The sequence below is a fragment of the Dreissena polymorpha genome, chromosome 10, assembly GCF_020536995.1.
Source record: "Dreissena polymorpha isolate Duluth1 chromosome 10, UMN_Dpol_1.0, whole genome shotgun sequence".
NCBI classification, from domain to species: Eukaryota; Metazoa; Mollusca; class Bivalvia; order Myida; family Dreissenidae; genus Dreissena; species Dreissena polymorpha.
Genome location: NC_068364.1, coordinates 83,081,560 through 83,225,738, shown reverse-complemented (window position 1 = coordinate 83,225,738; position 144,179 = coordinate 83,081,560). Strand labels below are relative to the sequence as shown.

The 144,179-nt window shown below is 38.8% G+C and overlaps 3 protein-coding genes and 1 long non-coding RNA gene across 11 annotated transcripts in view; all 4 read left to right on the top strand.

Moving 5' to 3' along the window:
• Window positions 1–10,984: 10,984 nt before the first annotated feature.
• On the top strand, window positions 10,985–16,235 carry LOC127847736 (uncharacterized). 3 transcript variants are annotated; one of them, XM_052379837.1, is made up of 3 exons: window positions 10,985–11,969; window positions 13,290–14,256; window positions 15,839–16,235. In XM_052379837.1, the coding sequence occupies exons 1-2, from the start codon at window positions 11,873–11,875 to the stop codon at window positions 14,231–14,233; spliced, it is 1,041 nt and encodes a 346-aa protein (XP_052235797.1). In that variant the 5' UTR covers window positions 10,985–11,872; the 3' UTR covers window positions 14,234–14,256; window positions 15,839–16,235. The 3 variants fall into 3 exon arrangements, with proteins under 3 accessions (XP_052235797.1, XP_052235796.1, XP_052235795.1); XM_052379836.1 differs by having other exon boundaries at window positions 10,986–11,969; window positions 15,792–16,235; XM_052379835.1 differs by having other exon boundaries at window positions 10,987–11,969; window positions 13,290–16,235.
• A 19,353-nt stretch (window positions 16,236–35,588) lies between these two features.
• LOC127847735 (ralA-binding protein 1-like) lies at window positions 35,589–102,695 on the top strand. 4 transcript variants are annotated; one of them, XM_052379832.1, is made up of 19 exons: window positions 35,589–35,681; window positions 47,854–47,968; window positions 49,326–49,443; window positions 57,585–57,669; window positions 58,378–58,483; window positions 61,749–61,877; window positions 64,697–64,782; window positions 67,593–67,710; window positions 72,507–72,625; window positions 75,015–75,145; window positions 79,894–80,095; window positions 81,922–82,050; window positions 86,331–87,020; window positions 88,409–88,543; window positions 90,305–90,497; window positions 93,210–93,371; window positions 97,796–97,918; window positions 101,771–101,850; window positions 102,242–102,695. In XM_052379832.1, the coding sequence occupies exons 2-19, from the start codon at window positions 47,941–47,943 to the stop codon at window positions 102,395–102,397; spliced, it is 2,790 nt and encodes a 929-aa protein (XP_052235792.1). In that variant the 5' UTR covers window positions 35,589–35,681; window positions 47,854–47,940; the 3' UTR covers window positions 102,398–102,695. The 4 variants fall into 4 exon arrangements, with proteins under 4 accessions (XP_052235792.1, XP_052235790.1, XP_052235791.1 ...); XM_052379830.1 differs by having other exon boundaries at window positions 58,351–58,483; XM_052379831.1 differs by having other exon boundaries at window positions 35,596–35,677; window positions 58,351–58,483.
• Window positions 102,696–114,446: 11,751 nt separating this feature from the next.
• Window positions 114,447–144,179, top strand: part of LOC127847478 (uncharacterized) — a 122,827-nt gene continuing 93,094 nt past the window's right edge. The window contains exons 1-6 of one of the 3 annotated variants that reach the window (XM_052379398.1): window positions 114,448–115,661; window positions 126,367–126,918; window positions 139,034–139,209; window positions 140,252–140,365; window positions 141,657–141,797; window positions 142,848–142,862. In XM_052379398.1, the coding sequence (XP_052235358.1) occupies window positions 115,187–115,661; window positions 126,367–126,918; window positions 139,034–139,209; window positions 140,252–140,365; window positions 141,657–141,797; window positions 142,848–142,862 (1,473 nt within the window). In that variant the 5' untranslated portion in view covers window positions 114,448–115,186. Of the gene's footprint in view, window positions 115,662–126,366; window positions 126,919–139,033; window positions 139,210–140,251; window positions 140,366–141,656; window positions 141,798–142,847 lie in introns of all 3 variants that reach the window. The other 2 variants (XM_052379396.1, XM_052379397.1) reach the window with 2 other exon arrangements.
• On the top strand, window positions 131,284–131,927 carry LOC127847480 (uncharacterized). The gene is made up of 2 exons (XR_008033990.1): window positions 131,284–131,531; window positions 131,694–131,927. It is a non-coding gene; the product is annotated as an uncharacterized LOC127847480 (long non-coding RNA).

Below are 144,179 nucleotides of genomic sequence, written 5' to 3'. Positions count from 1 at the left end.
TAAATAGTCCATGCACATAATTGTACGAACGGTGTTTGCGTCTAAATATAATACATCACTGCAGTGGTTAAACCGCTAATGGTCACTGCGAATATTGCAGTGCATTTCTCATATTAATCAATTTAAAAAAAAATTGCCATCCAGTAAGATGTTAATTCTAATAAATATTTTATTTGCATTCAACTAAGAATCCCTTTTAGAAATACACGAATACCGTATGTGTTGTTAACATGTAGCTAGTAGAAATCGGCATTTTTTTCAACACATTTTATTCGGAAACAAGAACATGTGCAATATGAATTTTTACAATACTGCTTTGCAATTAGAAACAACAACAAAAAACCAACATGACATGCAATCAATTCATATCTTAATTTATATAGTAGTAGAAGTCAACAACAAACAAAGCATATCAGTAAGTGAAGTATCTTGTAAACTTAACAATCACATGAAGTTGTGTGTTGAAAAAAACATATACAAAGTACATCAAACAAAAACAAAATGCAACAAAGAATTGTAATAACAGATAAAAAAGGCATAGAGAAACAATAATAGTGCATACTGTTATAGTTTATAACACATAGTTCCTACATTTTTTTTCGAGTAACGTTACGCTTTAAATAGTATTTGTAAAACGTAATTAAAACTGCAACAATCATCAAATTAAAATCTTAAGTTTGTGAGACAATAGCGTTAAACAGTTCCCATTCCGTGTCAAAGGATACAAACTTATTTTTTGAAATTTTAATTTTCTCAATTATCATATTCGTACTCAGTGTATTTATTTGCTCTTGTTATGTTTGGAATGCATTTATTCATTTTACAGTTGTACACGTATAGCTTTATAAAGAAAATAGCAGTATTTATAGCTCATTTATTTCATCAAGAGAGATAATGGTTCCTTTTTTCACCTATACAAGGAATTCAAGCAACGAACCATGTCTTAAAGACAAAACTTTGATTTCCAAAGTATACAGTGAGCATACTAGACGGTCGTAAGCTCAGTGAGTAGCAGTAAGCATGCTATATATTCATAAGTATAAAGTAAGCATACTAGGAAGTCGTAAATATACAGTTAGCATACTAGGATTGCGTAAGTATACAGTTAGCATACTCAGTAGTCGTAAGTATGCAGTTAGCATACCAGGAAGTTATAATTATACTGAGTAGCAGTTATCATGCTTTGTATTCATATGTATACAGTGAGCATACTAGAAAGTCGTAAGTATACTGAGTAGCAGTTAGCATACTTTACAGTCGTAAGTATACTGAGTAGCAGTTAGCATAATAGGAAGTCGTAAGTTTACTGAGTAGCAGTTAGCATGTTATGTATTCACAAGTATATAGTTAGCATAATAGGCAGTCGTAAGTTTACTGAGCAGCAGTTAGCATGCTAAGTATACAGTTAGTATACTAGGAAGTCGTAAGTATACAGTTAGCATACCAGGCAGTCGTAAGAATACAGTAAGCATACTAGGAAGTCGTAAGTATACAGGTAGCATACTAGTCAGTAGTAAGTATACAGTTAGCATACTATGAAGTCATACGTATACAGTAAGCATACTAGGAAGTCATGAGTATAAAGTTAGCATACTACGAAGTCGTAACAATAGAGTTAGTTTACTAGGAAGTCATAGGTATACAGCTTGCATACTAGGAAGTCGTAAGTATGCATTTAACATACAAAGAAGTCGTAAGTAAACTAGGAAGTCGTAACTATACAGTTTTTGCTTACTTGGAAGTCGTAAGTATACAGTTAGCATACTTTTAATTCGTAAGTATACGGACGGCCCCGAGACCGGAAATGCTTTGAATACACCAGATACAAAGCGGCAAAGCGTAATTTTAGACGCCTCCATTTGAACATTTTATTGCATAACAAGCATATGTACACAGTCATAACATTTTATCTGTCATATGTATTCAAACACAACTAGTAACGTCAGCTCGACACATAGCGCAGCTTCCCCCATTAATCATCATACAACAGTTTTCACAAAAAGTGTGCATACTTTTTTAGGTACATTTTTTTCTTGAATTGCAATAAATAGTACACGTGTCAAGGCTTGTATAACCTGCTCGTTTTATTCTCAATCATTCGACGCGAATTGTGCTGGTCGAGCGTATGAATGTCTAGCAAGCAGCATGCTAGACATTCGTACGCTCGTAGATTAAATGTTATGACTGTGTACATATGCTTGTTATGCAATAAAATGTTGAAATGCATTTTATGTGTTGGCCGTTCGTTAGTTTAGCCCATTTCAGTCGGGATACGGTGCTTTAGTATCGCCCTGATTTCAGTCTATTAAAAATATATCCACATAAGCAAATGCATTCCTTTCTTGCGTTATACACTTCACCCATGACGCGAAAAATAGGAATTGACGTTATGGGATGCCCCAAACGTCCACAAACACAAAGTATGTGACACTGGTTGCAATCTTTACGCAAACAAGATTTGAAAAACAATAACAATACTCCTTGCGATGTAATTCAATTGTAACAGTCGGCTAGTGTCAAAAAGCAAAAGACACGGTCTGATAAAGCTTGCACGTCGTTCTCGGTTGGACTGCTACGTACTAAACATTAAAAACAAATCCAAATGCTAAGCGTTTCAAATTATACGTACAATTGGTGCTTGTGGTTAGTAAACGAAAGAGGATTCAGACCACACCAATTCACGCTATAGAAAATCGTTTGCAAACAAATGTCAAAGATGTTGACCCGCAGTACAGGATTGATAACGATGAATGGCTTTCAAAAACAAAGTTTCAACTACAAAATTAACATCGTGCCAAAACTTGTGTACGTCTTAAAAGTCGGCTAAATCCGAAAAATCAAAACAAAAGCGACCAATGCCTGTACCGAACATTGTTCAGGGATTGTTATGTGTTCAAAAACTGTTCATACGACAGTTTTCAGGCAAAGATGTTTCTACCGATAATACCATCATGTAGAACCGGTATATCTGTATAATGCCGGACAATTTTGAAAAGCGTTTTTAACCTAATGAACAAATCTTCAAATTGTCTAAACCGTATGAATAGGCATTTATATGTAGCATACTTTTAACGCGACACTGCATTATGCATTATCGGTAATTGACTCGTTTAATATGACTATCTAGTTTGTATATCATATATTTATAAATCTTTTAACGGCACACACTGCTTACGAAACAAACAATTCTTGTGTACGCGTTCTGCAATTCAGGGTGTAATTTTGATCTGATTTTAGAAAGTGATACTCAAGCAGTATCAAACATCAAACATTGCCAAAATCTTTCCCAAAAAAAAGATTTCTCACTGTTGTAAGAAGGAAATAAACACACACAGCAATGGTTATTGTTTTAACAAATTAAATAGTTTCAATCAAATCATTCAAATATCTTGAGACTATAAGCGCACATACATATAGCATTAGTAAGCCTCTATGGGATACAGTCAATATTTATACACAATATTTAATTGGTGTATCAAAATATGTCAGTCATCTAAAGCGACCTAAGTTAAATTGTAAGGTCAATCCAGTTAATTTAGGGCCGTCGGATCAATTCGAATCAATAAGTACGTAGATCAACTTTATGGTAGGTTTTCAAAAAAAAATGAAGATTATAGTTTTAAATGAAATAATTATTTCGGTGAACTGCAAGCTTGTTGCAAATAATGCATCATGGGACCAACCTTACGATGCTGTCCGTGTTGTTCCAGATTGTTTTCAATAAATACTGTCCGAAGTTTCCTTATGTAATTAACAATATCCCTATCCTGTCCGATTGTACACGATTTGTTTGGTGGCCTCAATACTGAACTTATTGTAGAATGTCCAATGAAGAGACCTTTATGTTATCAACGATAACGTCCGGGGGAGGCATTGCTTACGTCATCATTACGTATGACTACACTTAAGTGCAAGGTGCAGCTTTTTGACAATTGCAATCCTTTCAGAATCAATCCAAAATTACCCGGATTAACCCTAACAATGTATCCGATAACAATTTACTTAACTAAGGCGGAAATTTACAGCAATGTCAATGCGTGTGATTATAAAGAAGACATACACCATTTAAAACAACCACGTGACACCGATCAGCGACGATAAATTGTAGAAACTTGATTGAAAATAAATGTGCCTCGCTCTGATAAAACAATACATTATTCATGTGCTTAGTGTCGTCCCATATTAGCATTTACAGTCCGTACACTTTTATCAGAGACAGCACTTTCCACTTTTATTGAAGTTTTCGTTTATGGAAAGCCGGTATTTTATAAACTTAAATGCAGTTTATGCGGAAAGACACGTCCCAGATTAGCCTGTGAGGACTGCACAGACTAATCTGAGACGACACTTTACGCACATGCATTAAGCCCCGTTTTCTTGGAGCGAGGTTTAAACTCATATTGTAATGGACATGATACTGCAAGTATATGTTCATGTCCAAGATTCATACAAAACAAATGAAATACATTTCAAAACTATTATTATCAAATAAGTAACTCATGCAATATACCTTGTTCAAATTATTGGAGTACATTAATTATATTAAGTCATGTGAATCGCTATTGGTAAATAGGTGTCTGGCAAAGTATTTTAACGTTGTTGTTTTAAACATCAAAATATTCCCTAGTCCCATTATCAAATCACATAAGTGTGGCCCGTTTTACCCATTCTCTTAACCCATTTATGCCTAGTGTCTAGAAAAAAGACCTTGGCAAAGAGCGTAGACCCAGATGAGACGCCGCATTATGCGGCGTCTAGTCAGGGTCTGCGCTGTTTGTTTAAAGGAATTTCTGTCAGAAATATTCTAAATATAGACATAAATATACTAGACATCCCTAATTTTGGAAATAAATTTATCCAATTTTGAAGGATGGGAGAGTCCACAAGGCATAAATGGGTTAAGCAGATCAATACAACAGTTCGGTTGTTATCTGTCGGAGACACTGATACATGATTACGCCAATACACTTTTGCTTGTTTGAGCCTCGCTCTGTGAGAAGATGTTTTAATGCATGTGCGTGAAGTGTCGTCCCAGATTAGCCTGTGCAGTCCGCGCATGCACTCTTCACGTGAAGTGTCGTCCCAGATTAGCCTGTGCAGTCCGCGCATGCACTCTTCACGTGAAGTGTCGTCCCAGATTAGCCTGTGCAGTCCGCGCATGCACTCTTCACATAGAGACGCTCATTTGTATAACCGTCTATTAACTTAATGTAGTTCCGGGTGGCCAAGGGATTTGAAAGCCTGGTAGCTATGTTACTTAATTAATTACATTGGCATCTCAAGCGCCGTATATATTTGACAAGCATGGCGAGCTAGTTCGTCTACTTATTAAGTTTACAAAATTATCTCGTAAGTTTAAATTGTCTTACGATCGTTGATGAAACGGCCCCCTGATAGATATGTTAATTGGAAAAAAAAGATAATTGCGAGTCCGCTGTTTAACATCAACCATTTTTGTGATATGTAGTTAGCTATAGGTCAATTATTGGCAGTTTTTACAAAGTTCCAAGGCCATCTATGGTGAGGAGTTCTTTTCCAAATGGTATGGGGAAGCTGATTTAGCAAAACCATTCTGATATACAACACTTTGGTTCACATACAGTTTAAGCTCACTGACATATACCGACCGGTGACTTTTCATAGATTTACGTATTTTTGAAAATGGCTTTAAATAGGTTTACAAATCTATATTGTTTGAATAGTTTAAACTTAATGACAACAGCGGGGAAAAGTTGGAGTACAAAGTAGTGCCTGCATCGGGATTCGAACCCGCGTCCTCTTGAACCAAAAACAAGTGCGTTGCCACTTTGTCGCGCTGGCATTAAAATCGATTCAGGAATGTCTATTAACGTTACGGTAATCCTACATTTTTTCCACATTATCGAGAAAAGCGTTACACACGCTTTATTACTTGACGCATTTTGAATTGCATTATACCTAAATGAGTCGTGGTCTGATAAAACTGGGCATAATGCATGTGCGTAAAGTATCGTCCCAGATTAGCCTGTGCAGTCCGCACAGGCTAATCAGGGACGACACTTTCCGCCTAAATTGGATTTTTGCTAAGAGAAGACTTCATTTAAACGATATATGTCATAAAAGCGGAAAGTGTCGTCCCTGATAAGCCTGTGCGCACTGCACAGGCTAATCTGGGACGACACTTTACGCACATGCCTTATGCCCCGTTTTCTCAGAACACGACTCAAATGAACAATGCTTTAAACAATTTTCTAGTCAGGCGCTTTATTACTCTTGTTTAAACATAATGTATACATTCTTTTTTTAATCGAGGACACTTATTTCGAAAATCGTCATTTTGCAAAACTTTGACCACGTCCCTCTAAATTTCATAGTTCCTTTTAGTTGGACTTTTCTATTTATCAGCCGCTTATTCGTAGCATTGAGTTTATGTGAAAGCAGTTTTGTTTAACCCATTTATGCCTGGTAGACTCTCCCATCCTTCTAAATCGGATCAATTTATTTCCAAAATTAGGGATGTCTAGTATATTTATTTCTATATTTAGACTATTTCGTACAGAAATCCATTAAAGCAAACAGCGCAGACCCAGATGAGACGCATCATGTTTGCCAAGGCCTTTTTTCTAGACGCTAGGCATAAATGGGTTAATTTCAACGTGATAGAGGAAGATCAATTATGTTAAACATATATTCAAAGAAAAAAACGTTGCATTAATTGTTTGTTCGAGAACAAGTTAATACTATTTAGGCGGGTTTCATGTTGTATACGTATGGTTAAAAAAATCTCTTGTCTAACAAATAATCCATTTTGTTACAAATAAAATATTTTGCCAAAGTCAAATACTTGTACATATCGATACATTCACTTGACGATACACGTCATATTGTTGAAACAAGATAACATGGAAAATTAATTGCTATTTATATATCACTTTCGGTAGCGGTGTCAATCACGCGGGTATTTGTATAAGTGCTCAAATTAGTTTCGTGTGGGGTGGTGAGGCATTTTCTGTCAAAATAGTTCGTACAACGTTATAAATCAGACCTCCAGCTGTTGAGCACATCGACAATTCCTAACCAATCGAACTATTTAGCATTTCAGTAATGTCCCATTACAAACAGAGGCGTGTGTAATTTTAATACTTTGTGTAAATTGTTGATCAAGTGGTTGCACACGACGCCAAAACTTAGCGGTGACAGGTTCGATCCTTCATGACCTTTAACCTACTTTTACAATTGTAACTCGTCGTTTAATTTTGTGAAAACCTATCTATTTTAGCTCGATTTCATAGAAAGCCTTAGGTTATTTGAAACGCTCTCGATTCCGTTTCCTGGGACTAAAACCAATGCTTGGTATCTATGCGGGAGATCTATAGAATGCTGCAACAGTTGGGATCGAACCAGTGACCCCCCGGTCGCTAGGCGGAAACCATATCCACTACGCCACGGCGTTTGCATGATACGTTAAAATCACGCGCAATGTATAATGTGCTATACACTGCGATCTAAACTTCCCAAGGAGGTCTCTGGAACGGGATGTTGCCTGTATTTCGAACTATCCCAAGTAACGCAACTAATAAGCCAGCGATGGTCAAAAGGCGGAATCTCTGTACACTACAGGTATATTAATCTGAACACACTCATTTGCACTGAACTCATTTTTTTCACTTTATATTTCCTGTCTATTACTCAACAGACCATCCGTAAATACGTAACATAACAAATGTTGATGTGTTCCGTGTTCATAACATTTTTTGCGCCTATTGCACTTCTTTGTTCAATCGATTTGCAACGATTGTAAGTCTTATTTAAATAGCATTATTCAAGTTTAATAAACAAAACTTTTGTAACTGTCAGCTGTAAGCTGAATATTATAACTGATACCAGATCACATTCAGGTCTTTAGTATGTGCCACGTTGCCAGCGACCGATCCCGCATCAAAGCTCCTTCCAGACTAAGGTTGCCAGCGACCGATCCCGCATCAAAGCTCCTTCCAGACTACGTTGAGTAAATAGTACGTACGATGAGCTATTTTTATAGTTTAAGTATTCGGCTCCATTGTGGTGAGCACGACAAACGAGGCTCTTGTCGAAATAGTTTACTGCTTTTTATTTGTATGTATTATTTGTTAAAGTTTTTTCAAAGACTATATATACATATATAATAAACCACTAAATCCGCGTTTAACATCTCATTGATTAGACTACGTATGTGGTTAATTTAAACAATCTATAAAAAGCGTCATGCGTCGCGATCCACATCAAGAAAACGCCTAACAAATACAAATGTCCACTTGTCCGAAGCTGTTTTCATTATATTCGTGTTGGTGGTGATGCCGTCACAAGCATGATCGCGATTTGTGTTGTCGTTTTAAGCTTAACAATAAATACAAAAAAATCGCAAGCACAAATGCTGAAGAGTAACATATGTAGACAACTCAACACACAAACGCTGAGAGGAAACATAACACGGAAATAAAAAGAAGAACTACGAGGAAGAATCACTGTTTCGTTGGTCACGTCTGAGTGGTATTCCTTCAACTATCATGTCAAGTTTGTTATTAACTTTAAAAAAAAAACAGATCAAAAGAGACAAATAATTATTGAATTTTATAAAGTAGATGATTGAAATAATAACAATACAAAGCGCTCTGTGAAGCTTTAAGACCCGGTTTCTTTTTAAATATTAAAATGTTTTAAATTTTCACACGTTTTAGTGAAAATCAATTGCGGTGGAATTTTAATCACTGATAAAAAAAAATCAAGCAGTTAATTTTAGGCTTGCAGTGGAGCATAACATTGTTGCGATGTTTTCTTCTTCTACTTCTACTTCGTACTTTCTGCAGTAAATTGCTGACTATTACAGGAAGGCCTATTTTAGGGAGATATGGACACTGTCGAGTCCGTTTCCTGGGAAGAACCAGTACTTGGTGTCTATGGAGGAGATAATGAGAACGCTCCCCGAGTAGGGAGCGAACCCACGAACTCCCGATCGCTAGGCGGACACCTCATCCACTACACCACCGCGACCTTACCTCGAATTTAAACTGTGTAGGCTGAATTAATTCAATTTGATATTCATGTTTTATTTGAATCCAAGCGCTCTGGAGAAAAGAAACTGCTAGATTTAAGTGCTTATGTTTTGTTCTTGTTCTTGGTAATATTCGGTATTAAATGGACGTGATTAGAGATTGTGATGTTTTTAATGTTGTTCAATGAATTAAAAAAAAACAAGTAATAGTTTGAACAGTTAAATTATATCAAGGGAAAAATATTTATTTAATTCGCCTATCAAAGGATGAGAACCCCTGGCTTCAAAAAGCAAATGCAAACGTACCACGCAGGCTTTTTGAATCCAGTTATAGTTTGAATGCTATGTCAGTAATGCACGTTATTGACGAAAAGCGTTCCAAACTCTTTAATTTTTTTTCCGAATGATGATTGTGAATAAACGAACATGCATTTTTATAACTGTTCATTAACATGTGTTGTTTTGTACTGACACGGGGTTTGAACCTATATCGCGTCGGATATCGTCAACAGGGTAGATGGACTGATAACCCAAGGCTTGGACCTGTATCGCATCGGATATCGCCAATGGGGTAGATGTACTCATACCCAGGGTTTGGACTCATATCGTATCGGATATCGCCAACAGGGTAAATGTACTGACACTCAGGGTTTGGACTCATATCGCATCGGATATCGCCAACGGGTTAGATGTACTGATACCAAAGGTTTGGACTTATATCGCATCGGATATCGCCAACAGGTAGATATCGTCAGCGGGGTGGATGTACTGATACCCAGATAAAGCACCTTGGAAGATGGTTCAAAGAAGTACAGATATGGTGTCGGTCAATCTGTCAAGCGACCGGGGTGTCATGGGTTCGATCCTCGCTGTTGGGGCGGCGTTCTTCAGGTATGCTACCTAAATACCAAGTACTGGCTCTCTACAGTGGACAAGTACTGGTTCTCTACACTGGAAATAAGCTTTAGGCTTTCGATTCAATCGAGCAAAAATAAAAAGGTTTAAACTATTGTTGATGAGTCATATTATAACAATTAATGTGGGAAACGTGCTGTGGTTGAATGAAGTTTTTCTTTAGCGCAATGTATTTTTAATTCGTTTTACATGTATGGATGGCCAAAATGTCGTAAACAATACATGTAAATTTAACAAAGTCTTTGATTTAACAGGCGCTCATTTTTTTAAGTGCCAACTAAAAGCGTTCGTGTCAAATACAAAGTCGGTTCAGAATGCAATAACGGTACACCGTACACTGAGGAAACATAAAGGGGACATAGGCAATATTTTATTTAACAGTCTCTATGACGTGCGCACGTCGTAGCTATGACGTGCGCACGTCATAGCTATGACGTGCGCACGCGATAGATATGACGTGCGCACGTGATAGCTATGACGTGCTCACGCGATAGCTATGACGTGCGCACGCGATAGCTATGACGTGCGCACGCTATAACTATGACGTGCGCAAGTCATAGAAGTAGTTAAATAATATAACATAGGCAATATGTTATTTAACTATTTCTATGACGTGCGCACGTCATAGTTATGACGTGCGCACGTCAAGCACGTCATAGAAGTAGTTAAATAATCTAACATAGGAAATATTTTCTTTAACTATTTCTATGACGTGCGCACGCCATAGTTATGACGTTCGCACGTCATAGAAATAGTTAAATAAAATATTTCCTATGTCCCCTTTATGCCGCCGTAGGAAACCCCCGACAATGGAGAAATGTGCATGTCGCAGTTGTGTTTGATCAAGAAGAGGATCGCTGTTTGTACAATACATTAGCCATGCCATAATATGATTGTGGGAGATTAAAATTCGATCGTCGATGATATGAGACGTTCATAGACCCGTAATTCATTCTTCCAGGCCTAGTTTGTAATCGTCAATAACTCTGCGGTGGCGATGTAGTAATTAGTAAAAGCTACAGTTTACTTGCATGGGTACAAAGGACGTATATATATAATGTGAATAGGAATTTATTTCAACAATCATTTCCTGCGCGTCTTTTGTGAAGCCACGTCAAAGCGCGTACGGTCTGCATAGTTCTCGCAGACAAAATTACAATGTTGACAAATATATCCGCGGACAATCCATAGAATATCGTTCAAACTTTGTGAAACGTTATCTATTGAAATAACAAAACCTTGCAAATTGAAGCAAATAATCTTAAAGCGTTCTTTTAATCGTCGATATTCAAGCAAATTGGTTATTTCCAAATAGGCGGAAATAGTTTTATTATAATACTAAATCAGGCGATATAGCATTTTTAATTACGTGTATACAACGTAGGGAAAGTAATTTATACGCTGTAATAACAGATCGAAATAATTGCCGATCGAAATTGCTGTATTAATATACTTCAGTATTTGGACGAAGGACTCGCACGTTCTGTCAACAAAAAGAGACGCAGAGATCGCTCATGTCTTCTGAACAAATAGAACGGTAACAAATACGCGCAATAAAAGAGTGCCGGAACTTAAAATTATCGATAATGTAAAACAAGGATACATGTCAATTACTATTGCTTCAAGGGGAAAGTTTAAACATTGTAGTTTGACAGAACTTTACTATATATAGTATCGCGGATATGAAGCAATAGATAGAACACTGTGCTTGTGTTTGTAAGAGGCAAGATAGGTAACTCTGTACAATCTTAAAAGTTTAAGTCGTGTTACAGCTCCTTGTAAAGAAATAAGGATGTGTTCTGACGCTGTATGTGTTCTGACGTTAAGCATACGTGCACGGTTTCCAGATGATTACTCGACGGGTAACTTTGTTTAAGAAGTTTGTTTAAGCTTAACACACTTACCAGTGGCTGGAATCACAACTTGCGGTACTCAGGAGACGGTGTGATGCCGATGGGTGTGGAAACAGAACCCGTCTCTCCCGGACAGACGGTCAAAAGGGACACCACAGAGCATGCGCACAGAAAGTTACCCAGACCGATAGGTGAGTGCTAACATTGATATGATAATAAAACATGTTTACCGTAGTCATAAGGTTCTCCTTTCTTCCATTCGTACACATAGTCTGTTTCTGAAGAGTTGTCGTACATGACAAGTGGCAGCGTCAATCAATAGAAGCACGAACTTGATATTGCAACTAAAGCAATCCCTGTGAACGCTGTACCCCGCTCTGACGTATTGTTTCCCTTCCCTTATCTAAATGTTTTGGAGCGTGAACGCTGTTAATCACTCTGACATATTGTTCCCGTCCCGTATTTAAGTTTTTCTGGAGCGTGAACGCTGTATCTCACTCTGACGTATTGTTCCCTTCCCTTCTTTGATCGTGAACGTTGTAACGTACTCTTACGTTTAGTTGCCTCCCTGTGTTTTATTGGTGTTGGTCGTGAACGCTGTAACTCACTTTGACGTATTGTTCCCTTCCCATACTTACGTGTTCTGGAGCGTGAACGCTGTAACTCACTCAGACGTATTGATTCCTTCCCTTCCCGCATTTTAGTGGTTTGGAGCGTGAACGCTGTAACTAACTCTGACGTATTGTTTCCTGCCCTTCCCGTATGTAAGTGTTTTCGAGCGTGAACGATGTAACTCACTCAGACGTATTGTTTTCTTCCCTTCCCATATGTTAGTTTTTTGGAGCGTGAACGCTGTAACTCACTCAAACGTATTGTTTCCTTCCCGCTCGTATTTTAGTGTTTTGGAGCGTGGACGCTGTAACTCACTCTGACGTATTGTTTCCTTCCCTTCCCGTATTTTAGTGTTTTGGAGCGTGAACGCTGTAACTCACTCAGACGTATTGTTTCCTTCCCTTCCCGTATGTAAGTTTTTTGGAGCGTGAACGCTCTAACTCACTCAGACGTATTGTTTCCTTCCCGTCCGTATTTTAGTGTTTTGGAGCGTGGACGCTGTAACTCACTCTGACGTATTATTCCCTTTCCGTATTTAAGTGTTCTTGATTGTGAACACTGTAATTCACTCTTACGTATTGTTATTTTCACGTGTTTAAGTGTTCTGGGGCGTGAAAACTGTTACTCGCTCTGACGTATTGTTGCCTACCCGTATTTTAGTGTTTTGGAGCGTGAACGCTGTTTCTCACTCTGACGTATTGTTCCCTTCCCATATTTTAGTGTTTTTGAGCATGAACGCCGTAACTCACTCTGACGTATTATTCCTTTCCCGTTTTTAGTGTTCTGGAGCGTGAAAACTGTTACTCACTCTGACGTATTGTTGCCTACCCGTATTTTAGTGTTTTGGAGCATGAACGATGTAACTCACTCTGACGTATTGTTCCCTTCCCGTATTTTAGTGTTTTGGAGCGTTAACGAGAAGACGGCGTACCGCCGGAACCGCGTCGTGCAGACCAAGATGAATAAGCTGATGAGTGACATCACCACGCAGCGTAACAGCGCCCGGAAGTCCATTCGCTACGAGGCGCATAAGTTCCGTCAGAAGAGCGGCCACTTCTACAGCCACCCTTTAAACTATACCTCAGGAGACTCCCAGTCGAGCGGAAGTAACATCGCGCCGCCCAACTGGCGACCTCCGAGCGAGCATACCTCTGGCATACCCAAATGCTCAAAGAGTGAGGATGCAGTCAATCCGAACCGAGGCCAGCGGAAAGCGTTGTTGTCTCCAAGAAAACAGGGCATCATAACACGGGCGACCAGACCGTCCGTGAAGTTCTCTGCGTACCGGGACGTTCAGTGTATCGAGAAAGACACGATGATCGACGATCTCGATGTAAACCCGGAAGTGTGCTCCTTAGGATTGGAAAAGAACGCGAAGCACAATCCACTTTTCCGAAGCGTGTCTGCTGTCCAACATCGGGAGATTCCGGATCTGCCTGGCCAGCGTCGCCAGCATAGCGCGGCTCCTACAGCGCGGACATATGCCAACCTCAGTTTGGGAGAAAATACACGTGATCTCAAAAATAATATTGATTTTAAAGTGAACTGTTCTAGAACAGCAAGTGACAATTTTAATCGCCGATCCGACCTCTATTTCGATCGAGCAAAGGCTGCCTACCAACTCCGACAGGACCTCCAGAGGCGCGCGATGCAGCGAAAGCAGGAAGTGCAGACGGCGCTGTTCACGCTGCAGGACGCGCTGGCCATAGAGAGGGCGCAGTTCCTGAGGAGCACGGACAGGGTGGTGGACTTCTTGCGGCGAGTGGTAGAGATACAGCGAGCGGAGCGGCCTGCGGTGACCAAGTACACGAGGGACGCCATCATACAACAAATGCACATCTGAACACTGGACGAGATAGGCCATATGTAAGGACGAAATATCGTGAATCATTTGCATATACATGTGTTTTATTAATATGTTTGTAAACGGCTCGTCAACGTTAAGCGAAACTCTTAGCTCTTACTGACGCTCGAGACTTCTCCCCCTGCTGCGACCCCCGCGCGAAGTCCTCTTTAGCCATGGTCATTATACCAAGTATACGCAGACGTAAGGCTGTGTCCGTGCAATGGTTAAAGATGTTAACCCATCTTTATTCAGTATTATCGTGGGAAATATTATATTCAGTTATATTGTCTACAAAATATTAAGAGTACAGTTGCCGTTGGATTTGGCGACTTCACACTACCCATTATATGCATGTAGGTTAAATAAGGGCCTGCTGTAGTTATTGCATTCACGCGTTCGACACGATGTGAACAACAAGAAAGATCACAACCAATATAATAATTAACACAATGATAACCTTAGAATTATCGAAAAAAAATATAAATCTGACAGTGCCCCATATATAATGATTTATTTATTTATTTAACTGAAAACGCAATTTTCGTGATCAAACAGTAACAGTTCTTTATATAAACGTTAAAACACTGGTACGCTTGTAAATCTCCAGGAGAGAAAAGACAAAATCAATATGGAATATTCCTTATACGAAAACTGTTAACACATTAAACATCGTTATTGAATTAATTATTGTGTTTTCTTTTTACAAAATTATATGTGACCGCACATATGTAACACAGGTATAAACAACACAAAGTAATTATAAGATAATAATGTATAGATGCTTGTATCACGTATATGTGTGTGTATTGCTGAAATAACATACAGCATTTAATATACAGTTCTGAAGTTAAAAAAATGTGTATGGCTGAAATACAAAAGGCAGTTTAGAAAACAGATATTGATATTGTCCCATTGCTTTATATCAAAACTATGGTCTGGTTTGTTTTTAATTCCACCTATCATAATTGCTTTTCAATACTTTCAAATGCATTAGTTTCAATTCAACAGTATCGTGTATTAATTCAAACCCAAAATAATTCCATTAAATACCACGACTCCGGTATCAGAGAGTTTTTAAAATGCAGTTTTTGTAACAATAATTCATCATTGGTGAGTCTGTGTTAATTTCTTTGGTAAAGAAAGTCCCTTCTGCACGAAATTCCAGTTAAAGCGAAAGTTTCGTCCCAGATTAGCCTGTGCGGACTACACCCTATCCGTTGTGGGAGCTGGGAAGGCATTATAGATGTGGGATATGTGTAAAAGATAGAATATTTCATAGCGTTTATTCTGTCATGTAAAATAAGAAGATCCGGAACATGGCAACCAATCGACCCTGGTGGTAGCTTGAATACTCTTGCTGGTGCAACGCAAAAGAGAATAATGCATTTATATAAATTTCAACATCATATTTATTAATACACGTTTCTTGCTCGAGTGTACCTCATGTACACAGTCATCATATTAGCTTTCTTGCTTAAATATCTATTTGTATTTAAATCAAAGCGATTTAAAAGATACGACTTAAGAGTAATTTTACAAATGGTGTGTATTTCAGACTGCGAGAGAGGCTTCAGTACAATTAATAGGGTAAACACTGAACAGACTGCGAGAGAGGCTTCAGTACAATTAATAGGGTAAACACTGAACAGACTGCGAGAGAGGCTTCAGTACAATTAATAGGGTAAACACTGAATCTCGTTCTTAAGTCTGCTGTTCTTAATGCTCTGATAATGGTCATCATTGAATGACCAGACATTCAGCCATTCGACTTCGGAAGAATGATGGATGCCTGGCGCCAGGAGAGGCCTCGGAAAACAATTGTTTTGGTTAGTTTACATCTGTAAAACTTGTGGTAAATAATGTAACTGTATTTTTGATGTTGCATTTTCCAATCAGTTTTTAAGTTCTAATGCTCATTGTTATTTTTCTTGTTATTCGATATTATAATATATGACTTTAATAAATTAAGTTGAGGAAAAATAAATAAATAATAAAAAGGGACATTGTTGTGTTTTAATAGCTCCAAAGCAGTTAAATATTTTTATTTAGAACATGTTTTAATCGACACGCGAAAGGGGCGCCCCCCCCCCCTCCTCCTCGTTCCGCACAAACAGCCTCCTGCGCTGTCTTGTTGCTGTGCCTGACCCAAAATCCTAGGAAAATGCCTGAAATATGAATAATACCTTATAACCACAGTCAAATATTGTTCGACAAAATGGTATTCATCGTGTGATACGAAGTGAGAAAAACATATTATTTACATTTTTAACGCGCACTTTTATTGTGCATCACATTAATAATAAATAACCTTATATGTATTATATATGTATATGTATTTATTATACAGTAAACGAAACGCACCTTTATCGTCGTTATCACAATTCAACATCATTATTATCATCAATCACTATTACTAGTATCATCATCAATGTAATCGTCGTCATATGATATCGTAATCGTCAGCATCATCACCGTCAAAAATACGATCGGCATAATTAATAGCATTGTTTTCATCAACAAATCATCGATATTGCGATAATAGATCGGTACCAGCCGCTTTGATAATTATATATATACAAGAAATACTAATTTCTGATTACTGATTGATTCATTTGAAACAGTGTATTATAAGATGATAATAGTGATAAACATGATAATGATATAAATACAGTTAGATGATTATGATTGACACATCTTATTGACGAAGACGATGGCGAAAATGGCGGTGATGGTTGAATGGTGTTGTTGTTTTGAAGGATTAGGAGGATGATGATGATGATCATCATCATCATCATCTGCTGTTGTAGATGATGATGATGATGAACAAGATAGTGGTGCTTTTGTTGTTGACGCTGTTGTAGATGATGATGGTGGTGTTCTGTGGCTTATGATGATGACGGTGAGAACGATTATGTATATAACACTTCGATCCACGATATTTTGTATCAGTTATCACAAACTTTAAACATATAGCGCCAGGTTAATACCAAAGTGTGGTGGACAACATGATTTGTTCTTACGCCAATATGCAACAAGAAACCATTAATTTGCTTTTGTGATGTCGTTTTACCAATTTTATTTACAGAGAGAAAAAAATTAAAGGTTAACATGTTGAGAGGTTTGTCGACACAATGAATAATGAAGGGCATTGGTGAAGCGTTGGTTCTACAAATTGCATAGGCTAATAAGTCAATGATCGTTAAATAACTCAATTGCGGTTTATTACTTACAATTCTAGTACACAGTGTTGCTAAAATCGATTACAAACACTTATCATATGTTTTAAAACCCAATAGGTCACAGGCCACCATAACAGACATATGGGTCTCATCCAGGTACTCCGGTTTACCCTCAATAAGTGGAGTGTACGAACCGGTTCCAAAGTCTGCATCGTATCATACGGTTTATAAACCGTATGATACGCTTTTAAGACTTTTGACCGGTTTATACGTTAAACCGTATGATTCGAAACCGTATGATAACGAATCGTTTCAGACGGTTTATAAAAAAAACGCCGTTTAAAGATAGATTGATTCAGTGTAAACCGTATGATACGGTTGTAGCTAAACCGTATGATACGATTCAGACTTTTGAACCGGTTCGTACACCATACACGCCGGGTCCTCACATTTTGCAACCTCAGGCGCGGAACGACATTATAAACCTCGAACCACACACGTCCATGTACACTCGATCGTGAAAAGGTAAGCAAGCTTGAACATGCGCGTCGCGACAGGTGCGAGAGTCGCCCGCATAAATACTTGTTGAAGACTGCAACGAACCACTGTCTTCGCCTTTTATTATCATGACATGCGGATAGGAGAGTTTCTGCGGGTGACTCTGCACACCCAGCGAGTTCTTTCATTCCTCGAGTCGGTTGTCATCTCCCGCCGGCCCCTAGAACTTGAAAGACCCATCGGATGATACGTTTTTAAACTTTATACGCATACTCATCTGAATCCATGGTCAGGAGGCGGGTCGGTACAGTGACAGGAGCAGCGGAGCTGGTAGCGACAGACCACAGACTGGGCGGAGCGGGACAGCGAGGGTGTGGCTCAAATGAAAATCAAGTATCCCGGACAGTGGTACTAAGTGCACTTAACGTATTAGGGAAATCGTCCGGGAGGATTCGGGACGACAGCCGTTGACGTCATTATAGGAAATAAAAGACGCGAAGCGCGCAATGATCGGACATAATTCTTGTTTTTGTTTGCATTCCGGTGGCAGTGTGTAGGCTTGTTTCAATTTATTTATTTTATTTTATTTTATTTTTTATTTTATTTTGGGGGGGGGGGAATTGTATTTGTAAGGGCGAGGCAAGCACGAATGGATTGTATTTGTAAGGGCGAGGCAAGCATAAATGGATTGTATTTGTAAGGGCGAGGCAAGCATGAATGGATTGTATTTGTACGGGCGAGGCAAGCACGAATGGATTGTCTTTGTTAGGGCGATGCAAGCATGAATAGATTGTCTTTGTTCGGGCGAGGCAAGCATGAATAGATAGAGCTGTAACGACTCGGTTCGATGCATCGAAAAACCGTTCAACGCCGCCGATTCGATTTCGATACCAATATGGCCAATTTCGATTCGATTCACTGCAATCCCGATTGATCCGCATTTCAAACATTACTTTCCAAATCCATCGTCTAAACTTTCTTTTCATTTGTAATATGTCTAGTGATTGGTCAATAACCAATATGACATCCAATGAATGAATGAATAACATGCTGAGCATTACACGAGCCGTCAAAATGGCTTCTTCAACCACGCTAAAAGACGCACCGTCAAAATTAAAATCAAAAGTATGGGAAGTTGGGAACATTTCGGGTTTCGCGAAGGTTCTGATGCAGAGGCAACTTGCAAAACTTGTTTTGTTGAGGTAATGTAAGTTACCCTAAATCTGGAAGCACTTCAAATGTGAGGCAATATTTAAAGAGAAAACACTCGGTTGATATTTCAGATGTGAAATCTTCATCTCCCACGACAAGCTCTTTTAACAAATTATACCCATGTGATGTTTTGATCTGATTTTTTTCCTCAATAAATATGGTTTGTTTACTAAACTATGTGCATTCTGTTAAGCAGTCAACTGGAAGTTGTTAATAAACTTACATGCTTTGTGTGTGTGTGTTTTCTGTTAAACACATGTGATACATTGTGCATTCTATGTTATTTAAGAATAACTCAACAGTAAGTTTTGTTCAATAAATGTGTTACTTATAAAACAATGTTGCGTATTTAAATTTTATTTCAAAAATTTAACACTTTAAATGAACAACATAATAAGTAAATAACAAATACCAAACATATGAATTCATGCCCTTGACAGACCAATCATGAAAGAGTTTGCAAAATAAGCAGCAAATAATTTGAATCGAATCGAAAATAATCGAATCGGACCATTTGGTATCAAAATCGAATCGAATCGAATGATGGGTGAATCGTTACAGCTCTAAATTGATTGTATGTGTACGGTCGAGGCAAGCATGAATGGATTGTCATTGTAAGGGCGAGGCAAGCATGAATGGATTGTATTTGTACGGGCGAGGCAGGCAAGAATGGATTGTCTTTGTACGGACGAGGAAAGCATGAATTAATTGTATTTGTAAGGGCGAGGTAAGCATGAATGGATTGTATTTGTACGGGCGAGGCAACAATAAATGGAAAGTATTTGTACGGGCGAGACAAGCATGAATGGATTGTATTTGTAAAGGCGAGGCAAGCATGAATGGATTGTCTTTGTACGGGCGAGACAAGCAAGAATGGATTGTTTTTGTACGGGTGAGGCAAGCATGACTGGATTGTCTTCGTAAGGGCGAGGCAAGCATGAATGGATTGTCTTTGTTAGGGCGAGGCAAGCATGAATGCATTGTCTTTGTAGTTACCAGTTCACATTAAGATCTCATTTGCTATCTTGCATTTATTTCTTTCGATCAAACTTTCATATTTGGCGAATACCCGACAGCCGTCGCAAAACGGTTCGACGTTAATAGGACCTCACAAACTTCAATTTTATTGACCCAAACAACAACAATTTATAGGAATCAAACCATCTCCGTGAAACACAGATTAGATGTAACAGGTCACAACATAAATGGTGATAGGGTTTCTCAATAGTACCCTTAATCACGAGTATATCAACATCTCTTTAAGATAATATAAACGTCTTTATCTAAATACAATTATACAGTTCTATTTTATTATCGCACCTTAGCACATCATGTTGAGCTATAGTGATTCCGTGATGTTCGCCGTCCATGGGGTCGTGCGTGATGTGCGGATGTCTGTGAAATTTTTCCTTCACATCTCCTTCTTAACCGGTGGGCAGACTTTGACTCAACTTAATAAGCATGTCTCTTAGGGGCCCTCTATATAAGACAATTAAAGTATTCCTAACCGTTGGTTAATCTGTGGCGCGAGGCTTTTTATTCTCTTAAAACACAATACCCACATGTTAATACTTGGTTTGTAACCTAGTACTGTAGTCCTTCACACAATTTATTTAAATTATGCCCCTCGCGCCTAAGTGGTCCCTTCTCCATGGGTCATCTGTTTATATGTACACTAATGTGTGGTAAATCTTTTTATCAAACATCTCTCATATTCGGTATTCAGTATAATCATGATTTCCTCTACGAAGTTTATTCGAATTATGTCGCTATGGTTCAAACTGGCCTTGTCCACTTTGAGCTTACCAGGGTATATTTAATACGTAGTTTAAGTAAAACACCTATTATTGCTTTATGAACTATTATTGTTTTAATGTACGAACATGTTTTAAAGAATGATAATTGATGTATTTAAAAGTGTTTATAATAACTATTTATTAATTATATTATGATTAAATGCCTATGAGCTCATGACTATTCGAACAACAATGTACACATGTAATCGATTTTGTATGAGTTCAGCAAATGATGAAGACAAATAATTAATTTGTTATTCAGAAATAAATTATATGATTTTTCGAATTCACTGTACTATATGCACACCTAAAAAGCACGGTTTAAAAAATCAAAATTGAGTTTTCCATTTCAAATGTAAATACGTAAACTCACTTTAAAAGTACAATAGACAGTATGTAACAGTGCGAAATATTCTACACTGAACTGTAAGTCCATGTGGGCTACAGTATTTTGTAAACTATAAATTATTTAATTGGAAAATTATCCACAACTTAACGATATGAACAAACATAAGGCACCATTATTTGCCCTAAATGTGAAGCTGCCTATATTTAAATCAGGTACAATAATAGTTTTACCAAGATGCTTTTAGGCCAATACTAGTAACAATAAATGCAATCACAAACATGTGTGCTTAACGATTGCTAAATTCCATAAAGAATGATAACGTTATAAACACAGCGGTAATTACAGGAATAATACAACTCCCTAAACGTAACTTAATGACACCATGATGCCATCTGATCGCCTTTCATTTAAGACAAGGTACCTATTGCCATTATAACAATACAGGACAAAACACTTATAAATATAACACGACTCAACAAATAAATTGATTCCAGCTGTGGTAGCCGAAAGTCATTAAACAGCTTTTGCGATTTTAACCCATTTTTAAGCATGTTCTTACATACATTAATACCTTTAGATACACATTTAAATAAACCTACAAATGTAAAACATCACGAATACAGTGATCGAAAAGTAAAGCAAATCAAACCGTTTTGAAGACGAGGACCTAGTTCTCTGCCTAAAATACGAATCTACACAGACCTTATATACCCTGGATGCATTTGTTTGGAGATCTGATGGAGGACAGTGATATGTTATGTTTCTAAAGTACGATATGTTAATCAGGTTCGGATCATTTGACCTCATACCAGTACAATCGCTAAAGGTCAGTTTGTTCATTTCAGCGTTTGCAATGCCGACGTTGTTCATGTCTGCAAAGGATAAGAGTACACTCGGACACTCGTGCACAGGAAAAGCCAAAACCGGCCACAAAATAAACCTGATCACAACCCGTCACAGTCGGCTTGACTTTAGGCCCGAACACTGCTACATTGGCAAGCACAAGCACGGTTGTCAGACGTTCGCCATAAGGCTCAAACACTGCTACATCGGCAAACACAGGCACGGTTATCAGACTGCTACATCGGCAAACACAGGCACGGTTATCAGACGTTCGCCATAAGGCTCAAACACTGCTACATCGGCAAACACAGGCACGGTTATCAGACTGCTACATCGGCAAACACAGGCACGGTTATCAGACGTTCGCCATAAGGCTCGAACACTGCTACATTGGCAAACACAGGCACGGTTATCAGACTGCTACATCGGCAAACACAGGCACGGTTATCAGACGTGAGGCTCGAACACTGCTACATCGGCAAACACAGGCACGGTTATCAGACGGCTTGACTTGAGGCTCGATAACTGCTACATCGGCAAACACATGCACGGTTATCAGACGTGAGGCTCGAACACTGCTACATCGGCAAACACAGGCACGGTTATCAGACGTGAGGCTCGAACACTGCTACATCGGCAAACACAGGCACGGTTATCAGACGGCTTGACTTGAGGCTCGAACACTGCTACATCGGCAAACACAGGCACGGTTATCAGACGGCTTGACTTGAGGCTCGAACACTGCTACATCGGCAAACACAGGCACGGTTATCAGACGGCTTGACTTGAGGCTCGAACACTGCTACATCGGCAAACACAGGCACGGTTATCAGACTGCTACATCGGCAAGCACAGGCACGGTTATCAAACGTGAGGCTCGAACACTGCTACATCGGCAAACACAGGCACGGTTATCAGACGGCTTGACTTGAGGCTCGAACACTGCTACATCGGCAAACACAGGCACGGTTATCAGACGGCTTGACTTGAGGCTCGAACACTGCTACATCGGCAAACACATGCACGGTTATCAGACGTGAGGCTCGAACACTGCTACATCGACAAACACAGGCACGGTTATCAGACGTGAGGCTCGAACACTGCTACATCGGCAAACACAGGCACGGTTATCAGACGGCTTGACTTGAGGCTCGAACACTGCTACATCGGCAAACACAGGCACGGTTATCAGACGTGAGGCTCGAACACTGCTACGTTCTGTATTACTGTTTCCTCGCAAATATCGTAACTAAATCGAAAATTTGCGAATCCGAAACAACTTTTGTAATTTTGTCAATTTACCAAAACGTGAAAATGCTCCTTTAATGTTTAAGCACCGCAATAAAGGTAATGAAAATCATCATCAAACACGTGTCATAGACAACACATGTAAATTAACACAATACTTCAAAACGTATGTCGAACAAGGATGCCCCACAGTCCACTACTACACTTATTTTGAAAACATGAACACAATATCGTCCTCACACATACGAGTTTATAGAGTAGTCCGAGCCAGGGGTTTATCAATTTCTTTGCTACGGTCATAATTCATTTTAAACCGCAGGTTTGAAGAAAAAACAACTTCATCATTATAATACAGTACGTTAAAAATGTTTTAATTAAATCACTAATCACTATAAATCACGAATTGCCTTAACCATAGAAGGGATTTTCAAGTCAAAATGATATACTGTATAGTATAAAGCATCATTATAACATCCTTTTTATGAATTTACGCATCTGAAATATTAATTTCAGAATTTAATAAATCACAATTTGGTTCAGCACAAATTAAAATGTCTTGGCCATCAAGTATTAAAAAAATACAACGTATCTACAAATAGGTTATAAGACGTTATTATATGTGGTGACGAAGTAACTCTATTTTCTAAAGCATGTTTCTAGTAAGAAGGACGGTATTCAATGCCTGTGTAATGACCGTTCAAGTGCCGTGGCAGCAATTCTTGTCTTCTTAATAGACATGCTATACGTACTGTCCGGTAATTTATTGGCAATCTGTCACTTGTCCAGTGGATGTGAACAACAATTTGTCTCATTATAATGTATCTTCAGTTTCATATTTTAATATATCTTGACATTATACGATATCACGATTATTATTTAAACAACCTAAAAAAAAAATTTCCGTCATCTGATTACAATACGTGCGAATGGATGTTTCAAATTATTTCACTATTCAGTGACAACGGTACAATTAATACATCTCTAATACGAAGGTAGCAGACCCAATAGAATAACAATTACAAGTAATCCACATGTATATTGATTTGGTCATACATATATTTAAGCACTTAAAGAATAAAAAAACATTCGAATTATGCAGATATGACAGAAGCATGTAGTTTAAAAAAACATGATAAATTAACAATAATAGGAAATAATTCATGGATATAAAGTTCAACATTGTGCAGTATAGTAACACAATGGTAGAGCACCAATCGTTTAATGAAACTATTACTAAGGAAATGCAATGCATCTAATTGTGAAACTGACATACTTGAATGAGGGTAACATGGATTTTAGTCATGAAACGTTACTACATGTATGTGTATTTTCGTTCCTTAACATACACATATATCATATATATTTTACAAAACGTTTTCTTAGTAGTCTTAAGAGCCATATGTCAGATCCAAAGTGTTACACTGTCACTTTAAGTAACTAATATCGTATTTAACATAGTTAATTAAGCGTTTTGTCATTACTTAAATTTGGTATTGCCGTTGTTCCTCTATCAATTAATGTTACCATCAATAGTAAAATGTAATTTCATTTTAATTGGCACTAGTGAAGTGCCCATATTTTTAAAATTGAACCATCTAAAAAACCTTCATAATTATCCGTCTCTGAATTGTTTCATTAAACTCATCAATGTCACTCGACGTATGATATAATGCAATCAAATAAGGAACGTTGTTTTTAAGAAATTGCTTGCTACACAATGTTAGAAAAGTCGTAAACAATTCCTTCGTAACAGACAATTTAGAAGTCCCTTACCGGATAAATGTTGTAGAATTCAGAACATAAACTCCATACATTTCATAAGCGTATTCATTTAACCGTAGAAACCACAATTTTAGTGTAACGAAACAAAGGAAAAAAACTTGCATCTAAATACTGTGTTTCGTAAACATAGTTTAAGCACTTTTTCAGTCACTGAAGTATGTAGATATTTCGAAAGGGCACATTGACTGACAAATCGGAAATAACGGACATGTTCCCGCTGTAGGCCTCTATCCACATACCAGGTTTCATCAACCTAGCTAACGTTTTTTATCGCTAGATCAAGACTCAAGTTTTCAATTATTTTGGTAATCATACCATCATAGCAACCACTTTTTGTCAAACGAATTTTTTTTAATGACGTGCATATTTCGTATATGACCATTAAGTGATCTCAGGGTCAACATATTAGTTTTCTAATGCTTTTCGCAAGCTAAACGACCACTTTTTCTGACGGCAAACCGGGGCGTAAACATAATAATTTCACTTCGGTACACAGTATGATGTATCAACCTACAAGATTTTAAATCTTTTCTTAGCGGAAACACCTCCGCAGTTTATTTACAACTTACGTAATACCAGTTATTTACGCCTGATGAGGATGGTATCTTCTTTTTAGAACGGCATGAGAGGAACGAGTTAAGTGTAATGTTTAATTGATTAAAAAAACTACTTCAATATTACTTATTAATAAAGCTAGTAAGGAATTGAAATATTTTAAAAGTTTAGGCCCTGATATGATTATAAATAATCATATTTAAATTTACATATTTATATACTCCTTTTTCAACAAAATATTTGGTATTGGTTGTTTTCAAACTTCTTGTTCTGAGGTTGCGTTGTACATGTACGTAAGGTAGTATAAATGACGAAAATGACTTCAGACGTATTACATTATTGGGTATTTTAGGAAAGCGGTTTACTCGCATTTGAGATATCGGACTCTCACATTGGTTTGAACATAATTATGCATACATTGGAGATCATCGACGAATAAGGAGCACTGATAATATTTGTGTATCGCATTGTCTTGTGAAACACTTATTAAATCAAGGAAAACAGCTTTAGAGTGTATAAGTGGACTTGAATAAAGTACAGCCTTTGATTATGTTGTTCGAGAAAAGCTTTGGTGCAAACTCTGTAAACTAGGAATACAAGGCACCATGTTTGATATTGTAAAAACAATATAATTATCTCTGAAATCTAGAGTTAAATATTGTAAAAGATAAAGTTGAAATTTCGAAAGTTTTCAAGGGGATATATATGATAAACGCCGTTTTTTTATGTTTTATATGATTTAGAATCATTCTTTTCTGAAAGTGGTATTAATGGTATAGATGTAGATGATTTCAGACGATTTCTTGTGTTGTACGCATGTGATTTTTTTCCAAATAATGCTCGGGAATTGCAACATAATCTAAATGTATTTTATGAATATCGCAGAATTTTGAAGTTAGTAGTGAACACCAATAAAACTCAAGTTATGATTTTCAGAAAAAATGGACAGTTGGCGCACAGTTTATACTTCCACTACAATGAAACTGAACTAAAGTGCGTACGAAGTTTAATTACCTTGTTTTTGTATTTACACTTGTTCGTCCTTTCTCTGATGCGCAAAGAACAATAGCGAGCTAAGATGTGAATTTGATATTCAAGATGTACAAATATCTAGTAGTAGTAGTAATAGTAGTAGTAGTAGTAGTAGTAGTAGTAGTAGTAGTAGTAGTAGTAGTAGTAGTAGTAGTAGTAGTAGTAGTAGTAGTAGTAGTAGTAGTAGTAGTAGTAGTAGTAGTAGTAGTAGTAGTAGTAGTAGTAGTAGTAGTAGTAGTAGTAGTAGTAGTAGTAGTAGTAGTAGTAGTAGTAGTAGTAGTAGTAGTAGTAGTAGTAGTAGTAGTAGTAGTCATCCTGTAAAACTTAGTGGCATATAGGGACATACACCCCATTTGTTTATGCTCTGCTCGTTTCTCTATCTCGTTCCCACGAAATACTTACTCGAGGGAACGACTCCCTTACTCGTGGGAACGAGTAGCTATGTCGTGGGAACGACTTACTATGTCGTGGGGCGAGATAGAAAAAAGATGAGTGCACAACTAAATAATTGAGGAGTGCAATGAAAAAATAGCAGTGACGTAAATAAAGGAAGGGTGCATTAAACAAAAGAGGGGACAATTTTAGCTATCTCGAGGGAAAACCCCACCTGTCCTGTATGGTTACCACCAACCAAACTCACATGCATCCTGGGTTAAATCATACCATGCCGGCTATGTATATGCTTCTAGAATATGTGCACATGTTACGCAAAATTTGATTGACTTAATAACTCGTTCCCTTGAGATAGCTAAAAGTATCTCCTCTTTTGTTTAATGCACCCCATCCTTTATTTACTGCACGTACATTAAGCATTTTAAGATGAAAAATTTTAATCGGAATATATGCAGACGATGACAAAGTATTGACCCATTGAAACTATAGCAAAAATACGTTAATTTACGAAGTAAACATTGCAGTAGATGGTACGTTCATAAAAATATTGGTGGCGGGTGGAGTAGAGGGGTTACGCGTTAATGTCTGTACATGAACATGAGTAAAAATGAAATGGAAATACGTTCAAGCAAGCATTTAATTTCAGGCGAAAAAATATTAAATATTTTTTTATGTGGTTTGATCGAAAATTTAATACAATGCTCGTTGATATCAATACATTTATTAATATAATTATTGTTTCAGTTTGTAATCATAAGTGGAGTTTGTGTCAATCCTGTATAAAATTATGAGAGATTGTTAATCAATGGCATTTCCCTCCTTTTTAAAAATCTGATCACTGTAGACAATTAAAATTAACCTTCCGAAATAAAGGCCTACGGGTAAGGATCTGTGACTGGCCACACTTCCATTTTCGGATGCCTTTCTTTCCGTCGAACACTTTCTAATATTTATTGCTATTAACTCAATTTAACTGTGTGTGTTATTATAGCTTATTTATACGATACGGGTGTGTTATGTCATAGTTCATATGTCTACTATAAATTTTATTTAACAAGAAGCGCTAAGGTATTACGAAGACGATAAAAATAGTAATTATAATAATTGTTACATTTTGCTGCAAACATTGCATGCGTACATTGTTTCAGAAGATATACATTGAGGGGACTAGTAGATTATAGGTTTGCAGTTTACACAGGTTAGATCTTAAACACTCGCCCATATAAAGGTTTGCAGTTTACACAGGTTAGATCTTAAGCACTCGCCCATAAAACCGCTTAGGAAACGCTGTACCAATGCCCATTTCATCATGCTTTCAGTCGGCACTATCATTTGAGTATAGAAGATTATTTATTTTTATATATCGTAATCAAACTTGTTCGCAATATGGTAATGATCATTATAAAAATCGACCCCATTTTGATTTGACCAAATATATAAAGTAGTAAAATGATTGATTACTTTGATTAATCTATAAGTCGTCTATATCCCTTTACAGGGACTTGTTTAAAAGTTTGAAAAAGAAATAATTACGCATGCAAGTATTTCAAACAAAAAATAACTGGAAAAGTACATATCCTACAACTGGATCCAGCGTTTTCCAAGCAGCTCTGTAGATTCCTGGATAAAACTCGCAATACTTATATACGTCCATTTGAGGATTATGCAAGATCTGTCCGTTTTCTACAGAAGTCAAAGTTCACGTCACTGTTACTCAAAATACAACTACTTGAATTGTCATTACTCGATATAATCATGAAACTATGTACATTGTATACACGTCTCGCTATATGTGTGCCTTTGGGTCAATAACTGCCATTTGTCTCTCTGTTCATCCATCCTTTCGTCTGTCCATCGTGAAACTTGGTATACATTTAAGTGGTGGTGACAAGATAATTCATGACCCATCATTTTAATCCCCCACACAATTGAGAGAATACAGTGGTGCCTTGTTCTGGGAAAACTGGCCTTACTGCATGTGCGTAGAGTGTCGTCCCAAATTAACCCGTTCAGTCCGTATTATTTTGGGAAGATCCAGGTAACAATTTAAGATCCACATCAATAAATGCTCTTTTCCGCTCTATTACTTTTGCATGCATTCGAGGATTTTAATATAAATTTTTATAACTATTGTCTATGATATCGGGTAGAACTCACATGCATTTATAACCAGTGCCAATGATCTGACGAAGTGTTGGGAAGAACTCTCATGCTCTTATAATTATTGTCCATGATCTGACGAAGTGTTGGGTAGAAATCTCATGCTCTTATGACTACTGAACATTTGTCCATGATCTGACGAAGTATTGGGTAAAACTCTCATGCTCTTATAACTATTGTCCATGATCTGACGAATGGTTGGGTAGAACTCTCATGCTCGTATAACTATTGTCCATGATCTGACGATGTATTGGGTAGAACTCTCAGGCTCTTATAATTATTGCCCATGATTTGACGAAGTATTGGGTAGAAATCTCATGCTCTTATTACTATCGTCCATGACATGACGAAGTATTGGGTAGAACTCTCATGCTCTTATAACTATTGTCCTTGATCTGACAAAGTATTGGGTAGAACTCTCATGCTCTTATAACTATTGTCCATGATCTGACGAAGTATTGGGTAGACCTCTCATGCTCGTGTAACTATTGTCCAGGATCTGACGAAGTATTGGGTAGAACTCACATGATCTTATAACTATTGTCCATGATCTGACGAAGTATTGGGTAGAACTCTCATGCTTTGATATATATTGTCCATAACCTGACGAAGTCTTGGGTATAACTCGCATGCTCTTATAGCTATTGTAGATGATCTAACAAAGTGTTGGGTAGAACTCTAATGCTCTTGAAACCATTGTCCATGATCTGACGAAGCATTGGGTAGAACTCTCATGCTCTTATAACTATTGTTCATGATCTGACGAAGTGTTGGGTAGAACACTCATGCTTTTATAACTATTGTCCATGATCTGACGAAGTATTGGGTAGAACTGTCATGTTCTTATAACTATTGTCCATGATCTGACGAAGTATTGGGTAGAACTGTCATGTTCCTATAACTATTGTCCATGATCTGATGAAGTATTGGGTAGACCTCTCATGCTCGTGCGTGTAACTATTGTCCATGATCTGACAAAGTATTGGGTAGAACTCTCATACTCTTATAACTATTGTCCATGATCTGACGAAGTATTGGGTAGAACTCCCATGCTTTTATAACTATTGTCCATGACCTGACGAAGTGTTGGGTAGAACGCTCATGCTCTTATAACTATTTTCCACAATCTGACAACGTGTTGGGTAGAACTCTCATGCTCGTGTTACTATTGTCCATGATCTGACGAAGTATTGGGTAGAACTATCATGCTCTTATAACTATTGTCCATGATCTGACGAATTATTGGGTAGAACTCCCATGCTTTTATTACTATTGTTCATGATCTGACGAAGTATTGGGTAGAACTCTCATGCTCATATAACTAGTGTTCATGATCTGACGAAGTATTGGATAGAACTCTCATGCTCTTATAACTATTGTCCATGATCTGACGAAGTATTGGGTAGAACTCTCATACTCTTATAACTATTGTCCATGATCTGACGAAGTATTGGGTAGAACTTCCATGCTTTTATAACTATTGTCCATGACATGACGAAGTGTTGGGTAGAACGCTCATGCTCTTATAACTATTTTCCATGATCTGACAACGTGTTGGGTAGAACTCTCATGCTCTTGTTACTATTGTCCATGATCTGACGAAGTATTGGGTAGAACTCTCATGCTTTTATAACTATTGTTCATGCTCTGACGAAGTATTGGGTAGAACTGTCATGCTCGTATTACTATTGTTCATGATCTGACGAAGTATTGGGTAGAACTATCATGCTCTTATAACTATTGTTCATGATATGACGAAGTATTGGGTAGAACTGTCATGCTCGTATAACTATTGTTCATGATCTGACGAAGTATTGGGTAGAACTCTCATGCTCTTATAACTATTGTCCATGATCTGACAAAGTATTGGGTAGACCTCTCATGCTCGTGTAACTATTGTCCATGATCTGACGAAGTATTGTGTAGACCTCTCATGCTCCAATCTCTTGCACGACGGTTACATTACATTCACCTCTGTGTTGGGCTCAGAACGGACTATTGTTATGAAAGCGTCCCATTTATGTCACGATCATTCCAAGCGTTCATCATTGAGGTTACAGAATACTAAACAATCTCTCGCACGACGGTTACATTGCATTCACTGCATTAAAGAAAACCATCTCATACCATGATATCTTATATCAGTCTAAATTCATTATTATAAAATTGATATGTTTTTTTTTATGTTAAGAAACCAACATACATACACACGTCGAAGCAATTCCTTACGTCACTCAAAAAAAAATATGTTCAATTGTTTACATTTGTGAAGTGCGTGGAATGATTCCATCTGCGTAGATGGACAATAAATTAGTTCCAAAGAGTTGCATTAAAACTCTCAAGTTTTTTGCACGATTTATCGTACATTAAAAAGTCATATTTCTTAATTTAATGCATGCGATCTTAAATATCCAATACGTTGAATGCGTTTGTTCGGTTTTATCTATTTTATAGACAAAATGGAGGGCTGAGCCTTTCGCAGAGTTGTATGTGAGAACAAGGAACGACAACTCTGCGTGGAGATTGCTCGTGCTCGTGTAACTATTGTCCATGATCTGACGAAGTATTGGGTAGAACTCTCGTGCTCTTGTGACCATTGTCCATGATCTGACGAAGCATTGGGTAGAACTGTCATGCTCTTATAACTATTGTTCATGATCTGACGAAGTGTTGGGTAGAAATCTCATGCTCTTATAATTATTGTCCATGATCTGACGAAGTGTTGGGTAGAACTCTCATGCTCTTATAACTATTGTCCATGATCTGACGAAGTGTTGGGTAGAACTCTCATGCTCCTCGTTCAAAAGTCACAATTCAATGTCAAAAATCATTTCAGTTATCCACTCAGTATTGTTTACATGTCTTGAAGAATTAATGTTATTATTATATGAGCCTCGATTTTGGAAAAGGGGCTTAAAGTGACGTCCAATATCAGTCTGTATAGTCCGAATATTTATCCCAATAAAATCTCGCCCGAGCTCGAAATTGGTCATATGGGGTCAAAACTGCGTCACTAGGTCATTTTAGGAGAAGGTTGTGAATAATGTTTGCACAATCATCATGAAACTTTCACAGAATATTTGCCAAATGATTTATTTGCGGATTTCCAAAGTAGTACTGATGAGGCGTTTAAAATGTAAATAAACAAAGCTCGAAATTCTGGCAGCCTTAGAATGTATGTTTTCGCTTAAAAAAGTGTCAAAAATGCCAGTATGGAAAATTGATACTTTGTTTATTGCTAAACAGTGCCACTTTTTTAAAGAGAGAAATGTGTCAACAAATTTGGAAAAGTTTAAGATTTTGCATCTTTTATAGTCCAGTTTACTTTTTATGGAATATATGGTTGAAAGGGAGTTCCTAATTGTCAATAAGTGTGTTATACCAATCAAACTTAGAAAACATAATGTGAAGGGCATGTGCAAATAAAAATATGTCCGTCTGCTAAAATATCGGGAGGGCATATTTCCGTAAAGTATCTGTTTGTCTGCTAAATATCGGGATAGCATATATGTCTGTAGAGTATCTGTCCGTCCGCTAAAATATCGGGATAGCATATATGTCCGTTAAGTATATGTCCGTCTGCTGAAATATCGGGTGGGCATGTGTCCGTAAAGTTTCTGTCCGTCAGCTAAAATTTCTGGATAGCATATATGTCCTTTAAGTATCTGTCCGTCCGCTAACATATCGGGGGGCATATGTCCGTTAAGTATCTGTCCGTCTGCTAAAATATCAGGAGGGCGTATGCCCGTTAAGTATCTGCCCGTCTGCTAAAATATTTTCAAGGCATATGTCCGATAGGCAACTGCCCTGCTTCCCTATACGGCACTACTGCCTATGATTTTTCGGCATAGCTGTTTAACCCATCTTTAAACGTTATCTGACCTTTGTAAGCGTCCAAAAAATGGTTTTTTTTCCGCCTGTAGGCCTAAAACTTTTCGAAATAGAAAACTTGCAATCTACAAACAGTTTTCACATTTGCTTTAATATGTAATTCAATTGGCTTTCTAATTTTGGGGAAAATATGATATGAAAAGGGGTACTGCAGTGCGTTTTGCAACGATGTTAAATGAGTTTTCAGCATTAAATAATTTTATCTCAAACGAAAAGGCTTGAGAGATAAAACAGTTTCTCACTCAATTCCTGACATTAATACCGTTTGTTTGTGTCCCTTTATATATAGAGGAGTGTCAGCACCAGAGCGTTTGCACTTAAAGGCTGTGTTCTTATATTTAGTAATTATTACCGTATTGCATTATGTGCACTCGTATATATTGAGTCGCGTTCTGAGAAAACTGGGCATAATGCATGGGCGTAAAGTGTCATCCCAGATTAGCCTGTGCAGTCCGCACATACTAATCAGGGACGACACTTTCCGCATAAATTGGATTTTTGCTAAGAAGAGACTTCATGTAAACGAAAAATATCATAAAAGCGGAAGCCCAGTTTTCTCAGAACGCGGCTCTTATAAGAATTGTTGTTCCCTATCCTGATATACGCTTTGTAGATAATACTTCAAATTGTTATCGACATTGATCGTTTAACATGTAGATGAATTCAGTTTCAAACAAGCCGTCTTTCCAGCATTGGAATCTTGATCTCACGTTAATGTATTCCATTCCAACCCGCAAGGTAGCAAAGTCAGTTCGCGGTCAGTAACGAATCGTTATATAAACGGATGATTCACGATATTATTAAAAATTATTATTATTATTAAAAAAAACAATGTCCGACCAACCACTAAAACAGGTCCGTTCGAAGAACGCGCGTATAAATATTTCAAATATATACGGATGATTCAATATGGTGGGTTTACTTATATGTTTTTATTTATTATCAATCGCCATGTGTTTTTCTACTGTGTATCGATATATGATCAATAATATATAATGAAACAAAAAATGCAACGAAATAAGCCACGAAATCTGGCGCAAGACCCCGTAATTGATTTGCGTGTGATGCAGCCAAGAACTGCGCAGAAAAGGCACTCGCTATGTTTGATTTCATTGATATAACCTTTTATCTTTCGTCAACACCAACCACAATCAACGCCGTATATCTTTAAAAAAAATCTAGTTTATTATCAGCCAATCTCCTAATTTCATTGTTCATTTAAGACTTGCACACCGCAGGTGAATATCCCCGCGGCCACCAGCTTTTCCACGGTAAAATAGGTTTAAAAAATTCCTGTTTTGAATAAGTTTACTACTTTTTCCAGACTCACTGGTCTAGTTTTCGATCGACCATAGGTCAGGAAAAAAGTATATAGCTTTGTATGCATGTTCTTAAATCAAATGGAAGTCAGATGTCTTAGATTTTTCGTAATTAATGAAAACAAGAATGTCAATGAAAAACATATCGGTACTATGATTTTGTGAGTTTTCGAATTGAACGCAGAAGCGCTCCTTAGGGATTTTACCGAGCCACGCAGTCCTGAGCGTTTTCCGGGTTGATCATGGTGTTCATAGACGACGCGGCTCTTTGATCTGAGTACTGGCGCTATCAAATACTAAAAGGGACCTTTTCTTGTTTTGGTAAATTAACAAAATTTAAAAAATATTATTTTGAGATTCGCAAATGTTCGTTGTAGTTATGATATCTGTGAGGAAAGAGTAATACTGAACATTTACCATGCTCCTAAAATATCCATGATATGTATGCATCTTTTGACGATTCAAAAACCTGAAAATTATAAAGCGTTGCAACGCGAAACGATTGAATAATTTGGAGAGTTCTGTTGTAGTCGTTATATTTTGTGACACTACACGAATTGCTTATGTAAAGTATAAAATACATCACTTATTGAATGAGCATGGATGGCCGAGTGTTGCAAGTGTAAGACTTTTACTCCAGGGGTCAGATGTTCGAGCCCAGTTGAGGGTTACTTTTTTCTTTCTTTAATTTTATTCTTGTTTTTACTGGAGCTGTTTAGATCCAATGTTTACATTTATTAATATAAAGCATTTAATTACAAACTTCAAAATCTGCCAAAATATGTGAATAGGTTCAATATGTAAACACGCACATTGAAAATGCCACTGTCTTGGTATGACACCGAAACAGGAGTTTTAATTATCACCCATAGCTTTAAAACATCCTTTAAAAATGTAGTGCCTTTAATAATATAACTGGTCATATTATTGTGGAGAGTAAAATCGTCAATAATATGCATGTTCCTTTGGAAGGTTACATTACATGTATGTTCTACATCTACATCGTACGTCGCTGCAATCACACATGATTATTATGCGACGGCACTGTGTCATGATCTGTGTATGTCTGATCATGGAACGACAACTCCGCCAGGAGTTTGGTAGAGTGTAGCCCAAGAAGTTACAAAACAACAACAACCACAATTAATACAAAAATTAAACTCCATTTGGATTCATACGATATCGTTGGTACAATCTAATATATGTTTTATGTTTAGATTATATTTTGAACGATGCATAATTGTTTTAATTATCTTCTTTATTGCATATTTTCATTTAATTACACAGCATAGTGTCCGGTCTGTATGAAATTCGGACGTATTGTCGCTGAGATTTGCAACTGGTATCAGCATCTTTCATGCTAAGTTTGAAATAGGTACTGCAATATGGGGGACAATAATTGCACTTTACCGGTACACAACACAGTGATTCATTTTGAAATCTACATCAATGAGTCCCTGGGATTCGCATATTTTGAAACATCCAAACTGAAAACAATGGGTCCTGTCCCAGATTACAAATAAACTTCTTAACATGATACGCCTTAGCCAGGGGCTCTTTTATTCAATTTTACAGCTAAAACAGAAATAGGTTTATAGCAAGTAAAATCTGTATTTGTTTTACTTTTAATTTACAAACAGTATTACCACAGGCAGTATCATAAATTTTTAATTTACAAACAGTAAAACCACAGGCAGTATCATAAATTTAACCCCCCCCCCCCCCTGAGCTTACCCCAGAGGTTCCAGATAGTGAATGGTTGGACTTTTCAACAACGAATATGGACAAAAATACACAGTTTGAAAAAATAACCCTTCTATGGGTATTATATATACACAAGGTATTAAACGCACTATATGCCTATTGCTGAAAGATTGTGGAACACGGGACATGACCGTTTTCATCGAGAACACGCATGTTCCCATGCAGTTGCCGACAAAATGCAACTGGATTTGTTAAAAGACAGTAAAAGCAACGTGTTTACACAACCAACCAATCACCTGTTCGGCTAATAACTTTAACAATTTGTTCTGACTAGAGAGTAGAGTTTTAATAAATTAGATGACAAATGTTTATAATTTTTTGTCAAAATTAGCCCTTTCAAACAGTGTGACAAAAGAAAAGTTCTCGTTTGGTAAAAAGATTCACACCTTCAATACAGATTTAGTGCAACAACACTCATACTGTATTAAAGGTGAATAGCCTTCTCGCCTTGTTTTTTCTCCAAACAGGGAGAGCTTTTTCCACAAATTCATTTCGGGTTAAATTGCACAACTTCACTCTCATACACACTGAACAAAACATGTGACCTTCCGCGTTTTTCTCACTGGGAACATAGCGCAGCCAAGAGTAGAGCCCATGCCACTTCGTCTGAAATTTTCAATATTTTTTTATCGGAAATTTCTTTGGAAACATCATTCATTGTCATTGTAGTCTACGCTGGGAGTGTCAGTTTTGGGTTCTTCGGCCAAGGAAGTGGCAGTAATTTTTTTCACCCAATTAGGAAGGGGTCCGGTACCTATGCCATTGGGAATTTTTTGCGTCGTGAAATCACCAAATTGGGAAAAAATGAGTCGTGAAATCTTCCAATTGGGAAAAATCAAGTGATGAATTGTGCCAATTGAAGAATGGTATTTTATTGACTTGTTTAACTTTTGTCAGCTTTAAATGACACAGGAAAGCAACATAAACTTCACAGTCTTGCACAAACAACAACATGCTATCAGAACACAGATGGTAACATGCAGAGTTCTCTGTTTTTATCTGCTATAAATATATCAAGAATGTACGAATAGCTTTGTCATGTTCGTCGTCAATCTGTATTTGGCTACTGTCATCTTCGACAATTTTTGTTGCAGTGTACTGTGGGGAATGGGTGGACGAAACAGACGCCGAAAGTTTTTCAAAGGCAAAATGATTTGCTTTTGACTTCACTAGGCTTTGACTTCTTTCTGTAATACTTTTATTGTAGCTCATGAAGCGTAAACAAAATTCAGACTGGTTTATATTTCGCAATAACATACACATATTTAATGTACGAATGTAACATTAGATGTTTAAACCAGTCAATGATTGAGAAGTCAAATCGGCCGCAAGTTAAAAACAGTCTCGAAATACGTCAAGTTGGCGTTTTCGGGGATTGTTAACTTGATTTTGATTGGGATATTTTGTGTGTTTTTTCCGGAAATTGGGATGGGTCCGGTTCGTTTTGGGAACGGGTCTGTAGGTCATTGGGAACAGGTCCGTTTACCGGACCCGTCCAAAGTAGGAAAAAAATCACTGTAAGTGGTGTTTTTTAAGAAAGATGTTAATTTAAATTGTTTATGATCAATTTTGAAAACCTTTTTGGGTGGCATTTTCTTTGTTTCTCATCCGGGACAGCCAATGAACCCTCCAACAAACTTAATAAAACGCCATAACTGATTGGATAATTTATAAACAGTCCACTCTCGTTATCTCGAAGTCGGCGGGAACAAGAAAAAATATCGAGATAACGAGAGTTCGAGATATCCGATAAGGCGTTTTCAAAGGAAAAATGAGACGAAAATTTACCTTGTTTTTAACATCTTAATACCTGCTTAGTGATCTAACTAAAGCCGTCACCGTGTGGCATAATACTCTCTTCCTGATATATACGCGTTTTACGAGGCACGATTAATTTTGCTATTTAAATGCTTGAAATGACGTTTTAAGTATTACAGAATTGCATGAACACATGCAGTTATAATTTTTCTAAACTGTCGAGTAAACGACGGTGTATATAAGCAAAACTATAACTCAATGCATTTTGGAATGTTGTTTGTAAAAACAATTAGTCTTTCGGCCTTTCGGCAGGCTGTGTATTAATTGCAGTTAATTGATGTTAAAGTGACAGGCCTTAATCAAGAGTTAATGGCTAACGACATTACACACGTGTGATCATTGATGCAATTAACGGATCAATTTCCTACCGCACGGTATCGGGAGCAGCCGGGCGAAGCGGGACGGTGAAGTATCAAAGAAAAAAGTTTCTCACCTTTTGCCGACACTAGGAAAGTTATTCGCACTTCGAGATAAACCACTGTAAATACATGTTAAATCGGGACTCGGGACAAAAATTTATATCGACATATCGAATTATTCGACATAACGAAAATCGAGATAAGCGATGTTTATTTATATAGATAAAGAAGGGGAAAAAAATGGGGCAATGACCTTACTTCGACATATCGAGAATATCGAGATATCCGATGTCGAGATAACGAGAGTGGACTGTATGTATTTCAACCAATCAAAATACGCGTACTACATTCTGAATGTAGTAATGTGACTTCCTTTCTACTTTTCAAAATGGTGTTGACATGTGTTTCGCTTATCTCCACGAATCGAACTCGGTATGGAAACTTGGGCGATGTTGACAATTGGAGTTTTTAAACAATGCGTCCCGAGGACGCACATGTTTGAGAATGATGTGCCCCAGAAAAAACGTGCGTCAGGTACGCAGGACGTACGGCAAAATGAATCACTGCAACACCTAATACCTAACATCTCACACCTAACACCTAACGATACACCTAATAATCCTTTGTACCCTATATATTTCCTTAGTATTGGGGGCTACCGCCCTAAAACCCCCTGTTTGTTGATAGTGGTAAACAAGTGCGTACCAGTAAAGTGCAATCTAGCCGAAATAAGTAAAATGAGCAACATTAAATATTTTCTAGCATACATTATTAAATAAGATAATAAATACGTATATATAACTAATGCACACATTAAAACAACTTACTTGATATAAAACACAATTTCGTGAGCTGTTGACGTGTTAGAAACTTGGATTCATATCATTAATCTGGGAGCACACCATATAAGTTTTTGCAATGGAAAAATGCAAGATAGATCTTGTGTCTAATTTAAATCAACCAATTGTGCCTCACCAACTATCTCAGGAACCTCTGTAAGATAGATTGAATCATCAATTCCAAACTTCGGCTTTCAGTTTGATTACGTTTTTTTTCAGCTTTTTGTTTTGAGCAGTTATCCACAAACAATACACAAATTGATGTTGATGGTAATTTAGTAACAGATTTTGAGCTTGTTACATGTACAATGTTTTACAAATGTACATGTAGGTTGATTGAATTCGATTTTATAGACAAACTGGAGACTTAATTTTTGACATGGAATATTTTCTATAACAATCATGGTTATTACCGGAAAATTCTTGTGTTTGAAACACATTGTACTAGAATAAATAAGTTCCTTGTTTTAACTACATGTATAATGTGCATTTTTAGCTCACCTGAGCCGTCCGTCCGTTCACATTTGTTCGTAAACTAGGTCAAAAAAAGAAAAAACTTGTAAACACTGTAGAAGTCACATTACATGCCCAATCTTCGTGTAACTTTGATAAAATGTTTGTCTTAATGATATGTTGGTTGAGTTCAAAAGTGGTTCCGGTCCGTTGAAAAACATGGCCGCCAGTGGGAGGGGCAGTTTTCCTTATTTGGCTAAGGAGAAACCTTGTAAACACTCTATAAGTCACAATTTAGCCCAATCATCATGAAAATTGGTCCAAACATTGGTTTTATTGATATCTCGGACGAGTTTGAAAATGGTCCAGATCGGTGAAAAAACATGGCCGCCAGTGGGCGGGGCATTTTTCTCTATATGTATATAGTGAAAAGATGTGAAGTCACATTTTTAGCCCAATTTTCATGAAATTTGTTCAGAACATTAAAATATTGTTTCCTTGATATGAGAGTTGAGTTTGAAAATGGTTCTGGTCAGTTGAATAACATGGCTGCCAGGGGGGCAGTTTTCTGATATTTATATAGTAAAAAAGCTTGTGAACACTCTAGAAGTCACATTTTTTGCTTAATCGTCATGAAACTTGGTGAAAATATTGGTTTTATATATATCTCAGATGAGTTCTCAAATGGTACCGATTGGTCAAAAAACATGGCTGCCAATGTGGGTGGGTCAGTTTTTCTTATGTGACTTGAGAGAAACCTTGTGATCGAACACTATAGAAGTCACATTTTTTGCCTAATCATCGTGAAACTTAGTAAATACATTGGTTTTATTGATTTCTCTGAAAAATTGGAAAATGGCTCAGATCTGTGAAACACACTTTTTAGCTCACCTGTTTTAGGATTGGTCTTTGTCCGCCCTCAGCCAGTCCACATTTGGTTTGTAAACACTCTAGCATTCACATTTCTCAAGCATTCTTTATCAAAGTTGCTGAAAGATCTCAGTCAAGTTTGATAATGAGCACATTCACATAATTAATGCCATAATTATTGCCCTTGATTGTCCAAATTTTCATTATATTACACAAAATCCTTGTAAACACTTTAGAGGTCACAATTTTGTTTCAGATTTTATAAATCTTGGTCATAATATTTATTATTATAAGCAAAGTTTGATGTTTGGTAAGGGGAATCAACTCAAAATATAGGTCACCAGGTCAAATCTTACAAAAACAAGAACACTCCATACGCCAGAGTTTTGGTTCAATAATGATGAAACTTGACCAGGATGTTTGTCTGGACAATATCTAGGTCAAGTTTGACGTTTGGTAAAGATTGAATCAACCGACTCCTCTCAGGTGAGCGAACTAGGGTCATCCTGGCCCTCTTGTTAAATAATTAATACATTATTTAGCCTTATTTTACTTTTTTTTATGTAAGGTTGCTAATCAACCATTTTCTAAATTGAAATTTAAATCAGAAAATCAAAAAGCATGTCATGGTAATAAATAAGCTCTTGCCCACTAGCCATGGCGACTTGCAAACAAAAACTAAAAGTTGATCTTTTGAATAGGTGGAGACTAAAGTAGGAACAATGAGATTGTCAACTCAAATCATTTACCTGATATTCATGTACAATAAATGAACATGATTATCTCACATTTATTACTAACTAAAGTGATTTAAAAAAGTTAAAATCATACACAATCTTTTTAGTGTCATTCAGTTTTTGTCCTGCCAGCATCTTATTACAAGTGTATCTGTCCCATTATTGATAATTATGAACATTCTAATGTTCATCTGTCATATTCTACTGTTTGAAAATACAGTAAAACATGACAAAGCGGTCACCTTGCATAATTTGTTTTTATGGAGCTCTGAAATCCTGGCATCTATTGTGTGTCTTTTGAACATGTGAAAAACCTGATTGCCTTAGCACCTTTGATTTAGACAATAACAGACGGCAGAGCTGAGCCCGACATCTATAATTGACCTGCTGCTGCTGTCATAACAACCAGCATTATAGACCTCCAGCCCAACATTACAGACCTCCGGGCCAGCATTATAGACCTCCGGCCCAGCTCTGCTGTGTGTTATGGTTTATATACATGCATCATATCTTTTTTTGTACAGTTAACAGTTGTAATTTCAATAATTTAAGATCTTGTTTTGTAAGGAGGTTGAAGCATTCAGCATGTATCTGGTATTGTCATATATTTTTGCTGACCCAAACTGTCAACAATGTCAACAATGTTGACATTAGTTAATTTGTTGAAATTTACAAAAAAAAATGTAGTGTTGAACAATAAATATTTCCTATTATAAACACTTACGTAAGTTATATTGTTACATTTGTATCACAAGAATTGAGTTTCTGCTACTTTATGTAGACCATGATGATTATTACCGGTATATATTTTACAATGTAATATATGCATATAAGTTATTGTCATTATTGAGGTATTAATTGTATCGCTATGGACAAACATTTGCTCTTACTAATTATAAGTGGCAACAACTTTTTTTACCTGGTGATATTACCCCTTAACAGACAATGCCAATTATCATCTGCCACTTTCCAATTGTCACTGGTCTATTTTGTCAGGTATTCATTATTGCATAAGCTGCAGCCTCTTGTTGCCAAATGTTCCAGATATATATTGCTCATCATACATTGTAGTGTTTCTGACTTAATTGTAGTGCAAGTAATTCTTTCTTCATAAAGTTATATGAAATTGCACTTTTATTTTGTTGAAAGAAGAGGAATTTCTTTTTATGCTCCCCGAAAATTTTCGGGGAGCATATAGTTGCCAGTTTGTCCTTTCTTCCATACTTCCTAACTTCCTTACTGCCGTCACTTTTTTGGTACAGTTTCTCATAGCACCTTCAATACTTTACCGATCTCTTTCATATTTGGCATGTAGGTAACTTGCATGGACCTCTACCTTTTGATGAGGTTTGAGGTCACTGGGGTCAAGGTCAAGGTCATTGAGGCTAATAATAGATTTTTCCGTCACACTTTTGTTAGTTTCTCATAGTACCTTCAATACTTTACTGATCTCTTTCATATTTGGCATGTAGGTACCTTGCATGGACCTCTACCTTTTGATGAGGTTTGAGGTCACTGGGGTCAAGGTCACGGAGGCAAATAATAGATTTTTCCGTCACACTTTTATTACAGTTTCTCATACCACCTTCAATACTTTACAGATCTCTTTCATATTTGGCATGTACATGTACCGGGTAGGTACCTTGCATGGACCTCTACCTTTTGATGAGGTTTGAGGTCACTGGGGTCAAGGTCACGGAGGCAAATAATAGATTTTTCCGTCACACTTTTATTACAGTTTCTCATACCACCTTCAATACTTTACAGATCTCTTTCATATTCGGCATGTACATGTACCGGGTAGGTACCTTGCATGGACCTCTACCTTTTGATGAGGTTTGAGGTCACTGGGGTCAAGGTCACGGAGGCAAATAATAGATTTTTCCGTCACACTTTTATTACAGTTTCTCATATCACCTTCAATACTTTACAGATCTCTTTCATATTCGGCATGTACATGTACCGGGTAGGTACCTTGCATGGACCTCTACCTTTTGATGAGGTTTGAGGTCACTTGGGTCAAGGTCACTGAGGCTAATAATAGATTTTTCCGTCATGCTTTTGTTACAGTTTCTCATAGCACCTTCAATACTTTATCGATCTCTTCCATATTTGGCATGTAGGTACCTTGCATGGACCTCTACCTTTTGATGAGGTTTGAGGTCACTGGGGTCAAGGTCACCGAGGCTAATAATAGATTTTCCGTCACGCCTTTCATACAGTTTCTCATAGGGCCTTCAATACTTTACCGATCTCTTACATATTTGCCATGTAGGTACATGTACCTTGCATGGACCTCTACCTTTTGATGAGGTGTGAGGTCACTGGGCTCAATGTCACTGAGGCTATTAATATATTTTCCGTCACGCTTTTGTAACAGTTTCTCATAGCACCTTCAATACTTTACCGATCTCTTTCATATTTGGCATGTAGGTACCTTGAATGGGCCTCTACCTTTTGATGAGGTTTGAGGTCACTGGGGTCAAGGTCACCGAGGCTAATAAAAGATTTTTTAGGTGGTTATTAACACATAGATTGACAAAGTGCATCATCGGGGAGCATCCAACAGTTTCACTGATATTCTTGTTTTAAGTCTGCTCACTATAATGGCATCAGCGTTCTTTTCCTCTACATAAAGCTGGTACACATGTACCATAAAATGGCACCATTCCCAAATGAGACCATTTTTCCCAATTAAAAAATAACAAATTTCCAATTTACAAAAATATCACCAGACCAGAAAAAATTGGCGAAAAGTTGCAAACCCACATGTGAATCCCTTTTGTCAAAACATCACAGTGTACACAATAGGTCAGTATACATCTGCTATGTGTGTTTTTACAACACCCAACAGTTTTGTCAGATTTTCTGTTTACTCAGAAATGTATACCGGTACAATACAATAACTGAATCATCGAAAAAACCTTAACAATTAAGATACAGCATGATTGATTTTAAATTAGTTTTAAGCAAATGTTTAGTCAAAATCATAATAGTTTAGTTACAACGAACATTGAAAGTTTTAACCAAAATTAAAATATTTCATTTTTCTATACGCTACTTAGTTTTTATACAAAAATCAATACGCCCACACTTCCATGCGGTAGCGTGACGTTTTACATAAGCAGCATATTTTTCGTTCTCTTTTTATCGGAAAAAAGAATTAACAGAAAAACCCAAAATATACATTACTTGTGCACTTTTTATTTGAAGCTAGAATTAGATACATGGTGTTACAATTAACATTCAAAAGCGTGTTTGGGATTACAAATTTAGTTATGGTCATTAGAGAATGCAACAAAACTATTACAGTTTTTGGGAATTAAATAAATAATTATTTGTTAATTGGCTTTACTTGTCAAAATTAATGTTTTGACAATATTAAGCATGAACTGCACAATTTCCAAGAGTTTTACATCGGGTTGACATCATCAGTCTCCTTAGTAATTGGCCATGTTTTTTTCTTGGAGGACTGATTAGTGTGGTAGGTATAGCAACGCCACAAAAGCACTGAAACTAACTATTGAAAGTGACACTGGATTATTCATGCATAACTGATTCCCAATCGTTCGCATCTTCAGTGCCATGGAGCTATAATACTCTTATAGGACTCATTCAGTAGTATGTCACCAATTTCGGTATAAAATGAAAACAGCCAAACAAATTTTGGGTACTGATTATCAATTGCAAATTTATACAATTCTGACTTCTAAAATTGGGGATTATGAATCAAATATTGAGTCAAGTGCATAGTTGTCAGATGTTGTTTATAGCAAAGTTTTATCAATATGGTTGAGTCTACTGATGCAAACATGGTTCATTCAAAGGCAGGTTATCAATATGGTTGAGTCTACTGATGCAAACATGGTTCATTCAGAGGCAGGTTATCAATATGGTTGAGTCTACTGATGCAAACATGGTTCATTCAAAGGCAGGTTATCAATATGGTTGAGTCTACTGATGCAAACATGGTTCATTCAAAGGCAGGTTATCAATATGGTTGAGTCTACTGATGCAAACATGGTTCATTCAGAGGCAGGTTATCAATATGGTTGAGTCTACTGATGCAAACATGGTTCATTCAAAGGCAGGTTATCAATATGGTTGAGTCTACTGATGCAAACATGGTTCATTCAAAGGCAGGTTATCAATATGGTTGAGTCTACTGATGCAAACATGGTTCATTCAAAGGCAGGTTATCAATATGGTTGAGTCTACTGATGCAAACATGGTTCATTCAGAGGCAGGTTATCAATATGGTTGAGTCTACTGATGCAAACATGGTTCATTCAATGGCAGGTTATCCTACGGAACATGAGGCTCAAGAGTCCTGATGTAGATATTTGATACTTTCAAGCACGGCTTCAGTTAAAAGAGTGCTTGGTTTAATAAACTCTTTGTTAAGTATTCAGGGGGTTTTCTGCTATGTAAAAAAGGCCGTTAAACGGACTCGATCCCAAACCGAAATTATTAAAAAATTCCCAATTTCCAAAAAAAATAGTGTCTTATGAACTATGACTATTTGACTCTATATCTCAAGTTAATTTTTTTAAACAACCTAAAAAATATATAACCCTAATTTATATGATTTTTATCCAAAATGGCCAGGAAAACCCCTGTTGTGCCAATATTTGTTGATAAAAAAATCCCAATTTGGTCCTTTTTGTCGATAAAAATTCCCAAATTTGCCACTTTTATCGATAAAAAAATCCCAAGTTGACCAGACTCCTTTTCCCAAAATGGCTGGAAAACCCCACGGTATTGATGAAACAGGATTTTGCAGGAATTCATTCACCACTTTGTCATATGCAACTGTCCTGATTATTTGTACATGTTTTATTTGGATGAAAATGCCACTAATTTTCCCAATGTGGATGGTATCGGCACCATTCCTAAAGAAGAGAGGAAAATTGCCGGGCATACGTGTGTTTTCTGCATATATGTCAATGAATTTTTGCCTCCTTTATAAAGAACCAGAAAACGACACTTTCCCAATTTGGAAAAAAAAACTAAAAAATTCTCAATTGCTGTCAAAAAAAGTCTTGGATATGAAATTTACCACAAAATTTACATTCTGCACAAGATTGGGAATACTTGGATATGAGAATTACCACATAATACACTAGATTGTCAATACTTTGATATCAAATTTACCATATCCTAAACAATGTGGGCAATACTTTGATATGAGATTTACCCCACGAGATAACGAATATTGTGATATGGGATTTACAGCATCTTGCACAAGATTGGAAATATTTAACCAAGTTTTCCGAAAGAAAAAACTGGTTATTAGATAGGCGAATGCGGGCGGGCGGGCGCAACAAGCTTGTCCGGGCCATAACTATGTCGTTCATTGTCAGATTTTAAAATCATTTGGCACATTTGTTCACCATCATTGGATGGTGTGTTGCGCGAAAGAATTACGTTGGTATCTCCAAGGTAAAGGTCATACTTTGAGTTCAAAGGTCAAAAATGGCCATAAATGAGCTTGTCCGGGCCATAACTATGTCATAAATTGTCAGATTTTAAAATTATTTGGCACATTTGTTCACCATCATGGGACGGTGCGTTGAATTATGTCGATACCTCCAAGGTCAAGGTTGCCATGACTAAAAATAGATTAATTTTGAAACAAGAGGGTAACTATGATGAACAATCAGTAACAATGCACTTTTTGAGTTGTGTCTCTTTATCAGATTTTTTTTTGCAAATTGCAATCAGGTCGCCACGAGTAAAAATAGATTTTATTTGAAAAAAGGGGGGTAACAATGCACATTTTGAATTATTCTCTCTTTATCAGACTTTTTTTTTATTGAAATTCTTGTTTTGTGACAATTTTGTCCCTTGTTTGATATGATTTTACCACATCCTACATAAGATTTGCTATATTTTTCTATGAGGTCTACTACATCCAGCACAAGGTTTGGAATATTTGATAGGAGATAAATTACATGATACACAAGATTGGAAATATTTTTATGTGAGATTAAAACCAGTTTCATTCTTCATCCAGTGCTCATTATACATTACTGTAAATATTTAATCCTTTATAAAAGGCTTTCATATCATTATTAACAAACACAAGTTTATAGATCATCTTACGACATTTGAATGGTGCTTTAACCCTTTACCACTCAGATACGTGTTTTCATGCATTTGACGTCCCTCAGATACGTGTTTTCATGCATTTGACGTCACTTAGAAAGTTAAATTTAATTAAAGACTTTTCTTACTTGATCCAAGTTTTAAAGGTTTCAGTTCCAACCCTTAGATACTGATGAGCAGCAAACAGCATAAAACCTGAAGAGACTGCAAGTTACGCGCAGGCTTTTCTGGTTTTATGCAGCATAAAACCTGAAGAGACTGCAAGTTACGCGCAGGCTTTTGTGGTTTTATGCAGTTTGCACATCACCATTTTCACTTTTGTGTTTGAGTGGAAAGGGTTAAGACTAATAAATCTGTTCAGTCAGTTATTTCTTTCACTGATTTTTTTGTCTGATGTATTTTTCATTCCCAGATTGTGGTCCCTTCAGGGCTGTGACCCTTTCCTGTCTGGTTCTGTCTGTCCATGTGAGCAGCACCAGCCACCTGACCAGTCCAGGCAATGAGTGACACTGAGAAAAACTTTCAGGGTAAGCTGGGGAAATCACTTGGAAGTGAGCACTAGTCTGAACTGCTGACGTAGCATTACAGTTGACATGATGTGGCCCTGATTGTTGACAGGCTGACATAGCATTACAGTTGACATGATATGTCCCTGATTGTTGACATGGGCCTATTGCAAGGCACATATTTTGCCCCAATACAGACATGTAAAGATCTGCATGATTTCATGAAATTATTTTTAAATGCTAGTTTATTTTATATAGATAAACAACCAATATGTTTAACACTTTTTTTCGATTAAACTTTGTAAACAAGTACATTTGTTAAAGTATTGCTAACTTTGATCATGTCCATTCAAACTTAACTCTATTTTGCCTTTTCTTCTGCTTTTCTTATTTATAATTTGTTTAAAATTAAACCACATCATAGACATTTTTATCACTACTTAATTGCTTCTCAAATAACAAGGCAACAATGGTGCAGTTGTAAGTTTATGGTGTCAACATGACAACTCCGGACGGCCAGGGATTGATACTGACTAGCAGAGTTCAGAAGGTCTTGAATAACATCAACTTCTAGTTGTACACAATAGAGATGTGAGGGTGTAGTGTAGACTCAAAAGTGCAACATCAATAAGCCCTGGGACTTTGATGCAATCAATCTGAAATGAATAGGTTTAAAATTAAAATAGACATTTGCTCACTGTTGTGATATCAGTGACACTTTCCTGTCCGATGTTTTCCCATGTTTGTCAAGTGTAGTCCATTTCTGTCCCATGTTTTCCCAAGTCTGTCATGTCTCCTCCATTTCTGTCCCATGTTTGCCCAAGTCTGTTTTGTCTACTTCATTCCTGTCCCTATGTTTTCCCAAGTCTATTATGTTCCCTCCATTTCTGTCACATGTTTTCCCAAGTTTGTCATGTCTCCTCTATTCCTGTCCCATGTTTTCCCAAGTTTGTCTTGTCTACTCCATCCCTGTCTAATGTTTTCCCAAGTCTATTATGTTCCCTCCATTTCTGTCCCATGTTTTCCCAAGTTTGTCATGTTTCCTCTATTCCTGTCCCATGTTTTCCAAGTTTGTCATGTCTCCTCTATTCATGTCCCATGTTTACCCAAGTTTATCTTGTCTACTCCCATTTCTGTCCCTATGTTTACCCAAGTCTGTTTTGTCAACTTCATTTCTGTCCCATATTTTCCCAAGTCTATTATGTTCCCTCCATTTCTGTCCCATGTTTACCCAAGTCTGTCATGTCTTCACCATTCCAGTCCCATATTTTCCCCAGTCTGTCATGTCATCTCTATTTCTGTCCCACGTTTTCCCAACTCTGTCATGTCTCCTCTATTTCTGTCCCATTTTTTCCTATGTCTGTCATGTCTCTTCCAGGTCTGTCGGGCAAGGAGGCGGGCAAAAAGAAGGATGGCAAGAAGGACAAGGGCAAGGGATATGTGATGTTTGATGCTAATGCCTCCGATGAGGAACCTGTCCTGGCAGAGGACAACAAGTAAGCACCTTCAGTGTATGTCATATCGTTACTATAAATACGAACACATTGAGGTCACCTCCAAACTGCTATTCATATTCACCAGGCCTACTTGATCATATCTACCAGGCCAACATGATCATATCTGCAACAGGCCAATTTGTCATATCAGGAAAGAATCCAATCGGGCGACTTCAACTGAACATGATGGTGTCCATACTAAATCTCAAAGTTGATAAATAAAATTGAGCCAGAAATAAATAAATAAACTAAAATAAACATAATTAAATGATGCTCACTTTTCAAGTAATCAAAATATTGCTTTAATCTGAAAGTGTAGATTATATTGATGATGCTATTTAAAATTTAATAGGGGTCATTATACAAAATAATTAACAACAAGCTTTCCTCAATGAAAACTTTTATCCAATGCTTATGACAATTATATTATGATATGCACTTTCATTTTCTGTTCTTCAATCACTTTATCCTACTTTTATTTGAACCACATTGTTTTTTGGAGATATTTGTATCTACAGTCAAACCTGAGAACAGCGGTCAGTCAAGGGAAATGACCAAAGTGACCATTGTCCACAGGTGACCGTTGTTTTCTGCCCACAATTTTTAGATGGTTGGTCAGTTGGTAGTATTGCTACGTTGTTACATCATCCAGTCATTTGCATACAGTGTGAAACAAAAGTTCATTGCCGATTACTATGCATTTTAATATAATTAACTTACATTGAATAATACAGAATAATATTTTCTAAAATGGTTTAATTTCATATTGTTAAACTACATCAATGACTATCAATGCTAGTATCATTATTTACTCATGCATCTAGTTCATTCGTAACAAGTCTAAAAAGCGGATTTGCTGTTTAAACCGATAGTACATTCATTCAGTAAATCCTTCAGTTTGTATTTCATTTATTTGAACTTTTAAATAATGATTGTCGCGTGTCATTGACGTCACGTTCGAACAATTATAAAAGCATATTCGCTGTCATAAACAGACAGTACAGTTAAACCGTTTCTTTCTAATTCAAAGAAAAAGAAGCCAAAATCTTGTTAAAATATTTAGTTTGTTATAAAAGTTGCAATTCAGTGTACATTTTTCCTGAATAGACAATCATTACTATTGCCTTCTTATAACAACATCTTATCAGCGATAAAGATTTATTGACTTCGTCAGGTGCACATGCTTTGTCGTTATGAATGCAGCCGATAATTGCGACTCGAAATGACTGACGCATGATTGTTGTTTTCAGTTTTTATGACTTTAGGTCATAGAACTATCACAGGAAATACCTGTTATCAGATAATTTACCCGCAATATAGCCAAGGGTTGTCGTGGTCAAGGGCTGTTGTGGCCAAGGGTTGTAGTGGCCAAGGTCTGTTGTGGCCAAGGGTTGTAGTGGCCAAGGGTTGTAGTGGCCAAGGGTTGTAGTGGCCAAGGGTTGTAGTGGCTAAGGGTTGTCGTGGCCAAGGGCTGTTGTGGCCAAGGGTTGTAGTGGCCAAGGGTTGTTGTGGCCAAGGGTTGTAGTGGCCAAGGGTTGTAGTGGCCAAGGGCTGTTGTGGCCAAGGGTTGTAGTGGCCAAGGGTTGTAGTGACCAAGGGTTGTTGTGGCCAAGGGTTGTAGTGGCCAAGGGTTGTAGTGGCCAAGGGTTGTTGTGGCTAAGGGTTGTAGTGGCCAAGGGTTGTAGTGGCCAAGGGTTGTTGTGGCCAAGGGTTCTAGTGGCCAAGGGTTGAAGTGGTCAAAGGTTGTTGTGGCCAAGGGTTGTTGTGGCGGTATTAATGTCCAGGAAATGCAGGAAATGAAGCAATTACTTTTTAATGCACAATGCATGTATACATTTGATAATGTATAAACAAAAGCACATCCATTAAAACACATTTACATAAACAATACTATTAAATATCAAAATCTGGTTGGTTAAGTATAATTGTATTTTGTTAGATGAGCAAAATGAACCTGTGACATTATTTGATATGACACTTGCTTTATGTACAACATATTGCAAAATCCTGTAACGTAAAATGATCAATACCTAGCTGTAAATAGTTTTGACACTGCAAACAGCATGTTTGCTATGCAGATGTTGGCATTGATCTTTAAAACACTTATGAGGTTCTTAGAAAGAAGTAGCTTAATGCATGTGCGTAAAGAGTCGTCCCAGATTATCCTGTGCAGTCTGCAAAGGCTTATCAGTGAGCACACTTTCAATTATGGTATTATTTTATTTGAAAAAAGTATCTCCTTAGCGATATCCCAGTCAGAAAGTTTTGTCCCTGATTAGCCTGTGCAGACTGCAGAGGCTCATCAGAAATGAAAATGTGTGCACGTGCATTAAGCCCTGTTTTCGCAGAATGAGGCTCTTATGTTCCCCAATACCATCCGCGCTACCAGTACTTCACATACATACATAGATCAAACAGGAAACAGTGAAGCTCTTAGGTCTGTACTATATCTATATATATATATTATAATACTGTGTCTGTAACAAGGATTAAGCTGATATGATCATCGGGTTGATAAATGTCCACTTCAGTGTAGCAGGTTTTTAAAGTTGACATTGATTGATGATTATGAGCTCGCCTGATCACAAAGTGCTGATGTTGTGCTGTTGTTGTCACACAGATGGTGTGCTGTTGTTGTCACTCAGATGGTGTGCTGTTGTTGTCTCACAGATGGTGTGCTGTTGTTGTCACTCAGAGGTGTGCTGTTGTTGTCACTCAGATGGTGTGCTGTTGTTGTCACTCAGATGGTGTGCTGTTGTTGTCACTCAGATGGTGTGCTGTTGTTCTCACTCAGATGGTGTGCTGTTGTTGTCACTCAGATGGTGTGCTGTTGTTGTCACTCAGATGGTGTACTGTTGTTGTCACTCAAAGGTGTGCTGTTGTTGTCACTCAGATGGTGTGCTGTTGATGTCACTCCGATGGTGTGCTGTTGATGTCACTCAGATGGTGTGCTGTTGTTGTCACTCAGATGGTGTGCTGGTGTTGTCACTCAGATGGTGTGCTGTTGTTGTCACACAGATGGTGTGCTGTTGTTGTCACTCAGAGGTGTGCTGTTGTTGTCACTCAGATAGTGTGCTGTTGTTGTCACTCAAAGGTGTGCTGTTGTTGTCACTCAGATGGTGTGCTGTTGATGTCACTCAGATGGTGTGCTGTTGTTGTCACTCAGATGGTGTGCTGTTGTTGTCACTCAGATGGTGTGCTGTTGTTGTCACTCAGATAGTGTGCTGTTGATGTCACTCAGATGGTGTGCTGTTGTTGTCACTCAGAGGTGTGCTGTTGTTATCACTCAGATGGTGTGCTGATGTTGTCACTCAGAGGTGTTCTGTTGTTGTCACTCAGATGGTGTGCTGTTGTTGTCACTCAGATGGTGTGCTGTTGTTGTCACTCAGATGGTGTGCTGTTGTTGTCACTCAGATGGTGTGCTGTTGTTGTCACTCAGATGGTGTTCTGTTGTTGTCACTCAGATGGTGTTCTGTTGTTGTCACTCAGATGGTGTGCTGTTGTTGTCACTCAGATGGTGTGCTGTTGTTGTCACACAGATGGTGTGCTGTTGTTGTCACTCAGATGGTGTGCTGTTGTTGTCACTCAGATGGTGTGCTGTTGTTGTCACTCTATGTCCAGTGTTCGTTGTGTGTTGTCTGACATACTTTTAGGTCATTTCAACTCTAGAGGCCACATGTTTCATCCAAGCTTGATGAAACTGGGTCAAAATGTGTATCTGGACGATATCTATGTTGAGTAAGAATCAGGTTCAGATGTCTCCAAAAATGATGTCAAATCATACAAAAACCTTTCAAATGTATCCGCTCTAGCTACCATCTTTTTGACTGAATTCTGATTAAACTTGGTCAGAAATGTTTATCTTGACAATACCAAGGCCATGTGTAAGTCTGGGTAAAGTGGAGTCCATATATCACTGTGTCAAGTCTTGACAATACCAAGGCCATGTCTAAGTCTGGGTAAAGTGGATATATCACTGTGTCGAGTCTTGACAATACCAAGGCCATGTGTAAGTCTTGGTAAAGTGGATATATCACTGTGTTGAGTCTTGACAATACCAAGGCCATGTGTAAGTCTGGGTAAAGTGGATATATCACTGTGTCAAGTCTTGACAATACCAAGGCCATGTGTAAGTCTGGGTAAAGTGGATATATCACTGTATCGAGTCTTGACAATACCAAGGCCATGTGTAAGTTTGGGTAAAGTGGAGTCCATATATCACTGTGTCAAGTCTTTAACAGCTGGTGTACCGTGAAAACAGGTTAGCGTTTCAGGGCCATGATGTCCCTCTTGTTATTCAAATCTGGTTGATAAACATGTTCAGAGATTTATGTTATAAGGAGATTCACTTGTACTTTCTTTGATAAAGGTACACTTTGTTCATTTAGTAAGCTTGTAGATATATAATTATGTATTAGGAACTTTTAATAATAGGTGATAAATGGTTATTTATCATGGCTTGATTTATGGAATTCACTGTAATTGAATAAGAGTGTTTTAACACAGTAGATGAGCTGCTTACCAAGTAATAGAATGATTAGGAAAAAGCGTTTTGCCAAAACAGACTGATTTTATTTGTGAAAAAAAGCATTTTTAAAACAATAACTGAATTATGTCCCCTCCAAAAAAGTATGAAGAAACATCGTAAAAATTCAAAGACTTTGTCTCAGTGGGTCTAAGTTGCAAATAAAATGCAAATTGAATGTATACAGGATATAGAGATTATAAGTTTAGTACATGTTGCACTGTGTGCTTGAATTTCTCTGAGAGTTGATTTAAGAAAGCATTGCATAACTGTTTAAGCCTTTCTGTAACAAGTTTAATCAAAATAAGTGCACACAGACACTTAACCTATGTTCTATTTATTGTATCACATAGTTCAAATTATGTATTTTTATACCCCCACAAACGAAGTGTAAGTGGGTATATAGGACTGAACTTGTCTGTCGGTCGGTAGGTCAGTCTGTCTGTCGGTCCGTATTAAGTGTCCGCTCTCTAATTCAAGTAGTTTTCATCCGATCTTCACCAAACTTGGTAAGAAGTTGTATCTACATGATGTCTAGGCCAAGTTCAAACATGGGCCTTGCCAGGTCAAAAACTAGGTCACGGGGTCACTTAGTGCGTTTTAAACATTCAGCCTGTTGTCCGCTCTCTAATTCAAGTAGTTTTCATCCGATCTTCACCAAACTTAGTCAGAAGTTGTATCTAGATGATCTTAAGGCCAAGTTCGAACATGGGTCTTGCCGAGTCAAAAACTAGGTCACTGGGTCACTAAGTGCGTTTTTTAACATTCAGCATGGTGTCCTCTCTGTTATTCAAGAAGTTTAAATCCGATCTACACCACACTTGGTCAGAAGTTGTAACTAGATGATGTGTAGGTCAAGTTAGAACATGGGCCATGCTGGGTCAAAAACTAGGTCACGGGATCTCTTCGTGTGTTTTAAACCTCACCATGTTGTCAGCTCTCTAATTCAAGTAGTTTCTATCCAATCTTCACCACACTTTGTCAGAAGTTGTATTTTGATAATGTCTAGGGCAAGTTTGAATATGGGTCATGCAGGGTCAAAAACAAGGTCACGGGGTCTCTTAGTGCATTTTAAACATCACAATGTTGTCCGCTCTCTAATTCAAGTAGTTTTCATCCAATCTTCACCAAACTTGGTCAGAAGTTGTATCTAGATGATGTCTAGATCAAGTTTGAATATGGGTCATGCCGGGTCAAAAACTAGGTCGCGGAGTATCTTAGTGCGTTTTAAACCTCAACATGTTGTCCGCTCTCTAATTCAAGTAGTTTTCATCCGATCCTCACCATACTTGGTCACAAGTTTTATCTAAATGATCTCTAGGACAAGTTTGAAAATGGGCCATTCCAGGCCTAAAACTAGGTCACGGGGTCACTCAGTGCGTTTTTTAACATTCAGCATGGTGTCCACTCTCTAATTCAAGTAGTTTCAATCCGATCTTCACCAAGATCATCTCCATAAAACTTCTGACCAAGTTTGCAAACTTGGTCAGAAGTTTTATGGAGATGATCTGAAGGCCAAGTTAAAACATAGGCCTTTCTGGGTCAAAAACTGGGTCATTGATTGGGAATTGACTTTCTTTATCTGCCAACAAAGAAACTAATTCACCTCAGAAATAATCTTTACAGTGTCCATACGTTTCTTTGAAAAGTACAACTTTACAATTTGTGACAAAGACTGCATCCAAATAATTTGATTTAGTGCCACTATGTTCTGTACATTAAAATACAATAAATCACTCAGGATTTAGTTTTTCCATATTTTCCAAACACATTGAATTGTCCCGTATCGGTGAAACCAGAGGGGACTAACGCACGTCATTTTATTTTGTTCCTACTTCAAGAATTCTTGTTGCTATGGCAACAAATATACGGTATATAAAAAAATCTGAAAATAGTGGAGTTTCACTGGTAGGGGACATCATTGCTTGGCAATAGTCTTGTTTTTACTATTATATAAAACACTGAAACACTTAATTTTGTATTCTTCTGTCAACGCAGCCTGTCCTTGTTTGATTTGACACTAAGCTGAATGAGATTATCGAAAAATTGTTGTCATATACATGTGAAGTTTGGTGGTTTTTGTGTGCATTTACCGGTAGTATGAATATTGGTATGACCCTGTATTGGCATTTAGTATGAATATTGGTATGACCCTGTGTTGGTTAGTATGACTATAGGTATGACCCTGTATTGGTAAGTATGAATGTTGATATGACCCTGTATTAGTTAGTATGAATATCGGTATGACCCTGTATTGGTTAGTATGAATATTGGTATGACCGTGTATTGGTTAGTATGAATATTGGTATGACCCAGTATTGGTTAGTGTGAATATTGGTATGACCGTGTATTGGTTAGTCTGAATATTGGTATTACACTGTTATGAATATTGGTATGACCCTGTGTTGGTTAGTATGAATATTGGTATGACCCTGTATTGGTAAGTATGAATATTGGTATGACCCTGTATTGGTTATTATGAATATTGGTATGACCCTGTATTGGTTAGTATGAATATTGGTATGACCCTGTTTTGGTTAGTATGAATATTGGTATGACCCTGTATTGGTTAGTGTGAATATTGGTATGACCGTGTATTGGTTAGTCTGAATATTGGTATGACACTGTTATGAATATTGGTATGACCCTGTATTGGTTAGTATGAATATTGGTATGACCCTGTTTTGGTTAGTATGAATATTGGTATGACCCTGTATTGGTTAGTATGAATATTGGTATGACCCTGTATTGGTTAGTATGAATATTGGTATGACCCTGTTTTGGTTAGTATGAATATTGGAATGACCCTGTATTGGTAAGTATGAATATTGGTATGACCCTGTATTAGTATTCAGCTTATGTTGCATATTGTAATGTTGCTAAAATGTTACCAGTTTTTTGGTAAAAGCACTCTTGTTCCAGATATAGTTATTATTACTTATTGTTTACTAATGAACTTTGCTAAAACAATATATGAATATGACTGCCAGTTTGGCCCATATTGCCAATCTATGCGGTAAACCAGAATAGTATCAGAATATCACATATTTATATCTGGAAAAGAATTCAGGCATCTGTTTATGTCCCTTATTAACCTGTTGTTAAATATTTTATCATGTGTGTGTAGATTAGTTAAATATGGTTCTGCTAGTAGATAGATCAGTTTGATATTGTACCATTAGTATGTACATATGCCACCAGTAGTACTTTATACCAATGGTGTCATATTTAACTAATCAACATCCTAATGGTGGTCCAATGTAACAAATCTACATACTAATGGTGTCATAGTTAACTAATCTACATATATTTATACATAAGCCACCAGTAGAACAAGTATGTTGATTAGTTAAATATGACACCATTAGTATGTTGATTAGTTAAATATGACACCATTAGTATGTTGATTAGTTAAATATGACACCATTAGTATGTTGATTAGTTAAATATGACACCATTAGTATGTTGATTAGTTAAATATGACACCATTAGTATGTTGATTAGTTAAATATGATACCAATAGTATGTAGATTAGTTTAATATAGTACCATTTGTAACGGTGTGTAGATTAGCTAACTATGATACCACTAGTATGCTATGTATGTATGTGTTGCAGGTCACCATTTAAGATGAAGAAAGGCAAGGCGTTCAGGTTTGGATCCAGGAAGGACATCATCTCCAAGGTGAAAGGACACAGTGCAGTGAGTATACAGCATCACAGTGCATTAAATAGCGAGTTTTTATGCCCTCTGATCGAATGATCAGGGGTATATTGTTTTTGGCCTGTCTGTCATTGTATGTGTCTGCCTGTCCCAAAACTTTAACCTTGGTCATAACTTTTGCAATATTGAAGATAGCAACTTGATATTAGGCATGCATGTGCGTCTCATGGAGCTGCACATTTTGAGTGGTGAAAGGTCAAAGGTTACTAAATAGGACAAAACTTTCTCTAAATTAAAAAAACACCTCCAATCAATCTTGTGGATCCGACCACTTAAATTAAGCGACCTTTGTCTTATGCCACCACTTTGAATTCACCAGATTATTTTCACTCTGTTTTGATGTTGTATTAAGGGACTTTTGTCTTACGCCACCAGCAACCTCTGCATGGCATATATTCAGCAGCCTGAGGGCTGATAATTTTTGATGTTTTTAAAGTTTGTGATACTTAAGTGAATGTAATTTAAAGCAAGAATCTTTGAGAAAATGAATTACTTCAGAACAGGAATTGTTGTGTTTAGGTTGTCAAAGGCACAGGTAATGTATACAACACTGCAAACAGCCAACAATAAGTATTAAACAATAATTTAATTTTGCAAGATTTACCAAAATCATGTCATTTTGTATGAAGTCAATACTAAGAGTCTTTCTTTCTTGCTCAGGAGGACAAAGACAAAGAGGGCAAAAAGGAGGAGAAAGAGAAAGAGGGCAAAAAGGAGGAGAAAGAGAAAAGAAAGGGTGAAAAGAAACATAAAATTAAAGGCAAGAAAAACCCAAAGCATGATGTCCCTGCAGGTTAGTTTTTTGCTGTTTGGCTTTTTGTTATGTTTTTTAATTGGAGTATGCATGTATTCACTTCCAAAGAAAAAAATTGTACACATGAAACAACTTGCAGATGTTGTATAAAATTGATGGAAATATATTCCAGTTGGAAACCATTTTTTAGCTTCCAGATAAATTACACTAGTGGTGCAGTGGATTAATTTGCCACGTTTTGATTGTATTCTGCTACATTAAAACAGTTATTATCAGAGATGTTCACATACATTAAGTGATATTCATTGAGCATTTGCTTGGAATATTTGGGTAAATTTCAACTTATTTGCTAAGGTAAAATAATAAGGGGAATTAAATGGGTAAAAAGAAGTGTGAGGGCTGAAGTGATCAAAGGGGTGAAAAGTGTGAAATATAAGTGGTGAAATTCCTAAAGGGGTAAAAAAAGTGTGCAATGTTCATGATGAAATTCCAATAGGGGTAAATAGTGTGAAATATGAGTACAGAAGTGCCTTAATCATACAAACTTCTTTTTTTTTTAAGTGTTAACCTGTGTTAAAGACACCAGTTCTAATAGCAACAAACAAATTCAATATAAACTGAATTCAGTCTGCAACATACATTTGTTGACTTTGAATGCTGATGTGCATGATTGTTTTGGAGGTATATTAATGTCAGCACTTTTACTTAAGTGTAAGCTTCCAAAACCCTGTAAATCCGTCAACGTAATTTGGCATGTTCACAAATATTATTGCACATTCAGGATAGCTAGCCTCATTATAGGAAAACTGGGCTTAATGCATGTGCATAACGTGTCATCCCAGATTAGCCAATGCAGTGCAATTCAGATTTCAGAGAAGGTTGCTGATAGTGACAGTATGGCACTGATGTTATGTTGTCTCTCAGAGAAGGTTGCTGATAGTGACAGTATGGCACTGATGTTATGTTGTCTCTCAGAGAAGGTTGCTGATAGTGACAGTATGGCACTGATGTTATGTTGTCTCTCAGAGAAGGTTGCTGATAGTGACAGTATGGCACTGATGTTAAGTTGTCTCTCAGAGAAGGTTGCTGATTGTGACAGTATGGCACTGATGTTATGTTGTCTCTCAGAGAAGGTTGCTGATAGTGACAGTATGGCACTGATGTTAAGTTGTCTCTCAGAGAAGGTTGCTGATAGTGACAGTATGGCACTGATGTTAAGTTGTCTCTCAGAGAAGGTTGCTGATAGTGACAGTATGGCACTGATGTTATGTTGTCTCTCAGAGAAGGTTGCTGATAGTGACAGTATGGCACTGATGTTATGTTGTCTCTCAGAGAAGGTTGCTGATTGTGACAGTATGGCACTGATGTTAAGTTGTCTCCTGCATGATTCACATTTTTTTTACTGGAGTGGTATTCATCAGTGTATTCAACACATTTTTAGTTTAAGATTTGCATTGGAAATCCCTTATATATTTTTGGGAGTGTCATAATTTGTCAGGGTCATTTTACTACAAAAAATTATCTAGATGATGTCACTTTGCATGTAGGGTTATTCAGTATGGAGATTACAACAAGGGTTTTAGTATGGAAGTAACAAAAAGGGTTTTGTATGGAAGTAACAAAAAGGGTTTCAGTGTGGAAGTAACAAAAAGGGTTTTGGTATGGACGTTACAAAAAGGGTTTTAGTATGGAAGTAACAAAAAAAGTTTTAGTATGGAAGTAGCGCACATGGTTTCAGTTTGGAAGTAAAATGAAGGGTTTTAGTATGGAAGTAACACAAAGGGTTTCATTTTGGAAGTAACACACGTGGTTTCAGTTTGGAAGTAACACAAAAGGTTTTAGTATGGAAGTAAAACAAAGGGTTTTAATAAGTATTCATAAAGCAGACATTTTTGTATTACATTTTAATATTGTTCAGTTTCAATGTAAAGTTATGCATAATGCATCTGATATACTTACCATCCACAGATTTTATTTGTGGACAATTATAATTAACTGCCACTTCTCAACAGAAACATTTTTTTTTAACATTATGTAATATTTCACACGTTCATGCAATACTATTTGTATGAATTTTGAGCACACTTTTAATCCCAATTTAAACCAATTTTATGGTAGAATTAACTTTCAACACTGTCCTCAGATTGAATCAAAATATGAACAGCGCTCTGGAAAATGTGGACTTAAAGCATGTCCATAAAGTGTCGTCCCAGATTAGCCTGTGCAGTAAGGCTAGTTAACACACTGTCTGTCTTCACTGGATTTTTTATACGCCCGTCTATGACGGGACGTATTATGGTATACCCCGCGTCCGTCTGTCCGTCCGTCCGTCCGTCCGTCCGTCCGTCTGTTAATGTCGTACGCTAAGTCAAATATCCTTTGACAGATTTTCTTCAAATTTTAACACAATCTTAATATTGATAAACCCTGATCCCCTTTCGTTTTTGACGGAATTCTGAATTGTCGTTCCAGAGTTATGGGACTTTGTTCGTCAAAATTTCGTGATTTCATTGAATGTCCTACTGTAGCTCAAATATCCTTCGATGGATTTTTTTCAAATTTCAACACAATCTTAATATTGATAAACCCTGATCCCCTTTCGTTTTTGACGGAATTCTGAATTGTCGTTCCAGAGTTATGGGACTTTGTTCGTCAAAATTTCGTGATTTCATTGAATGTCCTACTGTAGCTCAAATATCCTTCGATGGATTTTTTTCAAATTTCAACACAATCTTAATATTGATAAACCCTGATCCCCTTTCGTTTTTGACGGAATTCTGAATTGTCGTTCCAGAGTTATGGGACTTTGTTCGTCAAAATTTCGTGATTTCATTGAATGTCCTACTGTAGCTCAAATATCCTTCGATGGATTTTTTTCAAATTTCAACACAATCTTAATATTGATAAACCCTGATCCCCTTTCGTTTTTGACGGAATTCTGAATTGTTGTTCCAGAGTTATGGGACTTTGTTGAATGTCAAGGAGACGGCGCTCCATGCTCATGTACTTATAAAATAAACCATGTATTCAAATACAAATAAACTGAAGTAAAAAAATGATTCAAAGGGTTATTTATTACCTTACTACTTCATTGGCGAACGACGGGCGTATCATGCGCTCATGGCGCAGCTCTTTATTTATAAATGCAACTTCCTTTAAACAAATAATTTAATACAAGCATACTGTTTTGTGCCTGTAAGCCAGGTGTACTGCACCGCCTTTTCTGATCCAACACTTTACGCACATGCATTAAGACCTGGTTTCCCAGAGCTCGGCTCGCATGTTTCCCTTGTCCACTATTCAGTCCCGGAGGTGATAGAGAAGCCAGTGTTTGGGGTACCACTCATGGTGGCCATAGACCGGTGCAAGAGTCATGACGGGGTACAGCTGCCTGCACTCTTCAGGGAGTGCATTGACTACATAGAGGAACACGGTAACCTGGCAACAGTAATGCCTCAACCCTAAATGCATTTTGTAATGGACATTTTACAGACCAAAATACACACACAAAAACATGGCATTGGTACCATAATTACACTATGATAATTTACAATTGTAGAGTGTCTGTACATGTAATAGCTTGCAAAGCCTCTGGAGTACTGTAAAATCATTATTATTTATAAGTAATGTATTGTCATTCATTTCTTGGGTTTACCAATCCGCAACTTTTAACACGAACTCATCGGAAAATGGCTGAGGCAAAGTCCTCAATTTTTTCCATAATAAAAAATTCACAAATTTTAGTGTTCAAGATAAATTCATGCTCTGAAAAACCAGTTGTGTGTGTTTGAACCAAGCATCCGTAACATAAGATATTCTATGAGTACCCAGCTCTTTCATATACATGTTGGATGGGAATAAATTAAGTGCATTTCTTGCAAACAAAATTGTTTTCAAGGAATTAACATAACTTTACTTTGAGACGGAAAAGGTATATTCTGTTTGCACCAAGCTCTTTCAAGTACATGTAAGAAAATTATTTCATTTCATTGTAATTTTATTATTTCATTTTCTATTATTTGGCATGAACATTTTAGTGCTCATTTATAAATATGTGATAATTTTTTTTTTAATTCTTAAATGTGTAATTATTGATTTTACCATTTTTAAAAACATACAAACAGCAATTGATCAATAGTACACCTTGCAAACATACAAACAGCCATTGATCAATAGTACACCTTGCAATACAAACAGCCATTGATCAATAGTACACCTTGCAATACAAACAGCAATTGATCAATAGTACACCTTGCAATTCTTTGCTGTATAAAGAAAGGTGAACAATACTTGTACATGTATGATAGGCTGCTATTTTGTCTAATATGGCTTGTTGCTTGGAGAAAGTATGATATACTTGTTAAAGTGTGTGTAGAGGGGCGGGGAGGGGGTATAAGTATTAGCTTTTATTATATACCTGCTTTATGCTCCCAAAAAATATAAGTTGTATTAATCGGTAAAATACAACTGCACAGAAATAATTCCCGTATTATGCTACTCACTAGTTTTCCAGTTCTGTAATATACCATACTAGCCAGACTATGTTTAATGACGTCACTTTGAATGCAGAAAATTATAAGAGCATTCTTGGTTAATTTTAAACGCATGAACTCATTTTTTAGCTCGGCGTTTTCGGAGAATACCCGAGGTATTGTCATAGCCAGCTCGTCGTGCTGTCTGCCGTCTGTGTCCGCCGTCCGCGTCGTGCTAAAACCTTAACATTGGCTCTAAAATCCAAGTGCTTCCACCTACAACTTTGAAACGTCATATGTAGATGCACCTTGATGAGTTCTACACGCCACACCCATTTTGGGGTTACTAGGTCAAAGGTCAAGGTCACTGTGACCTCTAAAAAAAAAATATAAGAAAAAATCTGACAAGCTTTCATTTATTCAAAACTGCACCCGTAGCCCAGCGTGGCACCGTGCTCTTGTTTAACTTAAATGATTTGAAGTTGTATATATAGAGAATAACAGGTAACTGTCCCATCGTTTTGTAATATATCAGGCGAGGCTTAGAATAATATAACGGCGAGGCTTGCTATGCCGTTATTTTATTCGTGCAGAGTCTGATATATTACAAAACGATGGGACAGTAACCTGTTTTTCTGTTTATCATACCACATTTTCATAAACATCTGCAAAACAATCCATTTTTTTTTATTTAAAATGTACGGATCCCCGCTGATTTTGCTTATCCGGCTTTTACACATTAACATACACTAGCAACGGCGTTCGAAAAGACGACACGAATAATAGCGTATTTTATACATCGTATAAAGATAAAAAGTTGTTTGCACTACGAATGGGAGGAGTAAACCCTCTTTAATTAGAAACGTCTTGAATTGGAGATCAGGAATGGACTGCATGGACAAATTTAATTGAAGAACACACTTCACTGAATAGTTTGGAGACGCCATTTTGGAAATGTGTATTAAAATTGACATTTTGATGATGGTTTGAATATTGACATAAGCGTGTCAAATCGTTTGTTTAAATAGTTGAGGATTAGCATACAGGTATAATTTGTCATGACTTCCTGTGCAACACTTGCGAGTGCAATGATTATATCGATATTTAAGATGTATTGTCCAATTGATGACGTCATTTAACTTCTGTAGTGCGGGCTGTTGTGATTTAAAAAAATAAACGTTTTTGTGATTTATGACTTTAAACTAAATTAAAATATGTACGTTCTCGGTATCAAATTGTTTGTTTTGCTGAATCTGATTCATGTTGATAGAAATTGTCGACTTTATTGCAAATCCCACGTAACTCCAAACATTGACTGATATAAGAACTTCCTGTTGACCATAATATAAAAAAATATATCAGGCAACGTTATATCAGACAGATATCAATGCGGTGGTATGATAAAATAAAAGGCATATTATGCAAGGCACTTGTTACAAGTGTTTGTATCAGTTTCGTGGCTTGCGCTATTTCGTATCACACTCGAGGCTCAGCCTCTTGTGAGATACATCATCACACAAGCCACTTGACTGATACAAACACATTGATCAATTGACTAGCGTTATATTCCGTATGAATCAACCACTTACTTGATAGTAATAATGGGATACAAATGCATGATTCCACCCCGACGGTATATATAACACATCTGGAGTGAGGTCCAATATAAAATATGTTTATGATTCAGATACTATTTCAGGTCTTCACTGTGAAGGTATATACCAGATATCTGGAGTGAGGTCCAATATAAACCATGTTTATCATTCAGATACTATTTCAGGTCTTCACTGTGAAGGTATATACCGGATATCTGGAGTGAAGTCCAAGGTACAGCATTTGAAGGATCTTTACAACCGAGGACAGGAGGTAAATAACCAACACTGAAATGTTGCACTGGGTAGAACACATAGGGTGCTGTTTACAGTGCATGTATGTTTGCAATAATAACACAATTACATTTTAATTAAAGTTCAGAACAAACTATATTTTCTTCATTTAACGGGTATAATAGCCATGTACAATTAACTGATGTGGAATGTCTGATTTGAAGTAAAATTCAGGCAAATATCAATGAAATAAAGCCTTATTTCTGTCACTGTGCTTGAATATGTAGATATGTTACTATGTTTGAATACTTGTATATATCACTGGGCTTGAATACTTTAAATGTGTCAATGTACTTGAGTACTTCTTTAATGTAAAAAAATAAATCATGAAATGCAAAGAACCTGTACTTTCTTTTAATGTGAAAACGATAAGTTTTAGCAATAGAAATTGAAAATCTTCATTAGCGAAAGCAGTCATAAATTATATTTCTGTTTCAAGACATTGTGTTGCCATACCGAATCCAAAAGATTTCCTCTAATTATTGTTAACATGTAAATCCCAAAGACCCCAAACACTGGTTGTTGTCAGAAATCAGACTATAGAGAGCAATCAAGCATACATAGATAGGAGAATTAGACTATAGAGAGCAATCAAGCATATATAGATAGGAGAATCAGACTGTAGAGAGCAATCAAGCATATATAGATAGGAGAATCAGACTATAGAGAGCAATCAAGCATATATAGATAGGAGAATCAGACTATAGAGAGCAATCAGGCATATATCATACATGCCATAATTTTTTAAGTCCAAAGCGGGACATTCTATAAAAAATTGTCGGGACATTTGACCAAAAAGCAGGACACCTAAAACGATCTATCATTCCACCTTAACTGTAGTCAGTATAGATCTAGTACTAACAAAAACTCTTGATACTTTTATTCAAGACATAAAACATCTGATATGAAGCATGAAATCTAAAACATAACAATAACAGTTTTATTAAATAAGACAATAGCAAACAACGAAAATAATATTCATCTTTTTAGAGTACAAAATCTGGAACATTACGACAACAGTACTCATTATATTACTTCAATGGCAAACATTAACGCAGGGGAGGCTATCCAGTACACTGAAAGTACGGGTTACAGTAAACTATCTACCGAACAGTTACTTTTACACTTTTACTGTTTGTTGCGATGTTTTTTAAGCATGTATCCATGCGCAGTTTGTTACTTGTCAATTGTCGCGGCTTAATTGGAGTAGGGTCAAACTGTCATGCATAGCACCTCGTTGTTTTTAGCTTAATTGGAGTAGGGTCAAACTGGCATGCATAGCACCTCGTTGTTTTATTACAATTACGCCCAATTACACTAGACCGGATGGGTATCACTTATTGAACTGTTTGTTGCGATTTTGGTATATTGCACATTCGGATTATCCCGCTATTTTGGAACTAAACATTGAATGTAAAAGACTCATTAATGACGTAGATTTAATTTTACAAAACAAGTGTTTTGTAAACCGTTTCAAAAAAGACAAAAACAAACACATTTTCAACATTTATTTCATTATAATACAACTATCGATAGCAATAAGCGACCACTATCTTGAAGACCACCATGACGTGAATGCCTGATAAAATCAATAATTAGCCGATAAATCGCTGATAAGGTGTCATAAGCAACACTGGTATACACGAGTAAAATCGGATTGTTAATTGGGGGCAATAAAGGGATTAGCGGTGGTAAGTGTAAGCGAAACAGAGCTTGAATAGCGCATTTAATTGGGAACCTATAGACCTTACATCCTTTTTTTAACGAATGTCGGGACAAATCGTCTCATATCGGGACGCCGGGACAGAGGGCCCAAAAGCGGGACTGTCCCGCCGAGATCGGGACGTATGGCATGTATGCATATATAGATAGGAGAATCAGACTATAGAGAGCAATCAAGCATACATAGATAGGAGAATCAGACTATAGAGAGCAATCAAGCATATATAGATAGGAGAATGGCTCTAGGAAAATGGGGAAAAGTTTTGTGCCAAATTAGCCTGTGCAGTCCACACAGGCTAATCAGGGAAGAGACTACCAATTTTTGTATCTGATCTAAAATCCAGTTTAGACGGAAAATGTCGTCCCAGATTAGCTTGTGCAGACTGCACAGGCTTATTTGAGACAACATTGTTCAAACACATGCATTTAGGCCCATTTTTCCAGAGCAAAGGTGATAGGTTCCAATAGCACTGTTTCAATGTTTCTGTTGGCTTCAATGTTTCAATGTTGCTGTTTACTTCAATGTTTCAATGTTGCTATTGATTTCAATATTGCTGTTGACTTCAATATTTCCATGTTGATGTTGACTTCAATTTTTCAATGTTGATGTTGACTTAAATGTTTCAATGTTGCTGTTAACTTGAATGTTTCAATGTTGATGTTGACTTCAATATGTCAATGTTGCTGTTGACTTCAATGGTTCAATGTTGATGTTGACTTCAAAGTTTCAATGTTGCTGTTGACTTGAATGTTTCAATGTTGATGTTGTCTTCAATGTTGATGTTGACTTCGATGTTTAAATGTTGCTGTTGACTTCAATGTTGCTTTTGACTTCAATGTTTTAATTTAGCTGTTGACTTTAATGTGTCAATTTTGCTGTTGACTTCAATGTTTCAATTGTGCTGCTGACTTCAATGTTTTAATTTTAGTGTATTTTAATGTTTCAATGTTGCTATTCACTTCAATGTTTCAATGTTGCAGTTCACTTCAATGTTTCAATATTGCTGTTGACTTTAATGTTTCAATATTGCTGTGACTTCAATATTTCCATGTTGATGTTGACTTCAGGTGTACTTGGAGGAACATGAACCCAACATTGTGGCCGGGGTCCTCAAACAGTTCCTGAGAGAGCTGCCAGAGCCTGTCCTTACCCACACACTGATACCCAAGTTTGAGGAGGCTTCAAGTACGTACTGATACCCAAGTTTGAGATGTCCTCTAGTACGTACTGATACCTAAGTTTGAGGAGGCCTCAAGTACGTACTGATACCTAAGTTTGAGGAGGCCTCTAGTAAGTACTGATACCTATGTTTGAGAAGGCCTCAAGAAAGTACTGATACCGAGGTTTTTGTGGAGGCCTCAAGTACATACTGAGACCCAAGTTTGAGGAGGCCTCTAGTATGTACTGATACCCAAGTTTTAGGAGGCCTCAAGTACGTACTGATACCCAAGTTTGAGGAGGCCTCTAGTACGTACTGATACCCAAGTTTGAGGAGGCCTCAAGTACGTTCTGATACCTAAGTTTGAGGAGGCCTCTAGTAAGTACTGATACCTAAGTTTGAGGAGGCCTCAAGAAAGCACTGATACTGAGGTTTGAGGAGGCCTCAAGTACATACTGATACCCAAGTTTGAGGAGGCCTCTAGTATGTACTGATACCCAAGTTTTAGGAGGCCTCAAGTAAGCACTGATACCCAAGTTTGCGGAGGCCTCAAGTACATACTGATACCCAAGTTTGAGGAGGCCTCTAGTATATACTGATACCCAAGTTTGAGGAGGCCTCTAGTATATACTGATACCCAAGTTTTAGGAGGCCTCTAGTATGTACAGATACCCAAGTTTGAGGAGGCCTCAAGTACATACTGATACCCAAGTTTGAGGAGGCCTCTAGTATATACTGATACCCAAGTTTTAGGAGGCCTCTAGTATGTACTGATACCCAAGTTTGAGGAGGCCTCAAGTCTCCCGATACTTAGTTTTTAACCAGGTTTTCCGAAGGAAAAAACTGGTTATTAGATTGGCGAATGCGGGCGGGCTGGCTGGCTGGCGGGCGGGCGGAACAAGCTTGTCCGGGCCATAACTATGTCGTTCATTGTCAGATTTTAAAATCATTTGGCACATTTGTTCACCATCATTGGACGGTGTGTCGCGCGAAATAATTACGTCGATATCTCCAAGGGTAAGGTCACACTTTGAGTTCAAAGGTCAAAAATGGCCATAAATGAGCTTGTCCTGGCCATAACTATGTCATTCATTGTGAGATTTTAAAATCATTTGGCACATTTGTTCACCATCATGGGACGGTGTGTCGCACGAAAGAATCACGTCAATATCTCCAATGTCAAGGTCGCCACGACTAAAAATAGATTTAAAAAAAAAAAAAAACTTACAAAGGGGGTTTATTTTGTTTGTTTATTTCAAAAGTTCAGTTTGAGTTTTCTCCCTTTATCAGATTTTTTTTCACAATGAAAACCTGGTTTTGTGACAATTTTGTCCCTTGTTTTACCTTGAATCCTTGCATTGCAAAATTTCCATGAACTGTTTACATAAAAATACAAATAGTGCAGAATAAAGCTACCCTTGAAATTATATCAGTATAAAACGGCATATAGATGGCTTATACAATATTTAATAAAATAGGATTATGTTAGAAAAGAATGCATTAAATTCTTGCCTGACACATTTTTTTATAAATATTTGTTGGTAGGAAAATTTATGCTTTAAGCTAAATTGACAAAAAAGAGCTACTGCCGTCAGATAGCTTTGAAATTTACCCATACCCATATAGTTTTATCTCTTCTTTATAAACGCTTATGTTTATTTTTAGCTCAGCAGAGCACTTAGTGCACAAGTAAGCTATTATGATCTCCCTATAGCCGAGTGCAACATCAACTTTGAACCATATTTTTCATCCAGGCTTAATGAAACTTGGCCAGAATGTTTGACTTAAGAATATCTTGACAGATTTCTAATCTGGGGCACATGCATAAAATATCTAGGTCAAATGGTCAAATCTTACAAAAGGTATTGCAACCACTATTGAGGCCATATTTATAACTAAATCTTGATGGAACTCTGGGTTACATGCTTACAAAACTAGGTCACATGGTCAAAACTAGAAAACTATTTTGACCACTGTTGAGGCAACTTTTATGACTCATTCTTGATTAAACTTGGTAAAAATGTTTATCTTGACAATATCTTGGCCAAGTTCAAATCTAGGTCATACCTTTACCAAAACCAGATCTACAGGTCAAGTGCAAAAGCTCATTGGTTCAATATCCATTAAATCAATGACATGCTGTTTTGCATGAGGTCATTGGTTCAATATCTATTAAAACAATGACATGCTTATTGCGTAAGGTAATTGGTTCAATATCCATTAAAACAATGACATGCTGTTTTACATAAGGTCATTGGTTCAATATCCATTAAGTCAATGACATGGCTGTTTTTTATGCTCCCCCAAAATTTATTTTGGGGGGAGCATATAGTCGCCGCTTCGTCTGTCCGTGCGTGTGTGCGACCATCTGTCCGTCCGCGAACAAATTTTGTCCGGGCTATTTCTCAGCAACTAATGACCAGAATTCAATGAAACTTTATGGGAAGCTTCACTACCAAGAGGACATGTGCATATTATCAGCCGGTTCTGGTCGGATGATTTTTCACAGAGTTATGGCCCTTTGAAATTTTCCATTAACTGTACATATAATGCAATTCTTGTCTGGGCTATTTCTCAGCAACTTACGACCGGAATTCAATGAAACTTTATAGGAAGCTTCACTACCAAAAGGACATGTGCATATTATCAGCCGGTTCTGGTCGGATGATTTTTCACAGAGTTATGGCCCTTTGAAATTTTCCATTAACTGTACATATAGTGTAATTCTTGTCCGGGCTATTTCTCAGCAACTAATGACCGGAATGCAATGAAATTTTATAGGAAGCTTTACCACCAAAAGGAGATGTGCATATTATCAGCCGATTCTGGTCGGATGATTTTTCACAGAGTTATGGCCCTTTGAAATTTTACATTAACTGTACATATAGTGCAATTCTTGTCCGGGCTATTTCTCAGCAACTAATGACCGGAATTCAATGAAACTTTATGGGAAGCTTCACTACCAATAGGAGATGTGCATATTATCAGCCTGTTCTTCTTGGATGATTTTTCACAGAGTTATGGCCCTTTGAAATTTTCCATTGTACATATAGTGCAATTTTTGTCTGGGCTATTTCTCAGCAACTTATTACGGGAATTCAATGAAACTTTATGGGAAGCTTCACTACCAACAGAAGATGTGCATATTATCAGCTGGTTATGGTCGGATGATATTTCACAGAGTTATGGCCCTTTGAAATTTTCTATAAACTGTACATATAGTGCAATTCTTGTCCTGGCTATTTCTCCACAACTACTGACTGGAATTCAATGAAGCTTTATGGGAAGCTTAACTGAGGAGATGCGCATGTTATTTGTGGGTTCTGGTTAGATGATTTATGTAGAGAGTTATGGCCCTTTGAATTTTTTAGTTGCTAAAACATCCATCGTATTATTTTGTCTAAAGTAAAGCCCCTCAAGACGTTTTCTTTTATCTGAATATATAGTGCAATGTTGTGACAAAAAACCTTTGGGGAGCATCACCCGTCTCCCGACGGTTTCTTGTTCCATGAGGTCATTGGTTCAATATCCATTAACACATTGCATGAGGTGATTGGTCCAATATCCATTAAAACAATGACATGCTGTTTTGCATAGGGTCATTGGTTCAATATCTATTAAAACAGTAACATGCTGTATTGCGTGAGGTCATTGGTTCAAGGACAGTCACAATAGTAACATGCTGTATTGTATGAGGTCATTGGTTCAAGGTCAGTCACAACAGTACCATGCTGTATTGTATGAGGTCATTGGTTCAAGGACAGTCACAATAGTAACATGCTGTATTGTATGAGGTCATTGGTTCAAGGACAGTCACAACAGTAACAAGCTGTATTGTATGAGGTCATTGGTTCAAGGACAGTCACAACAGTACCATGCTGTATTGTATGAGGTCATTGGTTCAAGGTCAGTCACAACAGTAACAAGCTGTATTGTATGAGGTCATTGGTTCAAGGTCAGTCACAACAGTAACAAGCTGTATTGTATGAGGTCATTGGTTCAAGGACAGTCACAACAGTAACATGTTGTATTGTATGAGGTCATTGGTTCAAGGTCAGTCACAACAGTAACATGCTGTATTGTATGAGGTCATTGGTTCAAGGTCAGTCACAACAGTAACATGCTGTATTGCATGAGGTCATTGGTTCAAGGTCAGTCACAACAGTACCATGCTGTATTGTATGAGGTCATTGGTTCAATGTCAGTCACAACAGTAACAAGCTGTATTGTATGAGGTCATTGGTTCAATATCTATTAAAACAGTAACATGCTGTATTGCGTGAGGTCATTGGTTCAAGGTCAGTCACAACAGTACCATGCTGTATTGTATGAGGTCATTGGTTCAATGTCAGTCACAACAGTAACAAGCTGTATTGTATGAGGTCATTGGTTCAAGGTCAGTCACAACAGTAACAAGCTGTATTGCATGAGGTCATTGGTTCAAGGTCAGGCACAACAGTAACAAGCTGTATTGTATGAGGTCATTGGTTCAAGGACAGTCACAACAGTAACATGCTGTATTGTATGAGGTCATTGGTTCAAGGTAAGTCACAACAGTAACAAGCTGTATTGTATGAGGTCATTGGTTCAAGGTCAGTCACAACAGTAACATGCTGTATTGCATGAGATCATTGGTTCAAGGTCAGTCACAACAGTAACAAGCTGTATTGTATGAGGTCATTGGTTCAAGGTCAGTCACAACAGTAACGTGCTGTATTGCATGAGGTCATTGGTTCAAGGTCAGTCACAATAGTAACATGGTTACAACCAGATTAAAATCTAAGATTTCTATAATATAACTATTACTTTGTGTTTCTTTCAGCGATACGCAACGAGCGACGCCGTGTGGAGGCCTTTTTAAAGCTAATCAGAGAGCTCCCAGAATGTAACCGTCTGCTGCTGTCCTGGATGATTGTACACATGACACACGTCATTGAGAGGGTAGGTATAGTGTAACCTCTATCAGAATGTAACCGTCTGCTGCTGTCCTGGATGATTGTGCACATGACACACGTCATTGAGAGGGTAGGTGTAGTGTAACCTCTATCAGAATGTAACCGTCTGCCGCTGTCTTTGATGATTGTACACATGACACACGTCATTGAGAGGGTAGGTGTAGTGTAACCTCTATCAGAATGTAACCGTCTGCTGCTGTCCTGGATGATTGTACACATGACACACGTCATTGAGAGATAGGTGTAGTGTAACCTCTATCAGAATGTAACCGTCTGCTGCTCTCCGGGATGATTGTACACATGACATACGTCATTGAGAGGGTAGGTGTAGTGTAACCTCTATCAGAATGTAACCGTCTGCTGCTCTCCAGGATGATTGTACACATGACACATGTCATTGAGAGGGTAGGTGTAGTGTAACCTCTATCAGAATGTAACCGTCTGCTGCTGTCCAGGATGATTGTACGCATGAGACACGTCATTGAGAGGGTAGGTGTAGTGTAACCTCTATCAGAATGTAACCGTCTGCTGCACTCCTGGATGATTGTACATACGACACACGTCATTAAGAGGGTAGGTGTAGTGTAACCTCTATCAGAATGTAACTGTCTGCTGCTGTCCTGGATGATTGTACATATGACACACGTCATTGAGAGGGTAGGTGTAGTGTAACCTCTATCAGAATGTAACCGTCTGCTGCACCCCTGGATGATTGTACACATGACACACGTCATTGAGAGAGTAAGTGTAGTGTAACCTCTATCAGAATGTAACCGTCTGCTGCACTCCTGGATGATTGTACACATGACTCACGTCATTGAGAGGGTAGGTGTAGTGTAACCTTTATCAGAATGTAACCGTCTGCTGCTGTCCAGGATGATTGTGCACATGACACACGTCATTGAGAGGGTAGAATGTTACCGTCTACTCTTCTCTTTGATGATTGTATTGGAATTGTTTGCCTTTTTAAAGAAGTGTTTATGCAGTCTTTAAATGACCTTTAAATACTTAAATATGCAAAACGATGCTTTTGAAAATTCCGAATTCCCAGGAAAAATTTCCCATCTAAAAAAATAGGAGAAAAAAATCCCATCGGAAAAAATACAATGGAAAAAGAAACCATCCCTAGGGAGAGCCAACTTTAATAAAAACAATTTATAAAAGAAATGGAAATTTAATATAAATACCATCAATAACTGATTACAAAAATGCATTTTACCGCATACTTTATCTTAAATAGGTAAATTCAATAGGAAAAGTACTCAAATTTGCGATATTTCAATTTGGCATTTTTTTCCGGTGACCCTTAAACGCAAAAAGTGTATGTCCTGATTTGCCTGTGCCAATTGCACAAGGTAATATTTGAGGATAATTAAGGCACATCTATTAAGGATAATTAAGTTTGTCTTCCCAGAGTGAGGCTAATTGTTATATTTCTTAATGTTTATACAAATCTAGAGCTTTCTATGCAAGAACACTTTAGATTAGATTTTAAAACATATTGCAACACCACTTATAATGAAATTAATGAAATCAGATCTTTTGAAACTTTGCTAATAAACATTAGCAGTATATTTTGCCCTATTGTTATCCCCCTCCAAAGTAGGAGGGATATAATTTTTACGTTTTTAGTCTGTCTGTCCCTCACAAACTTTACAGGGCTATATCTCAGATACTTAACAACATTTCAACATGAACTTCATGGGTGTATAGATTGCATTGAGGAGGAGTGACACAACATGAACTTCATGGGTGTATAGATTGAATTGAGGAGGAGTGACACAACATGAACTTCATGGGTGTATAGATTGAATTGAGGAGGAGTGACACAACATGAACTTCATGGGTGTATAGATTGAATTGAGGAGGAGTGACACAACATGAACTTCATGGGTGTATAGATTGAATTGAGGAGGAGTGACACAACATGAACTTCATGGGTGTATAGATTGAATTGAGGAGGAGTGACACAACATGAACTTCATGGGTGTATAGATTGAATTGAGGAGGAGTGACACAACATGAACTTCATGGGTGTATAGATTGAATTGAGGAGGAGTGACATGCAGAAGAACCATAACTCTACACTTTCTTAAATAATTGTCATTGCCCTTTATATTGTATATAGATAACAAGAAATGTATCCTTTTGTCGCACTGTTCAAAGTTAATTGATTCATGAAACAAATGCTTCCTTCATTTTCAATGTTAATTGATTCATTAAAATGATGTAATCTGAATTTAAGCGTCTGTCACAAACACATCACAGGTACCACAAACACATCACGTAGTTCATTCCGCGGGATATAAATTCAACACATTTGCATGTTACACTGCCAATTGTGTCTTGCACCATGTTGATCATTCTAACTACAGCAAAAGGAAAACAAGATGACCCTGCAGAACGTGTCCATCGTCCTGAGTCCCACCATGCAGATCAGCCACCGAGTCCTCAACATCCTCTTCATGCACACCAGTCAGTTATTCACTGACACAGCCATCAAAAGGTACACTCTAGTGATGATTCGTAATGAAGTATAGAAATATTTTGTTGAATCCTTAAATTATCCCTTATTTCTTCATTTGTCTTTATTATGCATGTACTGCATCATTCATTCATTTGATATCCATACAGTTTCCATACAGTTTCATCTGCTATGTAAGCTTTTGCATACTTTTTCAGGCAGACTTTTTATGTCCCCCACCACTATAGTGGGGGACATATTGTTTTTGCCCTGTCTGTTGGTTTGTTTGTTGGTTTGTTTGTTTGCCCCAACTTTAACATTTGCCATAACTTTTGCAATATTGAAGATAGCAACTTGATATGTGGCATGCATGTGTATCTCATGGAGCTGCACATTTTGAGTGGTAAAAGGTCAAGGTCATCCTTTAAGGTCAAAGGTCATATATGGGGACATAGTGTTTCACAAACACATCGCTTGTTCAGGTAGATTTTGTCTTGAACACTTTGTAAGGCACACTTTGTCAGGTAGACTTTGTCAGGAATATTTTGTCAGGCAGACTTTATATTCCCCCGGTATGGTGGCATATAGTAGTTGAACTGTCCGTCAGTAAGCATGTCAGTATGTGTGTATGTCAGTATGTCAGTATGTGTGTATGTCAGTCTGTCCGTCCGTCCGAAAAAACTTTAACATTGGCCATAACTTTTTCACTATTGAAGATAGCAACTTGATATTTGGCATGCATGTGTATCTCATGTAGCTGAACATTTTGAGTGGTGAAAGGTGAAGGTCAAGGTCATCCTTCAAGGTCAAATGTCAAATATATGGCGTCTGTCTGTCCGAAAACTTTAACATTGGCCATAACTTTGTCAATATTGAAGATAGCAACTTGATATTTGGCATGCATGTGTATCTCATGAAGCTGCACATTTTGAGTGGTGGAAGTTCAAGGTCAAGGTCATCCTTCCATGTCAAAGGTCAAAAATAAATAAATTCAAAGCTGCGTGCTCATGAAGCTGCACATTTTGAGTGGTGGAAGTTCAAGGTCAAGGTCATCCTTCAAGGTCAAAGATAAAAAAAATATTAAAAAATTTTCAAAGTGGCGTTCTCATGAAGCTGCACATTTTTGAGTGGTGGAAGTTCAAGGTCAAGGTTATTCTTCAAGGTCAAGGTCATCCTTCAAGGTCAAAGGTCAAAAAATAAATAAATAATTTTTTCAAAGCGGCGTTCTCATGAACTTGCACATTTTGAGTGGTGGAAGTTCAAGGTCATGGTCATCCTTCAAGGTCATGTCATCCTTCAAGGTCAAAGGTAAAAAAAATAATTCAAAGCGGTGTTATCACGAAGCTGCACATTTTGAGTGGTGGAAGTTCAAGGTCAAGGTCATGCTTCAAGGTCAAAGATCACCAAACAAAATCAAAGCGGCGTTCTCATGAAGCTGCACATTGAGTGGTGGAAGTTCAAGGTCATGGTCATCCTTCAAGGTCATGTCATCCTTCAAGGTCAAAGGTAAAAAAAATAATTCAAAGCGGTGTTATCACGAAGCTGCACATTTTGAGTGGTGGAAGTTCAAGGTCAAGGTCATCCTTCAAGGTCAAAGATCACCAAACAAAATCAAAGCGGCGTTCTCATGAAGCTGCACATTTTGAGTGGTGGAAGTTCAAGGTCAAGGTCATCCTTCAAGATCAAAGGTAAAAAAAACAGCGCGCAATAGGGGGCATTGTGTTTCTGATGAACACATCTCTTGTTCAGATACATGTAGATTTGTCTTGAACACTTTGTCAGGCCCCCATTTGGTCAGGCACACTTTGTCAAGTAGACTGTGTCAGGCACACTTTGTCAGGTACACTTTGTCATAAAGAATTCATCAGGTAAACTTTATCATGTAAACTTTGTCAGGTAGACTTTGCCAGGTAGACTTTGTCAGGCAGACTTTTTCAGCTAGACTTTGCCAGGTAGAATTTGTCAGGTAGACTTTGTCAAATAGAATTCATCAAGCAGACTTTGCCAGGTAAACTTTGTCAGGCAGACTTTGTCATGTAGACTTTGTCAGACAGACTTTGTCAGGTAGACTGCCAGGTAGACTTTGTCAGGCAGACTTTGTAGGTAGACTTTGCCAGGTAGACTGTGTCAGGCAGACTTTGTCAGGTAGACTTTGTCAAATAGAATTCATCAGGTAGACTTTGTTAGGTACACTTTGTCAGGTACATTTTGTCATGTAGACTTTGTCAGGTACACTTTGCCAGGTAGACTTTGCCAGGCAGACTTTGTCAGGTTGACATTGTCATGCAGACTTTGCCAGGTAGACTTCGTCAGGCAGACTTTGTCAGGTAGACTTTGCCAGACAGACTTTATCAGGTATGCTTTGTCACCCAGACTTGTGAGGTATACTTTGCCAGGTATACTTTGCCATGTAGGCTTTGTCAGGTACACTTTGTCATGTAAACTTTGCCAGGTAGACTTTGTCAGGCAGACTTTGTCAGGTTGACATTGCCATGCAGACTTTGCCAGGTAGACTTTGTCAGGAAGACTTTGTCAGGTAGACTTTGCCAGGCAGACTTTGTCAGGTATAATTTGTCACCCAGACTTGTGAGGTAGACTTTGCTAGGTAGACTTTTGTCAGGCAGACTTTGTCAGGTAGACTTTGCCAGGTAGATTTTGCCAGGCAGACTTTGTCAGGTAGAATTTGTCAGGCAGACTTTGTCAGGTAGACTTTGTCAGGCTGACTTTGTCAGGTAGACTTTGTCAGACAGACTTTGTCAGGTAGACTTTGCCAGGTAGACTTTGCCAGGCAGACTTTGTCAGGTAGACTTAGTCAGGTAGACTGCCAGGTAGATTTGTCAGAAAGAAATTTGTGTTTGTTTTCTGCTTTGTCGAAATGTTTTGCTTCTGAGTTAATCTGTACTGAAATAAATATTGACTTTCCTCAAGATAACAGGGCGTTTTCTCAGCAAATGCTTATAGCCTCATTTCAAAGTTTGGTCTACAGTATTGTCTCTGGTTAACAACAGGCACTGTCAATGAAATCCAAAAATATTATTTGTTTTAATGTCAATTAAATGTCAGCTGGAATGCTGTTGAATTGAATGTAGCATAGATAGAGCAATTGATAAAATTATATGTAAAATGTTTTCTTTTTTTTCCTATGTATATTTCACCTGTCTTTAACTGCCACTAAAGAGTAGGGTCATTAAAAGGAATGCCTTTTGTCTGTCTGTCAGTACCTCTGCCCGTCAGTCTGTCAGTTATACTTTGTTTCTGCTTCTGCTCTATGCACCCTTGAGGGGTTTTCATGAAACTTGGTTAAAATGTTAAGTGCTTTAAGACAATGTGTAAAAGGCATGAGTCAGTCATGCTGGTCCAATGTCAAGGTTATACTGCAAGGTCAATAGTTCAAGCCTTTATTTGTTCATGTCTGGTATCTGTTTAAAGCTTAAACGCAAAGTACTTCTATCTGCAGGTCAAAAGTTTAAGCCTTTATTTGTTCGTGTTTTGTATCTATTTAAAGCTCAAACGCAAAGTAGGTCAACAGTTTTGGCCATTATTTGTTTGTGTCAGAAATCAGTTCAAAGCTCAAACGCAAAGTAGGTCAACAGTTTTGGCCATTATTTGTTTGTGTCAGAAATCAGTTCAAAGCTCAAACGCAAAGTAGGTCAACAGTTTTGGCCATTATTTGATTGTGTCAGAAATCAGTTCAAAGCTCAAACGCAAAGTAGGTCAACAGTTTTGGCCATTATTTGTTTGTGTCAGAAATCAGTTCAAAGCTCAAACACAAAGTAGGTCAACAGTTTTGGCCATTATTTGTTCGTGCCAGGTATCAGTTCAAAGCTCAAACGCAAAGTAGGTCAACAGTTTTGGCCATTATTTGTTTGTGTCAGAAATCAGTTCAAAGCTCAAACGCAAAGTAGGTCAACAGTTTTGGCCATTATTTGTTCGTGCCAGGTATCAGTTCAAAGCTCAAACGCAAAGTAGGTCAACAGTTTTGGCCATTATTTGTTCGTGCCAGGTATCAGTTCAAAGCTCAAAAGCAAAGTACAACTATCTAAAGGTCAACAGTTTGGGCCTTTATTTGTTAGTGTCCGGTATCAGACAGTTCAAAGCTCATAAGCAAACTACTTCTATCTTAAGGTCAAAAGTTAGAACCTTTACTTGTTCGTGCCAGGTATCAGTTCAACGCTTAAACGCAAAGTACTTCTATCTTAAGGTCAACAGTTTGGGACTCCATTTTCATGAACAGTAAATAGTATTCAGATGTTCAGAAGTCATGTAATTCACGCTGACTCAGAGTGATGTTCACCACTTCGGGTTCAAAAGAATCTCGGTCGGATGATACCACTTTAAATGTTGTTAATGTTGTTACTGTTGGCAGTGTTAGCAGCTGCTGTCCTGAAGTTTGTTTAGTAAGAAGTATGCAAAGTTATGTACATCATTATCATACTGAAAGCTAGGAGTTATTAAAGTTAACGGAATATTGAATTCAGTTTTTGCATATTTTCTTAAAGCAAATTGTATTTATGCAACCCATAGGGTAATACATGTGTCACTTCGTTGTAGTGTATGGCTTTTCTATCTAATGTCACCTCTTTTTAGTATTTTGCTGTGCCATCTTATGTCATCTCACTTTAGTATTTTGCTGTGCCATGTAATGTCACTTCACTTTAGTCTTTTGCTGTGCCATCTAATGTCACTTCACTTAAGTATTTTGCTGTGCCATCTAATGTCACTTCACTTTAGTCTTTTGCTGTGCCATCTAATGTCCTTTCACTGTAGCGAATGGCTGTTCCCTTATGCAGGTACGTGCCCCCGTTGAAGCCCGCCACGTCCCGTTGGTCCCTGGAGCTGCCCGACCAGCCTGGCCCCCTGGAGGAGGAACTCAACAAGCAGGAGTCCCTGCTGGCACAGCTGCATGCCGAGCTCGCGTCCGGCACCGCCAGCACGGAGAAGGAGGAGCAGATCTGGGAGGTTCAGCGTATCTGTACACAGCTCAAACGCAAGGTACAAAATGGAATCACAATTGGTCCCACCGAAGGGGTTAATTATTCATTTTAATATGTGTAAAGTGCAACCTTTAATTTGTTGAAATACATTCTAAGACCTAATTGAGTGTCTGTCATACAGAGTAACAAATAAAAGTTATTACACAAGCCTCACAAATTAGTTTGTACATGACTCAGGTTAGCTACCTTGATCTTTAAGGCCCTCTTGTTATCCCATGCCTCTCTTGTTATCCCATGCCTAACGCAGAGGGATATACAACAATTGGACATGTCCGTCCGTCGGCCTGTCAGTTGATATTATTTTCATCGAATTTTCTTGTTTCAGATAAGCTCTAGCGCTGCTTATTGTTTCAGATGTTTTCCTCATGATATTGCTTGTTTCAGACGATTGCCTAGTAATGCTGCTTTTATCAGACGATACCATAGTGCCTGTGCTTGTTTCAGATGATATGCTAGTGATGCTGCTTGTTTCAGATGATATGCTAGTGATGCTGCTTGTTTCAGATGATATGCTAGTGATGCTGCTTGTTTCAGATGATATGCTAGTGATACTTCTTATTTCAGATGATATGCTAGTGATGCTGCTTGTTTCAGATGATATGCTAGTGATGCTGCTTGTTTCAGATGATATGCTAGTGATGCTGCTTGTTTCAGATGATATGCTAGTGATGCTGCTTGTTTCAGATGATATGCTAGTGATGCTGCTTGTTTCAGATGATATGCAAGTGATGCTGCTTGTTTCAGATGATATGCTGGTGATGCTGCTTGTTTCAGATGATATGCTAGTGATGCTGCTTGTTTCAGATGATATGCTGGTGATGCTGCTTGTTTCAGATGATATGCTAGTGATGCTGCTTGTTTCAGATGATATGCTAGTGATGCTGCTTGTTTCAGATGATATGCTAGTGATGCTGCTTGTTTCAGATGATATGCTAGTGATGCTGCTTGTTTCAGATGATATGCTGGTGATGCTGCTTGTTTCAGATGATATGCTGGTGATGCTGCTTGTTTCAGATGATATGCCAGTGATGCTGCTTGTTTCAGATGATATGCTAGTGATGCTGCTTGTTTCAGATGATATGCCAGTGATGCTGCTTGTTTCAGATGATATGCTAGTGATGCTGCTTGTTTCAGATGATATGCCAGTGATGCTGCTTGTTTCAGATGATATGCTAGTGATACTGCTTGTTTCAGATGATATGCTAGTGATGCTGCTTGTTTCAGATGATATGCTAGTGATGCTGCTTGTTTCAGATGATATGCTAGTGATACTGCTTGTTTCAGATGATATGCTAGTGATGCTGCTTGTTTCAGATGATATGCTGGTGATGCTGCTTGTTTCAGATGATATGCTAGTGATGCTGCTTGTTTCAGATGATATGCCTGTGATGCTGCTTGTTTCAGATGATATGCCAGTGATGCTGCTTGTTTCAGATGATATGCTAGCGATACTGCTTGTTTCAGATGATATGCTGGTGATGCTGCTTGTTTCAGATGATATGCTAGTGATGCTGCTTGTTTCAGATGATATGCCAGTGATGCTGCTTGTTTCAGATGATATGCTGGTGATGCTGCTTGTTTCAGATGATATGCTAGTGATGCTGCTTGTTTCAGATGATATGCTAGTGATGCTGCTTGTTTCAGATGATATGCTGGTGATGCTGCTTGTTTCAGATGATATGCTAGTGATGCTGCTTGTTTCAGATGATATGCTAGTGATGCTGCTTGTTTCAGATGATATGCTAGTGATGCTGCTTGTTTCAGATGATATGCTAGTGATGCTGCTTGTTTCAGATGATATGCTAGTGATGCTGCTTGTTTCAGATCAAGGTGGCCAAGAAAGGCGCAGAGGTGATGGAGAAGAGGAAGAGAGACAGAGACGAGACCAGCAAGAGGAACGTGGTACATGAAGAGCATGAGGAGACAGCAGCGCTGGAGCTGCCGGAGGGAGAGGTACAGATCATGCATGCTGGACAATTTTGCTCTGTAAAGGACATTACCCTCGCTCTGGGAACACAAAGTGTAATGAATATGCGTGAAGTGTCGTCCCAGATTAGCCTGTGTAATACGCAAGGCTTAATCAGGGATGTCACTTACCGCCATAACTTGATTTTTATGCTTCCCCAATATAGTCGCCGCTTCGTCTGTCCGTGCGTTTGTCCGTGCACAATTTTTGTCTGGGCTATTTCTCAGCAATTAATGACCGGAATTCAATGAAACTTAATGGGAAGCTTCACTACCAAGAGGACATGTGCGTATTATCAGCAGGTTCTGGTCGGATGATTTTTAGCTCATCTATTTTTTGAAAAAAAAAATATGAGCTATTGTCATCACCTTGGCGTCGGTGTCGGCGTCCGGTTAAGTTTTGCATTTAGGTCCAATTTTCTCAGAAAGTTTCAATGCTATTGCATTTAAACTTGGTACATTACTTACTATCATGAGGGGACTGGGCAGGCAAAGTTAGATAACTCTGGCGTGCATTTTGACAGAATTATGTGCCCTTTTTATACTTAAAAAATTGAAAATTTTGGTTAAGTTTTGCGTTTAGGTCCACTTTTCTCAGAAAGTATCAATGCTATTGCATTCAAACTTGGTACACTTACTTACTATCATGAGGGGACTGGGCAGGCAAAGTTAGATAACTCTGGCATGCATTTTGACAGAATTATGTGCCCTTTTTATACTTAGAAAATTGAAAATTTTGGTTAAGTTTTGTGTTTAGGTCCATTTTATTCCTTAAGTATCAAAGCTTTTGCTTTCATACTTGCAACACTTACTAACTATCATAAGGAGACTGTGCAGGCAAAGTAATGTAACTCTGACTGGCATTTTGACAGAATTATGTGCCCTTTTTATACTTAGAAAATTGAAAATGTGGTTAAGTTTTGTGTTTAGGTCCACTTTATTCCTACAGTATCAAAGCTATTGCTTTCATACTTGCAACACTTATTAACTATCATAAGGGGACTGTGCAGGCAAAGTTATGTAACTCTGACTGGCATTTGGACGGAATTATGGGCCCTTTATACTCAGAAAATTGAAAATTTGGTTAAGTTTTGTGTTTTGGTCCACTTTACCCCTAAAGTATCATAGATATTGCTTTCATACATGGAACACTCGCAAACTATCATAAGGGTACAGTCAAAGGACAATATGCATAACTCTGGTTGTCATTTTTACGGAATTATGGCCCTTTTTTGACTAAGTAACTTTGAATTTATGGTTAAATTTTGTGTTTCAATCCACTTTACTTCTTAAGTATCAAGGCTATTGCTGTCAAACTTCAAATACTTTCATGCTATCATGAGGTTACTGTACCTGGCAAGTTGAATTTTACCTTGACCTTTGAATGACCTTGACTCTCAAGGTCAAATTATCAAATTTTGCTAAAATTGCCATAACTTCTTTAGTTGTGATTAGATTTGATTGATACTTTGACAAAACTACTCTTACCTGACATACCACAATAGACTCCATCCAAACCATCCCCCGTGCCCTCCCCCCCCCCCGAACCCCTCCCCCGCCCCCCATTTTTTTTTTTTATGTCCCCCACTATAGTAGTGGGGGACATATTGTTTTTGCCCTGTCTGTTGGTCTGTTGGTCTGTCTGTTTGCGCCAACTTTAACATTTTGCAATAAATTTTGCTATATTGAAGATAGCAACTTGATATTTGGCATGCATGTGTATCTCATGGAGCTGCACATTTTGAGTGGTGGAAGTTTAAGGTCAAGGTCAAGGTCATCCTTCAAGGTCGAGGTCAAATATATGTGGCCCAAATCGCATATTTTATAAATACTTTTGCAATATTGAAGATAGCAACTTGATATTTGGCATGCATGTGCATCTCATGGAGCTGCACATTTTGAGTGGTGAAAGGTCAAGGTCAAGGTCATCCTTCAAGGTCAGAGGTCAAATATATGTGGCCCAAATCGCTTAATTTATGAATACTTTTGCAATATTGAAGATAGCAACTTGATATTTGGCATGCATGTGTATCTCATGGAGCTGCACATTTTGAGTGGTGAAAGGTCAAGGTCATCCTCCACAAGGTCAAGGTCATTCTACAAGGTCAAACATCATATTGGGGGACATTGTGTTTCACAAACACATCTTGTTTTTTTTAAGATCATCTCACAAATGACCACCACACCCTCACACTATACCCCCCCCCCCAACCCACCCACCCCCCAATTTTTTTTTTGAAACGGTTAAAAAACACAAATATTTTTTATTATTATTTTATGTTTGAAATACCGACCAACCATCGCACCCAAGAATCCCCCCCCACCCCCCCTCCCCCCACCCGAATCCCCCCCCCCCCCCTCCTAATTTTTTTTTTTTTTTTTTTTTTTTTTTTTAAGATCATCTCACAAATTACCACCACACCCTCACACTATACCCCCCCACCCCCCAATTTTTTTTTGAAACAGTTAAAAAACAAATATTTATTTATATTATTTTATGTTTGAAATACCGTCCAACCATCGCACCCAAGAATCCCCCCCCCCCCTCGAACTTTTTTTTTTTGCATTTTTGCATTTTTTTCGCATTTTTGGAAGATAATGTAATAAATGTCCACACCCCCACACTATACACCCCTCTTCACTTCACCCCTCCCTCCTTTGTGATTGAAAATGAGAGTCCCTTCACCTTTAAAAAGGAAATAGATGAGCGGTCTGCACCCGCAAGGTGGTGCTCTTGTTCACAGAGTTATGGCCCTTTGAAATTTTCCATTTACTGTACATATAGCGCAATTCTTGTCCGGGCTTTTTCTCAGCAACTAATGACCGGAATTCAATTAAACTTTATGAGAAACTTCACTACCAAGAGGACATGTGCATATTATCAGCGGGTTCTGGTCAGATGATTTTTCACAGAGTTATGGCCCTTTGAAATTTTCCTTTAACTGTACATATAGTGCAATTCTTGTCCGGGCTATTTCTCAGCAACTAATGACCGGAATTCAATGAACTTTTATGGGAAGCTTCACTACCAAAAGGACATGTGCATATTTTCAGCAAGTTATGGTCTGATGATTTTTCACAGACTTATGGCCCTTTGAAATTTTCCATTAACTGTACATATACATGTAGTGTTGTCCGGGCTATTTCTCCCCAACTACTGACTGGAATTCAATAAAGCTTTATGGGAAGCTTAACTACCTTGAGGAGATGCGCATGTTGTTTGTGGGTTCTGGTAAGTTGATTTATCTAGAGAGTTATGGCCATTTGAAATTTTCAAGTTGCTAAACCATCCATCGTATTATTTTGTCCAAAGTTATGCCCCTCAAGACGTTTCCTTTTATCTGAATATATAGTGCAATATTGTGACAAAAAAACACTTTTGGGAGCATCACCCGTCTCCGACGGTTTCTTGTTGCTAAGGAGAAATTAACGAAAAATACAATAAATGCGACAAGTGTCATCCCATATTGCACAGGCTAATCAGTGACGACACTTAACACTCATGCATACATTCCCTTTTTCCCAGAGCTAGACTTGTATAGTTATATCATCTCTGTAAATCTCTTTATTTTTCTGGTTCAAGCATTTAGCATTTATTGTATTTTACTTGTATTTTTTAGGCTTCATGACAGACATTTCATTTTTATGCTCCCCCAAATTTATTTGGGGGGAGCATATAGTCGCCGCTTCGTCTGTCCGTCCGTGTGTCCATCCGTGCACAATTTTTGTCCCGGCTATTTCTCAGCAACTAATGACCGGAATTCAATGAAACTTTATGGGAAGCTTCACTACCAAGAGGAGATGTGCATATTATCAGCGGGTTTTGTTTGGATGATTTTTCACAGAGTTATGGCCCTTTGAAATTTTTTTAATTTTCCATTAACCGTACATATAGTGCAATTCTTGTCTGGGCTATTTCTTAGCAACGTATGACCGGAATTCAATGAAACTTTATGGGAAGCTTCACTACCAAGAGGAGATGTGCCTATTATCAGCAGTTCTGGTCGGATGATTTTTCACAGAGTTATGGCCCTTTGAAATTTCCTATAAAAAAATTATTGTCCCCCCAACTACTGTGCCCTCAAGATGTTTCCTTTTATCTGAATATATAGTGCAATATTGTGACATAAAAAACCTTTAGGGAGCATCACCCGTCTCCGACGGTTTCTTGTTTAATTTAGTTACCTCTATTATTATTTTAGTCTTACATTAAAAACATCCTCTGATAAATGGTTGTCAAGTATAAAACCCAGTTTTGTTGTATGCAGGTATTGAAGTTAGAGTTACGTACCCCACCACCAGACGCACCGCAGCCACCCATGGTAGATGAAGACAGCCAGGAATTAGAGACAGAGACTGAACCTCTGGGTGAAACCGAGAACAGAGCTTCACGATCCAGGAGTCAAGAGAAGGTGACTCTCAAGAAACTGGCTAATCAGAGTCGAGCAAAGAGCGAAGAAAGCATGAAAAGGTCTGCAGAAATAACGGATATTTCTAGAGTTGAACAAGTTGGAGTTGAGATGACGTCTGATGGAAGTATAAATGTTTATGAAGAGGTAGCAGTGACTGAAAATGCTGAGGATGAGAAAGTGGAAGGTCAGAGAGAGCTGGAAGATCAAGAGGTCAAGGTTGAAGAGAATCTTGAGCATGTCAGTAAATTAGAGGAAACAAAAGACAATATCAAGGAAACTGGGAAAATGTCACAGGAAAGTGTGTCTGTACAGACTGTGTTAGAAAGTGATTCTGGACAGAAAGTGACAGATGTTGAATCTGTGGCTGCAACTGATGACACTGTACAGACGGTAACAGAGTCTGTGAAGACAGTGGACGAGTGTGTGCAGACAGCTGCAGATGATGAAAGTAGAGAATCAGAAGAGAGAGGATTGTCAGCTGAGGCTGTGAAGTCAGCATTGGCCATGAAAGCTCTACTGCAGGATGACTCAGCCACAGACTCGGAGGTAATTGCTCTTACAATAGGGTTCCAGAGCACTGAAACTTTCAGTTTGCATTTATCTTCAAATATTCCTACCTAATTTATTTCTTAAGCCTTATTTCAGATCTGCGCTGACCTATGTTCCTCTTTCCACTTGAGCTCATCTTCATGCCTCTGTTTGCCATGGTGATCTATGTTGTTCACTGGTTGCCATGGTTATCTCAGTTACTTGTGGTTGCCTTGGTGATCTCTGGTTGCCATGGTTATCTCTGTTCCCTTTGATGGCCATGGTTATCTCTGTTGCCTGTGGTTGCCATGTTGATCTATGTAACCTCTGGTTGCCATGGTTATCTCTGCTCCCACTGATGGCCATGGTTATCTCTGTTGCCTGTGGTTGCTATGTTGATCTATGTAACTTCCGGTAGCCATGGTTATCTCTGTTGCCTGTGGTTGCCATGTTGATCTATGTAACCTCTGGTAGCCATGGTTGTCTCTGTTTCCATGTTGATCTATGTAACCTCTGGTAGCCATGGCTGTCTCTGTTGCCATGGTGATCTATGTTACCTCTGGTAGCCATGGTTGTCTCTGTTGCCATGGTGATCTATGTTACCTCTGGTAGCCATGGTTGTCTCTGTTGCCATGGTGATCTATGTTACCTCTGGTAGCCATGGTTGTCTCTGTTGCCATGGTGATCTATGTAACCTCTGGTAGCCATGCTGTCTCTGTTGCCATGGTGATCTATGTAACCTCTGGAAGCCATGGTTGTCTCTGTTGCCATGGTGATCTATGTTACCTCTGGTAGCCATGGTTGTCTCTGCCATGGTGATCTATGTTACATCTGGTGGCCACAGTTATCTCTGTGTCCTATGTTTGTGATAGTGATCTATGTTACAGCAGTGATATATGTTAGCCTCAGATTGCCATGGTGATTTATGTTGCCATTTGGTTGTCATGGTGATCTCGGTTGCCTCTGATTGCTATGGTAAATTTGTTTAGCTCCTATTTTGCATGGTGGACTCTGTTGCCTCTGGTATCCATGTTGATCTATGTTGTCTTTAATTGCCATGGTGATTAATGTTGTCTCTGGTTACCATAGTGATCTCTGTTTCCTCTGGTTGCTATGATGATCTATGTTGCCTCTGGTTGCTATGATGATCTATGTTGCCTCTGGTTGCTATGATGATCTTTGTTGCCTCTGGTTGTCATTGTGATATATGTTGCCTCTAGTTGCCATTGTGATCTGTGTTGCCTCTTGTTGCCATGGTGATCTCTGTTGTCCTCTGGTTCCCATGGTGATCTTTGTTGCCTCTGGTTCCCATGGTGATCTCTGTTGCATCTGGTTCCCATGGTTATATCAGTTGCCTATGTTTCATTCTTCTTATTGTTATTGTTATTTTTATTGCCTACCTTCAGCTTGGTCAGTCACGTGAGGACCTCCCCAAGCTTGGCAGTGAGTCAGACGAGTTTGAGCAATCCCTGGAGGAGATACTGGAGCGTGACCTCGGAGCACTGGAGGTCACCAGTGAATCTGGAGATACCCAGGATGAGGTACTGAGCTCTTTGTTTTCCAACAATGTTTGTTTTCAATATTAAATATATAATTTAGCTCACCTGAGCACAACGTGCTCATCGTGAGCTTTTGTGATTGCCTTTTGTCAGTCGTACGTTGTCCGTTGTGCGTTGTGCGACATCAACATTTGCCTTGTTCACTCTCTAGAGGCCACATCTTCATGAAATTAGGTCAGAAGATTGGTCTCAATGATATCTTGGATGAGTTCGAAAATGGTAACGTTTGCTTGAAATACATGGCTGCCAAGGGGCGGGGCATTTTTCCTTATATAGCTATAGTAAAACCTTGTTAACACTCTAGAGGCAAAATTTATTTTCCGATCTTCATGAAATTTGGTCAGAAGATTGGTCTCAATGATATCTTGGATGAGTTAGAAAATGGAAAAGTTAGCTTGAAAAACATGGCTGCCAAGGGGCGGGGAATTTTTCCTTATATGGCTATAAATGGCTATAGTAAAATCTTGCTTACTCTCTAGAGGCCACATTTATTGTCCCATCTTCATGAAACTTGGTCAGAAGATTCATCTCAATAATATCTTGGAAGATTTCGAAAATGATGCCGGTTGGTTGAATAACATGGCTGCCAGGGGGCGGGGCATTTTTCCTTATATGGCTATAGTAAAACCTTGTTTACACTCTAGAGGCCTCATTTATTGTCCAATCTTCATGAAATTGGGTCAGAAGATTGGTTTCAATGATATCTTGGATGAGTTCGAATATGGTAACGTTTGCTTGAAAAACATGGCTGCCAAGGGGCGGAGCATTATTTCTTATATGGCTATATATGGGGATAGTAAAATCTTGTTCACTCTCTACAGGCCACATTTATTGTTCGATCTTCATGAAACTTGGTCAGAAGATTCATCCCAATAATATCTTGGACGAGTTCGAAAATGATGCCGGTTGGTTGAAAAACATGGCCGCCAGGGGGCTGGGCATTTTTCCTTATATGGCTATTGTAAAGCCTTGTTAAAACTCTAGAGGCCACATTAATAGTCCAATCTTCATGAAATTTGGTCAGAAGATTGGTTTCAATGATATCTTGGATGAGTTCGAAAATGGTAACGTTTGCTTGAATAACATTGATGCCAAGGGGCCGGGCATTTTTCCTTATGGCTATATATGGCTATTGTAAAATCTTGTTAACTCTCTAGAGGCCACATTTATTGTCCGATCTTCATGAAACTTGGTCAGAAGATTCATCAAAATAATATCTTGGATGAGTTCGAAAATGATGCTTGTTGGTTGAAAAACATGGCCACCAGGGGGCGGGGCATTTTTCCCTATATGGCTATAGTAAAACCTTGTTAACACTCTAGAGGCCACATTTATTTTCCGTTCTTCATGAAACTTGGTCAGGAGATTTGTCCCAATAATATCTTGTAATCTCAGGTGAGCAACTTTGGGCCTTTCAGGCCCTCTTGTTTAGCATAGTTGGTAGGGCGTTAGACTTAAAATCGGAGGATTGTGGGTTTGAGTTCCACCTCACATTATTTAAGTCGTGTTTGGTCATGAAATTTATGTTATTGCAGCTCTCCTCTTTCGTCAATTTAAAGTGGGGCAGTTGTCTAAACCTATTTAAGTTTGTGTGCATAGTACTTATAAACCAGCTTATCCCGGAAAACTGGGTTAACTGAAACCTTAAAGTTAATAAAATGCATGTATTCCTGAACATGGCAAACGATTCCTAATAAACAAACAAACCATTTAAATTGAGTGCCTTTTACAATCCCCTTACAGCTAGTAGATGAGCAGTGTGAGGGTGTGGCAGAGGCCATCATATCTACTGAGGCAGGGCCAGAGGAGAGGGTTGCTATGGAGACGAAGACCCCTGTGCCTGTGGAGACCCCTGACAGCCCCACTTTCACAACAGAGTCACCTGAGTCTCCCCCTGTAACCACACCTGTACCTCAACTGATGGCAGCCACTGAAGGTATGTCACCACACCTGTACCTCAACTGAAGGCAGCCAATTAAGGTATGTCACAACACATGTACCTCAACAGATGGCAGCCACTGAAGGTAGGTCACCACACCTGTACCTCAACTGATGGCAGTCACTGAAGGTATGTCACCACACCTGTACCTCAACTGATGGCAGCCACTGAAGGTAGGTCACCACACCTGTACCTCAACTGATGGCAGCCACTGAAGGTAGGTCACCACACCTGTACCTCAACTGATGGCAGCCACTGAAGGTAGGTCACCACACCTGTACCTCAACTGATGGCAGCCACTGAAGGTAGGTCACCACACCTGTACCTCAACTGATGGCAGTCACTGAAGGTATGTCACCACACCTGTACCTCAACTGATGGCAGTCACTGAAGGTAGGTCTCTACACCTGTACCTCAACTGATAGCAGCCACTGAAGGTAGGTCGCCACACCTGTACCTCAACTGATTGCAGCAACTGAAGGTAGGTCACCACACCTGTACCTCAACTGATGGCAGCCACTGAAGGTAGGTCACCACACCTGTACCTCAACTGATGGCAGCCACTGAAGGTAGGTCACCACACCTGTACCTCAGCTGATGACAGCCACTGAAGGTAGGTCACCACACCTGTACCTCAACTGATGGCAGCCACTGAAGGTATGTCACCACACCTGTACCTCAACAGATGGCAGCCAATTAAGGTATGTTAAACAGCTGTACCTCAACAGATGGCAGCCAATTAAGGTATGTCACAACACCTGTACCTCAACAGAAGGCAGCCAATTAAGGTATGTCACAACACATGTACCTCAACAGATGGCAGCCACTGAAGTTATGTTACCACACCTGTACCTCAACAGATGGTAGCCAATTACGGTATGTCACAACGCCTCTACCTCAACACATGGCAGCCACTAAAGTTATGTTACCACATATATACCTCAACAGATGGCAGCCACTAAAGGTATGTCACCACACCTGTACCTCAACAGATGGCAGCAAATTAAGGTATGTCACAACACCTGTACCTCAACAGATGGCAGCCACTGAAGTTATGTTACCACACCTGTACCTCAACAGATGGCAGCCAATTAAGGTATGTCACAACACCTGTACCTCAAAAGATGACAGCAACTGAAGTTATGTTACCACACCTGTACTTCGACAGATGGAGCCAGTTAAGGTATATCAACACCTGTACCTCAACAGATGGCAGCCAATTAAGGTATCTCACAACACCTGTACCTCAACAGATGGCAGCCGATTAAGGTATGTCACAACACCTGTACCTCAACAGATGGCAGCCAATTTAGGTATGTCACAACACCTGTACCTCAACAGATGGCAGCCAATTAAGGTATATCACCACACCTGTACCTCAACAGATGGCAGCAAATTAAGGTATGTCACCACACCTGTACCTCAACAGATGAAGCAAATTAAGGAATGTCACAACACCTGTACCTCAACAGATGGCAGCCAATTAAGGTATGTCACAACACCTGTACCTCAACAGATGGCAGCCAATTAAGGTATGTCACCACACCTGTACCTCAACAGATGACAGCAACTGAAGTTATGTCAACACCTGTACCTCAACAGAAGGCAGCCAATTAAGGTATGTCACCACACCTGAACCTCAACAGATGAAGCCAATTAAGGTATGTCACAACACCTGTACCTCAACAGATGGCAGCCAATTAGGGTATGTCACAACACCTGTACCTCAACAGAAGGCAGCCAATTAAGGTATGTCACAACACCTGTATCTCAACAGATGGCAGCCAATTAAGGTATGTCACAACACCTGTACCTGAACAGATGGCAGCCATTTAAGGTATGTCACAACACCTGTACCTCAACAGAAGGCAGCCAATTAAGGTATGTCGCCACACCTGTACCTCAACAGATGAAGCCACTTAAGGTATGTCACAACACCTGTATCCCAACAGATTGCAGCCAATTGAGGTATGTCACCACACCTGTACCTCAACAGATGGCAGCCTAGGAAGGCATGCTGTTGTTGATACTCACCATTTGGCTTCCCCTTGTCCTAGCCAAAAGGTTAAGGTCATCATTTAAGGTCAATGGTAGTACATGTGCATATTATAGATTGTCTTGTCTGTAATTTCATCACTGTTTGTGCATTTTTATAAAGAACTTGCCAGTAATGTTCACTGTTTGGGATGACGCGTAAGACCCGATTTTTTCACTTAAAGGTCAAGGACACAAGAAAAAAGGTCAAATAATTGCTGTTAATTCATCAGGAATCTTAAATAACACACCAGATGTGTTTACCATATGGATACAGCATATCAGGTGTAAGACACCATTCCCTAATAATGCTTTGAAGTTAAAGTCACATTTGGGCATGATAAAGCGTGTCTTGACTGTAACTGTGTCATTATCCCCATCCAAAGGTGGAGGGATATAGAATTGGCGTCATCCGTCTGTCAGACTGTCTGACTGTCATTCCATCTTTCTATCACAAAATTTATATTGACCGGGGGATATCAATACAACAAATTTGCTTGTCCATCACCAAATTTTTGAAGTGATCGACCAGAAATTAATGCCATCATCAAATGGCGTCCATATATTTTAAAAAAGTAATGTCTAATTATTATTCTATAAGAAAAAAAAATAAACAAAAGGCATGAAACAAAAGTTGTTACAGTTTGCTTGCTTACATGTAAATTTTGATTTCAGAGACAGATCAGAACACGTCGAGTGACGTTCAGGGAGAGTCCGGCCTGGAGTTGGAGATCAGTGAGATATCGGAGGATGATAGCTACGATGAGGAGGAGTGGGAGGTCCTTCTGGAAGAGGAGTATGCACTGAAACTTGAGGAGGAGGAATTACTGGCTATAGGTAAGGAGGAGTATGCACTGAAACTGGAGGAGGAGGAACTACTGACAATAGGTAAGGAGGAGTATACACTGAAACTGGAGGAGGAGGAACTACTGGCTATAGGTAAGGAGGAGTATGCACTGAAACTGGAGGATGAGGAACTACTGGCTATAGGTAAGGAGAAGTATGCACTGAAACTGGAGAAGGAGGAACTACTGGCTATAGGTAAGGGGGAGTATACACTGAAACTGGAGGAGGAACTACTGGCTATAGGTAAGGAGGAGTATGAGGTACTGGAGGAGTATGAGGTACTGGAGGAGTATGCACTGAAACTGGAGGAGGAACTACTGGCTATAGGTAGGGAGGAGTATACACTGAAACTGGAAGAGGAGGAACTACCGGCTATAGGTAAGGAGGAGTATGCACTGAAACTGGAGGAGGAGGAACTACTGGATATAGGTAAGAAGGAGTATGCACTGAAACTGGAGGAGGAGGAACTACTGGAGGAGTATGCACTGAAACTAAAGGAGGAGGAACTACTGGCTATAGGTAAGTAGGTGTATGCACTGAAACTGGAAGAGGAGGAACTACTGGCTATAGGTAAGGAGGTGTATGCACTGAAACTGAAGGATGAGGAACTACTGGATATAGGTAAGAAGGAGTATACACTGAAACTGGAGGAGGATGAACTACTGGCTATAGGTAAAAAGGAGTATACATTGAAACTGGAGGAGGAGGAACTACTGGCTATAGGTAAGGAGGTGTATGCACTTAAACTGGAGGAGGAGGAACTACTGGCTATAGGTAGGGAGGAGTATGCACTGAAACTGGAGGAGGAACTACTGGCTATAGGTAAGGAGGTGAATGCACTGAAACTGGAGGAGGAGGAACTACTGGCTATAGGTAAGGAGGAGTATGCACTGAAACTGGAGGAGGAGGAACTACTGGCTATAGGTAGGGAGGAGTATACACTGAAACTGGTGGAGGAGGAACTACTTGCTATAGGTTAGGAGGAGTATGCATTGAAACTGGAGGAGGAACTACTGGCTATAGGTAAGGAGGAGTATGCACTGAAACTGGAGGAGGAGGAACTACTGGCTTTAGGTAAGGAGGAGTATGCACTGAAACTGGAGGAGGAGGAACTACTGGCTATAGGTAAGAAGGTGTATGCACTGAAACTGGAGGAGGAGGAACTACTGGCTATAGGTAGGGAGGAGTATACACTGAAACTGGAGGAGGAGGAACTACTTGCTATAGGTTAGGAGGAGTATGCATTGAAACTGGAGGAGGAACTACTGGCTATAGGTAAGGAGGAGTATGCACTGAAACTGGAGGAGGAGGAACTACTGGCTATAGGTAAGGAGGAGTATGCACTGAAACTGGAGGAGGAACTACTGGCTATAGGTAGGGAGGAGTATACACTGAAACTGGAGGAGGAACTACTGGCTATAGGTAAAGGGGAGTATGCACTGAAACTGGAGGAGGAGGAACTACTGGCTATAGGTAAGGAGGAGTATGCACTGAAACTGGAGGAGGAGGAACTACTGGCTATAGGTAAGAAGGAGTATACACTGAAACTGGAGGAGGAGGAACTACTGGAGAAGTATGCACTGAAACTAGAGGATGAGGAACTACTGGATATAGGTAAGAAGGAGTATACACTGAAACTTGAGGAGGAGGAACTACTGGCTATAGGTAAGGAGGAGTATGCACTGAAACTGGAGGAGGAGGGACTACTGGAGGAGTATGCACTGAAACTGGAAGAGGAGGAACTACTGGCTATCGGTAAGGAGGAGTATGCACTGAAACTGGAAGAGGAGGAACTACTGGAGGAGTATGCACTGAAACTGGAGGAGGAGGAACTACTGGAGGAGTATGCACTGAAACTAAAGGAGGAGGAACTACTGGCTATAGGTAAGAAGGTATATGCACTGAAACTGGAAGAGGAGGAACTTCTGGCTAAAGGTAAGGAGGAGTATGCACTGAAACTGGAGGATGAGGAACTACTGGCTATAGGTAAGGAGGTGTAATCACTGAAACTGGAGGAGGAGGAACTACTGGCTATAGGTAAGAAGGAGTATACACTGAAACTGGAGGAGGAGGAACTACTGGCTATAGGTAAGAAGGAGTATACACTGAAACTGGAGGAGGAGGAACTACTGGCTATAGGTAAGGAGGTGTATGCACTGAAACTGGAGGATGAGGAACTACTGGCTATAGGTAAGAAGGAGTATACACTGAAACTGGAGGAGGAGGAACTACTGGCTATAGGTAGGGAGGAGTATGCACTGAAACTGGAGGAGGAACTACTGGCTATAGGTAAGGAGGTGTATGCACTGAAACTGGAAGAGGAGGAACTACTGGCTATAGGTAAGGAGGTGTATGCACTGAAACTTGAAGAGGAGGAACTACTGGCTATAGGTAAGGAGGTGTATGCACTGAAACTGGAAGAGGAGGAACTACTGGCTATAGGTAAGGAGGAGTATGCACTGAAACTGGAGGAGGAGGAACTACTGGCTATAGGTATAACATACATAGAGGATCTGCTCGCTAGTTTAACCATGTCAAGAGGAAGAACTGTGATTTGCCTCATAAACAGTATGTATAATGAAGGTTTGATAGAGAATAATAGGTTGGTGACGTGGATGGAGAATGGTTATCTGGCAAGTCGGGGGATTTTATCGGGTGAGCCACCAACCTATTTTTCTATTTATCCTGTCACATTTACAACATTCGTTGAAATGTTTCTTAAATATCTAGTTTTCGAGTATTTTGTGTTTTATGGGAAAAACCATGCGCATACAAAAACATTGTGACCTAGTCACCTCATGTCATGCAAAGCGCTTAGGCTAGCTTTCATCTTGTTAAACAACACAGAAATCGAGTTAATTATCACCCACCATAGGCGGAGGGATATTGTTTTGGCGTTGTCCATCCGTCCGTCCGTCCGTCTGTCCGGCACTTTATGTCCGGAGCCATATCTTTGAAGTGCTTTGGTGGATTTCATTGAAACTTGGTATGAGTATATATATGGATAAGAGGATGATGCACCCCAAATGGCATTTTACACCATTTGTTAATAACGGAGTTATGGCCCTTTGTGTTCTTCAAAAATGCCTTTTTTGTGTCCGGAGCCATATCTTGGAAGTGCTTTGGCGGATTTCATTGAAACTTGGTATTAGTATATATATGGATAAGAGGATGATGCACATTGGCGTTGTCCATCAGTCTATAAATTTTTGTGTCCAGAAGTATATTGGCGGGGGATATCAATTCAATGAAATTATGCTGTTTAAATAATAATGTTGAAACAAACAGTACTTAGATAGATAGATTTATTTCGGCATAGGAAGCATATACACAGTTCACAACATGACATAGAATAAAATAATAAGCAATTATTAAAAACTATATCATGTACAATAAACTATGACATGCTCACCAAACCAAGGATAACACAAAAAAGAGCAAGCCCTTATTTCCATTGTGGTCCTTATTATTGGTGGCATGACAAAAAGAGGCAGACCTTAAACATAACTATGTTGACCTTAAACATAACTATGTTCATAGTAAAATAATTATTAAATGAAATAAAAAATATATATCACCATTCAAAAGAGATCAAACTAATTATCACAGTAGTGCTCAGAAAATATGACAGGAGCTGGAAACTAAGATCAATTGATAATGTTATTAATAATTGCAACACATAGATATTTTGACAGTTGTAATTTGATGATATGAGGTATCATGAATTATCTAAATTAAATATATTGTTAAAATGTATGTTATGAAGTATGTACTAATAATTATTAAAAATAAAAACCTAAGACGAAGTTAATATATGCTTATTAAAAGTGAAAAGATACACATATATAAAAAATTAAATATAATTCATTAAATGACTTTTAATGGCAACCTTCTAACCTGTGACCTCATTGAGTGACTCAGGTAAAGAGTTCCAGAGTTTAATGCTGTTAAAAGAAAAGGATTTGGAAACATGACATTTGACCTTGGGTAAACAATACCCACCTTTTTTACTAAGCCTAGTGCTGTAATTATGCATAGAATCTTGGGAAACAAAGTGTTCACTCAAGTAATCTGGAAAAAGGCCATTTCTTATTTTGAAGACATGACATAACATTATTTGATTTACTCTCATGTGAACTGGTAACCAGTTGAGGTACTTAAAGTGTACTTAACATGTACTTGGTATATTTTTAATAGAAAAAGTATATTTTATTAATAGAAAATAGTAAAGGCATGCGCATTCACGAAGAGCAACTGACAGATATTCGAGGTCACGTGGTCAACTAGCCTAATATCTTTTGGGAAATTAGTATACCTGGTCATCAGGCTGATTTAAAGATATGTGACAAGATAAACACTGATATATTGTAACGCAGTATATACATGTACAGACATGAACATGTGCGACATTTCAGAGAGTGAGCTGCGTAAGAAGATAGAAACTGAGCGCTGTGAGGCTGATAGGCTCCAGCAGGAGATAGATGAGCTACAGTACCTGAGACAGGACAGTGACGAGGAAATCATCAGCACCTCATCAGGTAGGCATATTCATATCTAACAGCTCCTCATCAGGTAGACATGTTCATATCTAACAGCTCCTCATCAGGTAGACATGTTCATATCTAACAGCTCCTCATCAGGTAGACATGTTCAAATCTAACAGCTCCTCATCAGGTAGACATGTTCATATCTAACAGCTCCTCATCAGGTAGACATGTTCATATCTAACAGCTCCTCATCAGGTAGACATGTTCATATCTAACAGCTTCTCATCAAGTAGACATGTTCATATCTAACAGCTCCTCATCAGGTAGACATGTTCATATCTAACAGCTCCTCATCAAGTAGACGTGTTCATATCTAACAGCTCCTAATCAGGTAGACGTGTTCATATCTAACAGCTCCTAATCAGGTAGACATGTTCATATCTAACAGCTTCTCATCAGGTAGACATGGTCATATCTAACAGCTCCTCATCAGGTAGACAGGGTCATATCTAACAGCTCCTCATCAGGTAGACATGTTCATATCTAACAGCTTCTCATCAGGTAGACAGGGTCATATCTAACAGCTCCTCATCAGGTAGACATGTTCATATCTAACACCTCCTCATCAGGTAGACAGGGTCATATCTAACAGCTCCTCATCAGGTAGACATGTTCATATCTAACACCTCCTCATCAGGTAGACATGTTCATATCTAACAGCTCCTCATCAGATAGACGTGTTCATATCTAACAGCTCCTCATCAGATAGACGTGTTCATATCTAACACCTCCTCATCAGGTAGACATGTTCATATCTAACAGCTCCTCATCAGATAGACGTGTTCATATCTAACAGCTCCTCATCAGATAGACGTGTTCATATCTAACAGCTCCTCATCAAGTAGACATGTTCATATCTAACAGCTCCTCATCAGGTAGACATGTTCATATCTAACAGCTCCTCATCAGATAGACGTGTTCATATCTAACAGCTCCTCATCAGATAGACGTGTTCATATCTAACAGCTCCTCATCAGGTAGACGTGTTCATATCTAACAGCTCCTCATCAGGTAGACGTGTTCATATCTAACAGCTCCTCATCAAGTAGACATGTTCATATCTAACAGCTCCTCATCAGATAGACGTGTTCATATCTAACAGCTCCTCATCAGGTAGACGTGTTCATATCTAACAGCTCCTCATCAGGTAGACGTGTTCATATCTAACAGCTCCTCATCAAGTAGACATGTTCATATCTAACAGCTCCTCATCAGATAGACGTGTTCATATCTAACAGCTCCTCATCAGGTAGACATGTTCATATCTAACAGCTCCTCATCAGGTAGACATGTTCATATCTAACAGCTCCTCATCAGGTAGACATGTTCATATCTACAGCTCCTCATCAGGTAGACATGTTCATATCTAACAGCTCCTCATCAGGTAGACATGTTCATATCTAACAGCTCCTCATCAGGTAGACATGTTCATATCTAACAGCTCCTCATCAGGTAGACATGTTCATATTTAACAGCTCCTCATCAGGTAGACATGTTCATATCTAACAGCTCCTCAGCAGGTAGGCATGGTCATATCTAACAGCTCCTCATCAGGTAGACATGTTGGTTCTCTCCTTCATGTAGTATCTGAATGTATCTGGATTTTGAAACAAACGCCGGATGTGTGCTTTTATTGCGTTGGTATGTAATGCTTTTCAAACCAATGGTAATTTGTTCTTTAAAAAGTTGAAGGTTGGTCATAATTATTCATTGGGATCTCAAATTCATAGATCTGTCAACCCATACAATTTACGAACATTTATTTTCCACGAATGATAATGATTTTTTTTCAGTTGTTTAAAACTAAGCACATTAGTAAAGTTCATTTTATTGAGATTTTCCATGGTAGTCTTGTTTCTACCAGCAATGATAAGCATGAGGTGTTGGAAATTGCTACAAGTTCTGGTATGTTTAATGGTTGTTGTTTTAGCTATTTTATTCTGCCCAATGTTCACCATGTTATTTCTATTGTGTTGTGTCCGCTGTTCGCCATGTTGTTGTGTTTCAGACAGCAGCTATGAGAGCTGTTCATCCTGCTGTTGTGTATCAGACAGCAGCTATCAGAGCTGTTCACCATGTTGTATTTCAGACAGCAGTTAGGAGAGCAGTTAATGATGCTGTTGTTTTTCAGACAGCAGCTAGGAAAGCTGTTCATCATGTTGTTGTGTTTCAGACAGCAGCTATGAGAGCTGTTCATCATGTTGTTGTGTTTCAGACAGCAGCTAGGAGAGCTGTTCATCCTGTTGTTGTGTTTCAGACAGCAGCTATGAGAGCTATTCACCATGTTGTTGTGTTTCATACAGCAGCTATGAGAGTTGTTAATCATGTTGTTGTGTTTCAGACAACAGCTATGAGAGCTGTTCATCATGTTGTTGTGTTTCAGACAGCAGCTAGGAGAGCTGTTAATCATGTTGTTGTGTTTCAGACAGCAGCTAGGAGAGCTGTTAATCATGTTGTTGTGTTTCAGACAGCTGCTATGAGAGCTGTTCATCATGTTGTTGTGTTTCAGACAGCAGTTAGGAGAGCAGTTAATCATGTTGTTGTTTTTCAGACAGCAGCTAGGAGAGCTGTTCATCATGTTGTTGTGTTTCAGACAGCAGCTATGAGAGCTGTTCATCATGTTGTTGTGTTTCAGACAGCAGCTATGAGAGCTGTTCATCCTGTTGTTGTGTATCAGATAGCAGCTAGGAGAGCTGTTAATCATGTTGTTGTGTTTCAGACAACAGTTATGAGAGCTGTTCATCATGTTGTTGTGTTTCAGACAGCAGCTATGAGAGCTGTTCATCCTGTTGTTGTGTATCAGACAGAAGCTAGGAGAGCTGTTAATCATGTTGTTGTGTTTCAGACAACAACTATGAGAGCTGTTCATCATGTTGTTGTGCTTCATACAGCAGCTATGAGAGCTGTTAATCATGTTGTTGTGTTTCAGACAACAGCTATGAGAGCTGTTCACCATGTTGTTGTGTTTCAGCAGCAGCTATGAGAGCTGTTCATCATGTTATTGTGTTTCAGAAAGCAGCTATGAGAGCTGTTCACCATGTTGTTGTGTTTCAGACAGCAGCTATAAGAACTGTTTGCCATGTTGTTGTGTTTCAGACAGCAGCTATGAGAGCTGTTCATCATGTTGTTGTGTTTCAGACAGCAGCTATGACAGCTGTTAATCATTTTGTTGTGTTTCAGACAGCAGCTAGGAAAGCTGTTTACCATGTTATTGTGTTTCAGACAGCAGCTATCAGAGCTGTTCACCATGTTGTATTTTAGACAGCAGCTATGAGAGCTGTTCATCATGTTATTGTGTTTCAGACAGTAGCTATGCGAGCTGCTGTCATCATGTTATTGTGTTTCAGACAGCAGCTATGAGAGCTGTTTATCATGTTGTTGTGTTTCAAACAGCAGCTATGAGAGCTATTCACCATGTTGTTGTGTTTCATACAGCAGCTATGAGAGCTGTTAATCATGTTGTTGTGTTTCAGACAACAGCTATGAGAGCTCTTCATCATGTTGTTGTGTTTCAGACAGCAGCTAGGAGAGCTGTTAATCATGTTGTTGTGTTTCAGACAGCAGCTAGGAGAGCTGTTAATCATGTTGTTGTGTTTCATACAGCAGCTATGAGAGCTGTTAATCATGTTGTTGTGTTTCAGACAACAACTATGAGAGCAGTTAATCATGTTGTTGTGTTTCAGACAGCAGCTAGGAGAGCTGTTAATCATGTTGTTGTGTTTCAGACAGCAGCGAGCCGTTCATCATGTTGTTGTGTTTCAGACAGCAGCTATGAGAGCTGTTCTTCATGTTGTGTTTCAGACAGCAGCTATGAGAGCTGTTCACCATGTTGTTGTGTTTCAGACAGCAGCTATGAGAGCGAGGACGAGGAAGATTTGCAGGAGATCCTGGAGCAGCTCATCAAGGAGAACGAGAAACTGGAGGTAAAAAACGGGGGGGGGGGTAACCACTAGGTGGGCTGTAGCCTGTGTGAGAAACTGGAGGTAAACAACTGCGGCTGGTGTGTTACCAGAAGGTGGGATGTAGCCTGTGTGAAAAAATGGAGGTTAACTACAGGTTTCACTATAATTTTACTTTCCAACAAATCACGGTCGTATAATTATAATGCTCAAACAATAGACATGTCATGCACACAGCTATGCACTCTGTAAATCTTGTGTGCCCCCATCGTGTATGGTATTTGTCATCGAGTTACCTTCCCCTGGTATGGTATTAGTCATCAAGTTACCTTCTCTGGTATTGTATTTTTCGTCGAGTTACTTCCCGTGGTGTTATTTTTCGTCGAATGACTTCCCCTGTTATGGTGTGTTTCAGTGTGAGAACTCTGAGGTGTGCACGAACATCCACAAGGAGCGCATGATCTGCCTGGACGTGAAGGTGCAGATAGGCCTACTGCAGCAGAAACACGCCCGCAGGACCGCCACCAGCGACCCCGCCCGGGAGATAGACTCACTCATAGAGTTTGACTGACCAAACTTTGTGTCATTTTAAAGCATGTAATCCTGAAAGTTATTTCATCTTGACGCGAGGATTTCAACCTGTTATAACATACGTCCATTCGCATTGTAAAGCGGACATATCGATATGTAGACATTGGTGCAATAAATAGTGTGTATTAGTATGAGTGTAATATGTGTACTGTGTATCAAGTGTATACTTTGTTACTACATGAAGCATTTAAGTTATGTATAGTTGTAAATAACCTTGTTTTGTATTATTGTCAATATTTATAAATATATAATAAGTGTCAATAAAGTCATAACTAGTGTTAGTTTTTTCTTGACTATTACCGGTAGTTAATTTAAGAGATAAACAGACAGACAGTCAGTTTATTAAGACTTCTACAACAATGCATCGTCTTTACACTCACATATGCACGTGATTTTCTGTCACGTAAAATGGTATAACAACAAACATTACATGACATTAAGTAGTCGTTTAAGAATGCAAATACAAATAAACACACTCGATGGCAAGAACACATACATGCGGTATTGAAATTTATTAAACAGTTTAAGAATAGCATTTTTGTATTATGACTAATGCTGCTTTAATATATTTACATACATTACTGTTTTGTCACATGAAACGAATGACTAGTGGACTTTATATACAGACGGGTTGATTTGAAATATACGGCAAATATATTTGTTCTTAGATCAGTTTAGCAGCGGCATGTACATATACAATGGCAGTCGTCTTCTAAATCAGAGTCATTACAACATAAACAATACCGTTCCGTCCGTGGTATGTATTCTGAGCGTATCTGCCCGTTTGGACTCACAGCGAGTGGGCCCACACGTAATCTTACAAACAATAAGCGCAGACGCCTTGATACATTAAGCGCCGACGTCTTGTAAACAATAAGCGCAGACGTCTTTTACATTTAAATGAGTCGAGTTCTGAGAAAACTGAGCATAATGCATGTGGTAAAGTGTCGTCCCAGATTAGCCTGTGCAGTCCACACAAGCTAGTCATGAAGGACACTTTCCGCTTTTATGACATTTTTCGTTTCAATGAAGTCCCTTCTTAGCAAAAATCCAATTTAGGCGGAAAGCGTCGTCCCTGATCAGCCTGTGCAGACTACACGGGCTAATCTGGGACGACACTTTACACACCTGCATTATGCCCAGTTTTCTCAGAACACGACTCAAATATTCTTCCTATTCCAAAGAGGGTTTGAAAACTGTGTGCCTATATAATACAGAACTGCTATTCATTTTAGCATACCACTCCTGTTTAAAGTTGTCAGCAGGTCTACATTTAAACTCTCTAATAAAACTTCACGTGCGCACCGTTTGGATTTTCAAATACATAATCAAATTCAAAATTATTTTACATATTCTTTACATTTGAGACCCAATTTTTATAACCTTTAGCACAAGGGTTAAAGCTTGTTTGTATGTAACGTTAATGTTAGTATGTTCATTGTTGATTATTTTACGCCAATAAATAAAGCCAATAAATAGAATTTCACGATACTTGTTCTATACATAAACAGCGACATTGCATGTATTTGTTTTAACTTATAGGAATAGTTTACAAAAAAAATATTTAACCTTATTCTCCAAAACTATTATAACCGAATATATACTGCAGGTTTGATAGTTTATTGAAATATTCACGTTCAAAAGAAATTCTAAACTACACGAAGTAATGGAATTGCTCGATTATCAGATGACATTTATGAGAATCTTTATATTGGGGACTCCTGAAATAGGTGAAATACTATGAAAGCCTCGTTAACTATGAGATGTATTACTATGAAAGCCTCGTTAACTATGAGATGTATATGAAAGCCTCGTTAACTATGAGATGTATTACTATGAAAGCCTCGTTAACTATGAGATGTATTACTATGAAAGCCTCGTTAACTATGAGATGTATTACTATGAAAGCCTCGTTAACTATGAGATGTATTACTATGAAGCCTCGTTAACTATGAGATGTATTACTATGAAAGCCTCGTTAACTATGAGATGTATTACTATGAAAGCCTCGTTAACTATGAGATGTATTACTATGAAAGGCCTCGTTAACTATGAGATGTATTACTATGAAAGCCTCGTTAACTATGAGATGTATTACTATGAAAGCCTCGTTAACTATGAGATGTATTACTATGAAAGCCTCGTTAACTATGAGATGTATTACTATGAAAGCCTCGTTAACTATGAGATGTATTACTATGAAAGCCTCGTTAACTATGAGATGTATTACTATGAAAGCCTCGTTAACTATGAGATGTATTACTATGAAAGCCTCGTTAACTATGAGATGTATTACTATGAAAGCCTCGTTAACTATGAGATTTATTACTATGAAAGCCTCGTTAACTATGAGATGTATTACTATGAAAGCCTCGTTAACTATGAGATGTATATGAGTCTCGCTCTGGGAACTGAGGCATAATGCATGTGCGTAAAGTGACGCCTCAGATTAGCCTCGTGCTGTCCGAACAGGCTAAGCACTGACGACACGGGCCGCCTAAATTGGATTTTCGTTAAGAAGTGTCCATCAAACGATATATTCAATAGGAGCGGAAAGTGCTGTCCCTGATAAAGCTGTGCGTAATGCACAGGCCATTATGAGCTGCCACTTCATGAACACGCATTAAACCCCGTTTTCCCAGAACGATGCACATATGTGTGCTACTCGTACCCAGCTGTGAAGGGCTGTGCACCGCTAGCTGCCTACGGTCACTTTCTCATGGCGGCACCTGGCCGCCTTTTGTCATCACCATCCTGCGCGAGTAATTAAGACATTCTATGCATTCTTTAAATACCTAACCAAGTGCCTCATCAAAATGATTTGATATTTCATTCATAAGTAGATGAATCGACAGCTCGCTGTTCAGTCTGAAATTTCATTCCGTTATTAGAGTTGCGTTCAATCGCTGTATTCACGGCCTGTTCGCCACAATGGAAACAACTCTGGTGTGGTGCTCTAGCCTCACAGGTCAGGTTACACGCTACTATGAATGCGGATAGATCCAGAGCACCAGGCGAGGTCGGTGGTTAGGGCGCACGTTTCTGAGCTGCTTGAGCCGCCAGGTGGCCCGGCTAACCGTTTACGGTTTGTGGTTGCGCAAAAAAACGCCCGTTCGTCTTAAATGGACGTATTCTTAGATTTTCGTATTTAAAAAAACAAACTCATTGAATAATTAAATAGAAAATATAGCCTTTTCCTGTATTAGTCTGATTGACATATGTACACATAAAGTGCTCTACCACTTGTAACACATTTATGAACCATCTATTAACACAACTAATAGATCACATTTTGGTGGTTACTGTGTGCGGTTACAGAGAATTATGTGTTTCTTTAAGTTTTAACTGTTGGAGCTATTTGTTATTGAAACCACGACTTTTCAACTGCTGGTCCGTCTATACAAACAATTAACAGGTAATGTGATGTCTGTGAGCATAAACATTCACTTACGTGTGAACAAAAATGATGTCATTGGCGATATTCGAGGGGCAAAGAATGCGATAGGCCTAAAACCAGGTATATATAAAGTCATGTTCTGGAGAAACTGGCTTCATGCATGTGCGTAAAGTGTCATCCTATATTAGCCTGCGCAGTCCACGCAGACTAATCAGGAATGACACTTACTTTCCGCATATACTTTGAAGAGACCTTGAAACAAACAAAATCAATAAAGCGGAAAGTGTCTCCCCTGATTAGAGTGTGCGGACTCACGTGCTAATCTGAACACGTTAAGCACGTGCACTTAGACCAGTTTTCACAGAATAAAGATCATAAGGGAATTCCATTGCGTAGCAAAACATGCGCGTGCGAAAAAAAATAATATATTACTGGTCTCTGAGATAAAGAATGGTATCCTATTTTAGACAACTTTTTTTAAAAATAATAATGTTTGAAAAATTAGTTAACTCCTTCAGTGCTGACTTCCACATCGGAATAACTCTGATCGCTGTACCTTGGTGTACGGCTGTGTTTAAATGTTTCATGTTTCAGTAACTTGCGGTTACAGTTATTCACAATCATGACAATGTCTTCATTATCGCCCCTTCCCGCCCCGTTGGCGCACGCACAATACACCTATTAGAGAATAATTACCGCTACGGGGGAGACTGTTGGTTTTGCATTTGATTCCGATGTTTAATACACCGCATAAACAACTGATTGCTCGAACGGGAGAGACATAATGATGTAACTTAACGATTGTGGACCGATTAACAAATAAATATTTGTCAAGAATTGCATTTTCTGAAATGTAAAAAGCTTTAAACCCTTCAGTTGAGGAGTGAAGAACGAGTAAGTGTGCTTCGTATACTGTTCCATTCGTTTCCATTCGTCTCCGTTCGAATTCTGATGTAAATTTTTATTAACCCATTTATGCCTAGCGTCTAGAAAAAAGGCATTGGCAAACAGCGTAGACCCTGATGAGACGCCGCATGATGCGGCGTCTCATCAGTGTATGCGCTGTTTGCTTTAAAGGAATTTCTGTAAGAAATATTCTATATATGGAAATACATATACTAGACATCCCTAATTTTGGAAATAAATTGATCCAATTTAGAAGGATGGGAGAGTCCACTAGGCATAAATGGGTTAATGCACTATGGTTTGAAAACTGAACTACGACATAACGGTGGACACTTACTCGTTTTGTTTTCAGAGTGTATCAAAGTACCTTGGCGTGAGAGTGTTTTTAATATCCGTGTTATTTCGTGGCGACGTGCAAGAGTCGCCGACATTTCGTCCTTATGATCCTCACTTGTAGGCGCTCCTTTAATACGTGTAATTATAGCCGCGGACAAATTGGACGATTGTGTTTTCATTTATTTAAACAGTAATTACATCAACTTTAAGAAGATCAAATTTAAATTGGATTTTACTGAATACTGAATCCCTTTTGGATATTTGCTCAAAAGCACACCGCGTCACCTGTTAATTAGTACGTCGAGTTTCTTTAAGTACATTGAAGTTATCATTTATATATTTATCCTTTGATGTTTTAAGTACATATGCTTTAAGTCGCGACCAGCGCAGTTTCTCTCGCGGCGACACGGGCTCTTCCCATGGCAAACGGGCGACATATCACTCTCCGTACAGTTCCCCTCGAACAGGACGCGCCGCCCGACGGCCGTCTGCGGACAGTTACGAAATTTCGCGCAATAATACTAGAATTAGTTGTAACCCCCTCGGTGATGTGACTGTTTCAGCGTACCGGGTGACCTTTTTGTAAATTCTGTAAGTTGTAAATTCTTTAAATAATCAGAATTTTCCGATTTTTTGTTTACGTTATTATCTTTGATTTAGATTTTTATATCTGATCTTAAAGTGTTGCGTTTACAATGCGGAGGTTGATCGATTAGATGTGTTCGTGAGAACTCAACGCGCCTGTTTGTTTTTGCCTCACGATGCACTCGTTCACCCCACGACCCGTGTATCGCGCGGACAAACCGTTTTCACGGGTTTACGGACTTTCATTGATGACGGCGATCCCGGGCTGTGTCCTAAGCACGCTCCATTGGTTCCCGCTGATTACATCGAGATTGTGAGAGCTGATTGGAGCCCGGCTACATTCACGCACGCAATTAGCTTGTTATTTCACTCGCGAATAACTAAAATACGAACAATATATGAACCCGAAAAAATATCACTGAATCATCTTGAAAATATAACGGGTATCGGTTGTTTCCGTTACTTCATTGAAATGATGAAATACGTGCGTTGTATAGCTGTATTCTCATGTATTCTCTGTATGCTCATAATCCATCGTTGCATTATTTAGGATTCATTTCCAGGTGTTAAAGCGTTTATAAAAATGAGTCGCGCTCTGAGAAAACTGGGCATTATGCATGTGCGTAAAGTGTCGTCCAAGATTAGCCTGTGCAGTCCGCACAGGCATATCAGGGACGACACTTTCCGCCTAAAATGGATTTTCGAGTAGAAACTAAGAGACTTCCTTTTAACGAAAAATGCCATAAAAGCGGAAAGTGTCGTCCCTGATTAGCCTGTGTGAGCTGCACAGGCTAATCTGGGACGACACTTTACGCACATGTATTAAACCCAGTTTTCTCAAAACAAGACTCAAATTATCGGCGTAAAGTTTACAAATCGCTTAATAAGATCGTTCTTATCTAACTATCCACGTTTCTGAGTATGGTCATATGTGACATTGAATACCATGAGGCTAATAGCCGTGTGAAAAAAAGAATGTTCAGATGACATTGCAACCCCAATGTCGTATAATTATCATCAGCTAAGATCCCAGTGTTATAGAATGTTCAAACGGTTCGGTTCCAGTTGTCGAATTATCAAATCCTACGAGCCCAATGCGATACAATGATAAGAGACCACACTTCCAGTGTAAAAGACTGGTAAGGTATCACAATCCCAGTTTTATAGACTGGTAAGAGACCACACTCCCAGTTTAAAAGACTGGTAAGATACCACAATCCCAGTGTAAAAGACTGGTAAGAGACCACACTTCCAGTGTAACAGACTGGTAAAAGACCACAATCCCAGTGTAATAGACTGGTAAGAGACCACAATCCCAGTGTAAAAGACTGGTAGGAGACCACAATCCCAGTGTAATAGACTGGTAAGAGACCACAATCCCAGTGTAATAGACTGGTAAGAGACCACAATCCCAGTGTAAAAGACTGGTAAGGAGACCACAATCCCGGTGTCATAGACTGGTAAGAGACCACAATCCCAGTGTAAAAGACTGGTAGGAGACCACAATCCCAGTGTAATAGACTGGTAAGAGACCACAATCCCAGTGTAAAAGACTGGTAAGAGACCACACTCCCAGTGTAACAGACTGGTAAAAGACCACAATCCCAGTGTAATAGACTGGTAAGAGACCACAATCCCAGTGTAAAAGACTGATAGGAGACCACACTCCCAGTGTAATAGACTGGTAAGAGACCACATTCCCAGTGTAATAAACTGGTAATAGACCACAATCCCAATGTAATGGACTGGTAATAGACCACACTCCCAGTGTAAAAGACTGGTAAAAGACCAATATATTAGTGTAATCGAATGGTTAGATGACACTATCCCAGTTCATAGATAATGGTTAGAGGCCACTATCCCAGTGTCATAGAATGGTTAGAGGCCAATATCCCAGTTCATAGACTAGTTAGAGGCCACTGGTCCAGTGTCATAGAATGGTCAGAGGTTACTGGCCCAGTGTCACAGAATGGCTAGTCGCCAAGATCTAAGTAAATAGAATGGTCAGAGGCCAAATCTCAGTTCATGGAATGATGAGAGGCTAAATCTCAGTGTCATAGAATGGTTAAAGGCCACTATCCCAGTGTCATAGAATGGTTATAGGTCAAGATCCCAGGGGAAAGAATAGTTAGAGGCCACTGGTCCAGTGTCATAGAATGGTTAGAGGCCAAGATCCCAGTTCAAAGAATTGTTAAAGGCCACCACTATACCAGTGTCATAGAATGCTTAGAGGCCAAGATACCAGTTCATAGAATGGTTAGGGCCAAGATTCCAGTTAATAGAATGGTTAGAGGCCACATTCCCAGTGTCATACAATGGTAAGAGGCCAAGATCCCAGTTCATAGAATGGTTAGAGGCCATGATCCCAGTTCATAGAATTGTTAGAGGCCAAGATTCCAGTAAATAGAATGGTTAGAGGCCATGATCCCAGTGTCATAAAATAGTTAGAGGCCAAGATACCAGTTCATAGAATAGTTAGAGGCCAAATCCCAGTTCATAGAATGATTAGAGGCAACTGGCTTAGTGTCATAGAGTGGTAAGAGGCCAAGATCCCATTTCAAGGAATAATAAGAGGCCATAATCCCAGTTCATAAAATAATTAGAGGCCAAGATCCCAGTAAATAGAATGGTTATATGCCATGATCCCAGTTCATAGAATGGTTAGAGGCCAAGATCCAAGTTCATATAATGGTTAGAGGCCACGATCCCAGTGTCGTAGAATGGTTAGAGGCCATGACCCCAGTGTCATAGAATGGTTAAAGGCCAAGATCTTCTTGCCATAGAATGGTTAGAGGCCAAGATCCCAGTGTCATAGAATGGTTGGAGGCCAAATCCCAGTGTCATAGAATGGTTAGAGGCAAAGATCCCAGATCATAGAATAGTTAGTAGGCATAAATTAGCGGCGTAAATAATTCCATTCCTCTTATACCTTTTAGAGTGGATTTACAGCAGGCGCAAAGATGAAAGTTCTTTTAGAGTGGATTTACAGCAGGCGCAAAGATGAAAGTTACAAAAAATTACGCTATAGTGTGTTGTAGAAGCAAGTATTTGTGTGTGAAATGTTATCTACATCCACCTGTGTGTTTCCTTGATTTTAATCGGGCTTGGTCCGTTACACAAGATTATCGCACTTAAAAAGTCGGCATTTTGATCCGTACGTTTATTGATGTCAGCCAATAATCCTGGGATTTTAGGTTTTCAGATTTCTTAAGTGATATTTTCATTATGAATTTTTACTTAACCTTTTTCTGTTTAAATTTAAACCTATATCAATCAAGCTTGTTGAAACACCTCTGGATTCATTTGGAAGCCTTTATTGGGATATATTTAGGTTTATTGGGACGCATGTGAGTTTATTGGGACACATGTGAGTTTATTGGGACGCATGTGAGTTCATTGCGACACATTTGGGTTCGTGACTTAAAGAAGATCAGTACGTGTACCAAGATTGTTCATATTAACTCGGGACCTCAAGTCTGCATGGCGAACGCCGTGAAATTGAAAACAGTGTGCCACTCTGATTCCATTGTAATGTTGTCATTGAAACCGCATTGCAATGTTATAGTTGTCATTGACCACTTTGCCATTTTGATATCGTTCTTGAATCCTTTGTTTCATTTTAAATTTGTTCTTGAATTCATTGTGTCATTAAAAGATCGTACTTGTATTTTTATTATAGCATATATAAAAGAAATATGGGCTTCCATCCTGTGGCACAAAATGTAAAAGACAACTGGACGTGTTGCTATTTTCGGAAAATGCTGATACTGTAGTTATACTTATAATTTTCATTCAAGATTTGATAAAAAAAAAATATTTAAAAAAGTAACATAGTAGCGCTGAGACACTGCTGCTCAACATATGAAAGGCGTGTTGAAATTTATTTTAGCAACGATCTAGGAAAACGGGGATTAATGCATGTGCAAAAAGTGTCGTCTTAGATTGTACTATTATCCCGGACGACACTTTCCACCTTTTATGGCATTTTTCATTTGAAGAAAGTCGCTTCTGAACAAAAATTCAGTCAAGGCGGAAAGAGTCGCAAATTTGACCTTGCAGGAAAACACTTTACGCACGTGCATTTAGCCTTTTATTCGTGTTACTTGTGTTCGAAGTTTTAGTTAAACATTGCACTCGGTATCCGTATCACATTTGTACAGTGCAATCCAATTAACTCTTGAAATGTTAAACTTGTGTGATTTATATATTCTACAACCGACCAAACCGTTCAATAAACGTTGCTTGTTAAACACTTATAACTTAACAATTAACGCACCGCGCATATATGATTTATTGTATTGTTTTCATACAAACATGTAAATTGCAACGTCTTACTACTGTTGTTTATTTAAAATTTGTATAACAGTGGATTATTTATACGTGTCTTAAAGTACAAAACGAACCGTATTCACTTATAACGAACTTAAATGAAAATTATGAATTCAATGCAATCGATTTTTCATTCATAAAATATGTAGTTAATCTCTATCACATATTTGTTATTTGATGGGCGCATTAAGTACTTAAAGGGTGAATGGTATTTTGGTGGCCAACACAAATAATTATGACGCGCATTTTCTTTCATCTTAAAAGCATAAATGCACGGCCGATACAGTTTGGCTGAAGTTTCAACACGTACAGATATTTTGGTGGCATAGTTCGTATTATCATCGTCAGTATAGTCATCTATAGGCACTATCATTATCAACATCCTTTTTCATTAAATGCTTTATATTGATAAATGTAAAAATTGGATCTAAAAAGCTCCAGTAAAAATAACAAGAATAATATTAAAGAAAGAAAAACACAACCCTCAACAGGGCTCGTACCACAGAACCCTGGAGTAAAAGTCTATTGCTTAGACCACTCTGCCATCCGTGCTCATACAATGAGAGATGAATTTTATACTTTATATAAGCAATCCTCGTAGTATTTTAAAATATAAGGACAACAACAGAACTCTCCAAATCATTCAATCGTTTTGCGTTGCAACGCTTTATAATTTTCAGGTTTTTAAATCGTCAAAAGATGCATATAATGGATATTTTAGAGCATGGTTAATGTTCAGTTTTACTGTTTTTTTCACAAATATCATAACTACAACGAAAATTTTCGAATTTCAAACATTTTTGTCATTTAGTCAATTTACCCACACGTGAAAATGCCTCTTTAACAGCATTATCATCACCAACATACTTACAATAACCATAATCATGTCTATCTGCATTATTATTATCCTTATCAAACAGTTTTGTCCGAAAGCACAGCAACATTACATTGTAGTATTCAAATTAATATTATACTCAATTTTGCTTCTGTCAAGTCAAACTTGATTCCCCAATCGATGTACCAGCCTTTAAATCTTTATCCTCACTGTTATCTTTAGAATACTTTAGTCTCTTAACTGTAGACCCAAAAAAATGACAGCATTCCGTCATTAATGTTAACTGCTTGGGATCGACTTTTTTATTTTAATGGGACACGGAAAATAACATTCGTCGTACTAGATGATAGTAGCTTTGGCGAATACGTTGCTAGTTTGAGTTCGTCTTTAAAGCTGATAAAATATTTAACAAACACACTAAAAGAACGTTACAACAACGCATATCAAAACGATGCTAAATATAAATATGAATGAATCGGGTTATGAAAGATCAATTTAAGAAAGGATGAAAGAGTTTAAAATATCAAAGCGGTATTTCTTTTATATATATATATATATATATATATATATATATATATATATATATATATATATATATATATATATATATATATATTAATGTTTATTTGATGTTTGCTAGTCACCAATTATTCATTTTTAGAAACGCCCAAATATTCATTTTCATAAGTGTTAGCGCACGAGAAAATCCGTACTACCGTCGTTATAAATGAAACGTACCGTAGTACCGCCGTTATGAATGAAACGAACCGTAGTACCGTCGTTATGAATGAAACGTACCGTAGTACCGTCGTTATGAATGAAACGTACCGTAGTACCGTCGTTAAGAATGAAACGTACCGTAGTACCGTCGTTATTAATCAAACGTACCGTAGTACCGTCGTTATGAATGTAACGTACCATAGTGACGTCGTTATGAATGAAACGTACCGTGGTACCGTCGTTATGAATGAAACGTACCGTAGTACCGTCGTTATGAATGAAACGCACCGTAGTACCGTCGTTATTAATGAAACGTAACGTAGTACCGTCGTTATTAATGAAACGTACCGTAGTACCGTCGTTATTAGTGAAACGTACCATAGTGATGTCGTTATGAATGAAACGTACCGTGGTACTGTTGTTATGAATGAAACGTACCGTAGTACCGTCGTTATTAATGTAACGTACATGAAGAACCGCAATTTGCGTGCGCACCATTATTACGGGCTAGGGATCTTAAGCATAGCCAAATTACTCTTAAATGTGTTATTCGTGTAGATATTATACTGTATTTAAATCTTTGCATTCTTACAGAAATTCAACCATTAATCCCAACTGACGGATATAGCATCGTGCTTTGGACTTTCAGATAACGGCTCTATTATGTTCATGCTGCTTGAAACTGACATTAAGTCTCTTTAAGACTCGCATATATTTTGATATTTCAACGCCGTGACGTTTTAATGTGAGTGTTTTGATAGCTGATTGCTTGAGAGGATTTCACAGAAACCATGCGATACGCCGAGTACATGCTCAATTTAACTCGCATTCTTAATGAGACATCAAAGGCCTCGCCGCCACTGTTTACAAAACACAAGTAGCGTATATCTCACTGTAGCCCCGCCAACCGGCCAATCCACGACGAGTGATCGAGTCGCCGAGAAGATCGATTGGCCAGTGTATTCTTTCATGATCATAATTGTATTAGCGCTGTAATTAAACTCGACAATATTATGTTGCGTTTATAAATTGGCGGTCTCTTTGATTTCTAGTTGACAGTGGTACATTCGGCGCGAGCGGACTTCATTCGTTAAAACCTCCTGGTGACATAGCCGTGATATATGGCTCTCAGTGGTGGATTATGAGCCAGTGCTGTACAGGCATTAGTGAATTAGAGGCATGTCAACTATCTGTAGAGAGGCACGCGTGGGGAGGGACTAAGGAAACACTACACCGCAGATTGTATCTGTCGCTAGAAAGATACCAAACTATATAAGGTTTATTTTACAAATTAATTGAATTATTCCTTTTGAAGTTGGAATTTTTGCGTTCGTGGATATATGTTACATTTGTAAGTAAGATAAAGAAGTAAAGCGATATTTACTTTTGCTTAAAGATTAAAATTGTCTTTGAAGTGTGAGGCTAATCTGAAGCCGCGAAATGTTGAAACTTTGTAAACGTGCTCGGCGTACGGCGAAGGTAACTTCGTGTATTAAAGTGCGTGTGGTGAATACGATTTAGTGTTGGATGTATTAAGGATGCTCGTATGCGAAGTAAAAAAATATATAAATGAAATAATATAAATGAAATAGAATATAACTCGGCGATACAAGTATTCATCCACCTCCTACATTTCAATGTGACCCTTTCTCTCGTCAACAATGTGTGTCAATGTGTTATTATGGCTACCAATTCTGGCGGCAAAACTCAGTCTGCTGTGCGGACGGACGAACAGTGCGTCCATGAAATACATCGACAATAGCTCGGAGCGACATGACAGCTTCTTCCGGTACGCAACGGAAGAGGAGCGGTGGGCGGACGCCGCCTTCATGTACATCCGGCGCCTCGATTGCTCGGACGCCACGGACGCGTTCTTCACCACTAAACGGGAGTGCGGTAACCTGGTGACGATCCCCCGCGAGGAGATGAACGTCTACCTGGCCCCGCCCTCAATGTTCGGCTACAAGTACAAGACTTTCCTACCCGATGAGCCCCTCTCCCGGGGCGCGAGTCACGACGGCGTGCTTGTTATTGACCCCTACCCACGGGCAAACTTCGGTCACCTGGTGTTAGTGTTCCACATAGACACCAGCGTTAGCCCCAGTGACTGCTATGACATGGAAGGACAGATACTGGGTAAGTCAGTGACTGCTATGACATGGAAAGACAGATACTGGGTAAGTCAGTGACTGCTATGACATGGAAGGACAGATACTGGGTAAGTCAGTGACTGCTATGACATGGAAGGACAGATACTGGGTAAGTCGCAGGCGTCAGCGCGCTCGTCTTGTTTAGGCCGTATAATGCACTAGGTATGCCATCACCCACCGTGTTCAAGTGTTGGGCGAAATACATTGTTTAAACGTTACATACCCGTTTTAAGTATTATACCAATCCACGTATTGATCTATCAATGATTTAAATACAATAATTGCCTGAAGAAGCCCCTATGTTTTGTGGGCTTTTTTACCCACTTTTATCTTTGTAGTAGCAAAAGAGTTAGGTATTCGGCTATAAAAGTATATTATTAAAATGCAATATCGCTTTCCTAAATGAAGTATATCCTGTTGTAATACACTTCTCCATGGCACATTTTATTATTATTTTTTTATTCATTATAAAGCATATATTGTATACATAATAACATGTTTTTTTCTATTTGCAAACAATGGTTCTAACAAAGTATACAAAAACTATGCCTGATAAAGTTTTAGACCTTGGTGTGAGACATTTCGATCTATGACAACAGTAGGTGTTCTGATATATATTTTTAATGATCTGATACAATTGAAAAAAACAAAAACAATAATACTAAAAAATATTTGAAAAAGATAACTTAAAAAAAGAGTGAATAGTATAGTATATCCATGGCACATTTTACCAATTGTGAAAACAATACAATTATCTCAGTAGTCGTTTTTGTATCAAATTTGAAGCCCCATTCCAAGTATAACATGTATATGGGCTAAATGCATGTGCGTAAAGTGTCATCCCAGATTAGCCTGTGCAGTTCGCACAGGCTAATCAGGGACGACACTTTCCGCCTAAACTTGATTTTCGGTAAGAAGGGAATCCCTTAAAACTAAAAATACCATAAAAGCGGAACGTGTCGTCCCTGATTAGCATGTGCGGATAGCATGTGCGGACTGCACAGGCTAATCTGGGACGACACTTTACGCACATGCATTAAGTCCAGTTTTGTCAGAACGCGGCTCATATAGTTTGTCCCGAATGACTACCTACAATTCCCATTTGAAGGTTTTCAAAATAATAATATTCAATATTCAGTGCATTGCCTTATCTAGTTCTTTAAGTTAAACTTGGGTAAATATAAAACATTATAGACTATAGAAAACATTTTTATGATCAAGTATCGCTTAGCAAAACAAAATATAAAAATACGCGAATTTCCACATTTTAGTCAAAACTACGCTGTTTTTCCCAATACAAACAGCCGCTGCCCCATTTCCGAAATGGTGAGAGAAAAAAAACACGGTACTTGTGAACGTGTCGCCAAGTACACAGTGTAGCCCGACACCTCCCATCCCAGCATTGTAACTAATGATAGTTGTATGATTGTACACACCCGTGGATTACTAGTTACTACAATTACTAGTATCGTGTTATAAGATTCAAATTGCTTCAGTTTCTGTTTCATTTTGGGGTCGTGTAAAATTAAGCTCTGGCTATATCCTTGAGACAATATTTCATAGCGATCCATAGCAAGGATCTCAAATACGTGCCCTGATTAGAATACATGTTACAGACTAAACATGCGTGGTAGAACCAATGCTCATGATTTAACATGCGTGGTAGAACCAATGCTCATGATTTAACATGTGTGGTAGAACCAATGCTCATGATTTAACATGCGTGGTAGAACCAGTGCTTATGATTTAACATGTGTGGTAGAACCAATGCTCATGGTTTAACATGTGTGGTAGAACCAATGCTCATGAGTTGACATGTGTGGTAGAACCCATGCTCATGATTTGACATGTGTGGAAGAACCAATGCTCATGATTTAACATGTGTGGTAGAACCAGTGCTCATGATTTGACATGTGTGGTAGAACCAATGCTCATGATTTAACATGCGTGGTAGAACCAATGCTCATGATTTAACATGTGTGGTAGAACCAATGCTCATGATTTAACATGCGTGGTAGAACCAGTGCTTATGATTTAACATGTGTGGTAGAACCAATGCTCATGGTTTAACATGTGTGGTAGAACCAATGCTCATGATTTGACATGTGTGGTAGAACCCATGCTCATGATTTGACATGTGTGGAAGAACCAATGCTCATGATTTGACATGTGTGGTAGAACCAATGCTCATATTTAACATGTATGGTAGAACCAATGCTCGTGATTTGACATGTGTGGTAGATCCAATGCTCATAATTCGACATGTGTGGTAGAACCAGTGTTCATATTTAACATGTATGGTAGAACCAATGCTCGTGATTTGACATGTGTGGTAGAACCAATGCTCATGATTTAACATGTGAGGTAGAATCAATGCTCGTGATTTGACATGTGTGGTAAAACCAATGCTCATGGTTTGAATGTGTGGTAAAACCAATGCTCATGATTTGACATGTGTGGTAGAACCAATGCTCATGATTTGACATGTATGGTAGAACCAATGCTCATATTTAACATGTGAGGTAGAACCAATGCTCATGATTTAACATGTGAGGTAGAATCAATGCTCGTGATTTGACATGTGTGGTAAAACCAATGCTCATGATTTGAATGTGTGGTTGCACCAATGCTCATGATTTGACATGTGCGGTAGAACCAATGCTCATGATTTAACATGTGAGGTAGAACCAATGCTCATGACTTGACATGTGTGGTAGAACAAATGCTCATGATTTGACATGTGTGGTAGAACCAATGCTCCTGATTTGACATGCGTGGTAGAACCAATGCTCATGATTTGACATGTGTGGTAGAACCAATGCTCATGATTTGACATGTGTGGTAGAACCAATGTATGTGTATGACATGTGTATGAATGAAACGCACAAAGATTCCCCAAATATCCAAGTCCGTTTCCTGATTAAAAAGACAATGTTCAAGATTCAACATGTGTATATTTCAATATAAATGACAGTTCTTAAGTCCATGTTCTGATTACCAAAGCTCTTGATTAATATTGTGTTTAAATAAAAGTACTCTAAAAGAACGGAACATTATCGAAATTGAATCAATGTTCCAACCCATTTATGCCTAGCGTCTAAAAAAAAGGCCTTGGCAAACAACGTAGACCCAGATGAGACGCCGCATGATGCGGCGTCTCATCAGGGTCTGTGCTGTTTGCGTAAAGGAATTTCTGTAAGAAATATTCTAAAATAGAAATAAATATACTAGACATTCCTAATTCTGGAAATAAAGTGATCCAATTTAGAAGGATTAGAGAGTTCACTAGATTCTTGCGGGAATTTTCTTGGTTTAGTTATACAACCATAGAGTACACTCACAGAGAGTCATTTTCTAGGTTTAGTTATACAACCATAGAGTACACTCACAGAGAGTCATTTTCTAGGTTTAGTTATACAACCATAGAGTACACTCACAGAGAGTCATTTTCTAGGTTTAGTTATACAACCATAGAGTACACCCACAGAGAGTCATTTTCTAGGTTTAGTTATACAACCATAGAGTACACTCACAGAGAGTCATTTTCTATGTTTAGTTATACAACCATAGAGTACACTCACAGAGTCATTTTTTGGTTTAGTTATACAACCATAGAGTGCACTCACAGATAGTCATTTTTTAGGTTTAGTTATACAACCATAGTGTACACTCACAGAGAGTAATTTTTAGGTTTAGTTATACAACCATAGAGTTCACTCACAGAGAGTCATACAACCATAGAGTGCACTCACAGAGAGTCATTTTTAAAGTTTAAAGTTTAAAGTCGCTGGTTATCATGTGTCGTCGCTGGTTATCATTTCGTTTCTGGTTATCATGTGTCGTTGCTGGTTATCATGTATCGTCGCTGGTTATCACGTGTCGTCGCTGGTTATCATGTGTCGTCGCTGGTTATCATGTCGTCGCTGGTTATCATGTCGTCGCTGGTTATCATGTGTCGTCGCTGGTTATCATGTCGTCGCTGGTTATCATGTCGTCGCTGGTTATCATGTCGTCGCTGGTTATTATGTGTCGTCGCTTGTTATCATGTGTCGTCGCTGGTTATCACGTGTCGTCGCTGGTTATCATGTGTCGTCGCTGGTTTTTATGTGACGTCGCTATCATGTGTGGATTGCAACTCGGACACGGCACTTACAGCACATGGTAATTTCTTGTTTTGTGTTTGTTGCGAATTTGTGTCGGGTCAATTTCATTTGTTGTATCTCATATTGTTGGTTAATTGCCATAAGTAAAGGACCACATGCTACTAGAAGATTTTTATACTGCAGTTGCAGCAGAAGTTTCACATTGCATACCATAATTTAACTTCGCTCAGGGAAAATTGGGCTTAACGCCGCATGTGTGTAAAGTTTCGTCCCAGATTAGTCCTTGCAGTCCGCATATACATGTAATAGTGTTTGCTCTGCTCAGCATGTTCATCCCGAACACAGTATAATCTGGGACGCCACTTTACGCACGCACATGAAGTCTCGTGTCCCAGAGCACGGTTCAAATATAGAATCGTGGACCATACAAAATGCGATAGTATACATCTAAAGCCAGTATACATTATATATTATAGATAATCCACACAGTCGCATATTAATGTTTAATAATCTACGCTTGAATACAAGCGCACTTATAAAGGAACTACACGCAATATCAACACAGGTCGACTCATATTCATAAGACAAATATGAATGTATGGAATAAGATTCGCTCATAGCCGAGCTAGATTCGCTCATAGCCGAGCTAGATTCGCTCATAGCCGAGCTTGATTCGCTTATAGCCGAACTAAATTCGCTCATAGCCGAGCTAGATTCGCCCATAGCCAAGGTTAATTCGCTCATAGCCGAGCTAGATTCGCTCATAGCCGAGCTAGATTCGCTCATAGCCGAGCTAGATTTGCTCATAGCCGAGCTAGATTCGCTCATAGCCGTGCTAGATTCGCTCATAGCCGAGCTAGATTCGCTCATAGCCGAGCTAGATTCGCTCATAGCCGAGCTAGCTTTGCCAGTAATTGTTGAACTGTAGAGTCGCCTTTTTAACCCATGGAAGACGAACAGTGATCATTGTTGAATAAAACCATCATTTTCCGCCCGTGAAACGGAGCTCGAATTGGATATAAAGTATAACGGATTTGTAACAAATTGAACTTCAATTTATAATTCGGTTTTAAATAAGTCCAACTATCATTTCGCTACAACGACTGGTGTTGATACGTACAGACAAACGAACAATCACCTGGGCACACCACCGCGTCATCCCCGACTTTGAAGTGCCTCTAAGCTGTCACATCACAAGCATCGTTCCCCGCAGTGAATCATGGCCTGTTAGTTAATGTGTAGCCACATATGACGGCTTATGATGGTCCCATTAATATAACAGTGGCTGGTTTATGTTCTTGCGTCTCCAAGAGGATATATATGTACGCTTCTCTCCATTGATGTTCTTGTAAGTGGTACATAATTTAATACCTCAAACAGTGTGCTGACAGGTGTTCATTAATTTTCAATCATCACGAGAATGTGCACATATTTGTTACGACAATATTTGGAAAATTTACAACTTAATTTACGTATACTTTACAAAATTATATAACCGCGTCGCGTATGTACGTTGCAAGTGAGCGCCGTTCTTGTAAATCTGTGCACACAGCGTTTGCGTGAAATTTCATCCCAGAGTAGACTATGGAGACATCACAGGCTAATCAGACACGACACTTTCCGCCTTACCTGAATATTCGTCAAGAAGGAACTCTAGTTTAAAATATTCCGTAAAAGCGGAATGTGTCGTCCCTGATTAGATGCGCTTACTGCACAGGCTAATCTGGGATGACATTTAACGCACATGCATTAAGACCAGATTTTCCAGAACGATGCTCAAATGCAGACTGCTATTAAGTAAATGCAAAAAAAGTTCGACAGCGAAGAAACTCGAAAAATCTGTTGACTTAAACAGGTCCAGGTTCGAGCCATGGTAGCGCATAGAGTTATGTATTCGAGTCATCGTAACGCCTTGAGTTAGGTATTCGAGCCATGGTAACGCATGAAGTTATGTACTCGAGCCATGGTAACGCCTGGAGTTATGTACTCAAGCCATGGTAACGCCTTGAGTTATGTACTAGAGCTATGGTAACGCCTGGAGTTATGTACTCGAGCCATGGTAACGCCTGGAGTTATGTACTCGAACAATGGTAACGCCTGGAGTTATGTACTCGAGCCATGGTAACGCCTGGAGTTATGTACTTGTGCCATGGAAACGCCTGGAATTGTACTCACGCCATGGTAACGCCTGGAGTTATGTACTCGAGCCATGGTAACGTCTGGAGTTATGTACTCGAGCCATGGTAACGTCTGGTGTTACGTACTCGAGCAATGGTTACGTCTGGAGTTATGTACTCGAGCCATGGTAACGTCTGGAGTTACGTACTCGAGCAATGTTACGCCTGGAGTTATGTACTCGAGCAATGGTAACGTCTGGAGTTACGTACTCGAGCAATGTTACGCCTGGAGTTATGTACTCGAGTCATGGTTACGCCTGGAGTTATGTACTCGTCTTTCTTATGAGACAATTCGATGTATTAGATGCTTCATGGCGAACACTTCAGAGATACGGGATGTCTCGCGTACCATGGACTATTTTCTAAAACAAAACTAACAAATCTTTTAGTGACATGATGCCGTCATTTGATCTCAATGTGAGATCGCTTAAGATGGGAAAATTGCACTGCAAAATAGTTCCATCCTTCTAAATTGGATCAATTTATTTCCAAAATTAGGGATGTCCTGTTTATTTATTTCTATATTTAGAATATTTCTTACAGAAATTCCTTTAAGCAAACAGCGCAGACCCAGATAAGACGCCGCATCATGCGGCATCTCATCTGGGTCTAGGCTGTTTGCCAAGGCAATTTTTCTAGACGCTAGGCATAAATGGGTTAATTCAACGAGTGACTTGAAACGCACACTTACAATTGCTGGGATTGTTAACAATAATGTCTAGAGGTTATTTTCGGCGGTCGGTCCAAAATTGTCACTTTTAAACACTGAACTGACCATATGGGAGAGAAACTCTGAGCACTCGGTACCAATGCACCACACACCACGCCTATGTAGCTCTATTTTCAGCCTCCAGATATTCACAGGTAATTGGAAACCACGTGACCCGTGCCACGTGCAGAATGCTCCTCTTGGTGGGTGTTACCGCAGTGGCAGTCTTTTAAATTATTTCTGCTTTTCAACTGTACTTGTTTTTCTAATTCAAACGATTGTTGCTTTTCGATTCAAATAATATACAGTCCTCTTTATTTCTGTAGTCGTTATCTTAACCAGTATGCGTATGGCGTGTACTTTACAGCAGACGCGTCTTACCTCTTCTGCGAAAAGTGGGATTAATGCATGTGCGTAAAGTGTCGTCCCAGAGAAGCCTGTTCTGTATTACACTTTCCGCTTAAACTGGATTTATGCTGAGAACTTCATTTAAACGAACAATTCCACGAAAGCGGAAATAGTCGCCCCTCATTAACATGTGCTGATTGCACAGTCTACTCGGGGATGACACTAAGCCCACATGCATTAAACCCAGTTTTTAAAGAACGAGGCTTAATTAATTAACGCCAGGTCTCTTAGAGGTAGAATAAAAATTAAAAATAAAAATTCACTTTGTTCCCTATCATTATGTTTTTAAACAGGAGCGATAGACTAGATTGGGGCAATTGAGATAATTTGTTACCGATCCTTACCACGTCGTCAAGGCGCCTCCAGAACTATCACAATGTGCGTCCCTTACGCGTTTATTTGTTTGTGGAAGTCATTTGTTCTCATGGCGCACGTGCTTCCAGCGCAAGTGTTCTCTGGTTACGGATGCACGTGACGATCGCGGTCGGTGGAAGCTTGTACGGCCTGCGCGCACACACCGCCTCGGGAAACAAGCTCGAGCGTTCCGTGTGCTGTAGCATAACACCAGACACCACTTCGAGCTTAACAAAGGGAACAATAACAGAACAATAACATCATCTCCATTTTTAAAGTGTACAATGTTGTTTGAATATACTTTGTAAATCAGTCTGTTGCTAATGAGTCGATGCCAATAAATGGTCCGCGACATAATTATGTTTTTGTTTCTGTTATCTTCAATTATCTTTGCTTCATTGCAAGTTATGCAATATCAAAGTTCCAGTAAAAAGGCATAGCGATGAAAATTTTCACAATTTCAATAAGTCTCCAACTGAGCCTTTCAAATATAGATTGTTCACGAACGTGAACAAGCGCATCAGAATTGTTTTTATAAACTATCATAAGGGTGAAACAGCATCCGATATGTGTTAAAATGACTTGTTCGCGGGTGTTTGTGTGTTTTAGAAAAATGTCATTGCATATGTTAATTAACAAATATATAATCTTTTAAATAGTCTCCATCAATTATAATAGCAACAAGGGACCTATAAAAGCAAAAGCTAATACTTTACCACTGCGCCACACAAGCTTAAGATTGTGTTGTTGAAATATGAACGCTATACTACTCAACTATGAACGCTATACTACTCAACTATGAACGCTATACTACTCAACTATGAACGCTATAATACTCAACTATCAACGCTATAGTCCTCAACTATCAACGCTATAGTACTCAATCATCAACGCTATACTACTCAACTATGAACGCTATAATACTCAACTATTACGCTATAGTACTCAACTATGAACGCTATACTACTCAACTACGAACGCTAAAGTACCCAACTATGAACGCTATAGTACTCAACTATGAGTGTTATTGTACTCAACTATGAACGCTATAGTACCCAACTATGAACGCTATATTACTCAACCATGAACGCTATACTACTCAACTATCAACGCTATAATACTCAACTATGAACGCTATAGTACTCAACTATGAACGCTATAATACTCAACTATGAACGCTATAGTCTCAACTATGAACGCTGTAATACTCAACTATGAACGCTATAGTACTCGACTACGAACGCTATAGTACTCAACTATGACGCTATAGTACTCAACTATGGACGCTAAAGTACTCAACTATGAACGCTTTAGTACTCAACCATGAACGCTATATTACTCAACTATGAACGCTTAAGTACTCAACTATGAGCGCTATAGTACTCAACTATGGACGCTATAGTACTCAACTATTAATGCTTTATTACTCAACTATGAACGCTATAGTACTCAACTATGAACGCTATAGTACTCAACTATTAATGCTTTATTACTCAACTATGAACGCTATAGTACTCAACTATGAACGCTATAGTACTCAACTATGGACGCTATAGTACTCAACTATGAACGCTTTAGTACTCAACCATGAACGCTATAGAACTTAACTATGAACGCTATAGTACTCAACTATGAACGCTATAGTTATCGACTATGAACGCTTTAGAACTCGACTATGAACGCTTTGGTAGTCAACTATGAACGCTTTAGTACTCAACGATGAACGCTATAGAACTCAACTATTAATGCTTTATTACTCAACTATGAACGCTATAGTACTCAACTATGAACGCTATAGTAATCAACTATGATCGCAATAATACTCGACTATGAACGCTATAGTACTCGACTATGAACGCTATAGTACTCAACTATGAACACTATAGTTCTCAACTATGAACGCTAAAGTACTCAACTATGAGCGTTATTGTACTCGACTATGAACGCTATAATACTCAACTATGAACACTATAGTACTCAACTATGAACGCTATAGTACTCAACTATGAGCGTTATTGTACTCAACTATGAACGCTATAGTACCCAACTATGAACGCTATAGTACTCAACTATGAACGCTTTAAAACTCAACTATGAGCGCTACAGTACTCATCTATGTACGCTATAATACTCAACTATGAACGCTTTAGTACTAAACTATGAACGCTATAGTACCCAACTATGAACTCTATAGTACCCAACTATGAACGCTATAATACTCAACTATGAACGCTTTAGTACTCAACTATGAACGCTATAGGACTCAATGTATTGTCAAAAATTATTGAGGAAAAGCATTACAAATGCTTTATTATTTCACAAATGTTGATTTATGATTATCAAATAATGAACCATTTTCTTTTAAGCAATATTCTTAGTTAGCATTTTTTGTTTGAATCTATGAGAAATATTTTGAAAATGTTACAATCGAAATTTTACCAAACTGTAAAAAAAATCCTTTTTACGGGCAAAGTTTGTACTTGAGTACAAAATTAAGAGCTTTAACATATCCTACTAGATTTCTTATGGCATATCTGTATGAAAGGATAACTATAATTATAAATGATTTTTTCTAGAATCCTTTCGCTCATTTAATATACAGGGTAGGAAAGGGAGTTAATTAACTTCAACTGCAGCGTTGCTTGACGACTACTGCTCTAGGGGTGTATACTCTTATTATAAAACACATTTCATTCAGACTAAATATTAAGGCTCACACGCAAACAATACAACGCCGACAACTCGATTTCACGACGAATAAAATGAGACATTATTTTGCGTTTTTATGTGTAGTGTTTTAGCGATTTTTGAGAATGCGGTTCGCATTCTCTATTTTGAAAATCGAATTTTATTGAAGCGCTTTACGAATTTCATTATGTCTCTGAGTTATAAATTATTCTTCAAACATTATAACCCGAGCTGTTAATTCTGTACTTGCAGGTCACCAGCAATGTCTGACGTTGGCGTTACGTAAACGCTGTAAGAACGCGTTAGAGCGACGCTCCAAACGGAGAAACTTCGCTCGACGTTGTGAGATAAACTTTCTGCCTGTCGTCCAATACGACACCGGCGGTCAGCCGTCTGCGGCGACATCATATTCCTCTCCGGACGCAGTTCAGCCGGCTGCCGACGCCATCGGTTTTGAATCGTTTCCAAGCAAACGAGAAAACCACCTCGAATGCCGTTCCGGGTTCGCGGGATTTGGAAAGTGCCCGGATATCCGGTCCGTGGAGGAGACGTCCGAGCTGATATGTAATCCCATCCGTGACAACACCCAACGCTGCTCCACCACGCACGAGACGGTCCATACGAGCTGCCGGATGTTCGAGATCTGCGATCAAGCGGTGATTCTATCGGGCGGCTGGAATCGCATCACTTCCGGTCGCCGCCATCAGCGTAACGTGGAGTTGTTCTATTGGATGCTGCGAGAGAACGGGTTCAAGAGACGCAACATCAAGGTGTTTTTTGCCAACGGGGCCACTGGGGTTCACAGTGAGTACCGGTATATGTATTATACAGCTATAGTATATTTAAGTTGTCCTTAACTTTGAATGCGTATCGGGGTACCTGCACCGATACAAAAAAAGTATTCCTTCCTGGGTCAGGATCGACCTCCCATCGGCAATCCAAGCGGACGGCGTTCCCATTACGCCAATATTTACCGGTAGGTGACGTCATTAATACTTCATCTGCCCGTTTACGTTGGTTTAAGGCTAATAACGATCATTCCAGAATTATTGGAAAGATATTTAAGATATTTCATGTAGCATTGTTAACAGACCGCATTGTTAACAATGCCATGGACAACAATGACAAAGAAATACTTATAGGTGTGATAATTCTGAGATAAATGCATGCATGCAGTCCGCACAGGTCTATTAATGCATGCATGCACGCATGCAGTCCACACAGGTCTATTAATGCATGCATGCAGTCCGCACAGGTCTATTAATGCATGCATGCCGTCCGAACAGGTCTATTAATGCACGCATGCAGTCCGCACAGGTCTATTAATGCATGCGTGCTGTCCGCACAGGTCTATTAATGCACGCATGCAGTCCGCACAGGTCTATTAATGCCTGCATTCAGTCTGCACATGTCTATTAATTCATGCATGGAGTCCGCACAAGTCTATTAATGCACACATGCAGTCCGCCCAGGTTTAATAATGCACGAATGCAGTCCACGCAGGTCTATTAATGCATACATGCAGTCCGCACAGGTCTATTAATGCATGCGTGCTGTCCGCACAGGTCTATTAATGCACGCATGCAGTCCGCACAGGTCTTTTAATGCCTGCATTCAGTCTGCACATGTCTATTAATTCATGCATGGAGTCCGCACAAGTCTATTAATGCACACATGCAGTCCGCCCAGGTTTAATAATGCACGAATGCAGTCCACGCAGGTCTATTAATGCATACATGCAGTCCACACATGTCTATTAAGGCATGCATGCAGTCCACACAGGTCTATTAATGCATGCATGCAGTCCGCACATGTCTATTAATGCATGCAGTCCGCACAGGTTTATTAATTCATACATGCAGTTCGCACAGGTCTATTAATGCATGTATGCAGTCCGCATAGGTCTATTACTGCCTGCATATAGTCTGCATAGGTCTATTAATGCATGTATGCAGTCCGCACAGGTCTATTAATGCATGCATGCAGTCCGCACAGGTCTATTAATTCACGCATGCAGTCCGCAGATGTCTATTAATGCTCGCATGCAGTCCACACAGGTCTATTAATGCTCGCATGCAGTCCGCGCAGGTCTAATAATGCATTCATGCAGTCCGCACATATCTTTTAATGCACGCATGCAGTCCGCACAAGTCTATTAATGCACACATGCAGTCTGCACAGGTCTATTAATACATTCATGCAGTCCGCACAGGTCTATTAATGCACACATGCAGTCTGCACAGGTCTATTAATGCATTCATGCAGTCCGCACAAGTCTATTAATGCACACATGCAGCCTGCACAGGTCTATTAATGCATTCATGCAGTCCGCACAAGTCTATTAATGCACACATGCAGTCTGCACAGGTCTATTAATGCATTCATGCAGTCCGCACAGGTCTATTAATGCACACATGCAGTTCGCACAGGTGTATTCATGCATGCAGGCAGTCCGCACATGTCTTTTCTCAGCGCAAATAGGTGGAAAGTGTAATCCCTGAATAAGCCTGTGTGGACTGCATGTGTAATTCTGAAGGTTAAACTTTACGCACATGCATTAAACGCGGTTTTCCAAGAATACGATTAATTCGAAATTTTTGTCAGAAGCCTACAACTTCAGAAGTACATCTGCATGGCGAAATACAACGTGGACCACTAGCAAATCAATAATGCGCATTTATTTTTATTGTATGAGTAAAACATGTTGGCAAATCGCCTCATGGTTGCAGGGTCCTATTAATTTGTGGTTTATAAATAGCCAATCCACTCGCACAGGTGCATCAATGGTTGTATTTTTCGTCTTTTTGGCTAAGTCGGTAAGAAAAAGCTTGCCATGGCTTTCTTTGAACGTTCGACACACCTGATGTCTCGGCTTTGTATGTTTTTTTTTGTTAAACAAGTTTTTCTATCTGCATAATTTATTAGTGTGTTGATGCAAGTGTGTCACGTAGAAGAGACATGAATTATTTACGTTTGTTAAAATCATTACGCTAACTGCTATTTGTTGTTATGTATGTTTGATGCTGTATTCAGATAATGTTTTAGTTTAATGTCGACACTGTTTACGGTGTGAGACACGTAATACAATTTTAAATAAATTAGCCTCTGTCTGTGAAAACGGGGCTGAATGCATGTGAAAACGGGGCTTAATGCATGTGAAAACGGGGCTTAATGCATATGAAAACGGAGGTTAATGCATGTGAAAACGGGGCTCAATGCATGTTAAAATGGGGCGTTATGTATGTAAAAACGGGGCTTAATGCATGTGAAAAATGGGGCTTAATGCACGTCAAAACGGGGTTTAATGCAGGTGCGTAAAGTATGGAAGAGATTTTCTGCCTTGACTAGATTTTCGATAAGAAGATATTTACTTTAAACTTAACATTCAATGAAAGCATAGCATGTCGTCTCAGATTAGCCTGCATTAAGCCCCGTTTTCCCAGAGCGAGGTTCATATATATTTTCATTATAAGCTTGCCTGCAAGGGCAGATCCATGATTGGACAGGGATCCGCTCACTCACTGTTAAAATGAATCACGACACTAATAAACCCCTGGAAAATAGAAAACAAACAATTACATTCAAGCATTAAAACGGTATTATCCCTATGACTACCCGATGTGTGTTCTTAACGATCCTCATACGTGAGTTGGTACGTTTTCCTAAAGACAACGTCCATCGCCCTCACACTACTTAGGGGGAAGGGGTCCGCAGCCCTTAGGAGGGGGAATTTTCGCGGTGTTTCCCTTTTTAGAGGATTTTTAGCTCATCTATTTTTTGAAAAAAAATTATGAGCTATTGTCATCACCTTGGCGTCGGCGTCGGCGTCTGCGTCGGCGTCGGCGTCTGCGTCGGCGTCGGCGTCCGGTTAAGTTTTGCGTTTAGGTCCACTTTTCTCAGAAAGTATCAATGCTATTGCATTCAAACTTGGTACACTAACTTACTATCATGAGGGGACTGGGCAGGCAAAGTTAGATAACTCTGGCGTGCATTTTGACTGAATTATGTGCCCTTTTTATACTTAGAAAATTGAAAATTTTGGTTAAGTTTTGCGTTTAGGTCCACTTTTTTCAGAAAGTATCAATGCTATTGCATTCAAACTTGGTACACTTACTTACTATCATGAGGGGACTGGGCACGCAAAGTTAGATAACTCTGGCGTGCATTTTGACAGAATTATGTGCCCTTTTTATACTTAGAAAATTGAAAATTTTGGTTAAGTTTTGTGTTAAGGTCCATTTTATTCCTTAAGTATCAAAGCTATTGCTTTCATACTTGCAACACTTACTAACTACCGTAAGGGGACTGTGCAGGCAAAGTTATGTAACTCTGACTGGCATTTGGGCGGAATTATGGGCCCTTTATACTTAGAAAATTGAAAGTTTGGTTAAGTTTTGTGTTTTGGTCCACTTTACCCCTAAAGTATCATAGATATTGCTATCATACTTGGAACACTCGCAAACTATCATAAGGGTACAGTAAAAGGACAAGTTGCATAACTCTGGATGTCATTTTTACGGAATTATGGCCCTTTTTTGACTTAGTAACTTTGAATATATGGTTAAATTTTGTGTTTCGATCCACTTTACTTCTTAAGTATCAAGGCTATTGCTTTCAAACTTCAAATACTTTCATGCTATCATGAGGTTACTGTACCTGGCAAGTTGAATTTTACCTTGACCTTTGAATGACCTTGACTCTCAAGGTCAAATTATTAAATTTCACTAAAATTGCCATAACTTCTTTATTTATGATTAGATTTGATTGATACTTTGACAAAACTACTCTTACCTGACATACCACAATAGACTCCACCCAAACCATCGCCCGTGCCCCCCCCCCCACAACCCCCCCCCCCCTATTTTTTTTTTTTTTTTTTTTTTTTTTTAAGATCATCTCACAAATGACCACCACACCCTCACACTATACCCCCCCCCCCCACCCCACCCCCTCCCCAATTTTATTTTAAACGGTTAAAAAACAAAACTATTTATTTTGATTATTTTATGTTTGAAATACCGTCCAACCATCGCACCCAAGAATCCCCCCCACCCCCCCCTCCCCCCACCCGAATCCCCCCCCCCCTATTTTTTTTTTTTTTTTAAGATCATCTCACAAATTACCACCACACCCTCACACTATACCCCCCCCCACCTCACCCCCCCCCCATTTTTAACCAGGTTTTCCGAAGGAAAAAACTGGTTATTAGATTGGCGAATGCGGGCGGGCTGGCTGGCTGGCGGGCTGGCTGGCTGGCTGGCGGGCTGGCGGAATAAGCTTGTCCGGGCCATAACTATGTCGTTCATTGTCAGAATTTAAAATCATTTGGCACATTTGTTCATCATCATTGGACGGTGTGTCGCGCGAAATAATTACGTCGATATCTCCAAGGTCAAGGTCACACTTTGAGTTCAAAGGTAAAAAATGGCCATAAATGAGCTTGTCCGAGCCATAACTATGTCGTTCATCGTCAGATTTTAAAATCATTTGGCACATTTGTTCACCATCATTGGACGGTGTGTCGCCCGAAATAATTACGTCGATATCTCCAAGGTCAAGGTCACACTTTGAGTTCAAAGGTCAAAAATGGCCATAAATGAGCTTGTCCTGGCCATAACTATGTCATTCATTGTGAGATTTTAAAATCATTTGGCACATTTGTTCACCATCATGGGACGGTGTGTCCCACGAAAGAATCACGTCAATATCTCCAATGTCAAGGTCGCCACGACTAAAAATAGATTAAAAAAAAAAAAAAACTTACAAAGGGGGTTAATTTTTTTTGGTCATTTCAAAAGTTCAGTTTGAGTTTTCTCCCTTTATCAGATTTTTTTTTCACAATGAAAACCTGGTTTTGTGACAATTTTGTCCCTTCTTTTTTATGAAACGGTTAAAAAACACAAATATTTATTTTTATTATTTTATGTTTGAAATACCGTCCAACCATCGCACCCAAGAATCCCCCCCCCCCACCCCCCCCACCCCCCCCCCCGCCGATTTTTTTTTTCCTTTTTTTTCGCATTTTTGGAAGAAAATGTAATAAATGTCCACACCCCCACACAATGCACCGCTCTTCACTCCACCCCTCCCTCCTTTGTGATTGAAAATGAGAGTCCCTTCACCTTTAAAAAGAAAATAGATGAGCGGTCTGCATCCGCAAGGCGGTGCTCTTGTTTTACTTACTCTCTCATTATTACATTTGTACATGTTTGCACTATATTCATTGCATTTTTCATAATTTAGTATGTTTGCAAAGATTAAATTGAAATAGAATTGAGATATAATTATCATGAGACACATATTTCGATTAAAAAATGTTGTTTTTTGTGTTTTTGTTTAGGGGGGAATTTTTCCCCCCATAAGGGGAAGAAAGTATACTTTTTAGGTGGGGAATTCGGCGGCAGATTTAATAGATTGAGGGCCCTGACGTCTATGACAACGTCATATTCGTTAACTCCACCAGAAGTATTAGAACTTTGCTGATGTACCTTAATATAACTGTTAGTGGAAATGCGGAAACGTGTCTCGTTTTAACCCATTTATGCCGAGTGGACTCTCCCATCCTTTTAAATTGGATGATTTATTTACAAAATTAGGGATGTCTATTATATTTATTTATATATTTAGAATATTTTTTACAGAAATTTCTTTAAGCAAACAGCATAGACCCTGATGAGACGCTGCATTATGCGGAGTCTCATCTGGATCTACGCTGTTTGCCAATCCCCTTTTTTTCTAGACGCTAGGCATAAATGTGTTAAATGTATGGTGGACGAACCAGTTATCGAACACCTAAGAAATTACCTTAAATTATGTTAACATTGAAACACTTAAAATGACAAAAACATTTTGTTTTAACAAATGACTAACAGTTTAATCATTAAATAACTTATCTGTAAAGTTTTCCAGCAAATATCCTTCAAGAATTCATGACAATGATTCCCTGGTTATTGTCACCTCTAGCAGACAAAACAAAATGGCGGCCGATGTAAACATGACCTATTACCCGACACTTCATAAATACTACTCTAGCATATACAAAGTCACATGACTATCACGTGACCCGGACTCGGCGAAAAAATCTGCGTCGGCTGCAATCAAAATTGCAAACGGAAATATGCTTTTGGTGTGTAAATGCACGTTTTGATAAATGCATTCAAAAAGTAATAGCAAAAAACACATAAAACCGTGTAAATAACAATAAATGCATTCCTTTAACCTGTTTTCAGCGCATTTGTTTCAAGCTAAGTAGGCAAGTAGGTCAGTCACTTTATGTGCGACCATTTGTTTATCAATGTGACGTAATGCGCACTTTTGCGCATGTGCATACAGAATCAAAACAAAACGTCCGATAATAGGTGCTGTTCGATAACAGGTACTTACACGATATATATATATTATTTTTTAATAATTACTATTTGAAATGCAGCTTAAATCTACCGTCCACGAATTTCCCTAAGGGTTTACGGAGACGAATATTTTCAGCATCAGATCCCATGTTTTGGGTTTTCTTAGCGACGATCTGGGGCTACTTCGTATCTTATAATAATGCTTTAAATGCCATCTAGAACTGTAGATGCCTTAAGTATCGGACTTGCAAATCGAAAACTTCCGCATTATGCGGACTGCACAGGCTATTATGGTATGAAACTTGACGCATTTGCATACAGCACCGATTTCACAGACGGTGGATCAATTAAAAACAGACTACGCACATGCATTGTACCTATTTTAATAAAATCGTACTTATCAATGAAAACTTTCCAATGCTAGGCTTCAATGGTCCGCTTTGTGTGTAAATATATATATCATTCATACTGATTTTCCTTACAGTAATTTAAGAATTTTTCCTGCGTTATTAGGAATTGTAATATCTATGGCAACTAAAGGTCGTGACGTCCGTCCGACTTGGCATGGGTAATCCGTCAGGATTCGTTTCCGCCATGTATTTGTGAAACCCTTAAAAAATTTCAAATACGTAATATTAAATGACAAGGTGTTGGGTTGCGTTGCGTAAATCTCCCGCGTTCGTTTTTGAAAAGTCAAGGTCGAAATTCAATAAAATATGTTTTACCCCTCTATCACGTTATCAATATTTAAATATTACGTCAGAATTCGGGGTCAAATGAATCATTTTATGTTGGGTAACATAACTTGTTGTTAATGTAGAATGCTAAGATGGGTTTTTTCTGTGCATTTATTGTTGTCTTCTTCTGACATTGATTTGCTTTCCTAAAATATCGTCCCATATTAGCCTGTGCAATCTAATCAGTGACGACACTGTCCACTATTAAGGGATCTAATCAGTGACGACACTGTCCACTATTAAGGGATCTAATCAGTGACGACACTGTCCACTATTAAGGGATCTAATCAGTGACGACACTGTCCACTATTAAGGGATCTAATCAGTGACGACACTGTCCACTATTATCTAATCAGTGACGACACTGTCCACTATTAAGGGATCTAATCAGTGACGACACTGTCCACTATTAAGGGATCTAATCAGTGACGACACTGTCCACTATTAAGGGATCTAATCAGTGACGACACTGTCCACTATTAAGGGATCTAATCAGTGACGACACTGTCCACTATTAAGGGATCTAATCAGTGACGACACTGTCCACTATTAAGGGATCTAATCAGTGACGACACTGTCCACTATTAAGGGATCTAATCAGTGACGACACTGTCCACTATTAAGGGATCTAATCAGTGACGACACTGTCCACTATTAAGGGATCTAATCAGTGACGACACTGTCCACTATTAAGGGATCTAATCAGTGACGACACTGTCCACTATTAAGGGATCTAATCAGTGACGACACTGTCCACTATTAAGGGATCTAATCAGTAACGACACTGTCCACTATTAAGGGATCTAATCAGTGACGACACTGTTCACTATTAAGGGATCTAATCAGTGACGACACTGTCCACTATTATCTAATCAGTGACGACACTGTCCACTATTAAGGGATCTAATCAGTGACGACACTGTCCACTATTAAGGGATCTAATCAGTGACGACACTGTCCACTATTAAGGGATCTAATCAGTGACGACACTGTCCACTATTAAGGGATCTAATCAGTGACGACACTGTCCACTATTAAGGGATCTAATCAGTGACGACACTGTCCACTATTAAGGGATCTAATCAGTGACGACACTGTCCACTATTAAGGGATCTAATCAGTGACGACACTGTCCACTATTAAGGGATCTAATCAGTGACGACACTGTCTACTATTAAGGGATCTAATCAGTGACGACACTGTCCACTATTAAGGGATTTTTCGTTTAAAGGAAGTCTCTTCCAACTGAAAATCAAGTCAGTCGGAAAGTGTCGGACAGCACAGGCTAATCTTGGACGTCACTGTACGCACATGCTTAAAGCCCCGTTTCCCAGAGCGCGTTTTTAAGATATACGCTTCTTTTATATCGTTTGAAAACTGTGATATTTGTCTTCTGTAATCAACGTACCGGTAGTTATTGAGAACTACGACTCGCCCGTGTCACCGCCCGGTAGGTGCCCCGTGTCACCGCCCGGTAGGTGCCCCGTGTCACCGCCCGGTAGGTGCCCCGTGTCACCGCCCGGTAGGTGCCCCGTGTCACCGCCCGGTAGGTGCCCCGTGTCACCGCCCGGTAGGTTCATGTGACCGCGACGTGTATGTCCCTGATTGATGCCTGTTTGATCACAGCTCTAGTAGCTTGATGACAATAAGATCCTGTCCAACAGGCGAGATCAAACAACGCCCGATCACTTTAAAATCTCCATTCGATAGTCGTTGTTTAGTTACCGATGGAAAAGAGAAAATGGGATATTTAGATAATTCGTTTCTCGCGTCATAGATGTTGAGATCAAAGAGAGCCGCATAAACAACAAGCATGTTGTGATATCCCTGTAATAGAAGCGAGTTCAAAGGATCGCTATCATAAATATTGAAGTAGCATATATAAATATTTATGTTCTGGATCCTACTTGGCCTATCTTCCCTCGGCCCAAGCTGGAAGCCTGGTGTTTTCGCGACGGGTTCATTGAGGGTGTTGCAAACAACGCATTCGTGTAGAAATTGAAACAAATTACAATTTTACGACACAAGTTTGAGTTCACTCATAATTACTACATTATCGCCATTATTATACGTATTTAATGTTAGCATTTCACACTATACCGCTCTGCCTTCCGCTGAACGACAAAGCTGTGGAAGAATTGAAGGAGTTAATTAAAGGCGGTATTTCACATTACACCATGAAATTAAAACAAATATTTTGTTGTAACGGTTCAACCACTCATGTAAGTATGTCGTTTAAATTACTAGAAAATATATCACCTTATATCAACACCCTCTACTGTTTATTTGAGTCGCGTTCTGAGAAAACTGGGCATAATGCATGTGCGTAAAGTGTCGTCCCAGATTAGCCTGTGCAGTCCGCACATGCTAATCAGGGACGACACTCTCCGTTTTTATGGTATTTCCGTTTAAAGGAAGTCTCTTCTACACGAAATTCCAGTTAGGCGGAAAGTGTCGTCCTTGATTAGCGTGTGCGGACTGCACAGGCTAATCTGGGACGACACTTTACGCACATGCATTAAGCCCAGTTTTCTCAGAACGCGACTCATTAAACGGCCTTACAACGATGCGATCGATTGATTACGTCTAGTGATCATTAACTACCCTCACCTATAAGTGAACTTCTGCCCTCAAACGTTATTGTCTTTACTGCCTTTTTAATAAATCATTGGTAACGTTTAGTTTACTTGATGACATAATGGTACAAAAGGAATATAAGAAAATAGTATATTATATTTTGTATTTTGCCAACACGTGCGGTTCATGAACCATTTTATAATCTCTGCAAAAACTGGAAGACTCTGACATGTGCTATACATTTTGCTCATATTTGTTTCTTAAAAATCATTTGAAGAAAAGAAAAGATTAGATTGCGAGTTACATGGACATCAAACATGACCATTTTGACCTCAGTGATAGGCTGTGAGAAAAACATGGCTCGTGTGGCCGATGTATACTAATAGAAACAAAATCCCGAACATTTAAAAGCGGTCTATCAGAAAGGAAAACAAAAATCAATTCTCAATAAACGCCAGTGCGTTCATGGTGTCGTTACTATACTCCTTGTTGGTCGGCGACTTCAAACACCGAGATCAAAGGCGGCTTTTTCCATCGCCTTTGATGTTAATGAATGCTGTAGTTTCGCTTTGACTGTTGGTTGTTGATAATTGTCACAGTAATCCCTGTTTGATTACTCGGTGTAGTGTGACAGATAGGCAGAGACTGGCCGCCAGAGACCTGCCTGCCTCGGCGCCACATGGGAGTCATCGCACCACAACATCTCATATTAATAATTGACAAACAGAGACAATTATTCGAAAATTATAACTGGATACATTTTATAAAAAAAGAACACGGTTTAAATTACAACGTTCTATTTGGCTTGTTATGTCCAGTGAAACCATATTAGTCGCGATATGGGAAAACTGGGCTTAATGCATATGCGTAAAGTCACGTGTCAGATTAACCTGTGCCTTCTGCACAGGCTAATGAGACACAAAATGTTCCGCAAATTGAAGAAAACAACAAATGGAAGCGGAGCATGAAAACTGCACAGGCTAATCTGGTACGACACTTTACGCATATGCATTAAGTCTTTCCCACAGGCTAATATGGTACGACACTTTACGCATATTCATTAAGCCTTTCCCACAGGCTAATCTGGTACGACACTTAATGCACATGCATTAAGCCTTTCCAACAGACTTATCTGCTACGATACTTTAAGCACATGCATTAAGCCTTTCCCACAGGCTAATCTGGTACGACACTTTACGCACATGCATTAAGCCTTTCCCACAGACTAATCTGCTACGATACTTTAAGCACATGCATTAAGTCTTTCCCACAGGCTAATCTGCTACGACACTTTACGCACATGCATTAAGCCTTTCCCACAGACTAATCTGGTACGACACTTTAAGCACATGCATTAAGCCTTTCCCACAGACTAATCTGCTACGATACTTTAAGCACATGCATTAAGTCTTTCCCACAGGCTAATCTGCTACGACACTTTACGCACATGCATTAAGCCTTTCCCACAGACTAATCTGCTACGATACTTTAAGCACATGCATTAAGCCTTTCCCACAGGCTAATCTGCTACGACACTTTACGCACATGCATTAAGCCTTTCCCAGAGCGCGGCTCTGAGTTATAGTTGTCAGACACGAAAAATATACGAACATTATAACTTGATACATGTGATAAAATATACTATCGTTTATATGTATATATTCGCATTATAATTCTCGGAGAAAATGCATAATAATTCAATGCAGAATAAATCGCATCGTTGCATTCACGAAAAAATAAAATTATATTATGTGGCTTTTTTATATCTGGTTATATCATATAAAAGCCTTCAGCTTCGTTTTCTTTATATATCATATCATATATAATTAAAAACACATGTATTTTAAAAAGTGCTAATACTTAGTGAATCTTCGCATAAATATTTTCATATTGTTTAGACATTTTAAATTAAAATTGTATTAACCCAGTTATGCCTAGCGTTTAGAAAAAAGGCCTTGGCAAACAGCGTAGACCCAGATGAGACGCCTCATGATGCGGCGTCTCATCAGGGTCTGCGCTGTTTGCTTAAAGAAATTTCTGTAATAAATATTTAAATATAGAAATAATTATACTAGACATCCCTAATTTTGGAAATAAATTGATACAATTTAGAAGGATGGGCGAGTCCACTAGGCATAAATGGGGTAGAGAGGACGTGGCTAACATGAAAACATGTCCATGATCCCGTGCTGTTAGGAACAAAGCTGTATGCTCCCTATACTAAGGGTGGTCTTTCGAATTATTTTGCTTTTTTAGTGCCGGGCGAGCACCCTCATCAGGTACTTCCGGCCGCCATGAAGCTGGCCTTCCGGTACCACGTGCAGACCATGTGTCGCACTGTCCATTGCGTGGACTCTCTTCTCATCTACATGAATTCGCCCACTAAGACTGACGGCACGTCGCTACTCTGGGACGTCAACGGGGACGGCATGGTGAGTAGGACGTCAGCGGGCTGGTTATATGAGACTCGCTCTGAGTAAACCAGGCTTAATGCATGTGCGTAAAGTTTTGTCCTAGATGAGCCTAATCAGGAACGACACGTTCCGCCTTTATGATATTTTTCGTAAAAAAAGTAGAATCCTGATTATGCGTACAATCTCGTCCCTGATTAGCCTGTGCACACGGCACATTCTAATGTGGGATGATACTGTACGCACATGCATCAAGCCCAGTTTTCACAGAACGCGGCCTATTTCATTTCTGGGTAGGTAAAGAAGGCGGCTTATGTATGTAAACAAGCTCAGACTCTATTTGGAATCGATGCATTTAAAGTAAACCTTCATACCATAACATATTGATAAGAGGTTACGCGGACTTGTTGAAAATCGTAACATAAAAAATTTGTTTTTTTGCGCCCTTACCTGTCAATTTTGCTGCGCATCTGGCTTATTAAAAAAATATTTTCAATTCATGTTTGGTTGTTCTATGTACTTTACGACAAAGACTGTTTATTTTTCCACTTTTATTTATCACTAATACCTACCAAGTACAACAACATGACCAGATTTTATTAAGAAACTTATGGTAGTATATAAACTATAAAGCACTGAATGCGTTTGGCAGATACGTTCAATACATGTTCAATACATGAAGACAACATTTGTTTGTTGACGCTTCTGACCTGTATTTCGTGTCTCGCCTTTTTTGGTGGTGGGGGGGGGGGGGGGGGGGCATCCGTCGATGAACTGTTAAAAACTTAAAAGTATTGGGGAATTATCTGCCTTTTGAATATATTTTATTGTATTTTCATTGTCATTAACGTATGCTCTTGTGTGTTAAGAGCTTATTTTAGGGGAATCGTGATAATTATATTTAAAGAATTTGGGTCGGTCATTTTTGGATTTTGTCTTAAAGTCGTTGATCGATCCCACATTAATGACTGAACAGTGTCGGTAGAATATTGACCAGTATCAGAGCACAAAACAAAAAGTATCAACTAGCACAGGATCGTTCAGCTGCTGTTGTTCGCTGCAGGCGGAGGCGGGGGAGCAGTACACGGTGGAGGAGCTCCAGGACGACCTGGCTTCCTGTGCTGCCCGGAAGGTCCATCTCGTCATCGACCAGAGCTACAGCGGCGAGATCGCGCAGGTAATACACCACTGTGACGTCAGCAAGATGTATATTGTGTCTCTGCGTGTCCGCGCGCAAATTGTGTTAGAATAATCCTTGTACCGTCATGTTCCCGCTAGCAAAATGCGGTTTTAACTGAATCGTATGAAACCTGTTGTTGCAGTGTAAAACTCCACCTGCCCTTCAAATCTCATCGCGCTTATGACACCACGAGTCATGCAATACAATATATGAACCGCGCTCTGGGAAAACTGGGCTTAATGTATGACCGCGCTCTGGGAAAACTGGACTTAATGTTTGACCGCGCTCTGGGAAATCTGGGCTTAATGTATGACCGCGCTCTGGGAAAACTGGGCTTAATGTATGACCGCGCTCTGGGAAAACTGGGCTTAATGTATGACCGCGCTCTGGGAAAACTGGGCTTAATGTATGACCGCGCTCTGGGAAAACTGGGCTTAATGTATGACCGCGCTCTTGGAAAACTAGGCTTAATGTATGACCGCGCTCTGGGAAAACTGGGCTTAATGTATGACCGCGCTCTGGGAAAACTGGGCTTAATGTATGACCGCGCTCTGGGAAAACTGGGCTTAATGTATGACCGCGCTCTGGGAAAACTGGGCTTAATGTATGACCGCGCTCTGGGAAAACTGGGCTTAATGTATGACCGCGCTCTGGGAAAACTGGGCTTAATGTATGACCGCGCTCTGGGAAAACTGGGCTTAATGTATGACCGCGCTCTGGGAAAACTGGGCTTAATGTATGACCGCGCTCTGGGAAAACTAGACTTAATGTATGTGGTGAAATATGGTCTATGATTAGCCTGTTCAGGCTGCCAAGCTAATCTGGAACGACACTTTCCACTTAATGGCTGTTTTGGTTTTTACAGAAGACTCTTCTTTGAGGAAATCCAGTTTAGGCGGAAAGTTTCGTCTCTGATTAGCCTGTGCCTGAGACGACACTTGACACAATGCATTAAGCCCCGTTTTTCTATAGCAAGACCCATATAATTACTAATTGTTTGCGCGCTGCAGGCCTTTCTCGTAGTCGGCAGATTTAAAAGTATTGTGAATGTGTGTAAATGTGACGGAATGTATCCATAGCTAAATAGAATTTTAATATATATATTTTTTTAAGAAATCCAATATGCATAATACCTTCTGATTCAAATAATACATTCAAGATCTATTTTTATGAAAATCAAGAAGAAGATTTGATGCGGACTTTTTAACATAACAAAGTTTATCCCTAAAACTGGCAAATATGACACGGTAATGACCCACCTATCGCACATCTTTCTGTTACCCACCAGGTGTTCAAAAACTCTCCCGTACACGAGAACGTGATCGTGTTCGCCAGCGGGAAGGACCACGAGTACAGCTACGATGACGAGTTCACTCTACACTGGGTGCGAGCCAACCACCGCAAAGACTGTACGCGAAAAATTCACCAGGTAGGTCACTGGGTGCGAGCTTACCACGGCAAAGATTGTTGTCGCAAAATTCACCGGATATGTCACTGGCTGCAAGCCAACCACAACAAAGGTTGCCTCCCCTGTACGTATATCACCAGCTATCCCTCCCCTGTACTTTTATCAACAGCTATCACTCCCTTGTACGTTTATCACCAGCTATCCCTCCCTTGTATGTCTATCACCAGCAATCCCTCCCTTGTACGTTTATCACCAGCCATCCCTCCATTGTACGTTTATCACCAGCTATCCCTCCCTTGTATGTTTATCACCAGCTATCCCTCCCTTGTACGTTTATCACCAGCTATCCCTACCCTATAAGTTTATCAAAAGCTATCCCCTTAAACGTTTACCAACAGCTATCCTCTATACTATTATCACCAGCTATCCTCTATACAAGTATCACCAGCTATCCTCTATACGATTTTCACCAACCATCCTCTATACGTTTATCACCAGCTACGCTATATACGGTTATCACCAGCTATTGTATGTACGTTAATCAACAGCTATCCTCTATACGGTTATCACCTGCTATTATATGTACGTTTATCAACAGCTATCCTCTATACGATTATCACCAGCTATCCTCTTTACGAGTATCACCAGCTTTCCTCTATACGATTTTCACCAGCTATCCTCTATACGTTTATCACCAGCTACCCTATATACGGTTATCACCAGCTATTCTATGTACGTTTATCAACAGCTATCCTCTATACGGTTATCACCAGCTACCCTATATACGGTTATCACCAGCTATCCTCTGTACGAGTATCACCAGCTATCTTCTATACGATTTTCACCAGCCATCCTCTATACGCTTATCACCAGCTACCCTATATACGGTTATCACCAGCTATTCTATGTTCGTTTATCAACAGCTATCCTCTATACGTTTATTACAAGCTATCCTCTATACGATTATCACCAGCTATCCTCTATACGATTATGACCAGATACCCTCTATACGTTTATCACCAGCTATTCTATATAAGTTTATCACCAGCAATGCCCTCATTACGTTTACAGGACAGCGCTAACGAGGTGAAGGGCTCCTCGCCGGTGATGAGGGAGGGCGACCAAGGTACCATACAATCCACAATCTTCGGGGCGCCATGTGACGTCACACCGGAGTTCTCCGAGCAGGAACTACGTGAGAACTATCTGGGCTGCCAAAACCTGCCGACCGCTGAGTGGCTCAAGGTGCTCGCCTCCAGCAAGGGCGACTAGTGTCGGAATCCAGGGATCCAGGCACGTTTGAGATCTTAAGACGTTTTATATACAACTGAATTGGAGTATAAAAAATGGACTATCATTATCAGCATGTTCCTGAAAGAAAGGGCGCATTGAAAAATTATATCGAAGGAATAAGAAAACTTACCGAACTTCAGTAATTCTAACACTGGTGCTTAGGTATTATGTCCATTCAAAATGCGTCGTTATGTATATATGTCCTTCCATGTTTTATAAGCCGAGCACCAGTGCCGCCGTACTGTGATATGTGGGACGAGCTGAAAGAAGCACCAGTTTCAGTGAATAATGACGCCATCGATCGATGACATTATAAATTATTAATAAGTCGCAATTGCGTAGTGGATATGTTTCCGCCTAGCGACCGGTCTCGGATTCTTCAGAACAGCCCGAAGGACACCAATTACTGGTTCTATCCTGGAAACTGACTCGAGAATAGCTCAACAAGACTCGAGCTTTCGATTTAATTGAGCTTACATGAACAGTTTTAAACCAAATTATTTATACTTTTTAAAATGTGTTTGGTTGAATTGGAAACGTTAATGAAACTGTGTGCAGCGTGTTCTGCAAAAATGCCGTGGGGCTGATAGTTTGTCCTGTGACGATAGCAGATGTAGCAACACGCGAATACACATATAAATGTGTTGATAAATATACGAGATACGTTAAGATACATATGTGTGACGCATAATACTATTAAATGCGTGTCTCATTAGAATAAATGTATGTGATACGTGCTATAAATGTATTACTTATACCCTTATAATTGATACGTGAGACGCGTTACAATAAAAGAGTGTAACACAAGACTACTGCATTTGTTGACACGTGATAATCATCAGCGTGTCACGTGAAGATACACGTGTAAGACAATGTACGTGAACGTTGTGGACGGTGGTGACAGTCTGCCAATGCTGTCACAATGCGCACCATAAAGCTGCACGCGAACTTCTTGTTTAGCACTCGAACATTGAACATTTCGGCCAGTCTTTTTGTGTTCTTAGCTTCGTAGAATCATAAACTCGATTTCTACACGTTACCCATTTCCTGTTACGCCGTAATATGTGTTTGCTATTCACGCGCTGTGATTGTCAGTATTTATTTTCTGTC

Excerpts from the sequence above, each read along its gene's own strand:
- LOC127847735 (XM_052379830.1), top strand. The coding sequence starts at position 47,941 with ATGAGTGACACTGAGAAAAACTTTCAGG. Across the intron at positions 72,626-75,014 it reads TGACACACGTCATTGAGAGG|CAAAAGGAAAACAAGATGAC; the intron begins GTAGGTATAGTG and ends TTCTAACTACAG. Across the intron at positions 90,498-93,209 it reads ACTGATGGCAGCCACTGAAG|AGACAGATCAGAACACGTCG; the intron begins GTATGTCACCAC and ends TTTTGATTTCAG.
- LOC127847736 (XM_052379837.1), top strand. The coding sequence starts at position 11,873 with ATGCCGATGGGTGTGGAAACAGAACCCGTCTCTCCCGGACAGACGGTC. Across the intron at positions 11,970-13,289 it reads AAAGTTACCCAGACCGATAG|TGTTTTGGAGCGTTAACGAG; the intron begins GTGAGTGCTAAC and ends CCCGTATTTTAG.